Consider the following 144,179-nt stretch of genomic DNA (forward strand, 5'->3'; position numbering starts at 1 on the left):
ACATCTACCTCGTGACAAAAATCATAAGCTATCAGGTTGTCTACTCAATTACTCGTATCAGAGGCTTTAATCACATGATCAACGCCTTCGTCTACTGGGCTGTGAATCCTGTCTTCAGACAAGACGTCAAGCGAGTTTTCATCCGTCTTAGGAAGTTGACAAACCGATAAAGATACAGAGGGTTTTGTTCCCCCTTTCTCAAGTGGCGGGGGATCTTTTTGGCCTACAATTGAAGCTTTTTGCCTCATCAAAATAAATTAAATACGTTATAATGGCTAGGCTACAACGAAGATTAATATCGAGCAATTATTTTTTGTGTTAAAACGATTTTGGCTGAACAACCAAGATATTGATGATTAAAAGGGTAAAAAAATTTATCTTTTTTGTTAAAGGTTTTTCTTAATAAATTCTGATGTACGAAAAATGATGATTGACATAGGAAACCTCTATAAATTTGCACCAACCATATTACCGAAATGGTCTTTCTGAAAGAAAAAAACAGCACATTGTAAGTTTAAAAAATACCTTCATATTTTCTTCATCAGTGCTTAGACGTGTTTAAGTATTTGGATTATGTAAATAGAGTTATCGTTCATCGATGTTATTGTTTCTTGTTGTTCCTTCTGATGGGAACAAAAGATCAAGATTTTTAACTCAGAGATCATGAGTATGGAAAAGGCCCCCTTTCATTGTTGAAGGGGTCATTGGCTGTAGCAAGATGGTGTTGAATATGGGAATATTTGTGGAAGATAAGCCTTGTGTTAAACATGTAAGTAAATAAAGTCTACTACTAGTACTGCTATACAACTCCTACTACCAATACTACTATTCTACTATACTAACACTTCTCCTCCACCTCCTCCTCCTTCTCCTCCTCCCCTCCTCCTATTACTACTACTACTACTGCTTTAGCTGCTACTATTACTATTTGTACTACTACTACTAAAACTATTTCTACTACTGCTACTACTACTACTACTACTACTACTATCACTACTACTACTACTTCAACTACTTCGTTTACTTTTGATACTACTCATGCTACTTCTTCCTCATATACGACGTTTAAATGTATACATAACAATATGTATATATGACGATGACAACAAATAGTGGTAGAAGCGGTTAAAAATGAAACATGTGAGATCTTCTTTTTAATCTGTACAAAGTGCCATAGTATAGTTTTGATCAAATATCAAATACAACAACAACTATAACTCCAAAATCTTTCTCCTGAGGTATAATTTTTATTTTGATTATTGTTTTTTTTTTCATTGTCGCTCACCATCTTATACAAACTAATATTCAACGACGATATTCTAGAACTGGTTGCATATTCACACAATTTTAGCTTCTTATTCATGAGGTAGTGTGTTCCCTAAGAACCTCTGGACCTCCGGGCAAATTTCAATGAACGCCTTACAAGGCATATATATATCACAAAGTAAGATTCTTCTGATCTTATAATCTCACAGCAAATATTTATGTTATTTGCCTTTAATAAAGTCCCAGTTCAATATACAAAAAATAGAGAGCGAAGAATACTGCATAAAATGAATGTCCTGCACATCTTCAAACTGTGTAAATCCGATTTGATTTCGAAATAACACGTCTACCTAAACAACACCTAACTCTAATTGCAGAGATGATTCTTTCCTGGTTGAGTGATTTCACCTAAGAATACACATTAATGCACCCCTCCTCACGTATGAATTACCTTTAAAATTCGAAGATGCAGCATTTTCAGATACATATTACTATAATAAAATGAAAGACATTCGTGATATTTGACAATAGTGGTATTAAATATGTGTGATAATAAACGTACTATTGCAGTCTTTTCTGATGCATATATTCTACATCTAGAATCACTCAAAACAATAAAAAAAAAAAAGGAATATTGTATTATTCTCTTGTGTGTAGTAAAAACTTAACTCAGAGAACAGTAGAGGCTTTTTCAGATAAAACCTCGGCGATATCTTTTTGACGACGTAACGCTTGATACCGGTCCAATTTTTTTATGTTATAGCAAATAGCTCATTAAATACGCGATACGTCCTTTGTTGCGCGCAGTTGCTATTTTTCAACACGCACACTCACACACACGGACACGCACACACACGCACACACACACACACACACACACACGCGCGCACACACGCGCAGCGGCTTCTGTTATTGCGGTTTACTGCTCCATATCTAATCGCGCGTCATGAATAATCTACTTGTTTATGATGAAAAATTATTTTGTCATACAATCAAATAAAGTGTACCCAATAAACAAAATCACGTCAAAATCACGTCAATATCAAGGTATCGACTTGAGGAGAGTTACGTTCTTCAAACACCGGACATTTACGTAAATGTGTTAATACGTTTATTGCACTAGGTCACTTAAAACACACGTACACTAAATCACGCAATTGTCACTGCAATATCACCATTATAATAACGTGATTATCCCTACCTTGGAGACCATGGTTTGGAAACCTAATACTCCCGTGTTTTTTGGTTATGAAATTACATCTTCATAAACGAAATTATCGCGTCACAGAAACACGTGAAGCGTTAGTGATAGTTTTAGTCAAAATATCTGCGTGAAATTCACGTGAATATTACGTCGAAGAGGAAATATATTACTGTAACCCGCGTTCAACCCAATAATTACGCAAATGTTACACAATAAATAAACCAAAATAATGACGTTCTCATCCCGTTTCTGAACATCGTCTTTTGGATCTTCCATCATTACGTCCAGGCGCGCCGGAAGCAGTTTGGGATTAGAGGGGGTGGGGGGAGGGGGTGGTTGCAAACATCCCAGAGGAGAAAGCTAGTTGCAACTGGTCCAGTTAATGAACCAGTTAATGCCAACTGGTAACCCCGGAAATTGAAATGGGCTAAATGATCCAGTTGATCCAGACCAGTTAGAATTCAACTGGTCTAGCTGAGCCATTAGAACCATTTGGTAAAACTTCCAAACAGTTGAACGGCAACAACACTTCAATACTGGTATCGTCTGTATTTCCAATGTAAAGGCATTGGTAATAAGTAGACTTACATAATTTAATTAATCGAAATTTTTTCATATACTTGTATTTTATTGAAATTATTTTAGTTCTAGTTAATGTTTTCCTTATTCATGTTTAATTAAATGAAATTTATACGAAGTAGCGAAATGTCCTAATAACTGGTAATTTATATTTGTAGTATTTTCGAAATGAATTGCATATAACTAAATCATCAGTAATAAAGAAATATGCTGTAAATTCAGATAAACTGTTTAAAAAACATAGATCTGCACGCACCCCATATTCAATATGCAAATTAATTTGTGTCAGCTGGTTCAACTGGAAACATGCCAACAGTCAGCCAGCAGTCATCAACTGGTGCAACTGGAAATATGCACACAGACCGGTTATCAACTAGTGCAATGAAAAGATGCCAACAGTCAGTTATCAACTGGTGAAAATAGAAATATGCCAACAGACACGGGATTATCACCACGGAACTTAAATGGTAACTGTGAAACCATCAAGACACCCAAGAATAACTCATTTTTCACACCTGGAAATCACGGAATACCCAGCTTAGATTAATAATCCGTTTGAGTCACGAGATCATCACCGCGGAACTGCTGGTAACTTTGACTACCATTTACATAAGTGTTTTAAGACACCTAATAATTACTAATTTTTCACACCTAAATATCACGAATTCACAGCTTAGATTAGTAATCAGTTTTAGCTACGTGATCATCACCAATAAAGTTATGGTAACTTTGAAACCATTTAAAAAGGTGTTTTAAGACACCTAATAATTACTAATTGTTCACACCTAAAAGTCACTTATGCCCAGCTTAGATTAATAATCCGTTTTAGTCACGAGATCATTACCGCGGAACTGCTGGCAACTTTGACTACCATTTAAATAGGTGTTTTAAGACACCTAGTAATTACTAATTTTTCACACCTAAATATCACGGATTCACAGCTGAGATTTGTAATCAGTTTTAGCTACGTGATCATAACCAAGAAAGTTATGGTAACTTTGAAACCATTTAAAGAGGTGTGTAAGACACCTCAGAATTACTAATCTAATATAACCAGAGATTCACGGACAAAACAATAAGACGATTAGCCGGTGTAAGTAACGTGATTATTACCATCAACCTTGGATAACCTGTGAAACCAATCGATTAAGGTGCTTACAAGACCAAATAATTACTTATTTATCACCACCATAGGTTAACGGATAAAAAACTCGTTGCTTGGTCAAGTGATTATTTGGTCATAAACACGTGATTTACAGAGGTAAGTGGAATCACGTTACTCCAGTCGCGTGATAAATTGGTGGTTTTTAGGTTAGATGAAAACGTGAACAGGAGTACCTTTTTTGTTTAAATGAAAGCACGTGTCGATAACGTTTAAATTTAGTTCAAAAGGCACCATACTTTAAAATCACTTAAAATACACTTCCAAAAGAGGTTACTTTATAGTGTTTTGTTTATTGGGTAGACTGAGCAGAACCTACTATCTGATAATGTGCCTAGAGACTTATAATGATAATAATAATAATAACAATATTAACACATTAATAATAGTAACACTAATGACAAAAATGATAATAATAACATTTTCGTAAATTACACTGTTGTCCCTGAGGACAGTCCAATTATATTATTACCCGACTTTAGTCGTGCTACCTTGATATGTCGCTCAAGCATTTAATGAATTTCTTTCAAACTTCTACACCAGGGTAGAGAGGAGCAAATGTAGATTAATAACTTGCCAAAGGACATGAGTACCGCAGTGGGACTCAAACAATGTGATTCTAAGTCCAGTGACTTGTCCACCCGATTACGACACCTCTACACGATTACATAATAATGAGTAAAGAAGAATGATAATCGAGCTGGTATACTCTAAACGCGAGCTCACATAATATGTATATGTGAGTTATGCTTTTCATTGAATGTGATTTAAGCCAAAAGTTCGGCATTTTATTAAACAAACACTACACAGCTGAGTGACAAATAAATTCAGGATTAGGCCTATTTCAAGCCAGTTTATCTAAAGATTAGCTTCAATGATAATAATAATAATATCGATGATTCAGGAGCGTTAAAAACAGAAAGTACCGTAGCGCTTCCTAAGTAACAGATTGTGAAGAGAAACACAACAAGTCATAAAATTGGTCAATCATATTATATTTATTTATTTACCGAGTATCCTGAGGGAAGAAGTATGTTTTGAAGACTTTTTTGTTGATCTTTTGATTTTTTGATTCTCACCGTTTTTGTTCTTGGTGTGATTGGCCTGTCTGCCACCAATTTCAATCAAATGAATAGAGTGCCAAATACAATTTTTTTTAAAAATCGTTTATGAACTGCATTATTTCATTGGATTTTTTTTGTCTTTCTTTCCTTCGATACGTTGAGCAACGATCGGATTTTTTCTTCTTACCACATCTAACATTCTTCCTATTCAAAAATGTTAAAAGTAGAAGAGAAAAAAAGGGGGAACATTAGAAGGTAGACAGAAAGAGAGAGAGAGAGAGAGAGAGAGAGAGAGGGAGGGGGGCGGGGGTTGGGAGCTGGTGGCACGAGTTATTTTAAAAAGCAACAACAAATGAGGAAATCAAACAAATCGAATGCAATGATAAAACCTTGGCATGGATTTGAAATGTCATGCAATTTGCTGCATTCAAATTGCCACAAATGGCACATAAATGGTTGAAGGAAACACATTCCCTGGCCTAAGAAAATGAAAATGTGTAAAGGGGCTTTCACACCGGGCCTTGCGTAGAGTTGCGTAGAGTTGCGTAGAGTTGCGTAGCGACTACGCCGATCGTACGCAACCCTACGCCGATCGTACGCAACCCTACGCAACTGTACGCGGAGGGACGCGAATGGGTACGCGAGATGAACGCAAAAAATTAAACATGTTTAATTTTTTCGCGTACCTTCGGCGTAGACTTTACTACGCAACTGTACGCCAAGCCTACGCAACTGTACGCCAAGCCTACGCAAATGTACGCCAACCCTACGCAACAATACGCTACCCTACGCCAGTCCGACGAAGCATTAAAAACGTATGGTATAAAGATTTGTTTTGGTATATACCTGGATGTAAACTTGGCAGGTATTGATCATTGATCATTCTTGCTCGTAATTCTGTTTGTACTACTACAAGGTATTTCAGACTGACATGTTTTGTTTTGTTATGGTTTATTAAATTTGTGATAATTGACATCTCAGGCTGTCGATATAATAAACAGAGATAAGATTCATAAACTGATGCCTCATGCGAAAATTTTATTATGTTTTGTGGAAATCTGTATGTATTTGTGTCGGTTTGTTTGCTTGTGTGTACGTTTGTGGTCCTGTTTGTATGTTTGTAATATAATTTTGTTTAATTGAAATGAGCAAAGAAATAATTTTGTCTCACTCTGTTAGTGAGACCGAGTGAGTGTGTATGTCAGAAGTATTTCTTTAAATCTAATAAATGACTAACATTTATATCATTACATTGTCACACACAAATACGCTACGGACAAAGGACATCAGATATCGTCTTCAAACTTTCAGGAAACTGTTATGGAATGATATTTTACAAATATGTGAAAAAAGGGATATGGTCAACAAATATCAGACTTCTGTCCACATTTATTCACAAATCAAAATAAGCGCTCTCTTTTGTTGGCGTTCTGAGGTATCAAATCACATCACGTGACCTTGCAATGTTCATCAAAAGAAAGTTCATATATTACCCTTTTGAATGATGCATAGTACAATAATGTAGTACATCAACAAAAATGTCTGCATTTTTTGGAAAAATAAAATCTTGAACAAATTAACATTACTGCGAAAAAACCTCAGCAGTTGCTAATACCTACTAAAAAAACTAAACATTTAACGGTCAAAAACGTGTACCAAATGCCACTTTTTACTATTAAAACTTGTGGCAGGTTTATAAATGTTATTTTCTGCACTCACTATTTTACGCAAATTGGCGTTTCAGCCCTATTTCACGAATGCAAAAGAGACCCACTGCCCCTTGGATGTCACAGTTTGTCAGAATGTTATTATTATACTAAGATCAAGTTATGTTCACATGTAATAACATGTACAATTCTTTGTACACTGCACAGTTCATTTATACAATAAATTGAACTGTCTTTTTAACATATTTGTTTATTATATATGTTTATAAAGCGCCAATGGCTATACTCGCGGCTCCTACGAGCGTCTATTGCATTTTGACATGGCATTTTCGCACACAGTAAGCAACCGTACGCAACCGTAAGCAACCCTACGCCAGGCCTACGCAAGCGTACGTAACCCTACGCCAATTGCCTACGCCGTAGGTACGCAGTGCCTACGCACAGAGTACGTAACTATACGCCATCGTACGCAAGCCTACGCAGAACCTACGCAGGGACTACGCCGAAGCATCAATTTATTCATGAGTTCGCAGCTTAACTTCGGCGTAGTCATTACGCAACACTACGCAACTCTACGCAGATCCGGTGTGAAAGGGGCTTTAGAGATGAGCTCTTTGTAATGCCCATCCTTTGTCTGACAAGGAGTATAGCTAGGAGAAACCCATGACAAAAAGAATCAATTACGTACCTTTTCAATCTTTAGTGGCTCTGAGTTTTATTTTTTTAAAGTAAAGAAATTGATAGGTCGTAGTTGCTTTCAGAGATCAGAGCGATATTGCTTTACGTGGTATTTTTTGATGACAGAAGAGATAAAAACCGGGAAGTCATATCAGTTTTATTTTAATTACTATCTGGTTATCAGCGTCGTTCCAATGTATTTGTTGCATGTATTATAGAAGTGCTGGTGAAGTAAGGAAGTCATGACGGACGTAAAGAGTAAGGTATTCTTCTGGTTTTTATTCCTTACTGGATTACCAGGAAACACCATCACATTGGCCGCCTTTGCCATCAAGACGAAAAAGAAGAGTACGGACATTTTACTCATAATCCAGGCCTTGGTAGATCTGATTGCTTGTATCACCCCGCAGATAGATATGGTGAAGGGTATATCATCCTGCTTGGTCATCGTTATCGTTCGATTCACCCTATCTACGGCCTCTCTATTTCTAACATTCGCCATTGCTGTGGACAGGTATTTTACAGTCTGCAGACCATTTGGTCGTCATATGACCAAACCCCAAGCCGTAGTATTTGCAACAGCATGCATATCATTATCTTTCGCTCTCAACCTACCTACAATTTGGTATGTTACAGTCGTATACACCGAATCAACTGGCTGCATATTTACTAGTTTAGCATCACCTGCTCGGAAATTGGTTAAAGTATTACAGATCGCGTCGTTCTTTGTTGCGGCTGCCGTGAGTATGTACTCGTACCTTAAAGTATTCGCCTTGATACGCAGGCAAGCCCGCGTTAGATCCGAAATGAGTGCTGGTGGTACTACAAGGAATGCTGCCAACGCAACGTCTGTGTTGACAACCGTTTCCGCTTCAATTGCAGAACCTGTTCCAGGACACCAACACGCACGGAATGGTTATGTGGCACATTCAGCGACAACAGATAGGCGGTTAACCCTGATGCCCGACAACGGTGCAGTACATAATTCGGACTACCTACAAATACCCTCCTTTGGACATGATACACTCTTCAACGTTGGAAGTTGTGTTGAGACATCTTTCAACAACCATGACCACACGCCGTCATCAACGAATACCTTTCAAATTCAATCTCAAGGTAGCACTGACAACTCTCGACCTCAGAGGAGAATCCAGGGTGACAAAACCACTAAGATGCTTCTTGTTACTACCGTTTTTCTCATCCTGTCCTGGTTACCTTACATCCTAATCTCCGCTCTGCCGACCGAATTTTACATCAACCTTGTGACAAAGATCTCACAAGAAAACGTGTTATTGCTCTTTCGCCTCCGTGGCTTTAATAACATGATCAACGCCTTCGTGTACTGGGCCGTGAACCCCCTCTTCAGGCAAGACGTGAGGCAAGTTTTTATCCGTCTTAGGAACTTATTTTAGAGTAAACGGTAAAAATACGGATACAAGGGGGAGGGGAGATACATGACATCTACCTTCAGAAGAAGCCAGTTTGTGGCACGATCTAGTCATTGACTAGATCGTGGTTGACAACCACATTCCTTTATTAGGGAGCCTCCGTTCTGGAGGGACCCCGAGTGAGATTCGATTTTCGATAATATTAAAGATATTTTGCATCTCAAAAGCGTATTTTTGATGTTAGAGAAAAAGCTACGTCCTTTACTACACACACACACATACACACACCCTCCTCGCCCAAAGGACGGATGCTTATTGATGAGCAACGCCACGCATTCGTAGATTATTAGTAATCGTAGGAGGATCGTATAGTGTGTGCTGGGAATGTTTGATGTACATGTTGCAGGTTGTTTGATCTCAGATATACATACATGGGGGTGGCTGATTTGTTACTTTGAGAGCAATTAAAGATCTTGATGTGTTCTTTTTAATTAGAAATTTTTCCCTTTACGCTTTACATCGCACAATGTGAGTTTATGTCAAACATGATCGCAAAGGCTTCAGAAAAGAAAATTTAAATAAAGGCAATTTCATTACCCTTGTCAACTGCCCATTGAAACGTAAGAACTTGATTATGTCCTATTACGTTATCCTAACATTGGATATACAATATGTTATTGACATTGCATTCGTTGATTTTGCAACGGTATAAGGGATTGTCCTGTAAAAATATTAAATCAAAATAAATAAAAAATATGGTGATGTTTTCCAGGGAAGCCGTATCACCACCATCAATCTTTACAAGAGCCATGCAAGATCACCTTTGGAATACAGGAAACAAGTTCATATTGTCATTTTGCTATCTAGGCAAGCACCATCGATTTGAAATGCGGTGATTTTAATTGGTAAAATATACATGTATTTGCATTAGCCAATTTAATTTTTGTTTTCATGGAGAAAAAAAAATCGCCCACTTTCTTATCTTGGGGTTTTAAATGAGTTTTTGAGAGAATGTGTAGTAGTTTTTTTCAACGCAAATGATGATCAGGAATACTGAGTTATTGGATGTTAATGGAGGATGTGATGTGTATGTAAATTGGATCAGAAATCAAATATGCAAGCGGCACTAAAACATTGTGGTATTAGGAAGAAAAGAAATCTGGAGAAAATTGTAAGGTTTTCGATCCAACTGATCGGGTGAGCGAAAAGATGCATATAAAGACAAATTGTTTAAAGATACTATGTCCCTTTTTCAGCCAACATTAAATTCTGGAGAAATTTGTAGGAATTATGAATATGCATGTCCTATCTGTGAAATTTAAACGTTAGCAGTGTCCTAATAGTTAAATTATGCAAGGAAAACCGTTTACTTGCTAGATTTCACTGTCAGACACTGTTGAGTGACTGACTGGCTTTTTTCTTCTAATAGTAATAACATTCATAAAATGAGCTGTAAACTGGGGTTCATGAGCATTTGTCTACATCAATAACCCACTTCTTGTAATGCCCAAAATTAAACTGAATGAATATTTGCGCAGCATAAAAGGTACGACCATTCAGTACAATAGTCTGAAAATCAGACTATTACTTACTGGCTCTATAGCTCTTAAGTCGATTAGACAACTAATAGTCGTTATTTTCCCACTTAAAGATATTTTCAAGCCTCCTTTTTTTGGGGGGGGGGGGGAGAGTTCTAAATTAGTATTATCTTTCAAATGCCGTTGGAATTTAACCTTTTCTTTTTTTGGGCCTGCAAATGGGACATAGTACATTTAAAGGTGATTCGTACTAGGTCCCCATTTCTCTCCTGGGTATGGAGTGGCAAATTCACTGCTAAATAACATTAGTGCCGTGTCGGGGATCGAATCTAGACCTTCGGATTTGCAGAGGGGCTTTGTGCTTCTAGGAGATGAGGATCGTTGAGATAATGCATTAAACACATTAAACGATGTACGCTGCTTATGCCGGGAAATATATAAAAGTAAGCACATTTACACAAACCAAACACTATTTAGAAAAATCGTCGATTTTTTTTTTTTTGGGGGGGGGGGGCCTACCTTTTATACTACTGGAAAAACCCATACAAACCTTTAAAGTTTGCTCATACTTATTTTTTAGAGAGAAGCATGCATGAGGCCGGGACTCTTCTGTGCCCCGCATTCGTTATCACGGTACCGAGAATAGTCACCTGCTATAGGTATCTTTAATACCGAAGTTTGCATATACATTGCAATAATTGGTGAAACTTCGGAGTTGGATTTTTCGATTTCGTCTATAAAGCGTCGTTTTTGACGATGAAATTCCAGAATGTGAGAAAAATCGATGTGGAATCAAAGATTACAGCTTAAACGGCTGATCTTTGATATAAACAAAAGGAAAGGACTGAAACTCTTTCTGAAAATCAAATTGAGGAAAAATAAGAGGATTTTAGTACTTACATCACGTAACAAGCAAAAGCACAACAGGCCAATTCAATAATATTTCAAAGATAAAACGTATCTATTCATAAAATTTTGCTACATGTATGCATGGTCAATTTATTGTTGGTATAATCCTTGATCGGGCGGCATCCTTATTCTACAAACGTCAGAAGGCGATTCAACGATGCAGATAGAAAGAGAGAGAGAGAGAGAGAGAGAGAAATAGAGAAAGAAAGAGAGAGAGATAGAGAAAGACAGACAACCAAAAAGAGACAGGGATAGAATAATAGAACAGTATAAAATGAAAATAGATAAAAGAGAGGAAGAAAAAGGAAATAGAAAGAGCACTTTAGTTGCTTAAGAACCATTTCATTATTGAATTTCTTAGCTGTTCAGTCACGTTACAAAGTCTCTCGCTTCCCTGTTCAAAGGGGCGCCTTTATTGATTTTATTTTCATTTACCCGAAAGGTCGACATTTCAGGCAGAATCTCACCACGACGTCGGCAGAGTTAATAAAGAAGGAGTTGCCGGATTCATTGCATCTATATTTCAACCTTGTTCCAATAAGCCAGGTAATATCTGAATCACAGTATCCCTCTTAAGGACTGGAGTGACATTTTACTATTCGGAACTCACCCGAAATTGATCGTTTTGTACTATTACATGAAATGTAAACCACTTGATTCTTAATTTTAGTAGCTGAGGTTGCCTGGTGATTCTATTGTCAGGCTCAAACGTTCCGCAGCTCACCTGAAGAATATCTTTAAAAGCTTTGCTACAGCATATCTATTTTGTATTTAATTTTAAAAAGGCCTATCGAAGAAGTGTATCCCAGGGGCTCACCATTATCACAAAGATCCCTGTATAACTCGCACAGCATAAAGCTGTTTCCCAAACTTGTATACAAATTACCAGCTTCGGGATGGATGTGGGAAGTGTGGCCATCTTCTGTGTAATTTTCATCACCGGTTTTCCAGGAAACACCATTATCCTGGCAGCATATGCCATTAAACCGCAAAAGAAGAGCACGGACCTATTGATTATAATCCAAGCTTTGGTAGATCTGATTGCTTGTATCACCCCTCAGCCTGAGATGATCAGTGGAGTGGCCATCTGCTGGATAACTCTAATTATCCGTCTCTCAACATCGCTTGGTTCTCTCTTCTTGACATTCGTCATTGCTGTTGACCGGTATGTTACAGTCTGCAGACCTTTTGGTCGTCATCTGACGAAAACCCAAGCCGTTGCCCTAGCGATAGCAAGTCTGGCATTCTCCCTCCTCGTCAATCTTACAACACTTGGGTACTTCAAAGTCATAGACGTTAAATCGGCGGGTTGCATTTGGTCTGTTTCCGCGTCTTCACTACAGATTTCTATGAAGGTAGTCCAAACCGTCTTGTTCTTTGTTGCGGTGGTCGTAATCATGTTTTCTTACACTAAAATATTCATATTGATACGTCGGCAAGCCAGGGTCAGATCTGAAATGGATGCCGGTCTTGCAAGCCACACCGGTGCCACAATGAATTCTGACATTGGAACCATTTCTGAGTCTGTAACGGCATCTGATAGAGGTTCCAGGAAGGCATTGACAAATCAAATTGCACCAACAGCAAACAGGCAGTCCTCCCTGATAGATGAAAGCAGCGGAGTTCACAATCCGGGTTATCTAGAAGTACCATCCTCTAGACCTTGTGGTGAACCTTCCAACTATGGACGTGCGCTCACCAACCCTCCCGAAGGATACGTTGCCGAGAGGGATGGACCGCCTTCAACCAGCATGGAGATATCTGCTACTCAAAGTTCCTCTGCAGCCGTTGGACACCCGAGTCAGCCTGGAGAAAACAGCGGATACAATAGACCTACCAGAAGGGTCCATGGCGACCGGACCACTAAAATGCTTCTTTTTATCACCGTAGTTCTCATCATGTCCTGGATACCGTACGTCCTCATCTTTGCTCTCCCTGCTCACGCTTACATCTACCTCGTGACAAGAATCACAAGCCATCATGTTGTCTACTCATTGGCTCGTATCAGAGGCTTTAATCACATGATCAACGGCTTCGTCTACTGGGCCGTGAATCCTGTCTTCAGACAAGACATGAAGCAAGTTTTCATTCGTCTTAGGAAGTTGACAAACCGATAAAGATACAGAGGGTTTTGTTCCCCCTTTCTTAAGTGATGGGGGGGGGGGGGGGGTTCAGCCCACTATTGAGGCCTCCTGGCTAATCCAATTACAACAAATACGATGTATTAACGCTAGGCTACAACGAAGATTAATATCAAGCAATGACTTTGTTTGTTAAAACAATTTTGGCTGGACAACCATGGTATTAATTAATAAAAGTGTACAAATTTAGCACATGCAGATTTATATCCCTACATATTTTCCAGTGCTTTTACATGTGTGTTCAATTAAGAGATTCTATTTTGAATATAGAATTTAGTATTAAAAAAAGGAGCTCTGAACCAGCGCGGCTGAATGTATTTTGTATTAAAGCTGCGCTATAGAAACGTATTATTATTATTATAATTTAAGGATTTGGAGTATGTTTAGAGAGCTATTCTGCATCGATGTTATTGGTCGTTCCTTCTGATGAAAAAAGAATGGTCCAGATTTTAACAATGACAGACCACGAGTATATTAAAAGCATGGGTATGATGACGGTGAATGTAAATACTAAGTGGAAGATCAGCCTTGTGCTAAACACGGAAGTAAATAAACTCTATTACTACTAATACTACTACAACTCGTACTACTAGTACTACTATTCTGCTTTACAAGTACTTCTTCTCCTCCTCCTTATCCTACTACTACTACTACTACTACTACTACTACTGTTCCAACTGCTACTATTACTACTACTACTACTACTACTACTACTACTACTACTACTACTACTACTATTACTACTACCTCTTCTTCTACTACTAGTACTCAGGGGCGTCGCGGCTAGACCTTTTTCAGTAGGGGGTGTAGAGGTCACCGATTATCCACACAACTAGCCACCAATTACCGACAAATATATTAATGCCAATGTCACAATGTCTACACAATACCCTATGAACCCGGGGTCGGGGGCTAAATTATCTAAACTATCTGTCCTTGCGTATGCGCACATGGTTATTTTCTTCGACCACATAAATATATATATTCTTTTCTTCTCTTCTCTTACCTTTCTTTTCCTTTCTTTCCTTTTTTTCCCTTTTCTTTCCCTTCCCTTTTTCTCATATTCCCTGACGGCGGCGCAATTTTACCAACAATATCCTGACACTTCTACTACTACTTCTACCGGATGTACGACATGTGATGTATATATAATATCATGTATATAAATTATGACGATGACAACAAATTAAGGCAGAAGCCGGTTTTAATGAAACATGTGGAATCTTTTTTATAATCTGTACAAAGTTCCATATCGAAGTGCTGGTCGAACACTAAAGATAACAACAATTATAACTTCAAAAGCTGTGTCCTGAGGTATAATTTTTATTTCAATTGTTTTGTTTATAGTTCCATATATTAAAGTGCTGGTCAAACATCAAAGATAAGATGTCTCCTGAGGTATAATCTTTATTTTAATAATTCTTTAAGGGGAAATTTGTTGCCACTCACTATCATAAACAAAAGAATATTCGGCGACGATTATCTAGGACTAATTGCATTTTCATTAAAATCTCAACTAATTAATCAGGAAGCATGTTTCCTAGGAACCTTTGAACCCTCGAGCAAATGTCAATAAACGCTTTACACTGCATATATATATATATATCGCAAAGCAAGATAGTTCTCATATGATAATCCCACAGCATTAATCATGTTAATCATTTTTGATAAAGTCACAGTTCAATATTCAACAAACACAACAGTGAAGAATAATTATCCCCCATCCCAAACAAAAAAAGAAGAAGCCCTGCCCATCTTCATACTGTTTTGATTTGATTTTGAAAAAGACGCCTTTCTAAACAACCCCTAAATCTAATTGCAGAGACAATTCAATTCTGGTTGAGTGTTTCGTGCATATTCATCTAGGAATAATAATGCGTACCTACTCGTGTACGACTCTTTCTTAAAATTCGCAGATGCAGCATTTTCAGAAACATATTACTTTACATCAAAATAAAGCAATCAAAATTTGACAATAGTCGTATTTAATGTGTGTGAAAATAAACGTGTTATTACAGTCCTCAGAGGTACGTTTCGTACAAAGTGTTGTCGTTTTTAATATTGTACCAGGTATAGATTCACAATTTTTTTTTTTTACTGATGTATATTCTACATTCAATTCAATTCAATTTAGAATTTATTCCATCTCGTCAAAAAGTCCTTTGACTAAAAATGCGAGCATTATTCATCATACATGTACATATAATTATATAAAAACGCATTACAACAAATATAAAGACAAAGAAGACAATAAGAAAAAATACCAAAGGTAAATAAATGTTAACATCAAAACATAAAGCATTTACAACAAAATATTCACAAACAGTATATTGCTAGGTGAGTGTATAATTAACATAAAGTAATTTAAAAACGAACGCATAGTCTTATGGAAAAATTTAGAAATTCATACATTAACTTGATTACATGATACATGTAAAATCTGCGATAAAATGAAATACAAATTCCATTCAGATGACATAATAAGTATTAACAGGTATTAAAAGAAAATTATTGAAATTGGAGCCTTGGTAGTGTGCTAATCACAAGTGTGACATGAGTATAGTACATGTATAGACATAGTGCAAATAAAGAAAATTGGAAACCTTTAGGTATTGTTGGTCACAGTAAGAATAGCAGATAATTAATGAATGTTGTACTAACAAATATCACCAGAAGAGCAAGAAGTGGAGAGGAGAAGGGAAAGACTAAGAGAGAGAGAGAGATAAAGATAGAAAGAGAGAGAGAGAGAGAGAGCGAGCGACGAGAGAGATAAAGATAGAGGGGATGGAGTGAAAAGTAAATGGAGAGGAATGACCAGAAATAAAGAAGAGAAAGATAAACTTAAAAAGTAACAAGTTTAAATAGAGAAAAGGGATAAGAAGTGAGAGGAAGGATAAAAGTACATGCAATATAAAAAGAAGAATGAATGGAAGAACCTGCTATGCCAATAATCATGACAGTTAATACTGCACATAATTATATTGCTGAAATACATGTCAATATGACAGAGAGAATTAGTAATAATATAATAATTACAGTGCTTATACAGCGCCTAACACTTACTTTGTCAGAAGTCTCTAAGCGCTCTACAATGATGCAGCATAATTACTTAGAGAATTGACAATTTCATTTAAACTGTCGCTCATATAGTTGGAATATTTTGATTTTACCCCAATTTATGGAATTATTTTGACAATAAATTATTCCTAATAGATCTAGATTCTCATTCTCAGATTTTATTAAATAATAATTTGTCAGTGTTGGTTTTGCGTGACTGCTAAAGCATGTGTCTGCTACTATGCTTATCAACTAGGGGACCTACGCCCTTAAGTCATAAATGACAGTAATGAGGATTAATGCCCCACAAAAGGGCACTAATATAGCACATCGACACAGTGTTGATCCTGGGGCCTCACAGTTACGAGGCCATTGCTTTGCCACTGAACCATGACTGTACGCAGCGGGGGCGTTATTTTCTTCTGCGGCACAGATTGGGGCTTTCAAAAAAAAAAGGGGGGGGGGGGGGTTGATTTAACCCTAACCCTAACCCTAAACTTTTTCATAGGCTTCACACGCACCTAACCCCAATCTGTGCCGCCGAAAAAAATAACGCCAGCGGGGGCTAGTGTAGGGGGCAGTTTCCACAAATATAAAAAACAAAGAAAATGCAATAAATTATCAATAATTCATTGAATTTCCCCCCCGGTCCCCAACAGAAACAAAATCTTCTGTGTGCCCAATCCTTGAGTAAACGAAGAAGAAAAGAAAGGGAGAAATTAGGAGGTAGAAAGAGAGAGAGAGAGAGAGGGGGGGGGGAGGAGGGGTCCAGAGGTGGTGGCACGAGTTATGTAAAATAGCAGAAGAAATATGAAGAAATCAAACAACTCGAATCATAATTATAATAAAGCCTTGGTATTGTGTTGAAGTAAGGCACTTTGCTAATGCAATGTGCTGCATTTAAATTGGCAGCTATGGCACATAAATGGTTGAAGGAAACACATTCCCTGGCCTAAGAAAATGAAAATGAGTAAGAGATGAGCTCTTTGTGATGCACATCCTTTGTCTCACAAGGAGTACAGCTAGGAAAAACCCAGAACAAAAGGAATCAATTACGTACCTTTTCAATCTTTAGTAGCTCAGAGTTTTATTTTGTTCAAGTAAAGAAATTGATAGGTCGTAGATGCATTCAGAGATAAGAGCGATACTGCTTTACGTAATATTTTCTGCTGACACGAGAGATAAAAACCAAGAAGCCCGATCAATTTTATTTTAATTTCTATCTGGTTATCAGCATCGTTCCAGTGTATTTGTTGCATGTCTTATAGAAGTGCTAGTGAAGTACGGACGTCGTGATGGATGTAAAGAGTAAGGTATTCTTCTGGTTTTTATTCCTTACTGGATTACCAGGAAACACCATCACATTGGCCGCCTTTGCCATCAAGACGAAAAAGAAGAGTACGGACATTTTACTCATAATCCAGGCCTTGGTAGATCTGATTGCTTGTATCACCCCACATACAGAGATGGTGAAGGGTGTATCACCCTGCTTGGTAATTGTTATCGTCCGATTAACCCTATATATGGCCTCTCTATTTCTAACATTCGCCATTGCTGTGGACAGGTATTTTACAGTCTGCAGACCATTTGGTCGTCATATGACCAAACCCCAAGCCGTAGTATTTGCAACAGCATGCATATTATTAGCTTTCGTTCTCAATGTACCTACAATTTGGTATGTTACAGTCGTATACACCGAATCAACTGGCTGCATATTTATCTTTTTATCAACACCTTTGCGGAAGTTGGTGAAAGTATTACAGATCTCGTCGTTCTTTGTTGCTTCTGCTGTGAGTATGTACTCGTATCTTAAAGTATTCGCCTTGATACGCAGGCAAGCCCGCGTTAGATCCGAAATGAGTGCTGGTGGTACGACAAGGAATGCTGCCAACGCACCGTCTGTGTTGACAACCGTTTCCGCTTCAATTGCAGAAGCTGTTCCAGGACACCAACAAGCACGGAATGGCTATTTTGCAAATGTAGTGACATCAGATAGGCGGTCAACCCTGATGTCCGACAACGGTGAAGTACATAATTCGGACTACCTACAAATACCCTCCTTTGGACGTGATAAACTCGTCAATGTTGGAAGTAGTGTAGAGACATCTGTCAAAAAAAATGCCCACACACCGTCATCAACGAATACCTTTCAAAACCAATTTCAAGGTAGCACTGACAACTCTCGACCTCAAAGAAGAATCCAGGGTGACAAAACCACTAAGATGCTTCTTTTCACTACCGTTTTTCTCATCCTGTCCTGGTCACCTTACATCCTAATCTCCGCTCTGCCGACCGAAGTTAAGATCTACCTTGTGACAAAGATCTCACAGGAAAACGTGTTATTGCTCTTTCGCCTCCGTGGCTTTAATAACATGATCAACGCCTTCGTGTACTGGGCCGTGAACCCCCTCTTCAGGCAGGACGTGAAGCAAGTTTGTATCCGTCTTAGGAACTTATTTTAGAGTAAACGGTAAACATACGGATACAAGGGGGGGGGGAGAACCATGCCATCTACATTATTAACGAAGAACATCTTCTGAGTTCACGGAAGCGAGGGCTTAGGGTGCTTAATACCTTAATTTTATTAACCAAATCTCTTGGGCCCAAGTATCACCCCTACTGCCCACTTTATTTCAGATAAGTCTGTATAGATTTTGGGAAACGGCAATGAGAAATCAACATTTATTCTATATATTGGCTGATAATAATGGCTGGTGCAAATTTTCCAAGTCTCTCTAGATTTTCTGATAAATAAGGAACCACTTATGAAATAAAGGAAACAAGTTCAGATTTTCATTTCACTATCTAGACAAGCACCCTCGATTTGAAATGCGGTGATTCAGTTTAATTGGTAAAATGTACATGTTTGCGTTAGCTAATTTTATTTTTATTTTCGTGGAAAAAAACACCTACTTTCATAACTTGGGGTTTAAAATGGGTTTTTGAGAGAATTTGTAATGACCTTTTTTTAATGCAAATGATAATCAGGAATACTTAGTTTATACTGGATGTTAAAATTAAATGAACTTTGTCACTTTGCATCCATTCTGAATTCATGGAGGATGTGATGTGTAACTATGTCAAATATGCAAGCGGCACTAAAACGTTGTGGTATTAGGAAGAAAAACAAATTGGAGAAAATTGTAAGGTTTTCGATACAACTGATCGGGTTAACGGAAAGATGCTTTAAGGGCAAGTGTACTCCAAAATAACTTAATTTCAATAGAAGCAGAGAAATCAGACAAAACAATCAAAAAAGTTTGAGCAAAATCGGATAGCTAATAAAAAAAAGTTTTACATTTTTAATGACATGAAAACCTTGAAAATCACTAGATCTACCCAATATTTACTAATTCTTTCCTTTATATTTTTAATTGATGATAAAAATTTCCAATTTTATCCCTAAAAATCTCAATTTCTCACACCAGCATCCAAATTATATTGTTTGTGTATTGATGCACTAATATAGAGTAAATTTTTACTTCTAAATCATGAAAAATGTGCATTTTGATAAACTATTTATTAAAAAATCAATTATTATGAATAAACAACATTAACAAAATAGTATCAATTATTTAAAGTGCATAAAAGATTTTCTATAAATGAATGGAAAGGAATGAAATACTTTCTGATGATAAAATAGAGGACAAATATAAGGATATTAGTACTGGCATCACGTAACAAGTGTAACAGGTCAAAATTGAACTGTTTTATGGTGAAAAGACCAATTTAATATCTATCTATTTCTAATCAATATCTCCTCAGGAAGTAAAGAACAAGAAACTAAGAAGTTTGTATGTTTACAATCTTTGTACTTCAAAGAAGTATGACTCACACATAGTCTGAGAAGAAGCTATGATACCCAGGGGCGTCGCTAGACCTTTTTCAGTGGGGGGGGGGTGTAGAGGCTTACGATTACCGACAAAACTAGCCACCAATTACCGACAAAATTAAATGTCCAATATCGAAAAATTCAACCCTATAAACCTGGGGCCGAAGGCTAAATTGTTTTTCCTATGGACTATCTCTTGTACTTGCATATGCGCAAAATGGTCATTTTCCTCGACGACATAAATATACGAATTATTTCTTCAATTTAGTCAGCATCATAGCTAGACATTTTAATGCAGGCGCGGAGCTGGATCTTATTTTAGGGAGGGGCGGTAGTGAGCAAGAGAATCACTTAAAAGCGCGCTCATTAAGGGGATGTGGGTGATGGGCCTCCCGCGCGAAGCGCGGAAGCTTAGACGTTTCCTTAAATTATTAGGAAAAGAAGACGATTAATATAATACCGTTTTCGACTGATAATCCTTGGCTCAATGAAGTTCCCCCCCCTCCCGCGCGAAAGCTTTGGCGTTTCATTGAATTATTATAAAAAAGAAGACGATTTGCTCTACCGTTCTCGACTGTTTATCCCTTTCTGAATTCAGTTCCCCCCCCTCCCGTGCAAAGCGCGGAAGCTTTGACCTTTCATTAAATTATGAGAAAAAGCAGACGATTCGGTGTACTGTTCTCGACTCTTAATCCTTATCTGAATGAAGCTTCCCCCTCCCGCGCGAAGCGCGGAAGTTTAAACGTTTCATTAAATTATTAGAGAAAGAAGACGATTCGTCATACCGTTTTCGACTCTTAATAAGGCCTATTCATCTGAATTCAGTTTCCCCCTCTCGCGCGAAGTGCGGAAGCTTTGACGTTTCCTTAAATTATTAGAGAAAGAACACGATTCGTTGTATCATTTTCGACTCTGAATAAGCCCTATTAATTTTGTCTGAATTCAGTTTACCCCTCTCGCGCGAAGCGCGGAAGCTTTGACGTTTCCTTAAATTATTAGAGAAAGAAGACGATTCGTTGTACCGTTCTCGACTTGTCTAAATGAAGTTTTCCCCTTCCGCGCTAAGCGCGGAATTTTTTGCGTTTCATCACAATATAGAGAAAGGAAGACGATTCATCGTACTGTTTTCGACTCTTATTAAGCCCTATTCATCTCAATTCAGTTTCCCCCTCTCGCGCAAAGCGCGAAAACTTTGACGTTTCCTCAAATTATTAGAGAAAAAACACGATACGTTGTACCGTTTTCGACTCTAAATAAGCCCTATTAATTTTGTTTGAATTCAGTTTCCCCCTCTCGCTTTGACGTTTCCTTAAATTATTAGAGAAAGAAGGCGATTCGTTGTACCGTTCTCGACTCGTCTAAATGAAGTTTTCCCCTTCCGCGCGAAGCGCGGAATTTTTGGCGTTTCATCATAATATAGAGATAGAAAGACGATTCCTCGTACCGTTTTCTAATCTTATTAAGCCCTATTCATCTGAATTCAGTTTCCCCCTTTCGCGCGAAGCGCGAAAGCTTTGACGTTTCCTCAATTTACAAGAGAAAGAACACGATTCGTCGTTCCGTTCTCGAGTCGTCTAAATGAAGTTTTTCCCCTTCCGCGCGAAGCTCGAAAGCCTTGACGTTTCCTCAAATTATTAGAGAAAGAACACGATTCGTTGTACCGTTTTCGACTTTTAATAAGCCCTATTTGTCTGAATTCAGTTTCCCACTTTCGCGCGAAGCGCGGAAGCTTTGACGTTTCCTTAAATTATTAGAGATAGAAGACGATTTCGTTGTACCGTTCTCGACTCGTCTAAATGAAGTTTCACCTTCCGCGCGAAGCGCGGAATTTTTGGCCTTCCATCACAGTATAAAGAAAGGAAGAGGATTCGTCGTACCGTTTTTGATTCTTAAACCTTGTTTGAATTGAGTTTCCCCGAAAATGTTAAACCTCTGATTTCTTTAGCTGAACTTATAGGAAAGTGAAACTTCGAGAAAATACAAGTATTGTAGTTGTAGTCACTCTCGAAATGGTCACAACGGATAAGAAATCACAGTTCGTAGGGAAAAAAACTTGTCGGCCGACCAACAATATACATCTCACCGACTTTAAACTTCTGCATTGATATAGTACACGAGGATCGAGCAACAATACCGACACAGCTGACACGACACAGCAACATATTTACCCGTGTCTTGCTTGCTCCCTCGACGAGACGACTCCACCCAACAACCCCTTCTCTCTTTTACTCCCACTCCTCCTCTCTCAGACTCTTATCTCCCCTCTCTCTCCTCTCTTTCATCCCCCGTATTTTTTGTTTCCCTTTCACTCTTTTTTCTTCTTTTTCCTTTTCTTTCTTTTCTTTCTTTTCCTTTCTTTCCTCTCCTCCCTCTTTTTCTTTTTTCTCTTTCTTTCTTCTCTTTTCTTTCCTTTCTTTTCCTTTCTTTCCTTTCCTTTCCTTTCTTTCTTTTCTTTTCCTTTTCTTTTTTCTTTTCTTTTCCTTTTCTTTTTTCTTTTCTTTCCCTTTCCCTCTCTTTTTTCCCTCTCTTTTTTTTCCCTCTCTTTTTTTCCCTCCCTTTTTTTTCCCTCTCTTTTTTCCCTCTTCCCCCCCCTTTTCTCTTTTTCCCGACGGCAGCGCAATTTTACCGACAAAATCCTGACAGGTGGGGGGGGGGGTGTCGCACCCCCCCACACCCCCCCTTTGGCGACGCCCCTGATGATACCAGACTTCCCCTTCCAGAACACCTGTAATAACTAAGCCAAATAAACCCCAAATTGTAAACATCGGATAAGAACCCCCAAACCTCCAAAACAAAAGACCTCCTGTCTCCCTCCCAATGATAAGACCCTTTCTCAGAACAGATCGGCTTGAGAGTGTAACTGTTATAAAAGTGGGCAGAGGTACATGTATTTGTCAGATTCAATCCTGCACTGCACCCCCATCCACAGGGCAGGCAGGGAGGTCGACTCTGAAGCCTTTGGGTTACATTAGGTAAGAAGATTATTCTTTTGTCAAGTTTGATAATTATTGAGATAATTTCTATTTGTGTAGATATATTATGATGTATGAATTAATATGCATTCTGTAAGGTGTGGCATACTATCTGTGTAATCTTCAGTAGATTGATTTCGTTAGTGAGTTAAGCACTAGATTAAGATTTGGTAATGTTAATTTTAGATGATTTGAATATTGCTATGTTATCTGTTATATTACTTGTAATCTTTAGGAGTTTTAGATACATAATTTGTTGAGCTTAACTCTGGTCAATCATGTTTTGCCAAACAGTAGTAAAGTAATATTTTGAGAGTTAATAGTTGGCGGTAATAGGCTGAACCTTCTTCAGTTTGGTGTTTTAGAGTAAAATTCACAATGATTTGTATTACCTATTATTCCTTTAGGTGTTGACAAATGACAATCAACATGTAATAAGCTGGAACAATCAGAGGAAACGCTCCTCTAAGCCAGATTAACAGGGTAAGTGGTTATCATATTCAATGTAAACCACTAATTCAATGTAGTTTTAATGGGAAATTATGTTTGATTGTTTGACAACGTTCACTTGATAGTTGTATTTATTTATTTGTTGGGAAAGTTATCCATAAAGATGGAAGATTTTTTTTTGTGATTAGATGCTATTAGTTTCATGCAATATTGATTAAGTTTTAATAAATGGAATATAAACAACCTGTTTATCATTTATTATCATGAGTTGGCTTGACGTCATATTGTTGGAATCGTATCTTGGAGTCATAAACGAATAATATGTTTATCGCTATTATGTGTGTTTTCCAAACTATATCTATATTTAATTGTTTTAACTTTGTTTATTTATTCAGGTTTATGGTTTATGGTTTAAATTGCCTTGTAACATGAAATAAAACGAACCGCGACACAAGGAATGGTGATGTGTCTTCTTTACCAGTTTCCGCATGTTTCTGCGTGTTACACAAGCATATGGATAATATTAAGAGGCCATTTCAACATAAGCATCAGAGGCCAATTCAATGAATTGTCAAAGATAAAACGTATCTGTTTATTTAGTTTTGCCATGCATGGTCCTAGGGTGGTATCATCCGTGAACGGACGGCATCGTTCTTCTACAAGTGTAGAAAGAGCGCGACAGTTTCTGAATAACCATCCATTAGTGAATTCTAAGCTGTTCAGTCACGCTGCAAAATCCCTCACTGTCCTGTTCAAAGGAGCGCATTGATTAATTTGTTGCCATTTATACGAAATATCGACATTTCAGGAAGAATTTCATCACGACATCAACTGTGGAATGACATTTTACAATTCCGAATTCACCCGAAGTTGGTCGTTTTGTACTCTGACATGAAATGTAAAACACACCACATCTAAATTTCATTAGCTGAGGTTGCCTGGTGATTTTTTTTTCATGGTCACACGTTCCGCATCTCACCGGGAGCTAAAATCCTTTCAGAACCTTAGCTGCGGCAGATCGATTTTTCCTTTATTTGTCTGAAGGCTCCTCCAAGACATATATCCCACGGACTCATCATTCGTACAAACATCCCTGTATAACGCGCACAGCAAAACGCTGTTTTCCAAACTTTGTATAAACATTACCAGTTTCAGGATGGATGTGGGAAGTGTGGCCATCTTCTGTGTAATATTCATCACCGGTTTGCCAGGAAATTCCATCATCCTGGCAGCATATGCCATTAAACCGCATAAGAAGAGCACGGATCTGTTGATTATAATCCAAGCTTTGGTAGATCTGATTGCCTGTATCACCCCTCAGTCTGAGATGATCAGTGGCATGGCCATCTGCTGGATAACTCTCATTACCCGTCTCTCAACATCGCTTGGTTCTCTCTTCTTGACATTCGTCATAGCTGTTGATCGGTATGTTACAGTCTGCAGACCTTTTGGCCGTCATCTGACGAAAACCCAAGCCGTTGCCCTTGCGACATCATGTCTTGCATTCTCCTTCTTCGTTAATCTTACCATACTTTGGTACTTCAAAGTCATAGAAGTAAAATCGGCTGGTTGCATTTTCTCTCGTGCCGCGTCTGCACTACAGATTTCTATGAATGTAATCCAAATCGTCTCGTTCTTTGTTGCGGTGGTCGTAAGCATGTTTTCCTACACTAAGATATTCACATTCATACGTCGGCAAGCTCGGGTCAGATCCGAAATGGATGACGGTCTTGCAAGCCACACCGGTGCCACAATGAATTCTGACATTGGAACCATTTCTGAGTCTGTAACGGCATCTGATAGAGGTTCCAGGAAGGCATGGAATAATAACATTGCACCAACAGCAAACAGGCAATCCTCCCTGATAGATGACAGCAGTGGAGTTCAGAATCCGGGTTATTTAGAAGTACCGTCCTCTAGATCTGGTGGTGAACCTTCCAACTCTGGACGTACGCTCACCAACCCTCCCGAAGGACACGTTGCTGTGACGGATGGACCGCCTTCAGCAAGCATGGATATATCTGCTACTCAAAGTTCAGCTGCAGCCCCAGGACGCCTGAGTCAGCCTGGAGAAAACAGCGGATACAATAGACCTACCAGAAGGGCCCATGGCGACCGGACCACTAAAATGCTTCTTTGTATCACCGTAGTCCTCATTGTGTCCTGGATACCGTACGTCCTCGTCTTTGCTCTCCCTACTCATGTTTACATCCACCTCGTGACGAAAATCACTAGCCATCAGGTTGTCTACTCAATTACTCGTATCAGAGGCTTTAATCACATGATCAACGCCTTCGTCTACTGGGCTGTGAATCCTGTCTTCAGACAAGACGTGAAGCGAGTTTTCATCCGTCTTAGGAAGTTGACAAACCGATAAAGATACAGAGGGTTTTTCCCCTTTCTCAAGAGGCGGGGGATCTTTTTGGCCCACAATTGAAGCTTTTTGCCTGGTCAAAATAAATTAAATACGTTATAATGGCTAGGCTACAACGAAGATTAATATCGAGCAATTATTTTGTTTGTTAAAACGGTTTTGGCTGAACAACCAAGATAATGATGATTAAAAGGGTACAAGTTTTTATCTTTTTTGTTAAAGGTTTTTCTTAATAAATTCTGATGTACGAAAAATGATGATTGACATAGGAAACCTCTAAAATTTGCACCAACCATATTACCGAAATGGTCTTTCTGAAAGAAAAAACAGCACATTGTAAGTTTAAAAAATACCTTCATATTTTCTTCATCAGTGCTCAGACATGTTTAAGTATTTGGATTATGTTAGTAGAGTTATCGTTCATCGATGTTATTGTTTCTTGTTGTTCCTTCTGATGGGAAAAAAAGATCAAGATTTTTAACTCAGAGATCATGAGTATGGAAAAGGCCCCCTTTCATTGTTGAAGGGGTCATTGGCTGTAGCACGATGGTGTTGAATATGGGAATACTTGTGGAAGATAAGCCTTGTGTTAAACATGTATGTAAATAAAGTCTACTACTAGTACTGCTATACAACTCCTACTACCAATACTACTATTCTACTATACTAACACTTCTCCTCCACCTCCTCCTCCTTCTCCTTCTCCCCTCCGGAATATTGTATTATTCTCTTGTGGTTAGTAAAAACTTAACTCAGAGAACATTAGAGGCTCTTTCAGATAAAACCTCGGCGGTATCTTTTTGACGACGTAACGCTTGATACCGGTTCAATTTATTTATGTTATAGCAAATAGCTCATTAAATACGCGATACGTCCTTTGTTGCGCGCAGTTGCTATTTTTCAACACGCACACTCACACACACGGACACGCACGCACACGCACACGCACACGCACACACACACACACACACACAAGCGCAGCGGCCTTTTTTTTTTGTAGTTTACCGCTCCATATCTAATCGCGCGTCATGAATAATCTACTTGGTAATGATGAAAATATATTTTGTCATACAATCAAATAAAGTGTAGACTGAGCAGAACCTACTAGCGGATATTGTGCCAAGAGACTAATAATGATAATAATAATAATAACATTAATAATAGTGACACTAATGACAATAATGAAAATAATAACATTTATAATATTTGTTGTTAACCCATAAATAACACTGTTGTCCCTGAGGACCCTACAATTATATGATTACCCGACTTTAGTCGGGCTACCATGATAAGTCGATCAAGCACTTAATGAATTTCTTTCTACTGGGCGGGCACCCAACTTCTACACCTGGATCGAGAGGGGCAAATGTAGATTAATAACTTGCCAAAGGACATGAGTACCGCAGTGGGACTCGAACAATGTGATTCTAAGTTCAGTGACGTGTCCACCCGACTACGACACCTCTACATGATAATGAGTAAAGCGAAATAATAATCGACCTGGTATACTCTAAACGCGATGTCACATAATATGTATATGTGAGTTATGCTTTTCATTGAATGTGATGTAAGCCAAAAGTTCGGCATTTTATTAAACAAACACTACACAGCTGAGTGACAAATAAATTCAGGATTAGGCCTATTTCAAGCCAGTTTATCTAAAGAGTAGCTTCAATGATAATAATAATAATATCGATGATTCAGGAGCGTTAAAAACAGAAAATACCATAGCGCTTCCTAAGTAACAGATTATGAAGAGAAACACAACAAGTCATAAAATTGGTCAATCATATTATATTTATTTATTTACTGAGTATCCTGAGGGAAGAAGTATGTTTTGAAGACTTTTTTGTTGATCTTTTGATTTTTTGATTCTCACCGTTTTTGTTCTTGGTGTGATTGGCCTGTCTGTCACCACTTTCAATCAAATGAAAAGAGTGCCAAATACAATTTTAAAAAAATCGTTTATGAACTGCATTATTTCATTGGATTTTTTTTGTCTTTCTTTCCTTCGATACGTTGAGCAACGATCGGATTTTTTTCTTCTTAACATTATCTAACATTCTCCCTATTAAAAAATGTTAAACCTTGGCATTTATTTGAAATGTCATGCAATGTGCTGCATTCAAATTGACACAAATGACACAGAAATGGTTAGAGGAAACACATTCCATGGCACAGGGAAATGAAATCGAGTAAGAGACGAGCTCTTTGTGTTGTACATGCTTTGTCTGACAAGGAGTATTGCTAGGAGAAACCCATGACAAAAAGAATCAATTACGTACCTTTTCAATCTTTAGTGGCTCTGAGTTTTATTTTTGTTAAAGGAAAGATATAGATAGGTTGTAGTTGCTTTCAGAGATCAGAGCGATATTGCTTTATGTGGTATTTTTTGCTGACAGAAGAGATGAAAACCGGGAAGTCATATCAGTTTTATTTTAATTACTATCTGGTTATCAGCATCGTACCAGTGTATTTGTTGCATGTCTTATATAAGTGCTAGTGAAGTAAGAAAGTCATGACGGACGTAAAAAATGCGGTAATCTTCTGGTTTTTATTCCTTACTGGATTACCCGGAAACACCATCACATTGGCCGCCTTTGCCATCAAGACGAAAAAGAAAAGTACGGACATTTTACTCATAATCCAGGCCTTGGTAGATTTGATTGCTTGTATCACCCCGCAGATAGATATGGTGAAGGGTGTATCTTCCTGCTTGGTCATCGTTATCGTCCTATTCACCTTATCTACGGCCTCTCTATTTCTAACATTCGCCATTGCTGTGGACAGGTATATTACAGTCTGCAGACCATTTGGTCGTCATATGACCAAACCCCAAGCCGTAGTATTTGCAGCAGCATGCATATCATTATCTTTCGTTCTCAACGTACCTATACTTTGGTATGTTACAGTCGTATACACCGAATCAACTGGCTGTATATTTACTATTTTAGCATCACCTTTTCGGAAGTTGGTGAAAGTACTACAGATCGCGTCGTTTTTTGTTGCTGCTGCCGTGAGTATGTACTCGTACCTTAAAGTATTCGCCTTGATACGCAGGCAAGTCCGCGTTAGATCCGAAATGAGTGCTGGTGGTACTACAAGGAATGCTGCCAACGCAACGTCTGTGTTGTCAACCGTTTCAGCTTCAATTGCAGAACCTGTTCCAGTACACCAACACGCACGGAATGGCTATGTGGCAGATTCAGCGTCAACAGATAGGCGGTTAACCCTCATGTGCGACAACGGTGTAGTACATAACTCGGACTACCAACAAATACCCTCCTTTGAACGTGATAAACTCTTCAATGTTGGAAGTTGTATTGAGACATCTGTCAACAACCCTGACCACACGCCGTCATCAACGAATACCGTTCGAAACCAATTTCAAGGTAGCACTGACAACTCTCGACCTCAGAGGAGAATCCAGGGTGACAAAACCACTAAGATGCTTCTTGTTACTACCGTTTTTCTCATCCTGTCCTGGGTACCTTACATCCTAATCACCGCTCTGCCGACCAAACTTTACATCTACCTTGTGACAAAGATCTCACAGGAAAACGTGTTATTGCTCTTTCGCCTCCGAGGCTTTAATAACATGATCAACGCCTTCGTGTACTGGGCCGTGAACCCCTTTTTCAGGCAAGACGTGAAGCAAATTTTTATCCGTCTTAGGAACTTATGTTAAGATAAATGGTAAACATGCGGATACAAGGGGGGGGGGGGGGATACATGCCATCTATATTCTTAACGAAGAGCATCTTCTGAGTTCACGGAAGCGAGGGCTCAGGGTGTTCAACACCTACACTAAAAAAAACAGACAAAAAGACAATGTGTAGTAGTTTCTTAATCTAAATGATAATCACGAAAACTTAGTTATTGGATGTTGAAATAAAATACAAATTGTAACTTTACATCCATTCTGGATGTGATAATATATAAATTTCTCCAGAAATCAAATATGCAAGCAACGCTACATATAGGTAATACGTAGAAATGGTAGGAAGAAAAGAAATTTGGAGAAAATTGTTTGGTGTTCGAGTCAATTGATCGGGTGAGCGACAAGAGGCTTAAGACAAATCACTTAACAAATGGACATTGCTGAAATTGATATCAATTATTTAAAAAACACTTCCTAATTATCTAGAATGAGGAACTTAAAAGGACACTGGGTGACGAACACTAAACACAATTTAAACAAATTAATAGAAACAATGACAGAATAAAACAAGAATAGAATCCATGATCTTTTGGATTTGCAGAGGTGAAATGTGGTTCTATGCGACGAGAATCGTTGAGATAAGTGCATTATACACGTTTTACGAGGTAACGTTGTTACCTTTGGTAATATTGAAAGTAGGCACATTTTCACACCCCAAACACCAGTTGAAGAAAAAATAAATTGTCAATCGTTTGGCCAACTATTTACACTACCAGAAAACCCATAAAAACCTTCAAAGTTTGCTCATATATATTTTTTGAGAGTAGTACGCATAGGGACTATTAGGTGCCCCGCATGTGTTAGCTCGGAAGCGTGGAGAGTCACTTGCTAAAGGTATTTTTTACCGAAGTTTGCATTAACACCACAAGAATTTGTGAAACTTCGGAGTTGGATTTTTCGATTTCGATTTATTCGTCGTTTTTGTCGTTGAAACACCGGAATTTGAAAAAAAATCTAAGCTTTTTTGGTTGCACTGTATATGCAGCCAGTCTAAACGGCTGACCATTGTATGTCATTGACGTGGAATCAAAGATTACAACTTGAAGGTTTGCTCTTGGTTACAAAGAACAGGCAAGACTGAAACATTGTCTGATAATTCAATTGAGTATATCAGTACTTGCATCACGTAACAAGCAAAAACATCAACGGCTAATTTGATATTTCACCATGCAAGGTCAATTTAAATATTGGTTTCATCCTTGACCGCGGGGGCAGCGTCCTTATTCTACGAACGTCAGAAGGCGATTCAATAATGCAGAGAGAAATAAAGAGAGGGAGAGAGAGACAGAGACCTAGACAGAGAGAGAATAATTATAAAAAGAAAGAAGGGAAAAGAATATAAAAAGAGCACGAAAGTTGCTTTAGAACCATTCCATTATTGAAATTCTTAGCTGTTCAATTACGCTGCAAAATCTCTCGCTTCTCTGTTCAAAGGAGCGCCTTGACTGTTTGTTGTAATCATTTAACCGACACTCCGACAGGTCGATATTTCAAACTGAATCCCATCACTACGTCGGCAGAATCAATTCAGAAGGAGTTGCTAGGGGACTTTATTTTCATGCTCGCATGTTCCACAATAGACCGGGAGCTAAAAACCTTTTAGAAGCTTAGCAACATCAGATTGATGTTGCATTTTTTGTAAAAGGTTTCTCGAAGAAGTATATCCCAGGGACTCATCATTCGTACAAACATCCCTGTATAACTCGCACATCATAAAGCTCTTTCCCAAACTTGTATAAAAATTACCAGCTTCAGGATGGATGTGGGAAGTGTGGCCATCTTCTGTGTAATATTCATCACCGGTTTTCCAGGAAACACCATCATCCTGGCAGCATATGCCACTAAACCCCAAAAGAAGAGCACGGACCTGTTGATTATAATCCAAGCCTTGGTAGATCTGACTGCTTGTATCATCCCTCAGTCTGAGATGATCAGTGGCGTGGTTATCTGCTGGATGACTCTAATTATCCGACTCTCAACAAATCTTGGTACTCTCTTCTTGACTTTCGTTATTGCTGTCGACAGGTATGTTACAGTCTGCAAACCTTTTGGCCGTCATCTGACGAAAACCCAAGCCGTTGTTCTTGCGATAGCAAGTCTGGCATTCTCCCTCCTCATCAATCTTGCAACACTTGGGTACTTTAAAGTCATAAAAGTCGAAGACGTAACATCGGCGGGGTGCATCTGGACTTATGCTGTCGCGTCTCCACTACAGATTTCTATGAACGTACTCCAAACCGTCTTGTTCTTTGTTGCGGTGGCCGTAATCATGTTTTCTTACACTAAGATATTCACATTGATACGTCGGCAAGCCCGGGTCAGAACCGAAATGGATGCTGGTCTTGCAAGCCACACTGTTACCAGAACGACTTCTATAATAGGAACCATTTCTGAGTCTGTTACGGCATCTGGTAGAGGTTCCAGGAAGGCATGGAAAAATAACATTGCACCAACAGCAAACATGCAATCCTCCCTGATAAATGAAAGCAGCGGAGTTCAGAATCCGGGTTATCTAGAAGTACCATCCCCTAGACCTGGTGGTGAACCTTCCAACTCTGTGCGTACGCTCTCCAATTCTCCTGAAGGACCCGTTGCTGGGAGGGATGGACCGTCTTCGGCAAGTATGGAGATAGCTGCTGCTCAAAGTTCCGCTGCAGCCGCTGGACACCCGAGTCAACCTGGAGAAAACAGCGGATCTAATAGACCTACCAGAAGGGTCCATGGCGACCGGACAACTAAAATGCTTCTTTTTATCACCGTACTCCTTATTGTGTCTTGGGTACCGTACGTCCTCATCTTTTCTCTCCCCGCTCACGCTTACATCTACCTTGTGACAAGAATCATAAGCTATAAGGTTGTCTACTCTATCACTCGTATCAGAGGCTTTAATCACATGATCAACGCCTTCGTCTACTGGGCCGTAAATCCTGTTTTCAGACAAGACGTCAAGCGAGTTTTCATCCATCTTAGGAAGTTGACGAACCGATAAAGATTTTTTTTAAAGGGTTTATCCTCTCCTTTTCAAGCGATCGGGGACCTTTTTGGCCCACAATAATGAGGCTTTTGGGCTAATCAAAATAGAAAAAATACGTTATATTAAAGCCTATAATATTATCAAGCAATGATTTGATTGTGTTAAAGCAATTTAGGCTAGGCTAAACAAGTGTACAAGTACTTTGTTATTATAGTTTTTCTTAGTTAAATCAGATGTACGGGAAATGACAAATGACATAAAAAACCTCCTCTGAATTTTCACCAACCATTCCGATATAGTTTTTCTGAATAAGACATATTACATCCACATTTGAAATCCCTACATCTGTCAGTGCTTTTACATGTTTAAGGATTGGAGTATGTTTATAGAGCTATTCGTCATCGATGTTATTGTTTGTAGTTGTTCCTTCTGATGAATAAAAGGTCAAGATGTTAACACTGAGAAATCACGAGTATGGAAAAGACCGCCTCTCATTGTTGAAAGGGTCATTGGCTGTAGCGCGGTGAATTGAATGTAAATACCGGATGGAAGATCAGCCTTTTGCTTAAAATGTATGTAAATAAAGTCTACTACTACTAATAATGCTACAGATCCTACTACTAATACTACTACTGCTCCAACTGCTCAGTACTAGTGCTTCTCCTTTTACTACTGCTTCAACTGCTACTATTAATATTACTACTACTACTACTAGTACTACTACTACTAGTACTACTTTCACTATTACTACTACTTCTGCTACTTCTAGTGCTACTTATTATTATTACTACTACTACTTCTTCTTCTTCTTCTACTAATACTACTACTACTTCTACTACTACTATCGGATGTACGACATTTGATGTTAATAGATTGATATGTATATATGACGATGAAAAAGATATATGGTAGAAGCCGGTTCAAATGAAACATGTGAGCTCTTATTTATAATCAGTAAATAGTGCAATAGTAAAGTGGTGGTCAAACATTAAACAAAACACAATTTACTATAACTTCAAAATCTGTCTACAGCGATGTAATTTTTATTTGAGGTATTCTTTTCGGATGTTGTTGTCGCTCACTATCTTATACAACACAAATAATCAGCGACGATATTCTTGAACTGGTTGCATATTCAATAGAATTGTAAGCTTCTTATTCAGGAGGTATGTTTCCTAGGAACCTCTCAACCCCCGGGCAAATGTCAATGAACGCCTTACAAGGCATATGTATATATATATATATATATCACAAAATAATAAACTACTTATCTGATATTCAAACATCATTATTCATGTTATTTGCTTTTGATTATTCTCAAAGTTTAATATACAACAAAATAGAGGAAGACGAAAAATGCCCTGCCCATCTTCAAAGAGTGTAAATCCGATTTGATTTGGAAATATTAAACACGTCTACCTTAACAACCCCTAACTATAATTGAAGAGATAATTCCATCCTAGTCGAGTGGTCCATACATATTCATCTAGGTATACACATTACTGCACCCCTCCTCATGTACGACTGTTCCTTTAAATTCAAAGATGCAGCATTTTCAGAAACGCATTATTGTTAATAAAAAAATATGGCATTCAAGATATTTTTGTCAATAGTGTTATTAAATCTGTTTGATAATAAATGTGTTATTACAGCCTTTAAAAGTAAGTGTGGCAAAATTGTTCCTGATCGATTTTCGTGCCAGAAATCTTTTAGACACGTCGCCAGACTCGACACACACCAGTGGCGGTGCCTCAACCGATAGTTCACTCAGGCACCGACATGGGCAGTCCGTTCGCTACACGTACATATATAAGAAATTTTATCGAACGAAGGGCGATATAAATGGTTTACATTCATCAGTGACATCACGAGTTCGCGGCGGCTTCTCTTCTGTGATGACCCTTAGCGGCATCTTGATAGAAAACAATAACATGCCGACACCCTTTGAGTCAGCCGCGCGGCTTCTTTCATGTACGCGTATCTATAAAAGGAATGTGCGCAATGTATGTTTCGAATTTATATATGGAATTATTTTAGCCGGGATATATTGGTTCTCACGGTGTTGGCGTGAGAATCCTCATTCACCTTGCAGATTTTTTAGAGGATGGTCATAGACATTATTCGGTGGCAAATTAATTTATTGGACTTTACTGAGGAAACATTGTAGTCGACAACTATTATACTTCGATTCTACATCGGATTTACAGAAGGGAACATTTTAATACAACTTGGTTCTTCAGAGTAATTATATACGGCGACGGGATCTTGAATTGTGTACATTTGGAGTTCATAATTGGTTAACTTTATATTAGCTACATAATTTTGTTAATTGTATCATCGCGTCGGGAATTATAATGCCGAAGGCTAAGCAGAAATCCAGGTGGACAACTGTTGACCGAATTGGGTCCTCACGTCCACGGAGAACTGCAACTGCAACAGCTCCGCCTTCCCAGCCCGTATCAGAGCCTCTCGTCCAGGCACCGCAGCCGAATCCCGGAGTGGAGCAGCGGGGACCGGGTCCATCCGCAAGTGAGTACGATTCTAGGCCGTTGGTTTGCGCGGGTATTGATACATTAAACTCAATTGGAGGCCCGGAGCAGGCGCAGCAGGTGGGGCTTATGATCAATGCCCCCCCCCCTTGTTGGCAACTCCTCGGGAGGTGCTGGGGTCAGCTGTTCCTCGCGCATTGCGGGATAGAATCTGGAAAGGCGAGTTTGTTGATTTCGGGGCCTTGCTAAAAAATGTCCCCGTTCCAGACGGCAGCGCACCCACGGTTATTGCCCTGTCGGGGTCGACATTGCAGGTACAACCGCAGCGAGGGGTGCCGCGAATAACCTCAATAGAGCAATGGACCAGCGCATTTTTGGTATTTGCGTCTATATACACCGAGAAGCATATAGTTCGGGCCTTAGAGATGTTTAAGTATATGGACACCGTCCGGACGGCGGCTAGATTTGGCGGCTACGGCTGGCGCACATACGATGCGCAGTTTAGGCTGAGGCAAGTAAGAGAATCCATTAGATCATGGGCTGTCATTGATAGTGAATTGTGGCTCATGACTGCCACAGCACCATGCACGCATTCAACCCCCGCCTATTACGGTGATGCAATTCGTGAAAGCGACCCCTTCGGCCAGACAAATTAATAGTGTTTGGTCCTTTTTGGATCTGCCAGTAGCACGATTTACTCACATTTTTTTTTTTTTTTTTTTTTTTTTTTTTAGAAAAGGCGCGGCCACATCAGCCGCTATGACCGGTTTGAAGCAGGGAAATTGAGAATACGGGGCGCTGGTCCTCGGACGCGCATAAGAGATATGTTCGTATTAATATGCTACCTGTTGCATAATTCATGATGTATTGTACCATATTATTTCTTTAATCATTTGAGTTAAAGGAAGTGTGTTAAGAAAAATTATCAGTTATTTGGGTTGATCTATATGTTTAAATAGTATTTATAATTGACTCATGTTTATGCATGAGGCAGTTGAAGATCAATATTGTTACATTTCATTGGTGATTTTGAAACGAGTTATCAACAACAATGAGCTGCCGGAAGTTTTCCTTTTTTCTTTCCTGCTGTAGGTTGCCAGTCTCGTACAATCCTGCTCATAGGCGATTCCATGATCCACTGGTTAGCCGCCTTCGCGCATCGTAAGGGAAAACAAGGTTTGGGGTCGGCAGCCAACGTCGTTTGGAGAGGAAGGAGGGGCCTTAAGCTAGGTCAACTAAGTGGACATGTCCAATGGGTGCTGCCCGGTTCCTCTCCGTCGCACATCGTTCTGCACGTTGGGACGAACGACGTCGGGCAAGCTAAAAAAGACGAATTGTTCTTGCTTTTGGATACAACACTCGGGCAATTGCACGAACATTTCCCCAATGCCCGCATCATTTGGTCGGATATTTTGCCTCGCAGGACCTACAGCGGCTTCAGTAAAGACGCGAGCAGCCCAAAATTGATCGGACGCGGCGAGCTCTAAACAAGCACGCCAGGCGCATATGCCGCACGATCGGGGGCAGTGCTTTGACTCACCTGGGCATCAGGCACGAGCGGCGCGAGCTGTTTAGGAATGATGGTATTCATCTCTCCGAGACCGGAAAAAATATGTTTCTTCATAGCCTTATTAAGGGGTTGGAAAACATGGCATAGATTTTCGTGGAGTTTTTTGTTATTCAAGTCATAATGAAACGTAGTAATCACGTTTGTTTCGGGTAATTGGTCTATTTTTATTTAGCTCAAGCTTTGTAATTACAAAACTCGTACGTTATAGCAAAAGAGACTTATCAGGCTAGTGGTTTTTATTAAGATGTTAAGTTGATTTATTTAACGTATAGATATATATATATATATACAGTATATGTTTCCCCATTTTGATGTTTAAAGGTAGTTATTAGGTTTCGGGTAATTGGTTTATTTAGCTCGAGCTTTGAAAGCATAAAACTTTTATGTAACGCGAAAGAGACTTATTAGGCTAATGGTTACGATTAACATGTTAAGTTTATTACATATATATACCCGGATTTTGATGCTGTGTATTTCAGTTAATGAAAATTACAAAGCTTTCTCATGAGCTTGGTCACAGTTGGGACCATGAACGCGTTTTTCATTGAAGACTGCTTTTGGTTTAAAATGAAAGGTAGTTATCTCGTTATTTTGATTAATTGGTTGATTTAGCTTAAGCTTTGAAATTTCAAAACGTGGGTATTGAACAGATATGGTAATTGGTTGAATGCATTATGTTCAAGTTCAAGTTCGCGTACTTTGTACATATATATATATATATAGCCGTTTTGTGGCTTTGTTTTATTTACCGATTATTGCAGAGTGTTTTCATGAGCTTAGTCACAGTCGTGGCCATAAATGTGCTTTTAACTTATAGTTTTTGGTTGGAAACGAAAGGTACATGTAGTTATCACGTTATTTTGGCTAATTGGTTGGATTCAATATGTTCACGTTCAAGTTTGTGTACTTAGTTCATATATATATATAGCCGTTCGTGGCTTTGTTTTACTATACTTACTGTTATTGCGGAGTGCTTTCATGAGCATAGTCACAGTCGAGGTCATTAAGGTGTTTAATTTATTGTTTTTGGTTGAAAACGAAAGGTAGTTATCACGTTATTTTGGTTAGTTGGTTGATTTAGCTCAAGCTTCGAAATCGCACAACGTTGGTATTGAAATGAAATTAAGGTAATTGGTTGAATTCAATAGGTTCAAGTTCGTGTTCGCGTTTAAAACGCGTAGTGAAACGAAAGTAACCCATTAGAATTTAGGGTGAAATTACTATGTCAGTTTATATGCGTACATTACGCGATAAAAATATATACGCTCAGTGGCGGCGGGCGGTGCCCGTGTGGCGGAAATTGGCATTTTTGCCTCTTCGCATATATATATGTGTATGTGTATATATGTTAATATATACATATAAAGGTTATTATGTGTATTACACACTGCTGCAGAATACCCCATGGGAAGGTTGTGTTTTGGAGAATATGATTTGGATTATTTTAATTGGCCATTGTATCTTGCAGAGCTCAATATTTATTGGTTTCCGGTAAGGGCCCCGATGATAACAGGTATCCTGTTTATTTATAACATGTACCCGCCTGTAAAGTAGGCATCTTTTCGCCTGTTTAATGCAGTGGAACCGTGTGTCTTCTTTGTATGCAGAGGGGTGTTATACGTATAGCCCACTTTGTGGTACTCACAGTTAAATTCCATATGAGAAGGTAAACTCTGTTCGCCCTCTTTAATGAGGAAACAGTGTCGCCTTTTTACGGGCTGTGGGGGGTTGTACACAAGTTCTCGTCTGTTGACGGCCCTGATGCAGAGCGTACTTTGGATTGGACATGCCGGCTCCATCCAGTTTTTCAGAGCTCAATATTTATTGTTTTCCGGTAAGGGCCCCGATGATAACAGGTATCCTGTTTATTTATTTATAACATGTACCCGCCTGTAAAGTAGGCATCTGTTCGCCTGTTTAATGCAGTGGAACCGTGTGTCTTCTTTGTATGCAGAGGGGTGTTATACGTACAGCCCACTTTGTGGTACTCACAGTTAAATTCCATATGAGAAGGTAAACTCTGTTCGCCCTCTTTAATGAGGAAACAGTGTCGCCTTTTTACGGGCTGTGGGGGGTTGTACACAAGTTCTCGTCTGTTGACGGCCCTGATGCAGAGAGTACTATGGATTGGACATGCCGGCTCCATCCAGTTTTTCATGTGCAGATACTTGTATAAATTGATCAAAAGATTCGAAAATGATACCCGGGTCCTTCCCTGGGGCAGATTGGAGCAGTGTAACGTTTAAGTAAACGTATTTTATATTCAGTTGGGAAAGTTTGTGTCGTAGTTGTTATTATTGTCATGATGTTGATATTCAGGGTAACAAGATTCCATCCTCTATTAAATCTCAAGTACCCGCAAAAACGCATCCCGTTTCATTTGTTACTGTGAATGTAAAGCTTGCAGCATGCTGGGTGTCTGTATCTGAGTCACTGGATAAGTATCAATCTTACATCCGTGTGACTATTCAAGCTATCATCTGATGACGTACATGTCCGCGAGAAAATACAGACACGGATGCGTAAGGGGCGTGTCCCATTCTCGAGTGCGGGTTGCTAAAACTCTTAAAATATATAGATACCTCTGATATATATCTTTCTTTTGCTCAATATACCCTACCCTTCGACTTAAAGAGCTGAAGCAGTTCCTGAAATCATATTCCAGACAAACAAAAATTAATTAATCAACATTTTCAGAACTCTTCCCCTTCTTTTGGAAATCCTGAATCAGTCCTGACAAGGTAACCGTAGTCAATATCATGAAATGCGAAAACACAAATGCGAAAACATCTCCTGAATAAAGTAGGATCTGTCCTTCACGCGTCTTTCACATCTTTTGTCTGATTCCGAAAAATGTCGGAAATTGTTTGAAGATGGAGCGAGGGCATTGACAGCATACAATTCGTTCGTGCTACAACACGAAATGATCCATGCTCCCTCTCCTTCCCTCTGTAAATTTGTACCAGAAAGATGATCCTTGATCGCTTGTCAGCATGCTGAGTGGGCGCATTTCAAAATGTATTATACCTGCGTCATATATCACAGTTCAATTATTTTTATTTTGAAAAGCCGAAGTTTAGTTTATGTAGTTCCTTACAGTAACAAAATTGCGCATTAATATAAGACTACATAATACATGACTTTCTCGTGTCTTTCATACATGTTTTTATCGAGACCTTGCGATAGAAGGTTTTTTAATATGTAGAAACCGTAACAAAAGCAGTGTCAGTCAATCCATTCCAGTGATTAGAAATCAATCCTAGAATTTCATTGGATGTCACTGCATATCCGTCCTATAGTCTCGCTTTCTCACAATCTTTTCCACTTTCCTCATTTGAGAAAAGTATTGATACTAGCAATATCTCATTTTACGTTCGTAAAGTATATCCCAGGGACTCACCATTCTTACAAACATCCCTGTATAACTCGCACATCATAAAGCTCTTTCCCAAACTTGTATAAACATTACTAGCTTTAGGATGGATGTGGGAAGTGTGGCCATCTTCTGTGTAATATTCATCACCGGTTTTCCAGGGAATACCATCATCCTGGCAGCATATGCCACTAAACCGCAAAAGAAGAGCACGGACCTTTTGATTATAATCCAAGCCTTGGTGGATCTGATTGGTTGTATCACCCCTCAGTCTGAGATGATCAGTGGCGTGGTTATCTGCTGGATGACTCTCATTATCCGACTCTCAACAAATCTTGGTACTCTCTTCTTGACGTTCGTTATTGCGGTCGACAGGTATGTTACAGTCTGCAAACCTTTTGGCCGTCATCTGACGAAAACCCAAGCCGTTGTTCTTGCGATAGCAAGTCTGGCATTCTCCCTCCTCATCAATCTTACAACACTTGGGTACTTTAAAGTCATAAAAGTCGAAGACGTAACATCGGCGGGGTGCATCTGGACTTATGCTGTCGCGTCTCCACTACAGATTTTTATGAACGTACTCCAAACCGTCTTGTTCTTTGTTGCGGTGGCCGTAATCATGTTTTCTTACACTAAGATATTCATATTGATACGTCGACAAGCCCGGATCAGATCCGAAATGGATGCTGATCTTGCAAGCCACAATGTTACCAGAACGACCTCTGCAATCGGAACCATTTCTGAGTCTGTGACGGCATCTGGTAGAGGCTCCAGAAAGGCATGGAAAAATAACATTGCACCAACAGCAAACATGCAATCCTCCCTGATGGATGAAAGCAGCGGAGTTCACAATCCGGGTTATCTAGAAGTACCATCTTCTAGACCTGGTGGTGAACGTTCCAACTCTATGCGTACCCTCTCCATGTCTCCTGAAGGACCCGTTGCTGGGAGATGTGAACCGTCTTCGGCAAGTATGGAGATAGCTGCTGCTCAAAGTTCCGCTGCAGCCGTTGGACACCCGAGTCAACCTGGAGAAAACAGCGGATCTAATATACCTACCAGAAGGGTCCATGGCGACCGGACAACTAAAATGCTTCTTTTTATCACCGTACTCCTTATTGTGTCTTGGATACCGTACGTCCTCATCTTTTCTCTCCCCGCTCACGCTTACATCTACCTTGTGACAAGAATCATAAGCTATAAGGTTGTCTACTCTATCACTCGTATCAGAGGCTTTAATCACATGATCAACGCCTTAGTCTACTGGGCCGTGAATCCTGTTTTCAGACAAGATGTCAAGCGAGTTTTCATCCGTCTTAGGAAGTTGACAAACCGATAAAGATTTTTTTAAAGGGTTTATCCTCTCCTTTTCAAGCGATCGGGGAGCTTTTTGGTCCACAATAATGAGGTTTTTGGGCTAATCAAAATAGAAAAAATACGTTATATTAAAGCCTATAATATTATCAAGCAATGATTTGATTGTGTTAAAGCAATTTAGGCTAGGCTAAACAAGTGTACAAGTACTTTGTTATTATAGTTTTTCTTAGTTAAATCAGATGTACGGGAAATGACAAATGACATAAAAAACCTCCTCTGAATTTTCACCAACCATTCTGATAAAGTTTTTCTGAATAAGACATATTACATCCACATTTGAAATTCCTACATCTGTCTGTGCTTTTACATGGTTAAGGATTGGAGTATGTTTAGAGAGCTATTCGTCATCGATGTTATTGTTTGTAGTTGTTCCTTCTGATGAATAAAAGGTCAAGATGTTAACAATGAGAGATCACGAGTATGAAAAAGACCGCCTCTCATTGTTGAAGGGGTCATTGGCTGTAGCGCGATGAATTGAATGTAAATACCGGATGGAAGATCAGCCTTTTGCTTAAAACTGCTACTATTAATATTACTACTACTACTAGTACCACTACTACTATTACTACTACTTTCACTTTTACTACTACTCCTGCTACTTCTAATGCTACTAATTCAACTTGTACTATTATTATTACTACTACTAATTCTTCTTCTTCTTCTTCTTCTTCTTCTTCTTCTTCTTCTACTAATATTACTTCTACTTCTACTTCTACTTCTACTACTACTACTATCGGATGTAAAACATTTTATTTATAGATTGATATGTATATATGATGATGAAAAAGATATATGGTAGAAGCCGGTTCTAATAAAACATGTGAGCTCTTATTTATAATCAGTAAATAGTGCAATAGTAAAGTGGAGGTCAAACATTAAACAAAACACAATTACTATAACTTCAAAATCTGTCTACAGCGATTTAATTTTTATTTGAGGTATTCTTTTTGGATTTTGTTGTTGCTCACCATCTTATACAACACAAATAATCAGCGACGATATTCTTGAACTGGTTGCATATTCAATAGAATTGTAAGCTTCTTATTCAGGAGGTATGTTTCCTAGGAACCTCTCAACCCCCGGGCAAATGTCAATGAACGCCTTACAAGGCATATGTATATATATATATATATATATCACAAAATAATAAACTACTTATCTGATATTCAAACATCATTATTCATGTTATTTGCTTTTGATTATTCTCAAAGTTCAATATACAACAAAATAGAGGAAGACGAAAAATGCCCTGCCCATCTTCAAAGGGTGTAAATCCGATTTGATTTGGAAATATTAAACACGTCTACCTTAACAACCCCTAACTCTAATTGCAGAGATAATTCCATCCTAGTCGAGTGGTCCGTACATATTCATATAGGTACACACATTACTGCGCCCTTCCTCATGTACGACTGTTCCTTTAAATTCGAAGATGCAGCATTTTCAAAAACACATTATTGTTAATAAAAAATAAGATATTTTTGTCAATAGTGTTATTAAATCTGTTTGATAATAAATGTGTTATTACAGCCTTTAAAAGTAAGTGTAGCACAAAGTGTAGTCGTTTATAATATTGTACCACGTAGAGATTCACAATTATTCCTTACTGATGTATATGCTACATCTAGGATTACTCAGGAAGTGAGGAATATCATATAATTGAATATTTTATTATTTTCCTGTAGTAAGTATCAATTTCACTCAGAAAACTTTTGAGACTCTTTTAAATATGACGCAGCAAAATCTAGGCGGTATTTTTTTGACTACGTAAAGGTTAATACGGCTCACATTTATGTTTGTTATATCAAATAGCTCAGTAAATAAGTACAAGTCCTTTGTATAGCGATCAGTTGCAATTTATTTACACACGCACACACATAGGCTCAGCGGCTTTCTTGCGGCGGTTACACGCGCTATATCTGAACACGCCTTATGAATAATTTTCTGGGTAATAATGAAAAAAAGTTTGTCGTAATTATATTCAAACGAAGTATACACTAAGAAGAACCAAATAGCCAATATTATGACAAGGTAATAATATTAACAATAATAACATTATCAATAATAATGATATCGATGATTCCGGAGCGTTAAAAACGGGAAGTCCCAAAGCGCTTCATAAGTAACAGAATGTAAAGGTAAACATAATAATCATAAAATTGGACAATCCTATTATACAATTGGGCATGCTAAAGGGAATTGTTTCGTTGATCTTTTGATAGTTTGATTTTCTTATCCTCAATGAATGTATTTTGATTAATTTGATTACCTGCGACATCTTTTAATCAAATAAATAGAGTGCCAACTACATAACAAAATGCTTTTTTTCATTAACCATTTCTGTATTATTGGATTTTTTTTTTCGTTACGTTGAACAACGATCGGATTTTTTGCCTAAAAACTATTCAAAATTCTCCTTATTGAAATATTAATAGTAAAAGAGAAAGTAGGAGAGAAAGTAGGGGTACAGCGAGAGGGAGAGAGAAAGAGAGAGAGAGGGGTGACAGCAAGAGCTATTTAAAGAAGAAATGCAAAGCAAAAAAAAAACGATTTATTTGATAAACCTTGGCATTGTGTTAAAGTAAGGCATTTTGCTCACGTTGACAACTGTGCTGCGATGAAATTGGCAAAATAGCACAGCAAGGGATGAAGGAAAAACATACCACGATCCAGGAAAATTTAATCGAGTAATAGATGACCTCTTTGTGATATACATCCTTTATCTGACAAGCAGCATAGCTAGGAGAAACTCAGAACAACAAAATAAATTAAATTCCTTTTCGATCTTTAGTTGCTCTGAGTTTTTTTTTTTTTTTTTAAAGAAATTAATAGATCGTAGATGCTTTTAAAGTGCGGAGCGAGGTTGCTTTACTTGGTATTTTTTGCTGACCGGAAAGATGAAAACCGGGAAGTTTTAACAGTTTTATTTTAATTGCTATCTGGTCATCAGAGTCGTTTCAGTGTATTTGTTGCATGTCTTATAGAAGTGCTAGTGAAGTACGGAAGTCATGACGGATGTTGAGAGTAAGGTAATGTTCTGGTTTTTAGTCCTTACTGGATTACCTGGAAATACCATTATATTGGCCGCCTTTGCCATCAAGGCGAAAAAGAAAAGTACGGACATTTTACTCATAATCCAGGCCGTGGTAGATCTGATCGCTTGTATCACTCCGCCGACAGAGATGCTGAAGGATGTTCCATCCTGCTTGATAAGCGTTATCGTCCGATTCACCTTATCTATGGCCTCTCTATATCTAACATTCGCCATTGCTGTGGACAGGTATTTTACAGTCTGCAGACCATTTGGTCGTCACATGACAAAACCCCAAGCCGTAGTATTTGCAACAGCATGCATTTCATTATCTTTCGTTCTCAACCTACCTACAATTTGGTATGTTACAGTTGTGTACAACGAGTCAACTGGCTGCATATTTACTACTTCACCATCACCTCTTCGGAAGTCAGTGAAAGTATTACAGATCGCGTCGTTTTTTGTTGCGGCTGCCGCGAGTATGTACTCGTACCTTAAAGTATTCGCCTTGATACGCAGGCAAGCCCGTGTTAGATCCGAAATGAGTGCTGGCGGTATTTCAAGGAATGCTGTCAACGCAACGTCTGTGTTGACAACCGTTTCCGCTTCAATTGCAGAACCTGTTCTAGGACACCAACGAGCATTGAATGGTTATGTGGCACATTCAGCGACATCAGATAGGCGGTTAAACCTGATTTCCGACAACAGTGGAGTAGATAACTCGGACTACCTAAAAATAGCCGCCTTTGGACGTGATAAACTCTTCAATGTTGGAAGTAGTGTTGAGACATCTGTCAACAACCATGACCACACGCCGCCATCAACGAATACCGTTCGAAACCAATTTCAAGGTAGCACTGACAACTCTCGACCTCAGAGGAGAATCCAGGGTGACAAAACCACTAAGATGCTTCTTGTTACTACCGTTTTTCTCATCTTGTCCTGGATACCTTACATCCTAATCTCCGCTCTGCCGACCGAATTTTACAGCTATCTTGTGACAAAGATCACACACGAACACGTTCTATTTCTAATTCGGCTCCGAGGCTTTAATAATATGATCAACGCCTTCGTGTACTGGGCCGTGAACCCTCTCTTCAGGCAAGACGTGAAGCAAGTTTTTATTCGTCTTTGGAACTTAAGTAAACGGTAAACGTACGGATACATAGGAGGAGGGCTGATGGACATACACGCCATCTTAATTCTCAGCGAAAAACATATTTTGAGTCTTCGGAAACGAGAGCTCAGGATGCTCATCATCCTCATTTTATTAACCAAACCCCTTGGCGCCCAAGCATCATCCCCTACTTCCCAATTTATTTCAAGTCTGTAGATTTGAGGAAACGGCATGAGAAAACAATTTTGATTTGATATTGGTTCTTTATGATGGCTTGTGCAAATTTCCAAGTCTTTCCAGATCTTCTGTTTTTAAGGAAATGCATAATATATATTTTTGCATCTCAGAAGCACGTTTTTGATGTTAGGAAAATAGCTACGTCCATTAGCACACACACACAACCTCCTCGCCCACACGACGGATGCTTATTAATGAGCAATGTCAAGCACTCGTAGATGATAAGAAACGATTTAAGAAAAGGAAAATCTGGGCAAAATCTGACCCAAAATAGTAAATGAATTCTCACATTTCTTTTTGAAAAAAAAAGTTGTCTTTCCCATTTAAAAAATAGAAAGATACTGTGTAAAGCGTCAAGCCATCAATCGCTATTTAAATAAAGTAAGAGGCCTTTCGCCATAATAAAAGATCCGAACAAGTGCAAGAAACAGGTCTTTTGAATAAATAACACAAACACAATCATTTAAATTTGAACTTGTAGAAGTAGGTCTGTCATATCTTGATATCAAATTGCAGATGTTGAGAAACAGGGTAGAGAACACAAAAACAATCGACCAAGCAAATTGCGAGACCTTGGCTTCTCCCCGTTATCTCAACGTATATCAATGTAATCTAATAAGGAAGTAAGTTCAAATTGAACGAAGGCATACTGTGACGTATGCCAAATGAAGGGAAAAGCAGATGCCCCATTTGTTAAGTAGTTCGGTTGTCTGTCGAGGACGAATTGAGGAAAAAACTTATCTCGTTGGTATTTTCCTTGCTCTGAGTTTGAAAGTGAAAGGGAGAATTTGTCAACAAGAATTGCAAGGATATTGATCGTATCCATGCATGAAGTGACATTGGTATATGCTTTCAAAGAAAGCGACGAAAGTTGGAAACCGGCGAGTGGTACCATTCCTTGCTTTGAGTTTGAAAGTGAAAGGGAGAATTTGCTAACATGAATTGCTAGGATATTGATCGTATCCATGCATTAAGTGACATTGGTATATGCTTTCAAAACAACAACGAAAGTTGGAAACGGGCGAGTGGTATCATTCTTGCAATTGTCACCGGTTAATTAACTAACATCAACCCGGGTTCTTTGATAAGTGTGTGAGAATGGAGTTAGCTTGCCGAATTATCTTTTGGGTTTTGTTTTTCACCGGATTACCAGGAAACATCATTATCATGGCTGCTTATGGTATCAAGGCTAAAAAGAAGAGCACGGATATGATAATCATGATACAGGCCTTGGTAGACCTGATCGCTTGTATCACCCCACAGCCAGATATGATCAAGAATGTCTCTTCGTGCTTGGTAACAGCTATCATCAGACAGACTACATCTCTTGGCTCTCTATTCTTGACGTTCGCCATTGCTGTCGACAGGTATGTTACAGTCTGCAGACCCTTTTCTCGTAAGATGAACAAGACCCACGCCATAATCCTTTCATCGGCATGTATAGCCTTCGCTTTCCTACTCAATCTTTCTTCTGTTTGGCATTTCAAAGTACTGGACGTCGGGTCAAACGGTTGTATGTCAGTTGTCACATCACCGCTCCACAATTCTATCAAGATTATCCAACTAGTCTCGTTCTTGGTTGCTGTTGCTGTAAGTTTGTATTCTTACACTAAGATATATACCTTAATACGCCGACAAGCCCGAGTTAGGTCAGAGATGGGTGCTGGTCTTCCTAACAAGGCATCTGGAATGACGACCGTTTCTGCGTCAGTTGCCGAGTCTGCTAGACCAACCCGACTGGCATGGAATAGCGACTGGGCATCTGTGGCGGCAACGGAAGGGCGGTCAACCCTGAAGACTAATAACGTTGAATCACAGGATTCGGGATATCTAGAAGTACCACTCCGTGGGCTTGGTAAACTGTCCGTTGTGCGTACAGTAAACGACACATCTGATCAACGCTCCTGTGGCACGGATGTGTCGACTTCGGACAGGGTAGAGAGACCTGGCAACAGCTGCCAAGACCAAAGCTTCTCATCAAGGATTAATTTCAAGAAACAATGGCAAGGTAACGTCAAAAACACGCGACTTCACAGGCGTACCAGTGGTGATAAGACTACGAAAATGCTTCTCGTTATTACAATTTTTCTCATCCTGTCCTGGTTACCTTACGTCATTATATTCTCTCTGTCCGCTGAGGCGTATTTCTATCTTGTGACGGAGATCATTAACAAGCATAATGTTTATTTTCTCACTCGCATCAGGGGATTTAATCACATGATCAACGCCTTCATTTACTGGGCCGTCAACCCACTCTTCAGAGCAGATGTTAAACAAGTTTTCATCCGTCTTAAGAATTTGAAAAATCGGTAAACGTATTATACGAGTTAGCTATATCTATCCTGACTCTAAAATAAAGTTCTCAGTCTAGGGAAGACAGACCTACGCAGTTCAAACACCTTTCTCCTACGAGCCAACATATTTGCGCCGAAGCATGGGAACCCACATAGGCATTTTGAACCCCACTGATAATGAGTTCATTTCATTTCATTTCATTTTATTTTTTCATTTCCAACAATAACGAATACAATGTAAAATGTATACAAAACATAGTTACATTTGTAATAAACACATCTTAATAGTAATTTATACATTTGAAGACAGAAATTGAATTTTTAAAATTTGACTGCATTTATATTTTGAGGAAATGGAGAAGTCCACTGAAAAGCAGAGTGTGTAAATTGTGTTCTTTCACTCCTTTTGACCAAGTAAATTTACGGCTTTCGATTTAGCTCTAGCAATTATATGCTTGAGCATGTGCGTTTGCTGCTGTTTACTCATGTACACATGTTTGTAAACAGCAAAAGAAAACAAGCAAAAACTGCAAATACGACTTTGCAGACCTCGGATAGGTTTACATTAAAGCACCTTTGTTTTCTAAATGTACGGAAAATAGCTATTTCCACGTACAATCATATTACCATACAATTCACATCTAACCCTCCCCCCCCCAGATACAAACCCTCACACACATATGCACAAACGCACCCGGATCTGCCAACTCCAAATTCTGACTCATAACGTGATGCAAAAACACACAAAAATGACATCGGATGTCTTTGAAGCCCATGGCTGAAAACATCTGACGGCCGTGAGAGAGGATTTTGGACAACTTGACTTGTGTCGAATACATTTTTCCTCTTCTATTACTATAACTGACCCGTCGCCTGTTTAGGCCTGTAATAAACACAATTTATTAATGGGGGGAGAATGCTGATGATTAATTTACCTTCTCATCATAACGGCGCTTCATTCACGTAATTTTATATGCAACCATACATGAGATGAAGTAAAGATAATGTTATAATAATGTCTTGGAGGAAATTTGGGTGAATAGGGAAAATTAATGAAGTTTTCTAATTTTAGAAATTAAGCAAGATGTAAAAGGTCTGAGGTAAATTCATACCATGACGTCATTAAGGTCATCTAAAGATATATAGGTATCTGCCAGGAATTATTTTTTGAAATGCTAAGGCGCCATAAAGGCAGCTATGCTAAAGCCGGGGTAATACTTGTAGAGCTCCATGAGTGTCACGGCTGACATATATGAATGCCATACAAGAACCCACTATAAGTATTATAATTATTGTTATAAATATTATCATTATTATTATCATTATTATTATCATTATTATTATCATTATTATTATCATTATTATTATCATTAACATTATTACTATTATTATTAGTATTATTATTATTATTATTATTATCATTATCATTTTTATTATTATTACTATAATCATCATTACTATTGGTGATAATCACACTGTCGTACATAGATTAGTACTGCTATCGGAATATATAAAAAATGCTGCGTAGATTTTTATGATATCTCATTATTATTGTTAAATTTAGCTATCAAGCAAGATAAAAAGGTTTGGTTGAATTCAGTCATATAACTTTAATAAGATCATCATAATGAAAGCGGGTACCTGGCGGGAATTGATCGCTTGAAATGCTAGAGCGCCATAATGACTGTCATTCTAAATCGGGTTAACTGACATTTGTTTCCTTCTCAAATTCACTATCCGTGTACGTCCTTCGAATCTCATACTATACTACTCCGTTTTCGCCTCGTATAATTCCTTTTTAAATTCAGACCTTCTTTATTGTGTTACTCAGTACGGGAGCTATTCATATACAAGCTATGCTTTTTATTTAAGCTCCCCACATTTTACATTGCATTACCTTGCCTGTCATATCTATATATATATATATTTTGAAACTTCGTATCTATTTTCCGTACATTATACTTGATTTGAAATCTTTATTTCGCGTGTGTGTAATCTACGCTTATACGCTTGTATGTATAAAAAAAACGAATTTAAATTGTATTTGGATGTAAATGTTGAACAAATAAACTTCAAACTTCAAACATGAGCGCTATACAAGAACCCTATAGTATTATTATTATTATTATTATTATTATTATTATTATTTTACAATGCCATTGATTTCATCAATTTGCTTTCTCTTATTCTTCTTCTGCCTATTCTTCTTCCATTTCTTTTTCGTCTTGCTCTTCTTCCTCTTTCTTCCCTTTTTTCCCCTTCTTCTACTTATCACTATTATATTATTCTCTTTACTCTTTATTTCTATTTTTCGTTCCTTCTCAATTTCACTCTCCTTGTACGTCTCTAGAATCTCATACTATACTAATCCGTTTTCGCCTCCTATAATACCTTTTTAAATCCAGACCTACTATATTGTGATACTCAGTACGGGAGCCTATTCACAAACAAGCTATGCTTTTTATTTAGGCTCCCCACATTTTACATTGTTTTACCCAGCCTGTTATATATACATATTTCGAAATTTTGTACTTATTTTCCGTACATTATATTTGATTTGAAATCTCTATTTTTTTTATTTTTTCTCGTGTGAAATCTATTCTTATAATAATATACGCCTGTATAAAAAGAAAAGAATATAAACTGTTTTTCTATGTAAAATGTGGAATAAATAAAACTTCAAAACTTCAAAAAGTTATTATTATTATTATTATTATTATCATCACTACTTTTTCTTATTGTTTCACATTCATGTAAAAGAATATTTCTGTAAGTATAGTATTGTATTTGTAGCTATAATTATGTAAATTTGTATGTAAATTGTATAATATAGATAGATAAAGTGATTTCAATGATTTTGAAGATAAATGTGAGATTTCGAATCTTATAGAAATGGAAACAGGGGAAAAAGTAAGTGTTTTGTTGGTGATGAAATTGAAAGATAACTATCGTTTGTTAATACTGAAGAAATCAAGAAATCACAATTTAATTCATTTTTGTAATTCCTTTCTAGATTTGTATTATGACTTTGTTTGAAAGAATGTATTTTCATTTAAATTAAAGCAAATTCGTAACAACAGAGTTAAACAATTTAATTTTAAAATGATTTACAGGATTATTGCATAAAAAGAAAATGAATGAAAAGAAAATGTATATAAATGGAAAATTATGGATAATAATTTATGCAACACTAGTGAAAAAAGTCGATTTAACGTTTTACTTTTTTGTTGTATTGCAAGGATGTGATTATGTTTAGAAAAATATTACGTCATTTCATAGTTACCTATTCGTATTAGAGTTACAAATAAATCAAAATAAATTAGTTGTAGGTAAGGACATAGGAAACAAGAAATATAATTTCCTAAATATAATTCTAATTATGCGCAATATGCAATTTATAAATATTACGTTAAAAAGATTGTCAATGGTTCCGTTATTCACCCGCATGCTTTGTTTTTTAAATTCAAGTCGTTGCTAAGTTTAATTTCAAGTCATGAACGTGTTAACACAGAAAATAATACTTAGCAGGAAGAATTGCTTAATATACATTAATGTTTAGCCAATACATTTTTTCATTGAATCATTAAATATTTAATATATAAATGTATTGAAATTATGTAAGAAATAAAAAACCTCGCTTGAGGAAAAGAGAAAAAAACGAAAACATGAGTAAATCAAATATATTTACCTTAAAGGTAAAGACCAGTATTGGTAACGCCCCAATTTCAAAAAATGAAATGGAAGCTCTCATTACCAATCATGTGAAAGAATATGTTTTGACTAATACATGATGATAAAAAATTTGCCGGGAAACCGCCTACTAATTCATATATTTGGTAAATTTATTTCTCTCATGGTCGTGTGAGAGAGATAGGGTAGTCCCATATACATCTTTCTGTGTATAGTGCTTGTAACTTTATGAAGAATGGGCCAAATTTCTTATCATTTTGATGATTCCAGAACCTTGCAGATGCTAGATGCTAGATGATCAACCTTTTCTGATCGATTCCACAACGTTTCTTTCACAATGCAATCGCATGACCATTACTGGTCTTTACCTTTAAGTCAATATTACACAATTATGCTTTGTGGCAAACGTTGTCTACAAGAATAAGTAAGAATTATTGGATTTATATATATATATATATATATGTATATATATATATATATATATATACAAGTGATTTATCTTTGTTTTGTTGTACCATATGTAATCTGTGACAAATAAAATTTAATAGTTTTTGAAAGTCTATGCGATTGTGTTTAGAACAGTAGTATGGTTTAAACAAATATTAACTAATAAAATCCTACTGGAAACCGAATACAACGAAATCAAAACGTTCATTGTTCAGACATGCGGCGGCGCGATTCTTGTATCTCTCTTTCCGAACCATCATTTACTATCCAAAACTAAATTGATTTGGGAAAATCCATGAGACATGTATTAGTAGTATTGTAGGATTAGTATTATCTCAATCTTCTATCGTTGATCTGTTGGTACATATCATCAATATTTTAAGTCAGTGTTAGTCCGTCCAAGTCTGTTCGATTATGCACAACTAAAGTACATGCTTGATTTCCAAATATGTGGATTGCATTCAATTGAGCATGAGTAGATTAATAGCAACGGTTTGAAAAAAGGCAAATAATTCAGAATAGGCCTAAGATGCCGAAGAATTGTTTTCTTCTACTTCTTCACACAAGCACATACGGGCTAAGGAAGCAGTATTTCATTTACACTCAGCAATATTTGATCAAACGTGTCCTTTTGCCGTTTATAGATACCAGTGAAACTAAGGGTTTATGACGCGGATGAAAATAAATTGAATTCGCAGTTAAATAAGTAGCGTTCTCTGCATTATATCTTCTTGATATTATGAGATTAAATTGTATTCATTTGTCTCGAGGGAAACAGAAGGATGGAAAATCGGAGGAAATACAAGAACCTAGCCACATGAGGGAGCTGTTTCATATGCATGTCTGGTCATCATAATACAATACCAATTTTGACAGTGAAGTCTTCAGTGTAGGTAAAGACAAGTTGTAGAAGTGTCATGGTCTAGTGGATAAGTCACAAAATATTTTATCGGTGCGAGTCCAAGCATCAGCACTCACGAATTTGACACTCACAAACCTAAGTTGAGTATTCATATGTGTGTATGGTATAGATATTTGCTAGGAGGTAATTCCCTCAATTGTTCACTGCGTCATTGTGCAGCTTGGCTAACGTCATAGTTATGATAATACTGTATAGGTACATTGAGCATGCTCTGGAGTCTATTTGTGCGCAATATAAATGAAGCTTATCATTGGAAAACATAAATAAAAACAATGCTAACACATAGATACTGCATCCATTTTGTTACCTGTTGTATAGCTTCAAGTGTTTAACGGAATGCATGTGTGCGCGATTGTAAAGGTGGGTGTGCGTGTGTTAATGTGTGCGCTCGGGGTGTGTGAAATGGAGTGAAGGAGAGCAGGGTGTATGTACTAACCGTCTCCTTCCAAATATGTGACGGACATGTGCGCTATATACGAAGCCACCATCATTATTATTATTATTAAAGAGAATTAGACTCTGAAGATATCTCTGCTACAACAGCATGTATACATGTTATACATTACTAGTATTTATCAATCATTTATATCACTAGGATTACCTCTGGTAGTAATGCGATCATTATTTACACATCGGAATTTCAACATATCACTATCGCCATTTGCAAGAGCAGCACTATTGTTATAATCAGACGATTGGCATGATTCTGCTATTACCAATAGTCAAGAACTGTATTAACAGAACTGCAACAATAACATCAACATACTTGCACCATCCTACTACTACTTCTACTACTACTACTACTACTACTACTACTACTACTACTACTACTACTACTACTTCTACTACTACTACTACTACTACTACTACTACTACTTCTACTACTACCACTACTTCTTCTACTAATACTACTACTACTACTACTACTACTACTACTACTACTACTACTACTACTACTACTACCCTACTACTACTACTACTACTACTACTACTTCTACTACTTCTACTACTACTACTACTAATACTACTTCTACTACTACTACTACTACTACTACTACTACTACTACTACTACTACTACTATTATTATAACCATGACTAACAACCACGTCAACAACAACAACAGTACCTTCAGCGACAACAACAGCAACAATTAAACATTCCTTACCCTGCCCCTTATTATAATCTAATATCACGTCATATATTTCACAACGTGAATCATTAATTCTGTATACGGCGTCACTGGTATATATCGATGAACTTGGCATGTTTAAAAGCAAATTGATGATGAAAAATGAATGGACATACTTTGCTGCCATCTCGTGACGACTTCCTTTTAGTCGTTCGCTCTTCGATTCCCATCCATCATCAGTTATATGATTTATTTTGTATTTGTTTTGTTTTGTTTTGTTTTTTGCATTTCAAACTTGTTTTTCGGCACCCTGAGACATCGTTTCTTACATGGAGGCCCGTGAACCAGGTGCAGACCGCAAGCGATTTAGTCCACCCCAGTGAAGAACAAAATGAGCTAAAAGGTAATTGTAATGTTAAAGACACAATTTATCCTCCTACGATTTCCTGCTTAGACCACGTGGAAAGGGCAGGGAGACCTATTTATGGATATATGGGAAGGGGAACTTCGTCTCTCCTGAATGACCTGCGCTGAAAACTATCCTGAGTCGTTCATCAAAACAATTTTTCTTCCGTACAACAACCGTTATGTCGATTAACAATAATGATAATGGTAATGATGATGATAATAATAATAATACAAATTATAAAAATGATAATAATAATGACATAAATAACAACAACACCAACAACAGCGTCGATAATGGTGATGATAAAAATACTAATAACAATACTACTACTAAACTACTTCTACTACTTCTTATAATGATAATGATGATAACATAAACGAAAACAGACATAAATAACAACCAGTGACTAGGTATTACAATACAATATATTCCCTGTTAAGACTGTGATTATTTTAAAGGTCCGTATGTAGTCGCCCTGAAGCGTGACAGATATATTGAAGGAAAGCGTTTCAATTTAATAACAATATCCTTTTACCTGTCTTGGCTATAAGCTGTTTTGATTTGGGCACAATAGTACCGTGGTCTCAATTTAACTAAAAATATTTTAGGTAAAAATAAACGTAGGCAGATGTTACGCGCCATAACGCTACCAACTTTGGAAACTTCCACTGTTTTTCAATCATTTCGGCACCCCTCATCATTTTATGATTATCCTGCATCCACCTCTGCATATGTTAACCAAATATATGCAATATACTTGCTTTTTTTTCTTCTTCTTTCTTTTCACGTCAGTCTGAATACCTTTTCCGAAATATTCAGTAAATGTGGAAATTCCGAATTCGCAATTTTGATGAATACATGTCTCTGAACAATGTGATGACACGAACATTGCACTTAGTCTTAATATATACGGTATTATAGTCCGACTTACATGAAATAAAAACTTGACAGTATCATTTGATATTGGTGTTAGTAGTAAGAAAAAAGTCAAATTTCCATTTGGACTTTCATTTTGATATAACCATCAAAAAGATGGGTGAGTTATAAAGGTGAAAGAGAATTTCTTTTTGAGCTTTCGCATTCTATTCTTTCATTGTGGCATCGTATTATAGAAGAAATGTATCTTTGTATTCCAATTGAAGACATGTACGTATATGTGTGTATATTCCCCTTTATCTATATTTGTGTCAGGTGCTTCTCTCAGTGATGCCTAGTAGCCTTAAATGCAAGATTTGGCGACTTCCTATCATTTGATGATTTCCAGAAATACGTAATAAACAAAGTCTTTTATGTTTAAAATGTAAATTATTTAAATCATCAACTGCTCTCAATAGCTTCTATAGACAGATGCTCTCACAATGCAGTGAAATAATCAGAACACAACTTGATCTTTAAGATGTTCATGTGCATGCAATGCACCGTGGTTCACCTACTACCATCAAAACACACATCATAATATTATGTGCTTTGTGTCAACAAGCGTATCCACATGACTTCAAGTTGAGTGACAGTACTATGTAAACAGGGTAGCTCGACGTCATGTACAGGCTCATTTACATTGGGGAAAATGAAAATAGAAAAGATCGGAAGAAAAAAAATGAAAAGCATCTTGTTTGGGGGGAACTACCATTTAAAGAATTAGAAAAATCCAGGAAAAAATGATATCGGTGTTTGCTAACTCGGTGGTGCGCATGTGCGACTTTTCGCCGCTCTGCATGCGATAGCATATAAGTGAGGAGAGTCACCTGAGCAATAACCGGAATAATTCACCGGTGTTTTGAGATCGAGCATTTACATTGAAAAAACCATTGCAATTTCGGCTGTAGTTTTAAGGACTACTCTACAGAGGCTGGCTTCTTGATCCTGGTTTTCCGTCGTGTTTCATCTAGCAACTTTCCACAAAATTCCGGAACGTGAGAAAAAGCCCGGGATTTTTAGCTAGCAGTGTGAATGCCCCTTATCACGGTATTGCCGCTCGCCTAAACACACGCGGACTATGGCAGCAAACCAGTTAAATGCGTGACACAGGCCGATTTTTCATGGGAACGATTTTTGGGAACGGCCCAGTGAGGATGGGGGCATGTGGGGTCACCCGATTCCCTGAAAACGTGTGTCTTTATGCTCGTCTGAACAATGAAGATAACGTTTATTAAAACAGCTAGGATAACAACCATATTGACAAAGATAGGTAACCGACTGTATTTTGAATTTGAAAACATGATGAATGAAGAAAGAATTTTCACCTGTATTTAAAATCTGTGAAATGTCACTTATTTATTCAAATCACCCATAATCAAATAAACTCATGAAAAACATTATGTGTATTCTTTCAAGAAGTATTAAACATAGGGGAGGGGATTCAAACGAAAAAAGGAAGTACTTTGTATTATCGTAACAAACGGGTTATTGATTAGTATTTAATTGTTGGATGGATTGAAAAACATAACAGGCGAAGTTTTAGCAGTGCTAAACGGTCTACGAGACCGATAACCTACGAGTCAGATGGCTTATGAGTTTCAATGCTTACGAAACCGACTGCTTATGAGACCGAATGTCGACGAGATCGGCAGGCTGAGAGACCTATAACCTATGAAACCAACAAGGTGTGGATTCTGACATGTGCATTCTGACATGTGCATTCAGACATGTGCATTCAACATCCCCCTTTTCCACGTTCTCCTCCGCATGTAAGGCATGCATGGCAAGACACGACAAAAACTGCATCATTAAGTCTGGTCTTTATAATTTATGACGCGGTAAACTACCGCAAACAAATAGTTGTAAATGAAAAGGCAAATGCCCGCAACAATGGTTAAAAGCTTATTCACCTGGCTCTGTGTAATTCGATACAGAAATGTGAAGCGTATTACACTTACGTCACCATGCAAAATAAAACCCACCGCGGCTTACCGCTTCATTTCTGAACTAGGCATTTATGAATCAGCCCCCCCCCCCCCAATAATACTAATTGCGCGCTCCTTAAATTTCAAAAATATGTTTAAGGCCAATACATGTAATGCTGCTTTATTTGATTATGCTGCAGATCAGTTACTTTTCGCTGAGGGCATAACCTAAAGGTGGTTCCAGGATAATGGGGGGGGGGGGGGGGGGGGGGGGGGGAGGGAGGAGGGGCAAAAAAAGCAATAAATAGCATGATGCCTAGATTGAAAAAACGTTTAAGAAAACATCTGCCTCATCCGCCACCTTTCCAAAGATCACCTTATTTATATTGGTAAAGTTACAAGCACTGTACACAGAAAAATGTATATGGGACTACGCGAAACTTGCGCGACACGTGCGCGATATCTACCAGGTCCAAATAGATATAACGATTTACCAAATATATCAATTAGTATGCGGTTTCTCGGCAAAATTTGTATCATCACGTATTTGACTTACTTCAAATACGTGTCAGTAATAGGTCACGTATTAGTCAAAACATATTCTTTCACATGATTGGTAATAAGAGCTTCCATTTCATTTTTTGAGAGGAGGGCGTTTCCAAAACTGATCTTTACCTTTAAGTTGGTTAGTCTGATACTCCGAGCCCAAGATGTTGCGACTTTTAGAGTATGGATAAGGAAAATGAGAATGTCTAACTCTGTTGAAAACTTTTTTCTGCCGACGCCGGTCGATTAGACACAACTAAAATGAAAACAGGACCTCAAATTACAGCCAAGACGCCCTTTAAATAGGTCATTTTTCATTTTCTAAAAAGTGCCGAAACCCCATGATATTTACAAATACCAGGTAATTTTCGTAACGAGTTATCGTGGGCAGCGAAGAGGGTGACATTTAAAGGTTGTCCGCATGCTTCCCTTTGTTCTTTAAAGAAAGGTCAGTCAAGGTATATTAGTGAGCAAGACAAGTCTTCTTAAGTGAAATCAGCCAGCATAATAAACAATTTCGTCGTCATGTTTCTCAAGGAATATGAGGAGGAGTAGGGAAGGCCCTCGGGAAATTGATAATTATGAAGTACGAGGTTTGGTCAGGTTGTACGCGAAAACAACAGAAAACCTTTAGAATGTTAAGACATAAGATGTATTACCAAAACACCCTGACATTTACCTAATATAGAGTATACTAAATATACATGAATATGTTCTGAAATAATTAGTGGTTTATCCATCTATCAACCCATATAGTGCTCCTACTCAGTGCAGTGCTTCACACTCTCTACCCCCCCCCCTTCTCCTCCGTCACAGTCTTGCTCGGTTACACGTATAACACATGGGACATTTTCCTTAAAATAAATAAGCTATATATCTGTATATATATATATATATATATATATATATATATATATATAAACATGTAAATGTCCTGAAACAAAGCTCGTTAATCCATATATCCAACTATATCTTGTTCCGACTCAGCATTGCTCAGCAAACTAAGTCTGAGTACTTCGCTTTCTCTCCCTCCATCCAACTCGTTTACACTTTTCTCTCCTTCTCTCTCACTCTCTGTCTCCCAATATAAATGTTTATAATTTCATGTCATTCTCGATCTCTCTATATGTGGCTCTGTCCCCCCCCCCCCCCCCCACTTTAATTTATCTTCATCTTTCTTAACAATTTTTCTTTATATTTAATCTTTCGTAGAAAATAGGTATTTTTGTAAAAATGTTAATATATATTTCTTTTTGGGTAAGAACGACTGTGATGGAATGTTCTAGAGAGATAGATGGATCGAAAACTACATGTTCTCGATAAGACACTGGACAATGAATTCGGGTTAACATTTTCAAGAGGAAATGTTTAGTAAAGATTCAATTATTACGTAATCTGGGACGATATTTCTTTCATTCTTAGACCTTCTCACATGTCTGAAGCCAAACTTCACCTTTAAAGACATGATTTCATCTTAACTCTCAGGTCGACATTCTTTTTCTCCTTTCGATTCTCCGACATGTAACAGAAGATCGAATGATGACCTAAGAGCGAGACAAACCCTCCAGGAAGCCCAGTCAATATTTGAAGAGCACTTCGAAGTACTCACAGCTCTATCGGAACACGGAGACCTGTATATGTACATCAATATCACCTCACGATGGCTCCTGTCCAGCTCTGACTTACATTTTGTATACGCGGAAAAATGCTTCGCGATTCCTCCATTATGGAAGTCCTGATTTTGAATGTGTACTCAACGTCCAGACAGACCCTCATTGTTCGCTGGGAAGTTATTAAGTCAGGAAAGTCACAAATTCAATTTACAAGAAAATTGTTGCTCTTAAGTCTTGCGTGTCAGTCATGAAGAGAAAGTGAGACCTAGAGAGAGAAAGAGAAAGAGAGAGAGAGAGGGGAAGAGAGAGAAAGAGAGAGGAATAGAGAGATAAAGCGAGAGAAAGAGATAGAAAGAGGGAGAGAGAGAGAGAAATAGAGGGAGAAAGGGAGAGAGAGAGAGAGAGAGATTGAGAGAGTGATGTGATATCTTAGGCACACATGTGGATTTAAAGGGGATATTTTTCTCTCGCAAGGTTGACAGAAACGTGTACACGGCATGCAAGTTAGCATTTTCTAGCCTATATACATGATGATGATAATAAAGATGCAAAGCAATAGTCGGAGCGAAAAATATCAAGAATTATAGCCTTTCATAGAAGAATTAAATGCATTGTCACAATATATTTTCCTCATTATTCTTTTTCCCCCATTTTACATTTTCTCGATATATATATATATAAATATAAAGTGTGACATGTATTCCATTCAAATCGCAATAAATTTGCTGGATTTCTTTTTTAAAGAGGCAAAAATCACGAGTGGAATCCAAGGGTATCGCGACAGGTGTTAGTTTGTGTGTATGTGTGTGTGTGCGTGTAGGTTCCCATTTTCGGCAAATATCAATATTATCTCCGTTTGAAGAAAAAAAAAAAAAACGCTTTTTTTGGAGAAGATTCAGGAAACTAAACTTGTACGACACCCACCTTTCCTCTTCAGAAACGCCATAACAACCCGAACATTATTCCCGTATAAGTGGAAAATCAACACCCAGACAACAATAAATATACTGCTACCCGACGTATCACCCGTCAACAGATGTTCCCATCGTCAAGTACTTATCCGAGAGATTTTACCATATTGCTAGTAGCTAGTTGTGGTGTTTAACAATGATCTGTTTGGAACCAGAAGGGCGTTATTAAACCCCCTATACACTAACACAGAATGAACACCCTTCTAGCTCTGAACAGACAGGTTGTTTGTGTGGAGGTTGTTCAGATGTTTTTCTATTTGTAATGGATAATTTCCAAGTACCAACGGCATGAGGCAATTGTACCCGATGCTCTCGAGAGCCCTAGACCTCCTAGAATGAAAATAGATATCGGAAAACGTGGTCGACAGACTTTCGAAGTATAACGTAAGGCAGATATGCCAATTGCCGTCCAACGCCTATAAACATATTCGAAAAAGACAGTGAAGTCTAACGGATTAAATCCGAATATGACTTTTAGATAATGTACGAAAGCATATTGAATAACCCATGAGCTAATTACCCAAATGCATTTGTGGTCGTATTATGATCACTCTTTAGAATGGATAATTTAATAGCATCTCAGACAACCATGTGACACAGTTGCAATCTTTAAAAAGATCAATTATCAAATTAAGCTTATATCAAACGCAACAACGAATATATACCCATCGCTGACAGCGACGATGTATTCAAATGCGAATGTACCAAGTGATATACTACAAAATGTCAAAACGGAGAGTCTATCAAATCTATCTTTCATTAGTTATTTGACATGGTTCAATATGAAGATAAACCGAATGTAGGCCTCACTTCCTCTTCTCGTAAAAAAATGCGACCTAGAATTATGCACACATGCTAAGACCAGTCGCCAACATCCCAGTAGATTCCCAGTATCTATTATGTGTGCGTGGAGTGTGCGTGTGTGCGTGTGTGCATATATCCGCTTAGAAGGACAACTTAATTTGTCACGGATGAAGTGCTTCTTTTCTCGTATAATGTCGTTAGAGTTTGCCATAATGATGCGTTTGTCAAGGACCACGTTTCCGCCCCATCTTCTTCATTTCCTGGATTCATCTGACAGGCTCTCTGGTCGACCAATCGAACGAAAACAGAGACAGAAGAAGATAAGAAAAAAAACAGGAAAGAGAGTAGGAACGGAAACGAAAGCTACTCGCGTTTCATATGTCACCTACTTGTACACCCCTCCATACAGTGGCGTGGCGTGAGTCCGTCTATTGAGGGTCACTGAGATCAGGGGTGATGGGGGGGGGGGACCGTTTTGTAATACTGTGAAAATTAAATTCGTATTTACAAGACACTGATCAGGGGAGGGTGCTGGAGGGAGACGTATCCTCTTTTATTTTTTCCTCCTTGTCCTATTCTTTGTCTCATGTTTTTGGTTTATGTTTTGTGTGGGTGTTTTCTGTTGGAGGGGAGGGGGGGTAGGGGACCTTTCCATGTGCATCCTGAAGCTTCGCCTCTGTCTAGATCTGTCTTTCAAGTTGAAGATCCCTTTCCCCACCCTTGCATTCCCTTAACGAATGTTTAACTTGAGCCGCCTCGTGTTCTTTTCAAGTTCGACGCCACTTTGAATGTTGGTAGCCTCCGCATTCCCACCCCATCACATTCCATCAACATTAAATGCATGTGGGGATAATATGTAGTCAAATGAGAGAGAAAGAGAGAGAGAGAGAGAGAGATAGATAGAGAGAGAAGGGGGAAGAGTGAGAGAGGTAGAGGTGCATGGATGAGGGGCAAGGTACCATCCATTTATTGTTTATGTCCAACAACGCCATATTCTAACATTAAAGCTATTCCGCCTTTAACCACTGTTAACTGTACAAAATAAATAGTTCCTATTCGAATAAACAGTCTTCTAGAAATGGTTTAACCTGTTTTGTGGAGGTACACTATTTGGGGTTAAACTTAAACAAATAATCCATTCGGAGCTAGAAGGGCGTTAACCCTGTGTTAAAGTACTTTACGCCCCTTTGGCTCCAAACAAACGTAAATCTTAGTACGTATGGGAACTGAGTACATCAATTATAAAACACTTATAAAAAGCGCGTTTGTTGTAGCCTTTACAAGCAGACACACGCACACCCTAACCCCCCCCCCACACACACACATATATTTATATATATACATATAGATTCTTGTGATGTTTGTGTGTGTGTGTTGTGGTGCGATGGAAGATAAAGTTAAATCATCATGAATATATCCTATTACAAAACTCCATCAATTTTCTGATCTCCAACTATGCTGATGAGGATACTAACGTCATCTTTGCAATTAGTAATGAAACATTAATGGCGATTTAGCCCAAGGTCCTGCCGTGTAATTCAATACTATCTCACGGTGGCATTAACTCATTGCATCAAAGTGATAGCTCGAGATCAATCTAGGTGGAAATAATTTTAAAAGGCGAGGGAGGAAAGAGTAACCGAGCTGAAAAAGGCGACATCGTCCGAATTTCTGAATCCATAGTACAGTATATAAACGAGGGATTTCACGCACATGACCGAAGAATGAGTGTAAGAAGTGTATAGCAGTAGTCTCGATCTACAGTTCACCTTTCGATCACTCGCTTGACTGGTATCGATTCCCCAGGGTCTTGTACCTCATCGTAGTGTATACCCATGAGTGGATAGAAAGTAGACCCCTCCCCCCTCGTCTCACTGAAAACAAACACTCCTTCATTCACACGCTGCTAAAATACTGCTGTTCACTGACTGGATTCGGCATTCTTTCCCCAGCGCTCTCCGAGAGCGTACTTATATAGCTGTTCTTTAATTTATCGCTCCAGTAGACGTGTAAAATAGAAGAGATTCAAACTCGTTCAAGTATGGGGTGAAGAAAACCACAGTTTCCGTGCAAGTTAAACCCTGCGAATCTACACATTTCACGTCACATTCAGCTTCATTTGTTAAACCACAATTTTAGAAGGATTGCGATCGTCGTGAGTATTGTACGTTTGATATTCCATAAATAGAATACAATACTACATTTTGGCTCTTATGTGTGGTTGCTATACCTCTTCGTTCCATACAAATGGTAGCTACCTACATTTCTATTTATTGAATTTACTCACCTCAATATAGAAGTCAAATTTTACGCCATGCGAGCAGAGTGAAAAGGAGTTGATGATTTTTTTCCTTTTCTCGTCAAAATTACCGAGACGGCTTCGTGATACAGAGAGAAAATGAAACAAACGTAAAGCACGTACAGTGTTACATTTCACGCCGAAGGAGACCAAACCTGACAAAATGAAAAAAACGCGAGATAGAAATGTGGTATTATTATTCACTTTGAGTTGAATCTTGGGCCCGTCGGCGAAGAAGAAAAAAAACTATCGTACCCTGGGACAGGGGTCTCCGTCGTCTTTAGTAGATCATGAAGTAATCTGATGTTGAGCCACAGCTCGGAGGAGTCATTTAAAGCTTTGAAGCATCATTAACCACCGCCAGTCTTATCACTCTATTCTACCCCTCGCGGCGGAGTTGAAGGGAGCGCGATTTGACAACTCAACCCAACGACTGTGCGCGAGCGTGAGAATGCACATGCCAGTGTGTGTGTGTGTATGTATGGTATAGCTGAAGGGTTGAAGAGCAAATCGCATACATAACCAAACACTCGAGCACGTGGAGTAAATAGGACTATTATTGCTCGCCTTTGCTCTCTCACCGCTTCTCGACGTTGGCTGAACACCTTGCAAGGTCTACGGCATATCTGTAACTACATCTCTGAATTAGAAACCTTACCTGGGTGGAAAAATGGGCGATGAAAAGGAAACAGAGTACATGTCTGTAGCGGTGGAGGAGCCTGGGAAGAAGACAGCCAACAGCACAAACTCGAGAGGGAAACCTGCATCCATAAGAGCTCATGGTGTGAAGTGTGTGAAAAGGCGTACCACCCTTGAAAAATTCCTAATCTTCCTTCTCTTCATCGTTCTTCTCTTCGTTCTTCTTCTCATCATTGTTCTGGTAACCAAGAGCAGGAAAGGTAAGATTAAATGAATTTTAAAAAATGTTTTAAATGGAGGTTTGTGATATATATATATTATTTGCTTTATCCTGTGTAATGCAACATGTATTGTATTAATACGAAACATTTCCTTAAACAGTTTTTGCAAATAGTAGAATCGAGCATCTTCCGGGAGATCTTACACAGCTATCAAAGCTTTCAGTTAATAATCATGACTTCTTTGTATTTGGATTCACAGCACACTGAATGGATACAATTCAATCTGTGCCAATATTCACATAATATAAGACACTATTCGGACATGTCTCGGGGAAAATCCATTACTGCCACATTTTAAACTGCTAGTACATGAGGTGATACAATGAATGCATTGAGGTTGGTAATATTGTGCTGATGGATGTGGTACGCAATGGCATCTGAAACATGCTTTTATTCATTCTTTCACTTATTTACAATTTTTGGCCTCGGTCGGAAATATTTCAAGAGTGAATGGCATATAATGTTGTATTCAATCAGTTTGATGAATAGTCGTAATATTTTTTCTCGACATTTCTACTTTTGAGGAGTGAACAAGAGCTACTGCAAAGAAATTCAGCAATATCGATGAGAAAAACGATGACAAAGGGATAATGTTGCATTCAATCAGTTTTATGAGCTTAATCGTAATTTGTTTTTCTCGACATTTTTTTCTTTGGAAGAATGAACAAGAGCTACTGCAAAGAAATTCATAAAGAACGATGAATAAAACGATAACAAAGAGAGAGAGAGAGAGAGAAAGAGAGAGAGAGAGGGGGTGGGGCTGAGAAAGAGAGAGGAAGATAGAAATATATATAAAGAGAGAGAGAGAGGGAGCTTGGTTATATGCCAACAAGAGTAAGAGAGACAACACGAGAGATTGGGAGGGATGGAAACAAATTTAACAGGTGAACTGTATGAGGAAAACCCTTGCATACTGGTGAAGGCTACTGACTGACATACGAGATGTCCTGGGTGCAAACCTTGTTCGTCGTCTACATCCTTTGCCGAGGTGTTTCCCCAAATTTGGCGCTCTCGACCTAGGTGTAAATAAAAGGAACAACGAACTTGCGGTATCATCATAATTGCAGCCCCATCAGAATGAAGTTAATGAGGCTACTTTGGGTAAAAGAGAACAATCATTACTGTTATAATGAAGATAATCATTATTATTTAGGATCACTTTGACTACTACCACGCCTACTGACAATGCATTTTGTGTCTATAGATGGACGCCCAGTGTAATACACGAGTGCCTTAATATAAATATATATATATATGTATATGAAATCAATAGTTATGATATATTACTTCCCATTTCAGCGGTATTAAATTTGCTTATTCACATTCACGTTCACGTTCACTGTCAATGATGCAATGGTTCACATTAGTTTCGAATAATAGTGTCATCCTACAATGTGTACCCTTAATAATGCATCATCTTAAAGTTTAAAAACTCTATCTTTGGGCCTTCGTAATTTTTGTCTTTTGGATTAAGAAATCAGTATCATTAACATTATTCAAATCATCATCAATCATCATGTCATCAGTTAGTAAAGGCATATCATCTGAACCTACTCAAGACGATATATTTTTACACGCAGGAACATAACCCCAAGCATTAGTTTGTCCTAGCTGTGTCAGTATATTAAAATTTGTCGTGCTTACAAAGATCTATTAGAAAACATATTAAAAGTATGTACGCATAATAAACATGATTAGGTTATAAGTGAAAACCCAAGAGACTCTCGGGGCTTGTCCGATATACTAATACGAATAATTATATTGTAAGAACTGTTGAAGTAATCGTATTAGAGGTGCTTGTAATAGGAACTTTTAGATTCGCACGAAGACAATACGTCTACGCTACGATCGACGTCCTTGTAATGCACTGCCTTCAATGGACGTCACACGTATCAGTCCACGCAAATCTAAAAGTCCCTATTATCTCGCTTTGGGGAAGAAGCGTCACTATACATCTGAATACTTTTCTTTTATACATGTCTACCTCCTTATGTAGATCGGCAGACAAGGAATAGTACATACGGTTAAACTCTACTTTTGCATTGAAAATTTCAAAACCATCTTTTTTCCCACGGCTTGAATAATGGGTGTTCTACATTCTTTCCTTGATTACGTCTGGCTAAACCTTATCAGTGTAGTATTTCAAAGCATTTCAGATGTTTTTGTTGAGCCGTAGCACATGCGCCGTTTTGAAAGGGAGCTGGTATTTTGGGTGTTTAGACGAATTTGGGTCAAACAAAAGTGAACGTCATCAGCACGGCCTTGGCGGAAGATTTGACAAGGCACAAAGTTGGTCTCTATTTCATCACAAACGAAGGCGTAGGTGGACAATCCTTCCCATATTCAGAGGATGAACAAAGGAGACAATACAAAAGGGAAGTTCAGGTTTCTTTGAAGATTTGATAAGGAAAGTCGTTTAAATAATTCTAGTAGTAAAATAATAATAATAATAATAAAAACGGTGCTTGATATCTCATCTTATAAATACACAAACACATTGCATCAACCTTTAAAAATATTAGTAATGTTGCCTAGAGCAAGGATTATATTCTTATCTAGATGCGATTTTATATTTGTAAAGATGGCGCGCAATTTTCTCAGTATATCATGACGAAAAGTATTAGGATGACTATTTTAAGTGTGTCAAGTTTATTACGATCTCCCCTGCTCACGCATACCCTCCTATCTGACATTGTTTTGACTGGATAGGTTGATGGTAAATGCATTAACTTTTTTGATGAAAATTGTATTGAAACATGTTCATTCAAGTTATTTTAAGATCATCTCTGATTGAACTAATGTCTGGTGTAGTATACATGTTCGTTATAAGCGTGCTAGTTTGAAGCGTTCAATGTAAAACTGTCGAATGGAAATTTCTAGAAATGGTAGCCAAAAATGAATTGCAATTTCATAAATTTGCTTTTACATGTAGGCTATGCCTTGCATCAGACATTACCTCTTTTAAATAGAGAGAGAGAGAAAGAGAGGGGTAGAGAAATACAGAGAGGGAAGAAAGGGGTGGGGTGGTGGAGCGATGTCTTTACTAACGCCAATATCCTTGATTTATGCATCTAGTGGAATCTTAGCCATGTATATCTAAAAAAGACGAACGTTTAATATTAAATTCCACTTTGCCACAATTGACTTAATTGAAGTGACAAGAGACGTTACATATCGAGCACATTTAATGATATTAAAGATAAACTTGAGTTCTGGTAAAAAAAAAATGAATTCTCACAGAATCTAACGAAACTTACACTGAATGTTCAAGATACAAATAAATGTCATGTGCCAAACAATTTTGGAAGAAAATGTATACTGGCTGAGTAATGAGCATAGAAAGATAAAGAAATCAGGGTAGTACTAGCCCCGACACCATGTGTGTTGTCCCATATACATCTTTCTGTGTAAGTGATTGTTACTTTACCAAGACTCTGCCAAATTTATGATGATTTTGACGACTCCAGAACCTTGCATTACACACCATTACTAACATGCTATATGATCACCTTTTCTGATCCATTCCACACCTTTTCTTTCACAATGCAATCGCATTACCAGAACTCAAGTTTATCTTTAATAATTATATAATGGAGGTTTTGGATAGCGCTCATGTCTGTCAGATTTGACACCCCTGGCGCTCCACAATTTAGGGGGATAGATTAGCTAGATGTTTCTACTTTGTGATACATCAATAACTCCTACCAGTGCTGACATGACGATAGGTCACTAGTCACAACATTAGTGATAATGTTTCCATACAGAATACATATGAGCATGCAATGAGAGCTGCAAAGCAATTTTGTTCACCAACAATGTACATATTTTGCTAGCCCTTTTTATATTTTAGTGAATGCCTATCAGAAACCTTACTACACATGTTTGTTCTGTTAACTCTAAGAAAAACAAAATCGTTGTGATATTTTTAGCTGATATGAAATTGAAAATGTGAGCCAGAGGCCACCTAAACACTTTAATCTCTTTGGATCACAATGGGTGATGATTATTTGATATTTTTGCTGTAAAACAGCACCCATAGCAACGATACAGGTGGGCTATTATAAAGGAAATGTATTTAACCCCTCGCACGCTGTAGGCAGCATTTAACTCGAGCAACGATGAAAAACGCTCAGATTCATTGCCATTAGGCCTAAGGTGATGGATTATCCCGGCTGAACTGCAACAATGCGTTATTTTTCCCTGGTAGGTGAAGATATGGAAGGGGGGAGGTGAATGAATAATTCATAACCTCACTCCATATTATATATTATGTCTGGGATCTGGTAATATGTGCTTTGCATTGACCAGGTATGTGCAAGTGCCTCTGCAGAATCGAAACGCCCTGACTGCATATCGTTTTACAATTTTAGCCTGTAGTCTGCCATTGCACACTAAGTGCATGACACTCGTAAGACATGATTTAAGGCAACTTTCTATATCCAATTCGGATGAAATATAAACTTCATTATTGTGTATTCATACACAATATAAACAAACTGTGAAAAACCATGTATGAATTCGTGAACGGGGCTATGCTGGGACGTTGTCGTGGATGAGTAGGCGTCTATTGCCACTTTGGTCGTGAATAAATGACAGGTGAATTCATACACTTTTTATAGTCGACAATCGATTTTTCACCAAAATAGGCACGAATACTGGAGGGCCGTCATATTAAGGAAACCAATCATTGATATAAAATGAGCAGATCCGCCCACTCCTATTTGAAGTAATCAGTGCATGGGCCATCCATACAAAACGAGTGAAAGAGATGAAAATTACAAAACCCTTAGAACGGACGTTTAATAGAGCCAGACTCTTCCCCCGTGGCGTCCGTACAATGGTACGTAGTATACAGGAGGCATGGGTGGGGGAGGGGAGGGGGGGGGGGGGGTCACTGGACACAAGTATCACCCCTTTTAGCTATATCAAGGCTTGCACATCTGTACTGCTGGTACACACTCATCAGGTATAAATCATTTTGCTCATATTAATGTATGGATTATCATGACGCTTTATAATATATAATTTTGCTCGTTGGCTAAGAGAATTTTCAGACATACCCCCAACTTTCTGAGACCCTGGAGTAGCCATTGAGTGATTTCAAGCTGGGTGTTTAATAAACACTAACACCAGCCTAAACACCGAAATGGAAATCAACTGGTGTTATTGGCTTTGACCTCTGAATATTGTCAACTTCCGGTAGCAAGTGTTATCGATTTTGCAAAATTGTCGTCTACGTACACATTTCCTATTCACTATCACTAGCCCCTAGGGATTAAGCAAATGTTGATTTTCAGTTCGGTGTTAGTGTTGTACCCGCACAACAGTCAACGCACGAACGACGCCAATTTATTGTCTGACGATCAAGGTAAATCATATATTCTTTTGTGTAAAATTAGTCTTTTATTTATAAGACCAGAGAAATGGGTGTAAATTTATTCTATACTTTTTATGACATCTTTAGTTTTGATGTACTATTTTCAAACCATCGTCGTGAAATCAAGTCTATGGTGACGTCACTGCTGGTGTTAAGCTATCGATTTTGAAATCGGTATCGGGCTCTTAATTTCACCAGCAATTTTTTTAGCTCGATTTAAGAGCTCTTGACTGCTCTTAACACTAACACCCAACTTGAAATCACTCATTGTACACCATCAATAAAGAAGAAGAAAATTAATGAACTTGTATAGGGTTTGTATATATTGGTGTTGTTGGAGTTGCAGGTCCTAGCTCATCTTTTTAAAGCAAATAACCTTAATGACAATTTTCTAGGGTCGATGGCACATTCAATACCCTTTTTAGTTGTATGTAAAGTTAAAGGTAATACAAAGTTTTGGGAAAGTGTGAAAATTGGGTGGATGGTGATTCTTTACAATTTTGATATATTTGGATGTCCCTGTGGATGTATTATAAGCACTGGAAAATTTAGCCCCTAAACTACTTCTGCTTTAAAGAAAAATTGAATATGAAAATTTACCGGTGCTCCCGGTAAATTTTGATAAATTTCAATTTCGTACAATGGTAGCTGCGACCCTGAAAATGTCTGAATATGTAGTTGTGATATATAATTTCCGAACGGGAACAACTAATCGGTAGATTTTAGTCAATAAACATTGTTTTATAGCTTAATAAATATCTTGACCTTGAGAAGGAGCTATACAACATAAAGAGTTTATTATTTACAATTTCACAACTTAGACTCGATTTCAACCGCGACAACGATCTCTGAATATTGTAGGACCGCATATGCGTCCAATATGTTCATTTGAACCAATTTCATGACCCCATACCAACACTTTGTATTACCTTTAACATTTAGTTTCTTTTAAAGCATCCAAACTAGACATTGTCAGCAAATCATTCAACTTATTCCAACGGATTTTTTTTGCAAAGATATATCTTGGTGTTTTTACATGAATAAGTGTTCTTTGTAGAGCGGATTTATGATAATAATGCCGATTCGTGTCATCATCAACACAACCAATACTAATGACATAAATATACTTATGATGGTAATAATAATGACATTAACACGACTAGTGCTGTAACATCACGGATATCTCCAATTCCGTTTAACCGCCTATCAAAACCGGACGGTTTTCGGTTAAACGATTTATTAAAAAAATAAAAAAAAAAAAAAAAAAAAAAAAAAAAAAATCATTTTTTTTTTTTTTTTTTTTTTTTTGGCCGTGTGAAAAAGCAGGAAGGTGATTTAACTGAAGGTGCCGATTTGTGCTTGTGAACTTGTCACAAATAATAGAAATAATAGTAACAATGTCGTTTTAGAATAATGTGTAAGATCATTAAAGTAAATTAAAAAGAGTAGAGGACCTAGGATAGAACCTTGTGGTACACCATGTGTTAAACTTGGATGAATATATATTGAGATCTATTACAAAGATTACACGACTACTACTACTACTGCCCGTGGCATAGATAGTGCCTATTGTTGGGGGGGGGGGGTGAATGAATAGATCATCCCCTGAGCAATATGTATTAAGTAAGGATCTACGCCACTGACTACTAATACTACTGCCAATAATATTAATATAGATAAGTATGGTATTAGTATAGCAATAATGGCATTAAAGATAATTGTGGATTTATAAACACCGCATGTTCCTGTCACTGATTACTCTCCAGGCACTTAATGTTTACTTATCCCGAATTTATATACAAGTAGTAGGCCAAATATGGGGAATACAAATAATGACTTGCGAAAGGACACTACCGCCTACCAGAGCTTTTAGTAATATAATATTTGATTTTTGTTTAAGAGTCACAAAATTAGCTATCCTCTTTAAGCCATACCTAGTTTTCTAATATCAATTGAAGCATGTAATTTTCATTTCGGAAGCAGATGGTTAGGGAAAATTTTAATTTCGCGAATTTCGTCGTGTGCCCTTCAAATATTCTTATCTAATGAAAGGTCTAGACACAAATTATATTTCGTTTTTATTAACAAAAATTATCATTAATAGCTGCGAATGTATCATATTATTGAATGTAAGACCATCACTATCATTTAGGCATTTATGTTTCTTAATATTCTCTGATATTAGTGTAGTTTTCGTATAATGTTTATCATGTTTATATACATTAAATTTAACATTTTCTCGAGGTAAATCTTAGTATATTACAAATATTATACAACTTTGCCTATATGCATTCATGATATTAGTACTGATATCTATTTTTGAAACTTGAGATCAAAATTAATTAATCATTTCCATGGTAAATAGAAATGGTAAAGAGGTAAATAGAAATATATATTCATAAACCAAATAAGGTACAGATGTAGATTACATAGAACCCAAGCTGATAACCCTAACCCTTACCCCAATGCTTTTTGGCATTAACATTCAAATGAACGGCTACAGAGAAATTGGATATTCCTTTATATCGAATACAGTGGAAGTTCAATAGTATTTATAACAAAGTAAGCTACTATCATATCTTTTGCTGAGAATGAGAAGGCAAAAGTATTCGATGACTCGTATTTACTATAATACTCTAAAAAGTTGATTGAAAGACGGTCACATTTCTCGTGGTATACGGTTACAAATCATAACAGTTAATGAATGCTCGGTGAAAGAAATATTGATTAATAAGAAAACGATATTGTTTATACATGGCTATTATAGTACTAATTAAAGGTAAAGACCAGTTATGGTCATGCGATTGCATTGTGAAAGAAACGTGGAATCGATCAGAAAAGGTTGATCACCTAACATCTAGCATCTGCAAGGTTCTGGAATCAACAAAATGATAAGAAATTTGGCCGATTCTTCGTAAAGTTACAAGCACTATACACAAAAAGATGTTTATGGGACAACCCTATATCTCTCACAGACCATGAGATAAACAAATTTACCAAATGTATGAATTAGTAGGCGGTTTCCCGGCAAATTTTTTATCATCATGTATTAGTCAAAACATATTCTTTCACATGATTGGTAATGAGAGCTTCCATTTCATTTTTTGAAATTGGGGCGTTTCCAATACTGGTCTTTACCTTTAAAATATATACATGTATATAAGATATTTCGTAATTGAAGAATTCACGTCTGAACTATTCAAACACTGTCATTATCCCTTATGACTTACGGTGTTTATTACTTTATATATGATATGATGTTTAGCGATAATTCGGATAATCAAAAAGAGTAAGTTGAACACATTATAAGCAATCATGCCATCGTTCATCATTAAAGTCGGGTCAAAAGTTGCAGACTTATCTGATGCCAGTAAGGCCCCTAGGAGTCAAGTTAGAACTGATATAAGAGAAGATTAAATCATCAAAATATTTCGCCAGCATTTTGAATGAATTAATACCCCGCAGCATTGAGCGACTTTAGATAAACATTGACTCAGGAAAGTGATTTTTTTTTCTCTTTAATGTCCCGCTTCCGGATTTTCAAATGTACATTGAAATAAATTAGTTACATACTGACTTAACAATTTAAATATTTTTTATTTCTTTCGAAAAGAATTTTGTCCTGCTTCTGGATTGTTAGTGCTATGATTAATGTCAATCAAATTGAGATGAAACGGTTGTTAATAAAGTGAAGATTCGTGCACAATATGTGAAACGACTAGTCCCTCGGTCATATTTTCTAAAGGGGGAAGTTCCCATTTTGTTATTGAATTTGCATAACACCATCTGAATCTGTATTGGTAATGATGATGAAGGATTCTGGAAACGATTAGCTTTGGCATGAGATACGCTGGGAGAATAAACATGAGAACTATGGCGACACCAGAGAGTCATTTCTCCATGTCTGAAAACTTTATGTCAGGGATCCATTATGGTCAGGAGGTGATTGATTGAGAGACAAAGAAAGAAATAAAGAAATATAATTCAATTGAAAGCAATATTTATAGGAACGAAAGAGAGAGAGGGAGTAAAAAGGAGCAGGAGCTTGAGTGGGACGGAGCGAAGGGAATAGAAGTTGGTATAATTAGATGGGTGTGGGTGTGGGGGCGTGCTGACATGGGTGGGTTCGTGTTAGCGCGTTAAAAGAGAAGAAACTAATCATTACCATTCTTTAGGAGGATGAAGATAGGATGGAGATGGATGACTGGGAAGGAGCTTATTCGAGGTTTAGTAAACAATAGCAATTCAAAATGTTTTTCATTCTATGGACAAAGACATAACGGACAACGATTTGACAATTTAAAATATATAACCAAAAACAAGGGAAGATATTCATAAACGAAACATATTGGTCAAAGCATTTTTGAGGCAGCTTAGACAGATGCCTTTACTTACTTAATGGTTCTTTTAGCTTGCTTACTAATTATTTAATACTATCTAAATTTGTATAGTCTCACTTTTTAACGATGTAAGCAAAAACCGTACATTGGTACAATATTGCAATAGATTCTTATATCAATGAAATGCAATGGGTAATACAAGCAAATCGATGCGATACATTCTAAGTTACTCCATCAAATGAGATAACTTTACGCGATTTTAAGATCGTGGGCATTTGACAAATGAAGCAAGTATTATAGATGACCAAATTTCCATAGTTTGGCTATACAATCCTAAACCCCTTTCCTTCAATTTCTAAGCTCATCTGCAATACGAATCTTCCGGCATCTAATACCTAATGATATAAAAATAACAAACCTCTATCACGTCCGGACCCTGTGATACGTTTTAACCACTAAAGGGTGATCTATGAAACAAATTGGAAACGTAAATTGACAATCAAAAATCGATCAATGTCTTCTGAAATGAGATTTCTCTTGTTACGTTTGAGAGAATGCAAATTTCCCAAGGGAAGTATGGAACACCATCATCACAGGAAGAACAATATCCGACAACTACGATCCCTAACAAATTATGTCACCCGTGTCCCAGTGGAAATTGTTGGTGATCTTGGCATGATGGGGGAATGAAACAATTTCATTTGGTCTGAATTATTCAAGACTTTAACCCTCAAAGATATATTGCTAACATGTTTTGTTTTAATACCTAGCTAGGCGATGTTCTGTGTACCTCCTATGGCAGTTTGTATACTTGCAAGACAAACTTTTTTTTTAATATTCTCCCTTCGATTATCAGTCTCGTCCGTGCCCCGAGACCCGAGTAGTCATGGTTGGAGAAAAGGAAACGCGTAAACGGTTCTAAGTGATATCTTATCTGTCCTGAAAAAAGAGGCATAATAAGAGTAAAAATTTCAAGTTTTCCTTTTCCATCCTGTGTATATTTCCTCTGCTTTATCAATTGTTATTATTACTCTACATAAGGTAATGATATATGTGGAAAGTACACGTATATATTTAGAAAATAGTTTTCGACTTTTAGTTACATATTAATTTCAAAACCTCTAACATAAATCAGACAACAACGGACATATACAGTGTAGTTCGTATCACAAACAAAAAAAAATCCTTACGCCTTAAAATCTGTCCATGCTTTATAACGCTGTATTTCTATTGTTATTAATTTTATTACAACAATAATACCCCGCCGATTCTGAATAATACCTTCCCTCTATTTCTCCAAAGGTTGCGCTAAATCCATCGCCTTGCTTCACATGCGTCCTCCTTCACCTCCAAAAATAAGATGTTTATGCTCAATGAAATCAAGTGAAAACGATTGGATGCTCAAAAAACTGTTGAGATTTTGGATTAGAATCACACGAAGCGCAGTAAGCTCGCGCCATGCGGCAGTTTATGTGTTAAAGGGGATATGTGTGTGGCAGATGTTTTCAGCATTGGGATGCGGAGAGCGTAAATACCACCTCCTATTTTGTCTGCGCGGGCCTTTTAAACGCATCCCTACCCTGTGTACAGAAATTACACGCAGCTAAAATAGCAGGTGTGTTGGTAAGCATGGGGATCCAGATTTAGGAAGGAAATCATGAAAACAGACCTGGGGCTAGAGAATGACGTCATTGTTGTCTATGTGTTGGTCTTGAAATCAGCGAGGATGTGGGTCGATACACTACCCCCACGCAAATTGGTATAATTGGACATCATTTTGAACTCTTCAACTAATCTTTTTGGGCTTTAAAGAAGGAAATGAACGGAGATTTCCTTCGCATCACCTTAAAAATACCAGATGCAACATTTTGCTGCCGATTTTCATGCACCCATGGTTGCATTGTTGTACATACTCTTTAGATAATCATCGATAGTCACCAAAAAATATGAAAATCTGTTAAATACAAGATTAATTTTTTTTTTTTTAGAGGAAGGCCGCTTTGTCTGACAGTATAGATAACTCGTATTGTCCCGTTTAGATTTAAAAGCCAATTACATTTTTGGAATTGACTATGCAATACCAAGTACAGATTCACAACAAAAAAAAAAATCTCAGAATATATTATAACCTTCAACATTTTTGTAAATTACCTTACATAAAACAGAGAACTGTTTACTAATGCATTTCTGTAATGTATACACGTTTCTAACATTGATACCAACATGTTATTTACCTAGCATGTATAATTTATGCATTATCTTTTTAGATAGAATCCCCTTTGTTTCAAGCCTCTGACAAGCGTTTTCGTTGCCATGAGAGATATTTCTTCAGTTCTAGGACAATTACCCCCAATAATTTAGTTTTCGTTTTAATTAACCAACTAATTTTCGGGGTGGACTCCTCCTTTAATTAACCGAGTTTTTTTTTTTTTTTTTTTTTGGAGGGGGGGGGGGTTAATTTTTCTGGGGGCGGATGTAATTGTCCTAGGGGGTAATTTTTAGGGACGGGGGAATTGTCCAAGGGGATGGTTGTCCACGGGGGGGGGGGGGGGGGGGGGGGTAATTGTCCACTGGGGTAATTGTCCAAGGAGGTAATTTTCCGCGGATAATTTTTCCGGGGGTAATTGTCCTGATACGGTTCAAATGCTATGTATTGAATTTTGTAAATGTTTCTAATGAGAATCAACTGAACGAAAACAACATTTATTGAAATATTGAACTGAGGATAGTTTCACTGATTAATACAAATTTAAGGATTTGTGTAATCGCATTTTATGCAATTAAGAACTTTGTATTTTGGAACCCGCATTTGATCTGTAAAGTATTTTTGGTAGTAAAGTATAGTAAAGTATATTGTATGTTTGTTAGTCCTGTGGTCTATTGATGGAGGCTATTTACTCACATACATGAGGTACTAGGTTCAATCCATTTTCAGAGCATCCTTGAACGAACTTTTTCTTTTTATATTCATATTTGTACGTCTAGAGACAGAATTGTGTCATGGGTACCTGGTAAATATGAAGTGATAATAATGATTTCATGGCCATCGGTAGTTTTGATATTGATACTGAAGGCTACCCTGGGTGTAAAGTTTATATTATAACCCTTGGGGAAAGTACATGTATGTATTGATGACAACACTAAGAGTGAAAGGGAAGGACGACTCCGCCTTGGGGATTTCAAGGGGCTAGTAGGGGACAACGAGGCCCTTGGAAAAAAGGGACCTGTACCCCACTTAAATGAGATCTCGCAATCTAGCTGTTTTAGAATCCTGTATTCGCCCCTGGATGATATATTTCCATGAAAGATTTACTTGAATTGTTCTGGTTGAAGCCACATCGTTATATCAAAAAACCTTTTCGGTGGATTTAATTGCCATGTTGGTTTATTCCTAAGTGAATTATATAAATCAAAATAATATCCCTGAAAGCACTGCTGTCAACAAAAAAGAGTGGTTACACATTATTTTTTTATATGTAACACCTAAAACCGTAGCAGCTAGATGAAAAGAACACAGCTTTAATACATTACATGTGTCTATGTAAGGCAAGCATTTATGTTCATTTTCGGGACCGGTACTATGTCCCCTTTCGCATCGACATAAGTGATTGTAATTACCTAAGTAGTAGTCTGATTTTCAAACCCTTGTACCAAATGGTCGTACGTTTTGTGCTGCACAAAGATTCAATCAGTTTAATTTTAGCCATTACAAGTAGTCGGTTATTGATGTAGGCAAGTGCTCGTCTACCTGTTACAGCTCTTTTTATGTTTGCTATTACCAAATCAAAAAAGATGTCAGTCACTCAATAGTGTCTGACAGTGAAGTCTAGAAAGTAAACGGGTTTCCTTGCATAATTTGAATACTAGGACACTGCTAACGTTTAAATTTCACAGATATGACATACACCCATGACATATTCATAATTCCTGCAAAGTTCTACATAATTTGATGTTGGCTGCAAAAGAGACATACATGTAGATAAAGTTTTGCCTAAGAACTATGCACGAAATTAGAAGAGAATGTGGGATATTTTTTTTTGTTCAGTTTGAGGAAACATTATCTTTTTGACCATCTTTCATTATTCCTTTTTACTCTAATGTAATATTTTTATTCTGAACATTAGATAAATTTTACTTTGCAGCATATTTACTATACAATGAGATTCGGTCAATAAGATGCGACATTTCAAAGAAAGTTTTCTCATGTTAAGAGAAAGGACATTATTTGTTGTGTGCGTCAAAACAAAGTGCGTGTATGTGTGTGTGTGTGTGTGCGCATGTGCACTGGAATTTTTGTTAGGGTTATCATACGTTTTATTTAATACACGTAGGACCTATGTCGACTGTTTTATCATCTTGTTCATGGGATACACTCCTAGCTACCCCTGCCTCACATTAAGCTTCTGCTTATTAATAGGACCGTCCTTGGTTTCAATTCTGGAGCACTATTACTATCCAATCATCGTTAATGCCAACGTAGTACCTGTTTGGGTATAATCGATGTAGCAACCCCAAAATATGTTTATACCATCTAATAAAAGCTCAGCTGTTATTTTTAGTTTCAATTTTTGTTTTAATGTTAAGAACTTAATTGCTCGTCTGGTATCGCCTGACTTATTTCCCGTTTGTTATTGAAACGTACATTAAATAATATGCATGTTTAATATTCCGCATCGCCGTTTCTTTCCTACTATTTTATTTTACTGTAATGATGACGTTTTAAACGAACATTACTGTTTTTATTGGGCGTATAGAAGAAAATCATTGTATTCTAAACGATTTTATTACATGTATACAAATTATATGAAAATAAAAATATAGAAAGGAAGAGAAAAAAATGTATTTATTGAAGGAATTATGGTTATTTTTTCTTCTCCAGGTTGCGAAAAAAAGTCTGTGCCTCCAGAATAATGCCTTAAGGCAGAAGTATATTATACATTGCCTACATCGTCCTGCTTCGTAATTGTTATATGAAGAGCGTTTCTTCAATATGGTCTAAATCCCTTGATAAATGATGATGGATTAAGTAGCTTTCATGTCTGATGATACTTTATCAACCTTCATTTGCAGATTGCTCAACAAAACGTAAAGTTCCCAGGTCATCTTTTTAAAGAATTTTCTGTGTCGACGCACAACGTTGTAAATCTATGCATTTTACTTTTTCCGATTGATAAATTATCTTGTATTTGCATTAATTTTGTTTATGATTTATTTCTCTATTGTTTCAGGATCGAACTTATGCCTCTCTACACATTGCGTATCAGCAGGTAAGAATGTCATATTATTTGCATGGATAGTAATTCAAATGTTCTTGTTGAAAGAGATTCGAGTATCGAATTAGTAAACATGTCTTTTATATTCTCCAAAACTGTAATTATTGAAGAAAAAAAAGAGAGACCTACATGATTGTTTCTAAATATGTAGTTATTTGCAACAGCACAGAAACATTACTTCCTTTTTCCAAGAAAGTGACTTTAAAGCCAAAAGGATATTTTGTTTTCAACTCTAAACAGTATAACTAATTACTTTCAATTAATAGATCATAGAAATAATTGTGACATGAAAAATACGCAGCCATCATAAAATAGGAAAGCAGAGGGATATGGGAGGGAAGGAAAGAAAGAGTTGAAATGACAATGCGAAAAGAAGGTATAGAACAAACGAAAGAGGAGAGACAGAGCGCGAGGGAGGGAGAGAGAGGGAGGAAGGGAGAGAGAGAGAGGGAGAGGTGTGGCAGATAAAGAGAGAGAGAACTGGTGACCTGGGAAATTCGAACAATCGTAGTTTACTTCCCTGACATATGAAGAAAAAAAAAGAAATGATCGTATGAAATAAGTCATTTAAAAAAAATGGCATCATATGCCTTTGAAGACTAAGGTAACATGATACCTAACCGGCCGGCGATCCTTTATTGTTTTATGTTAACATTTCCCTCTTTCTTCGTTCAATGAATTATGACAAATTGCCTTCTCATTTGTAGCGAAGCCAGAACATGGTAACTCTAACATATCAGTTACTAAAGGGGCAATTATTCTTGCCGCCACTAGATATCGTTTAAAATTTAGAGTTTGATATTAAAATGAGAAGAAACAAGAATAAGAAACTTTCAACCTTGTACAATTGCTCTCGAAACCATTTTTCCTTTGTGTAACCAGAAACTAACAGGAAGCGTGTCAAATTGGCTCAAATTTAAATTTTAAAGTGATAGTCTATACTTGATACCTACAGAGTGCAATGCAATACAAGACCTTAGGGGAACAAATCGAACGCGATAGACAGTAAAATAAGAAAACATTTCAAAATGTTCTGGTTAGAATGCATGAACAAGAGAGAAAGGACCGAAACTGAAGCGTTCAACAACGCAATATGCTACATTATCGTCATGATGGGGTTCATATATGTTAAAGGAAAAAAAAACTTTTTTTCTTTCTGCTAATTTCATGTTAATTCAAAACAATTGAGAGGAGTTTGTTTTCTTCTTGCGCTTTTAGTCTTTCAATTTTCTTTTTGTCACCAAATTCTTTCACTTCAATCTTTCTTTTAGTTATTGATAGCTAAATATCATGGACTTGAATAGGTAGTAATCTTTCCAACATAGTCCTTAATACATCGTCTGTCAAAAGCCTAATTTCTTTTATATAGAGACAACGTCATTATGGCTGTTATCGGATGTTATTATTATGACTGTCCTCAGGTACGATAAATGTGATTCATGTAGTATAATTATTAATAACCAATTAGTAAACAATGATATTAATTGTATTGTTTGCATTCCCTACTACCTGTCTATAGTGGCCGTGCGTTTTGTCTCCTTTGAGAAAAGAAATGTGTGTTTGTAAAACCTGTCTGGAAAGGCCACATGTCTACATTAGCAAATCTTTCTGTTTCCCCTGCGTGGCATATACAGACGCGTTTGACTGTATTAACAGCATCGTAATGTAATACCTCATTGCCCCTAATGACGACAAGTTCAAATTCATATCCATATCGATACAATATGCTTCTAGAACACATAAACACTCCCAGGACCCAGTAGGTTGCGTCTCCAGAGCGTGGGCGTGAGGGAATGTGCGTGCGTGTGTGTGCGGTTTTCCTCTCTTCACACCCCCACGAAATTGCTGCCATCTTCTAAAACCGCAGAATGTGAAGCTTAAAGAGAAGGTTGAGAGTCCTAGTTAAAGTGAGCAAATATTAATCCGAATCCTAATCGTATATTGAGACAGTACTATGAAAAAGAGTTCATTGAAATACTTAATTCTCAAAAAAAAAAACTAGAAATAGTTTACAATAGACTACTAATCTTATGCATGCTTCTTGAACGTAATTTTCTCTTGAAAATCGAAACGCTTATCAGAGGCTTGCCAAATATAGCAACAACTACTGTAAGCAAAGTGGATTCCATCTTTACAGATGTCATTACGCACATCAATTGAAATAGTAACCAGGGGTTCTTATTTAATCGTTGGAACTGTATACAAATCTCCCGATACTTGTAGTGCGGAGTTTAATGACCATCTTGAAGAATGTCTTGGTAAAGTTAACAAAGAGAATAAACAATGTTATATTGTTGGAGACTTTAACTTTGATTTACTTAGTTTCGCCCTCCATTCGGATACCAATGTATTTATCGATACAATGTACTCCTCCTCTTTTCTCCCACTTATCACGAAACCAACTCGTGTAACAACTAACTCATCTACTTGTATTGACAACATCTTTACAAATGTTTTGAATAAGCCAATCCTGCCTGGTATTTTGTATTCAGATCTTTCTGATCCCTTTCCAATCTTTCAAGTAACGAACCCTTTACCACCAAATTACCACACCCACTTGAAAAGGAACAATGCGAGTCAATTTAAACACCGAATAAACTTAAACTCATTGTGTGAAGATTTAGCATTGTATGATTGGTCTTTGCTACATCCAAAACCAATGTCAACGAAGCTTACGATACCTTTATTCAAGATTTTCAAAAGATGATTTCAAAGCATTCGAAAACAATACCTGGTAAGGATAGACGTAGATCATCAAGAAAAACCTGGATTACAAAAGGCATTCTTCAATCCATTGGTAGAAAGAAACGCTTGTAAGCGGTAATTAAAACTGAACAACCACTCTGTGAAGAAAAAGTATACATCTTTTAGAAATAGGCTTACTCACATTATACGTGTCTCCAAAAAGAACTACTTTGCGGAAAAGCTTGAATCAAATCGCCATGATTTAAAAAACACTTGGAAAACTTTGAACAACCTGCTTGGTAAAGATAGTAAATCGAAATTACCCTCATTCATTCGTAAAGATGGTGTAAGGCTTACTGAACCAAAATCAATTGCAAATGCATTTAACTCGTTTTTCGTTAATGCTGATTGTTTGATAATCCGCAGTCCACTGGATGCTTTCTTGACTATTTGAAAACCAGCGTAACACATTCTTTGTTTCTTTCACCAACAGATCGAAATCAGATCTTGAAGTTATTTTCTTCCTTGAAAAATAAACACTCATATGGGATCGATGATATGTCACCATACGTTATAAAGAAGATAATTTCTTATATTGTTGAACCCTTAAACCATGTGTTTGATTTTTCAGTTATGTCTGGATCATTTCCTGAATCAATGAAAGTTTCAAAAGTCATATCTTTATTTAAGAAAGGTGATATACATGATTTATCGAACTATCGCCCAATATCATTGCTTTCGACTTTCTCCAAGATTTTAGAAAGACTAAATGTACAATCGATTATCTACTTTCCTTCACAAGCATTCAATTATTTTTTTTCGGAACAGTTTGGGTTTCGAAAAATGTTATTCAACAGAGTCAGCTTTACTTTTTGCATCCGAAAATTTGTACAAATTTTATGAAAAGAAAGAGATAGCTTTAGGAGTGTATGTAGACCATAGCAAGGCAGTCGATTGTTTGGATCACAAAATATTATTAAGAAAACTAAGTTTTTATGGAATTAGAGGCATTCCATTGGAATGGGCCCACATTTATCTGTCTAATAGAACACAATGTGTAAAATATAATGAATCTGACTCTGAATTGTAATTAATGAAGCAAGGTGTTCCTCAAGGTAGTATCTTGGGCCCGTTATTATATTTGCTCTTCATAAACGACATTGTTGAGTCTTCAAGGAAATTACATTATGTACTGTATGCCGATGACACAAACATCTTCTATTCTGGGTAAAATTTGATTGACTTAATTTTCGAAGCCAATGTTGAACTTCTAAAGGTTGCTAGCTGGTTTTCCGCAAATAAACTAAAAATTATTCAGACCAAAACAAAGTTCATGATATTTAACTTTGGCAAACAAAATGATACTTTAATTGAAAATGTTAATCTGACAATAGATGGTAACTGTATTGACCAGGTACAATCTGCAATTTATGTAGGAGTTGCCATTGACAACAAACTCACATGGGAAAAACACATTGAACTAATTTCCAAGAAGATTCGATCTCAAGTCGGTGTTATGAGTGAGCTCAGAAGTTTTCTTCCATCCTATACCATGCTTTCTTTATACTATACACTAACGTATTGTAATTTTGTGTAGGCGAGAACGTTTAATAAATTAATAAAGCCCCTTATCATACTTCAAAAGCGGGCTGTTTGGTTATGCTGCTACGCTTCCTTCAGGAAGCGATCCCGGTATTTATAATGATTTCATTTGTAATGAGGTCATTTTGATTTTGTTATCTTTTGCCGAAAAAATGTGAATTTAAATTTGAATCTGGAGAGAAGCATGCTAAGCAGGTCTGTTGGGTTTTAGGTTAGGGTATAGAGGTCAGGTACGCCGTTTCAATGGTCCGGGGTTGAAGTTGAGTGGTGATGGTTATTGTACCTGGCTGCTAAGAAAGCATAAATGCGTGTAAGTAAGCAACTAGACGGCCTACAGCTTTAGGTCCTCTCCGAGGGACCCGGTAATGAGGATGTATGCCTTACCAAAGGGCACTAGCGCATCGACTTGGTTTCGAATCCGGATCACCGGATTACGAGACCATGCTCTACAAATTGAGCTATCATATCGTGCCTCCTCAAAGTTAAGCAATCGTTTTAATAGTCAACTTATGGATATACTCGCAAAATCACCTGTCGTACATCTTCCCGACCCCCCCCCCCCTCCACCCTGCCAATGGTTTATCTCACAAATGTAATTTCGGGATCCTTGTTTTTGTCTCTTTCTTTTAATTTTTTTTTATAGCGGGTGCGCTAATAGAGAACATGGACTTGGAGGCAGATCCCTGTCAAGATTTCTACCAGTTCTCATGCGGAGGATGGATGAAGAAGACAACTATACCAGAGGAGGAAAACAAGGTCACAGTACTTGGGCAACAGCAAGACAAGTTACTTGTCTTAACAAGAGGTTTGAAACAAAATTATGTTTTTCTTTATCTCCAATTATACAGTCATTTGCAAAAGACGAAGACCTCCTTTATTTTGATGATAATTCTACGAGTGGGCCTGCATTTAATTTTAATTCTCCTCAAGCTAACGCATGTATGAGTGGTCTTAAACTTCTGCCCATGGCTGCATAATCGGTGTAGCAAATTCAGTTCAGGGTGCACACATAGATTTTTCTTGCAGAACATACAAAACATGTGCACGCAGTGAGAGCAATATTTTCAAGCCATTCTCATGATTTAATCATATTGAATACAAAGTCGTTGTTTTGTGCCTCTTTAAGAATTATTTAATTCTATACCTGAAGCGAATTATTGCATTTCAAAAGTCAGATTGCATTTTACGAAATTACTTGTTGTTATATACGCCACGCCAAAGTGATAATTTTGACCGAGCAACAACCAATGTATGCAATTTGCATTATGATTATTGCCATACAATACTAAATAACAGGTGCACTTGAGAGCTCATTGCTGGGTAAACGTGTATACATGTGTATAAACCTCTATATACGTTTACCTAGGGACACGTATATATTTGAAACAGAAATATAGTGAATGGAAAAGTGTTTAAATTTTGGTAAATTTTGGCATTAATAAAGACATTAACAAATACAATAGACATGGCTCGAAACATGAAGAAAGTGGTATTAAAGTACTAGTTCAACTTACGATGGCACAACACCGAGATAACAATCCGTACCAGGGCCATGAAATGGTCGACGATGTCGCTATTTAACTGGAACAAATGACGACATTAAATTCCAGGACCCCGGTATGCGTTATCGACGGTCGTAACTTGCTTGAGTGGGCTTTGCCATTACAAATGCTAACTCATCGATATGCGGCAAGTTACTATGTATTGCTCCTTTCCAAGAATTTTGAATTAAGTCCGCTACGAATTGGAAATGTGTATATGATTACGACATCTGCCAGTGGTGGATCGAGGAGAGAGCCCCCTCCCCTGCCGCCGGCTGGATCCGCCCCTGCCATCTGCCACGTATATTTCAATTTACCCATCTCTAAAAGAATTACGTTATTGATACTACAAATATAGAGGCTTTTAATTATGATTCCCCTTACCTTCATCTGTTTCATGGGTTTACCAGAGAGTAACAAGGAACAAGGAATATTAAAGCATCATTTTATTGCATTTTAGGAAGTGTCATAACGGCTGTCAATGCGTTAATGCAATGCAGCTCGACCAGAAGAAGCTTAGATATTTAACATTCTGAATCAGTGAATCAGGATCAGGTTCGGGGAGAGGGAAGGCAATCTGGCACACCTCAAATCCCCCTCCCAACGCCCCATATTTCTTAACCCTGACAGATAGGCTTACTTCGAATTATCGGGTCATCGCGACTGGCCAAGTGGTCGCGTTACACGACCTTTCGTGTATTAACGAAAATGGTATATAAAGTAAAAATACACGTTAAGGACTCGTCCTTTCGTAGATTCGCAGTAGGATTTTCACAAAGTGTCGGGTAAATTGAACCAGACCATTCGAAGATCAGAGAGGGGTTTATTTCACAAACATTACCCCCGATATGTCGTGAATATAGGGGCATGTTTTCACTAAAGGTTGGGTAACGTGACCACTCGACCCGACGTGATGCGGCGATGATTCAAAGTAAGCCGACATATATTAAAAACAACATTTGGCACTTCATTTGTGTGTGTATATTTCTGATTTTATCTTCCATTTTTCTTTATCATTTGTTTAGCTCAAAGGTGATTTTCGAGAAGAAAAATAAAAGATTTAGAAACCATTATTAACATTGTACTTTCCTTCTCATAGCATTTTTGAGTAAAACAGTATCTAAAAAATGTGTCTTGTTTTCTCTTTTTTTCTTGATTCATTTTTCCTCAAATCAGGTCTTTTGGAAGAAGCAACATTACCAAATGAAAACGAAGCCGAGTCAAAAGTAAAACATTTATATGAAGCTTGCATAGACGAAGGTAAATGTTTTCTGGTGTATTATTGCTTATAATTGATTGTAATTATACTTTTCTTGTCAGGAAGAATACTATACATCTTGATCAATAGTCCTCATACATTATAATTATTTATTTCAATAACCAAATGGAAATATAACGATCCATAAATATGAGATAATTATATAGGCCCTAACATGCCTTCATTATTTTGATAAAGTATCCAAGTCCCATCGTACATTTATTTCTTGTCAGTGGACGATTGCCATTGTATTATTCGAAGAGAGTACTTGATCGTGGTTATTAATGATAATGACTACGTGTGAACTGTTTTAAAACCCGGACCCGGTTAAAGTCCACAAAATGGGCATTGTCCGTATCTCTGGCTTCCTGACAACTTCTTTTTGAGTGTTCACTAGACAGACATTAGGGACTTTTAGATTAGCACGACGAAGAACTGCGACGTGTGACATTCTTTTAAGGCAATGTGACGTCCTTTTAAGGCACTGGCAGTGACGTCACATTGCCTTAAAAGGGTGTCACACGAGCAGTCCACGTTCTCGTCGTACAAATCTAAAAGTCCCTATTTTCGTCCTGCGGAACCTCGGTCTAATGAAAGTTAAATTTGCCATGAGCACCGAGTGGTGGACCTGAGCGCGCTGTACTATGCGTGACGTCATCAATAAAAATGAACTATTTCGATCTAGTCCGCAGGAAACGTCTTTTACAGTAAAACTTTTTTTTTTCTTGTTGTGTACACACCTAATGCAACAATCTTACGATAAGGGATATAATATCCACTATTATTATTATTATTATTATCATCATAACACAAGTAAAACAAATTGAAATAGAAAATCATTATTATGTACGTTTTGTTCACCAATATTTATGTTACATTTCTATAGCTGCTGTCATCGAAACAGACGTTGAGCCACTATTACGGTTTGTAGAGGAACTCGGCGGATGGCCCATTATCAGTGAAACATTCGACAAAGATGCGTGGGTTCTTGAAGAGGTCATGGCCCAAATCCGACAGCTGCACAACGTCAACTATATCTTTAAACAGAACACAATGAGAGACATCACGAAGTCCAGTCAGACTCTAATTTTCGTAAGTGAATAGTGTATCAAAAATATACAAAAGATACTATTATTGAGGCCATGCGGATCATTTGGTAGAGATTACGTTCATGAAGAAAATTTAAATTCAATATGATTTAATGGGATGTCAGTAAACTTGTAGTTCGATGCCCAGGGCCCCGTTGCATAAAACTTATCATTGATGGTAACTTTGCCAACAATGGCAACTACTATGGTAACAGGGCTCAACAGCCAATCAAAATCAAGGTTTCCATGGTAGTTACCATTGATGGCAAAGTTACCATCAATGGTAAGTTTTGTGCAATGGGGCCCAGGTGTCAAAATGAAACAAAATGAAAATTCATAAATGATTATCATAATGCTTACCAAATGTCTCCGTACCAACGATACTATAATCATGATGTACACGAAACCGAGTACACATATCCAAACTAGCAAGAATCAGTAGAATGTCTTTAGATTTGTAAATTCATAATGATATAAGTGTGGGGTACTTGTACACTCACAAGGTATTCCAAATCCGCTGGAAAGAATCATGACTGTCCACTCATTTACAAAGAAACTTTAATTAACATTGAAAGAAACTATGATATAAAAGTGATGTTGCATCTTGCTTTATGACAGCTAGACCAGCCTGAACTTGGAATGAAATCACGTGAATACTTTCTCAGAGATAAAAGCGACAAGGTAAGTTTGAAATATATCACCATGAAATTGCATTTCCTAAAATTAAATGACGTATTGAGACTATAATTATACTTTGTGTTCAGTTCAGTTCAGTTCTTTTTTTTTTATTGAAATGCCCAAAATAGCCCCCGAAAATCATAAAAGAGCCCCTGTAAATTTGCATAGAGTTCAATGCAAAACGAATTTTAGAATGTTATTTTCATGCAGGCAAGCTTGAAAAGTAGCCCCCCAAAAATAAATATTAATTTTTCCCCTGGCTATCGTTTCTACCTTGATAAGCTTTGTTCATCGATATTATAAGCTTTACTCTCGTTAGAAATTTAGTGAGTTCTATTACCATCGATAAGTGACAGAAGATCTTTTTGTCCATATTCATTGCCATAATCTTTCTCCATTTGATCAAATGTGTTTATGTGAAACAACTGAATCAAACATCTAATTCAATTTCTTTTCTCCTTGATGATACAGCTGGTGCAGGCTTACATCACGTATATGAACTCAATAGTGAAGGAACTAAGACCGGACCTGAACGACACCTACATTGCAGAAGAGATGAATGCTGCATATGATTTCGAAAGGGAAATTGCTAATGTAAGCCATATAATGTAGTTTCAGAGAATCTTTTTTTTTTGTTAATATAAAGCATTATAGGTACAGAGGTCATTGAATTCGATAGATTGGCTGTGTGAAGTTAAGTTGTGTCGTTTAACAAACAGTGCCCTGATCAAGTCCAGTTGGGGGCACAGCCGAAATCACAGTTTTGCCATTTAGGGATCTCAGGAGTATCCATCTTTGTATCGACATATTATTCTACGAGCACCTCCTAAACCTATTTCTTAACGATATTATGATAAATACATTTTCTTATGTATTCACTTTATAAGAAGATAACTTACACCCCAAAAATCATTAAACAGTAACTCGGACATTGGCTCTAAAAGGCAATCAAAGGCGGTACCGATCTCAATATAAACCAAGAGGATGTTCCGAAAGTATCAAGCCCATTAGATTAGGCCCCTTGAACACACTTGGACCATCTAAGTCCTTAATCAAAAAATGAAATAGTCGACTTAACTATACCCGTCCAATTCAGCCCCCAGATCGACAGAAGAAGACCTTTAGTCAAGAGGATTACACCCTATCTAGCTCACACGATAAACTATTCCGATAAATTTCTAAGTTTGTTTATAAATCATTTTGTATCGTTTGTATCGATGTAATTTTTAATCGAGATGAAATAAATGCGAATTATACGAATGAATTACATTCGTTATCTGATTAAAGAAAAGTCACATATGAAAAAGAAAAAGTATAATTTGAAAATAAATCTAAATTGTTACTCTTTTTTTCTTTAGGCCTCACTAGCAAAAGCTGAAAGAAGAGACCTGTTGAAGATCTACAACAAGACGACATTACAGAACTTAGGTGCAATGGCCCCAGGGGTAAGCATATACGTATCATAGAGCGTATCCGGACACCTACCCCCAAGATAGCCACCCCGGATAACCACCCCCAGTCAACTACCTCCTAGGACAACTACCCCCTAGGACGATTACCCCACAGGACAACTGACCCCGGACAACTAACCCCTAGGACAACTGCTCCCTAGGACGACTACCTACCAGACAACTACCCCCGGACAACTAGCCCCTGGACAACTACCCCCTAGGAAAACTACTCCCGGACAAATACCCCCAGACAACAACCCCCTACGATAGTCTTTCCGGAGGAATTTGTCCTAGAGGATGGTTGTCTGCAGGTAGTTGTCCTAGGGGGTAGTTGTCCAGGGGCTAGTTGTCCGGGGTTAGTTGTCCAGGGGGTAGTTGTCCTAAGGGGTTGTTGTCTGGGGGTAGTTGTCCGGGGGTAGTTGCCCCGGGGGTAATCGTCCTCGAGGGTAGTTGGCCTAGGGGGTAGTTGTCCTTAGGGGTAGATGTCCTAGGGGTAGTTGACTGGGGGTGGTTTATCCGGGGGATGGATGTCCAGGGTTAGGCGTCCTAGAACAGCAGAATGAAAATGGCAGACGATGGATATTTCTTGATTTAGTCCGACTTAGTTATTTATTTCAATTAATGGATTTGTTTATATCCAAAACTCCTAGTCACTGCTCAACTCTTCTGCTGTACACATCAACATCCTTTGTTGCTATGTCTGGCAAGTATCGGACAATTTTTAGAAGTGCGACATTAGTAATCCATAACATGAGTAAAGAGCCGGATTTAGGTCTTTTCAATTCTAAAATTACAAATAGATTAGTCAATAAAAAAAAAGATAATACTCGGAAAAACAAAAAATGGTGGCAGCGGTGGGATTCGAACCCACGCCATCGAAATGACTGGTGCCTTAAACCAGCGCCTTAGACCGCTCGGCCACGCTACCTCTACTTATAAAAATTGTTTTGAAAGCTGCACACAATCATTTACAACTCCTTCACACCTGCATCATATGCCAATCAGAAATGTTCGAAAGAAACAAAATTGCGGGGTGTTCTGTTTATTTACGTTCAATTTTGTAGGACATGACAATATTTTTTCGTATTGCAAGCTGATTTATTTACGTTCTGAATATTCTTGAAACCTTGGTGAAGACCGCTCTTGATGTTTATGATGGACCCCATCGCCCCCCCCCCCCCCCTGTCATGGAGAATACGTCATTCAAAAATGTTAATGACATTCCATCTCCAGGCATAACGGGGGCAATGAAAGCACTGATAACATATTTTTGTTGTTATTGGTTAATCTGTTCGTTTGTTTATTTATTTAAATATGGCATCCCTTCTTTTCAGATCAATTGGTTCCGTTATCTGAATCTGGTGTTCAACGATGATTCTCTCCTGGAAACAGACCTATTCAACACATTCGATCTACAGTATCTGATAAATATCGCAGATATTGTCACAAGAACTCCAAAGAGGTAATACAATGGACGAAATGACAACAAATATAATTAGCTATTAATTAGCTATTAGCTGTTTAATATCCATTCGGAAATTTGAATTGCAATGGTCTAAACAAAATATAACTAATGCATTTACACATATAAATAAACATCCGTGATTGCAAAATTTACTTTTGACAATGACAACGTAATATAATTCAAAGAGGAAGGACCAGTGGTAATAATGACAGGTCATCAAGCGCAAGAGAGTCCAAGAATATTTGCGGATAATACTGATGCCATGATGCCAGCACAAAACTCTCTTGATTCCCTTGGAACTCATTCGACGCACTCATTCAAATGTTTGTCTTTCTGATATTAGAATTGCACATTAAGAGCTACATGCAGAAGCAAAACTTCATTTAGCGTTCGGAATTATGTTTTTCATTGTTTAGAAAATATTGCTAGAATGATAATGACTTTGATATATTATAACGTTCATTGAAATTAATGATTTAGCCCAATTTCGTTGCTCTGTAAGATAGCAATTGAATAGAACGTCATTGTCATACAGTAGGCAATATATAAAATGGAGCTTGCAATAGCTCTAAAAGATTTATACGAACAACAGTACTAATTTGATGTGGTCTTTCCGGATCATATTTAAAAGCCCCGCTATATTTTCGGCGGTCTGCTTGAACACTATCGAACCCCACTCACCACCTTGGTCATTATAGTTTCTCGTCATTGAATTTATTTTTCAAAATAAAACATACCTTCTCTGAAAGATGGTATGAATACGTAGGTTGAGGTTGATGAATTGTATTAAGGAAGATGGTAGACATTGAGGGTAGACATTGATCTACATTTGCCACACTCAACCCAGGTGATATAAATGGGTACCTGGCAGGAATTAATTCCTTGAAATACTAGAGCGCTGTATAAACGGCAGCTAGTTCTAAAGCCGGGGTAATAATAAATGCGCCTCGGAATAGAATTATCTAGATAGACGGCACTATAGAAATGCCTATTGTTATTATTATTATTAAAATGATTTTGAGCTGGCTACAGACAGAATGTACTGGAGAGCTGTAACAAGGAGACCCGACCTCCCTCCTCCCCCTCTATTTCTTTCTCCTCTAGGGTGATGGCAAACTTCTTAATGTGGCGGGTCACCATGAAGAGCATGAGCTACCTCTGCCCAAGATTGCTGCACCATAGGCTGGAGTACCGCAAGGTTGTTGATGGCGAGAGGGCCGACGAGCCTCGCTGGAAGACCTGCGTACAGCGCTGTACAGTCCTCATGAGCAGCTCGGTGGGGGCCATGTTCATCCGGAAACACTTTGACGAACAGAGCAAGATTGAGGTAGCATACTTGGGTTGTAATGATACACATAATTATACACGAAATAATACTGTAGTTCCGACTTTATACTTCTTTCTCGATTCCTCTAAGTGGGTTCTTTTGACGAAAGAATATACCACTCGCCTTGAAACTATTCGAGAGAGCAACCACTTGTCTGTTCCGTCTTGAGTTCTTTTTACAAATGCTCTCAAAACGATAATTCCAAGTACACACGTCCGTCGACTCTAACTGAAACTGGTTGATGATACAAATGTGACATCTCTTTATTATTGTGGTAGTTGTTCTACTTTCTATCATTAATATTTTGTTTTATTTACATATCAACAGGCCAGGAAGATGGTACAACACATCCGGGAAGTACTGCTGGATATATTAGAAGGAACTGATTGGATGGATGACGACACTAAACAAGAAGCCATTGCCAAGGTTAGATCATTGAATGTGTAAAATTCAAGTTTTAATATTTCAATCAAAATCAATCATTTCATTTTATGTCTCGAATTTAATAAATATGCTGTCGAACATGGTGACTTTTAAACCATCGTTGCTTTGATACAACGTGCTTTATTTTAGCATCATGTCTTACACGTTTTATCCATTACGTTTATGATGCTCTAATGTTGTCACGGGTATGGGTAAAAACAATCTTGAAGCTAAACAAGTTCATGGAAGGTCTAATATATTGTTCTTTGTATAGACAAAAGACAAATTGATTCATGAAATCAGCAAAGAAATGTCTTTGAACCAGGATTTAAGTAAAAAGTGACACAAGAGAGAAAGATCAATATGTTATGTGTAATTATTATTTACTCGTAACCATTTTATTACGTTTTCAATTTCGCAGGCAACAGCAACATATGATCTGATTGGATACGATGAAAACCTAAAAAACAACGCATCTGTGGATAAAGAGTTCGAAGACGTAAGTAAATCTTGACATTGGTATGGTATACCCACTTTTAGGAGAACAAACCACATATCCAGTGATTATAGGAAGCACATAGCTGATTTCTACTTCGGCATGTTTCTACGGCACTATTGCTAGATGTCAAAAAAGAGATTTCGACAAAAAAGTATCATTCACATAATATTTTTTCATTGAATCCAAGTCGCATCAACACATATATTTATGGAATCGAAATGATGATCACTATGATTATGCAGTGATATCATACTAATATCAGTGATATAGAGTAGTGAAACTTCCCTCTGTTTAGTTAATCTACTTTTCTCTATGGATATCTGTACATTTCATGTTTGCCCTCCATCGCTTCTATCCTATGTTTACCACTATACCACTGTTTTGTAATTGTTAAATAATTTGTGTATATATTTTTTTATATTATCATGTTTTGTATGTATAGTATTATTATTATTATATTATTGTTATCAATATGCTATGCTTTCACTCATCGCTTTATATTATGATTGATATTCATTATGTATATCTTATTTTGAAGTATTATATGATATTCATTTGTACATGTATTCAAATATGTTATTCAGAGATTTATTTTCAATAAAATAGCTTGTCAGAGGGTCCAAAACATTGGGGAAAAAATTGTTCACCACTATAGTATGTCAGACCCATGAGTTGTTACCCCCCCCCTCTCTCCGCTTATGTGACGATTTTAATGATTAACGCATTTATCCCCCCCCCCCCCCCTCCTCCTTCGTTGATGATAGGTGAACATCACCAGGCACCATCACTTTCAAAACATCGTGGAACTGTGGAAAAGCATGGCCAAGTGGATGGTCACACAACGCAAAATCTACTTTGACGGTCGACAGTAAGTTTTCCCTAGACTTTTATTATTACTACTACTACTACTACTAATAATAATAGCCTAATAGTCCACTCCAAATTTTATTAAACCGAAACGGAAATTCTTTTTGCCCAATCGATCGTGAGCCCGGCAGCCACTGAGCAGCGCCAGATCGACGTTGCTCTATCCCTTATTGTTGAACGCCAAACAAGGTAGCAACAACTCCCATCTTTTAACGTCTTTTGGTATGACGCGGCCGGGGTTCGAACCCACGACCTCCCGGTTGTGAGGCGGACGCTCAGATCAGCTCAGATCTACGGAAACATTGATTGTGCTGTTCAGAATCGAACTCCCTTCTTTAACAAAATGGTGGCAGCGGTGGGATTCGAACCCACGCCATCGAAATGACTGGTGCCTTAAACCAGCGCCTTAGACCGCTCGGCCACGCTACCTCTACTTATATATAACATGTTTTGAAAGCTGCACACAATCATCTACAACCCCTTCACACCTGTATCATTTGCCAATCAGAAGTTTTCGAAAGAAACATTGATCATTGCTGAGTGTTCTGTTTATTTACTTTTAGTTTTCTCCTTAACATATTGTAGGACATGACAATATTTTTTGCATTGCAAGCTGATTTTATGTTTTAAAATATTCTTGAAACCTTGCTTCATTAAAAAATGTTAATGATATTCCATCTCCAGGCATAACGGGAGCAATGGAAGCACTTAGAATAGGTTTTCCTTCTATTTTGCTATGTAATAACGAAGTAAAACGTAGACAATTACCTTGAATCCTGACTGTCCGTGTCTTTATGATACAGTATTCAAATCCAAGCTTTCCCTAAATCGCTATAGCAAATTCTTTTAACAAATCAACCTAGGCAATTTCAATAGCCTTGTACATCACCTACACCTGTATTTAAATGTGCAAACATGACCATCAGGTATTACGTCATGCGAACATTATTCGTACAATACTTACAATAGGTTTTTGAAATCGCCCTGAAGATGATCTTTCGAAATAGTGGCAATCTCGTTCTAAGCCTTTAATACATATTCAAACAAATTTTCAAAGTGTATCGTTCCTTAAGGAAATTAATATACTCCGAATTTACATCAAATAAGTATTTTACGTTTCATCTCACCTTTGAATGATTGGAGGAATACAATTTGCCGTGAATTAAGTACATCTTTTTGTCTTTCTTTGTCTTTCTTTCACTACAGAGATTTGGATTCGCCAGTGAAAGTTAATGCATACTACCAGAATAACTACAATAGAATGTGTAAGTGTAAAATTTAGAATAATAATAATAATAACAATAATAATAATATTAAAGTGAACCGCTAACATTTTTGAAGGTTGATGAAAAAACTGCGTAATTTGTGTATAAAATGTATCTTGATTTAATTATTCCCACTACTGTACTAACCTTCTAACATTCAAACAATCCTGGACAAATTCTTAAACGACAAATTTGGAAATGTGTTTCTCTCTTCAAATTGATAGCAGTAATAAAATAATGATTTTAGATATTTTACTCTAGACTAAAAAAGAAGACGTCTGGTATATAAATATCAGTATAAAACTGTCTACTATACATTTTTAAAACAATTTGTCACTTATTATTTTAGATTTTCCGGCTGGAATTCTGCAACCTCCATTTTACTTCAGGCACAATTTGAAGTAAGTTAAAAAAAAACGTTAACCTCGTTCTTTCATTTCTTTCTATTCTCAATTAATCCTCTGAAATCTCCATGCCGAAAATAGTTTTGGTATTTCATGTTATATGAAGCTTACATAATCTCATTAAAATATGATATACTGTGTTTGGAGTAAGTAGATCAATCCAAGAGTAGTCTGTCTTCTTCAGACTCAAATGATGCAGTTCACCAAGTGAAGGGATTTCCCTTAAGTATTAATACTGTTTTCTTATGTATTGTTCATAATAACCGAGGATCTTCATAATAACCGAGTAAAATGATCCGTATGAGTAAATTACTTTAGCGTTAGCTAGGTTACACATTAGGAAAACTCCTTCTTTTACTAGGGATTTACACTTGGGTGGAGAGGTGAACTGTTGATTGATATTTGGCCGAAGTACGATATGATAATGCCGGGGTGCGAACCCACGACCTTTGCATCGTCATGCAGTCAAGTGTGTAAACAACTAGGATAAACTTCTACACACCTGGAAATACGTTAATAGAGTTTCTGGAAATCCTGATAGTAGTCAAATTTCCAAGTGAGCGAGCGAATAACTTTAGTGCCATATGAGGGTCGGTTTGAACGATTATGTCCAGCCTAGTCCCATGAAACTCTAAGAATATTTCAAATGATATGCTGAGGTTAAAGAGTACTAAAACAGCGTGAAACTGTCACGTTTATGATTAAACTAAAATGGGCATTGTTTTAAACGAATAAAATGTTGGCTCCCATCCTCGAACCGACTTGAAGAACGGTACATTCATGAACTGATTACATTATTTCGTACAAATCTTGTAAAAGTTATGAATAGAACTTTAAAAAGAAATGGGCAGAGCTATGTTACAGAACAATAAAGTTTACAGTTGTATATGGTGATTATATTTTTGTTCCAAACTTTCTTTCAGAGCTATGAACTACGGCGGTATTGGGATGGTAATCGGACATGAACTGACCCACGGCTTTGACAACAAAGGTAAACCATTATGTTTCATGTTGGTCATTTTCTTCACTTTTTTTCATTTTATGTCTTTCTGACTTCTTAATAAAACATCAAATGTTTTAAAAGGTCCGTTTATTTAAGTGCGAATTCACACTCGCCGTGCTCAAAGTTGGATCACTTGAAAACTCCATAAAATTGTCATGGGAATGAATATTAAAGCGACGATACGGACAATACATTTAATTTAATTACAAAAGAATATTCTGTGTTTTTTTTTTAGCTTCAGCGATATGCAAATGACTACATTTGATCAAATGCCGTTTATATTCACAGTCATATACATCTGAATTCATACTTTAAAAATTATAATTGATGATTGTGACGTAAATTAAAAATATTTTGTACTCGAAAAAATATTTTGTAGGGTTACACTTTGTTTTCATACATATTTATGTTAATTTTTACTTTTGTAGGTCGGTTGTTCGACAAGGATGGCACTCTACGTGCGTGGTTTTCCTCAGAATCGGTAGAGGCATTTAACGAGAAAAAGCAGTGTTTGATCGACCAATACTCCAACTTCAGCTCAGTGGTGGATGGCGTGAGGATACATGTAAGAAAGTTGAGCTCTTAAATGAAAACAATATTCCTCCGCCCGATACATGTAGTTCGACTAAGGAATGAAATCACCCCCGTAGATATATGAAATATGGATTGTCCGTACCTTCCTTTTTTTAATAGGCATGTAAGCCATGGAGAAAAAAACATTGTCACAAGCAAGAGATGCAGGTTGAAGATCACATAATTACATCGGGATATTGGTGTCAGAATGTAAATTTCCGTCTCATCAAACTTTACCCCTTAATTATTATGTTGATAAAAAATTGAAGAAAAAAAAAAGTTTGTTACTCCCACCTTTAAGAATATACTTAAATGAGAAAATAAGTCGGTACAAATCTTAGCAACGACTAATATATTTTGACTCGCATTTTGACTATTGCAATACAATTATTTGGAACAGGTGAATGAAATAATATATAACGAAGCACTTAGCAAAGATTTATGCATTAAATTTAGTTACATTACGAAAATGGCCTGTTGCATGACCAGTGCTCGTTCCTCGATTTTAATGGCGTATTTTTCGTTTTGCTTGCAGCTTGATGGCGCCTTGACACAGGGTGAAAACATCGCTGACAATGGAGGGCTAAAACAGTCCTTTGAGGTAAGACTTAAAAAGCCCCTCTAAAGTGTTGAGAGCTTTAAAATTTGCCAAACCTTTGATGGCAAAATTTCACTTAAATGATGTAAATAGAATGTCATTTAGGACACACTTGTGCAAAGATCCCCCCCTAAAAAAAAAATGAAAATGAAAACAAATATTGATAAAACAATACATAATTTGGTTTTTTCGTTGTATGCAGAGAACCTAAAGTTTGTATTCTTTCATTAATATTCGACTTCAAACACATTTGTTTTGAAAATCCTTGCAGAAATGATACCCTCTTTCACATTATGATACAATTTAAGTGAAATTTTGCCGGCAAACTTTTAGGGCTCCCAATACTTTAGAGGGCTCTAAAGCTATTTTTCCGTAATGCCAGAAATAATCGGAAAAGGGATGATTACGTTTACGGTGAAATTAATAATTGGATATTGTTTTAAACGTTTATAGACCAAGTAATATATATATATATATATATATATATACAATAATAGCGGGTTCCTGTATAGCACTCATGTCTGTCAAACTTGACATTCCTGGCGCTCCACAATTATTAGCATGACTGCCATAATGGCGCTCTAGCATTTCAAGGAAATACTTTCCTGCCAGTTCCCCATTAACATCACCTTGGTCGAGTGTGGCAAATGTAGATCAATGTCTTGCCAAAGAGCATTAGTGCCGCAGTGGGACTCGAACCGCGAACCATGGGATTCACAGTCCGAGGACCTATCCACTAGACATCTACACATATTTACCTCGTCCTCTCACTCGCGCTCTCTCTCTCTCTCTCTCTCTCTCTCTCTCTCCCTCTCTCTTTTATTCAATCCACAAATCACACAATGTTTCATGGCATCTGTAGTTCACGCGTGGCCGATATGTCGCAAAATATGATTTCAGAGCAAGCTTTAGAAAAAGGAACTAAGATAGAAAAGAAGGGAATTAACAATGCACAAAAATTATATTTAAAAAGAAGCTGCACAGTGGAAATGAATACAGCTCCAATTTCCTTTCAATAATTGCCGATTCTTTGTCAATGTCACTATCAGTATCAAAATGCAAGGTTAACGTTAAATTTATATGGTTCATTCAGGCTTACAGGAGATGGGTGAAAAGGCGAGGGGAAGAGGAACCTGAACTTCCTGGGCTTGGACTCTCCAACGATCAGCTCTTCTTTCTCAACTTTGGACAGATCTGGTGCAGCTTGTATCGACCAGAGGCACTCAAGGAAATCCTCGCTAACAGTGCACATCCGCCTCAATACTTTAGGTGATATTTTACCCCTTCCCTTTTTCAAAAAATAATAATAATGGTGTCGTGTTTTTGTTAAGAATATGCATATGAAAGCGTGAATAATTTAATATTTGTAAATCTCCCAAACTTGCATATTCCTTCTTCGTGAATATGTATGTGTTCACAGAATGATGGTTTTAAGATATAAAGAGTTGCTAATGATGATGACGACGATTGAGATGGTGGTGGTGATGATGAGGATAGTGGTGGAAAAATGTGATTACATTAATAACGTAGCCTGAAAGCTAAGATATTGTAAAAACTGTGAACTATAGAAAAAAAAGGAACTAAATTTGGGTTCCTGTCCTCTTTAATTTTGAAATTCCGTCATAAAGTTCATATTTACCCTCTTTTTCATTTGTGTTTAATATTTAAATGTATGATTACATACATTTAAAATTCCCTCATTTTCTCTGGACTCTTTTCTTTAACACTCCCTCTCTATCTCTTTGTTATCTTTTTCAGAGTACTAGGCGCTATCACAAACTCGCCGTCGTTCGCTAAAGCATACAAATGCCCCGCTGGATCACCCATGAACCCGGAGAAAAAATGTACAATGTGGTAATGACAGAGTGATCGACATAATATATTGACATAATATGGAGATATGAAGATCGGTTGAGGCTCCTATTGTACTGGTTAGTTTTATCTGAGCATCGTTGCACAAAACTTACCATTGATGGTAACTTTACCATCAATGGCAACTACCATGGTAAAATGGCTCAGTAGCCAATGAAAATCAAGTGTCCATGGTAGTTACCATTGTGGCAAATTTACCAGCAATGTTAAGTTTAAAGCTACGGACCCCAGGCAAAATTATAGTCCCGGTTCCATCCTCCAGATGCAATGTATCGAAGTCATGTTTTAGTTCATTACTGATTAAGTGGTTCATTTATATATAGATGGCGTCGGTCACACCAAAACATTATAATGAGCATCTATTACTAATGTATAGAGACAATGTGTTTGTATCATTATTAGTTATCGTTAGGGGAGAGGTGGGACCAGGACTAATACAGCACTGTGTGGCATGCCATACGTATCACTCGCCGGGATTATTTTTCAAAGAATATGTATGTTGTAAACGTAATCAAATTAAACAGCACTAACATATGTTACATATATGGACATAATTATGTATGAGTACGGTACCTAGTTTTTATCCTCGAAATTGTTAAAGAACAAGAAATGTGATCAACAGAGACATATGTCGTCACACTTGTTTGTGACGTGACGCATTTAGTGGACGAAGTTTTTAGTTATTGAATATTTATCAAATTAGTAATTTTTATAGTATAACATACTGTCCAAAAAATGTAGAAAAAGCTCATACATACCGCGAGCGGTTATTTCGACGTTTGCAGGACCAGGCTTGGCAGAGGATAATCCGACATATATAGGCCTATTATACACAGCCTGCATCCTCCCATTAGGACTGATGTAATGGCTGCGTATATACAGCCTATCTTTTAAAAAAACGATGCGGCGCCGGACGAGACACCGCTTTGTATGTATTATAGCTATGTACTTTTTACCATTCTAACATGAATGTGAAGGGATGTGCTAGTCCAGAGGACCTGTTTTCACATATTGTTTTATTCGAATAAGTTAAGAAAGTTTTATCGATTGCTTTAGTGTATTATGGCCATTACAAATTAGGTGTCATGGCCTGACGGGATGCACCAGACACTAGCTCAGGCATTGTGACCGTGATACTGGCCACATTGCGATGGATTATTAGCGCATAGGCTTGATTGACGCATGTAATGACGCATTCGGAATTACGCCTCATAATCTAAATACAGTACATGAGATATGGGTGGTTGTTAATACGTTTCTAAAGACATATATGATCGCAATTGTAAACTAAACAATTAAAACTCCACAATTAACAAGTTGACTTATTAACGTATCCACCCCATGTATTCAGAGACTTGATTCGAGCAGGAAATGCAACAGGAATTGTTCACTCCTACAAAAGTTACTATTCACCTTCGCTTTTATTTGTCATTATTTCTGCCCCCCCCCCCCGAGTTGACGCCCATACCAGGCCATTACCGCGCAACCTACATACATATACATGGCCATTTCAGGCAAAAGCATTTTTCAAACCTGGCATTGACAGATATTATATTTGTTTTCATTAAAAGTTAATACAATTTGAAACCCTCTTTCCGTAACACATGCCAAGTTACGTTTCAAGGCAGATATAAATATGTACAATTAAAATGTATATATGCAATATAAGATAATGTCTTTGTTGTACTGAAACTCGATATCATACACGTATACGTTTTCAGAGAAGAATGTGTTTGTCTATTAAATGCTGTTCTGTAAATAGCTATATAATAATATCAGTGAACTATATACATTATATACGCTGAAAACATTATTATTTCACCTGAATTTGGAATCAGATTCTACGTATTGTAGTAAGGATTGAAAATGTGTATATATATTACAGGAAGACGTACCAAGAATTCTAAGATGTTACTGCGTAAAAGTATGAAACACTCGTATAAAATTATGCACTGATATGCATGAATGATTAGAGTGTAAATGTATATCGAATATCGTCATAGATGTGTACATATATGGTTAGTATGTATTTGGTATAGCGTTCTTTGTATTACCAGTGACAATTTTGTACTTTGTCATATGCATTTGAATCATATATAAAACGCGTTGAATAGCATGATGTATTTTGCCAATGGCGTGTTGCGTTCGTAGCAGGGTGTATACCTTTAACTGTAGTTTTGCCAACTGAAATAAATTAATTCATTTAATACCAGAATAGAGATAATGGCTCAATTGATTATTTCGAGTTTTTGCGTTTTCATACATATTTATTTTCTAAATAAGAGAAAGAGATAGATAGAGAGAGAGAGAGAGAGAGAGAGAGAGGGGAGGAGAGGTATTAAGGAACTAGAAAGTGACGTATATAGGGTAGGTGGAATAATTGAGAGAAAAGGGAAGGAGGGAATGAAAGGAGAGGGAGGGACAAGTACTGAAAGGAAATGAAAAAATGAGAGAGACGGAAAGAGGGAGAGGGGAGGGAATATGAAGATATTATATACAGAGAGAAAGAGAGAGAAATAGAGATATATATATATATATATATATATAGAGAGAGAGAGAGAGAGAGAGAGAGAGAGAGAGAGAGAGAGAGAGAGAGGGACAGAGAGAGAGAGAGAGAGAGAGAGAGAGAGAGAAAGGGGGAGGGAGATAGGAAAAGAACTAGAGAGTGATTAAATATAGAGTGAGAGAGTGACTGAGAGATAGGGGAAGAAGGGAGAAAAAGAGGGGGAGGGACTAATAGGAAAAGGAAATGAAAAAATGAGAAAGACGGAAAGACGAAGAGGAGGGGGGGGGAATATAAAGATATACAGAGAGAGGGATATATATATATATATATATATATATATAGAGAGAGAGAGAGAGAGAGAGAGAGAGAGAGAGAGAGAGAGAGAGAGAGAGAGAAGAGTATAATGAAGAGTATACAACCCTAGATTCGTCGAAAATTCATTTCAAGACCATTACATAAAGATGATGATGGGCTTAGGGGCATACGCTTGACCAATCCTCTATCATCTACTAACGTTGGTATCTCTAATACCAGGTAATGATACTAAGCTCATACTAAGCTCATGGCTTTCGTATCGACCTGTAGACCCACCTGCCTGTTTCCAAGTAGTCTGGAATCATATTGACACGTTAAATGGCAGTCGGTGTTGACATACAGCAATCTGTATCATCATATGATACTAAGTGGGGATTAGATGATGTTGGAGGTTGCGATGATGATGATGACGACGACGATGATGATGATGATGATAATGATGATGATGATGATGATGGTGGTGACGATGGTGGTGGTGACGATAATGATAGTATCATAATTTTGATGAGTAGCCGGTATCGTCACGTACAGCAAGTAAGAGTTTAGGGATTAGCGTCAAAAGAGGTATGGTAACCCCTAAATTATCCGATGGGAGGAGTCGAGGAGGAGGGATGGGGATGGGGAATAGGTAAGTCGGTCAGGGGACTCCAATTCCGGCCTCCAAAACTGATATTTGGACGAAACAAAATATATGTAAATTGAAAACTGATGTGTCTTCTTCTTTTAGTTGGGAGCATAAAATGCGGCTTTTTTGTATAATTCTGTAATTAATATCAATCAAACTGTGAAATAAAGAATTGTAATAAATGCTGCTATTTAGAAATTCACTCCACATGATTTTGCATGAAAACAAGATTAGATTTCGAAAAAATTGTCCTCCCCTTATAAGATACGACCAAACGGTATTATTTGTTTGTCTCTCTTTGTCTCCGTGGCATGACCATTATGACACTTAATTTTCTACATGGTAGAACATTAAATCAAGAATGTTTAAATGAAAGAAACGACTGCAAGTATATTTGCAGTCGTTTTTTCACTGTAGACTCTAAAGCAACCTTGTTTCTAAATTGCGTATGTTACATATAGACCTGTCTGTAGACCACCAAATGATTCGAACTACTTCGGTATCGCATCGGATGGAAACACGCAAGTTTTTGAAGTCCATGAATAACACCCTCTCTTTTCAATCTTAAAGTGTACTTGAAGACAATCATCATTATCTGATTATCTCTAGGGTGTTGTTCATCGGTGTTTACTTGTCCTTTAAGGTGTTAAGCTAAGTATGGCTTTGTATTCTATTCACCACAATTACAATGTTTATTGATTCAGTTAGACCTTTCTGTTTGGCTGGGATATTTGTAAAAAGATGAGATACTTTCTTTGCTTTGCTATTCAGTATTTGCACTGTGGCCCCTTTCCATACGACCCAATATTGATTGTGACCTGTTCTAAGGGCTGCCCCTTTCCCCGCTCACCAATTCATCATCTGTTTTGTAGATACGCGAGGGAGTTTGAAATGTGGAAACGAAATGGGATACGAATTTTGGAAATTGGTTGATCAGTTAGGCTAGGATGGTTCGTCATTGTGAAAAATTCACAAGGGAGATAGGATCACTAAAGTGCCTAAAATAGACCTAGAATACAAACTAGAAAGTCGGAAGAATTAGCATATGCAAGCTTAGAAAATGCCACCCAAACACATTGAAAAGCATTTAAAATGATTATTCTATCATGATCAAGTATCCCCGTTTATTCATTTGCAGTCCGACTCTAACTCTTACTGATACTTCGTTTTTATTTAATCTCCTTTATATCAACACTCCATGAATGATTTAAATTAGTTGTATCGACTGTCCCCCTCAAATATACTATTATTATTCATTCGCACAATACTGTTATCCATTAGCATAAAATCGCTCCAAGGAGGGATGAGGGGGGGGGGGGGGGGGGGGGTGGGGGGCTGATCGCGGTCAGGAGCCGGAAATTTAGCGCGCGAACACACACGACTCTTATGGAGATACATATGAGATTTCGAGAAGAAAAACATATCTGACCTAAGTTATTTATGGCGCTCTCAGAGTATGATACATTCCTATACAAGTTACTTTTACTAATATTGACAAAATTACCCCATCGCTCTGGGATTTATACCCATATGATTTACTCTTGTAGGTCCAGGGTTCGAAACCAAGCCGATGCGCTAATGATCATTGGTAAGGCATTCATCATCATTACAAACTCCCTCAGAGAGGACTTTTAATAGAGCCGTTGGTTCCCTGGTTGATTACTTACAAGCATACAAATGCTTTCTTATCAGTCAGGTAAATCAAACAAACCAACTATCTTTACACTCTCATGACATCATTATTCTCCTTTCTCCTGCTCATCTTGAAATCGTTTTTTCATGTACATACCATGCATAGTGATACATGTACTTATGTTTCATTCATCTATCATATTCCATACTACCGTTACCGTCCCTTTCAAGCAAAGAGCGTAATACCTCTCAATCTTTAACCGTGATAAATAAATGCTAGTAACAATAATGATAGTAATAAATAATATCTCTACCAAAGAGATCAGCAGGCAGAAAAAGCCGAAAGCAACCCCGTACACTAACCCACATGATCTAAGGGGAAAAAAACTTGAAATTAGGCATGACGGCTTATCGATTACATGGCTCCCTACGGAGTCCACATAATGCCTGGCTGCATGGGTGAAAGATGCGCTACATGCAATTTAATCTAAGGAGCTCGTATTTCGTGATTATCTTTTCCTTTTCTGACGAAAGGTTAAATGAAAAAAGCCATGAAAAGATGATAATTGGGGGATGAAAGAGAAAACAAGCCAATCTAAACAAGATCTTGACCGGTTAAAGTATCACATAGATAACCTATTTAAATAGTGTTCTATCCACACTAGGAAATCGTAAAATGCACATCTGAGATGAGATGCACATGTAATGTAAATGAGCTTTTGAACATGGGATTCTAGTATGTTTTATAGAACAAAAGATGTGAGTACACATTAATATAAACTTGTTACAGAATCGTTTTTTATTACTCGATTTTCTTTGCTATGTTTGTAACATTTAAATCTCCAACCCACTTTCTTTTGGAGTTTTTGGTAAATATGCGTGACAAATCGTTCCATTGCCTGAGCTATTTTCCTCTTTGTAATGGCGCGCTAAATATAAAGCCCAAATTTCCAGATGGTGCAAATCAACATACACTTTAACCATGAAACTATCGGCCGGAGCATGCTCAAATGAGCAGCAATTCTCTTACACACGGTCATACGCGGAAAACGTGTTTAAGGTAGCGGCGTTTTCAGTAAGACCCCATCCTGTTTTTGTATACCTCAAAGCTCACTCGCTCAACCTCTCCCGTACGCAGTCGGCCGAAAAAACGTATCAGGTTATATGGAAACATCGTAAGTGCATTAAGGAATCCTATACCCTTCTATAAACGACATACTGAACTCTTTCACTCGCCCTTCTACTTTGCCATACATCGTTTGCCAGTTATTTCTTTATTTTCGTCGCGAGGTGGTTTTTATTTCGGTGAGGACTGGGCATCCATCGCCTGCCTGGGATCTGGGGTCTTGTCGGCGCCGTGTCTGCCTCTCTTGCCCCGTTCCCTTGCTGCTTCATCCGAGGGCTGTTCCGTCTCCAAGGGGGTCTCAGAACGTGAGTATACCTAAACAAGATGTGCTAATACATGATATTAATCTTCCACAGGGAATGTTTGCATTGAAAAGTCGTCGATCTCAAGCAGGATAATGTAACAAACATGAATTTATCAGGACGAAGCCTCGTTGAGCATTTCTCCCTTGTGAATTTGTCGTATCGGATTTCTGAAAGGCTTGCTTGCATTCCCACAGTTGAATTCCTTCTAGATAATGGCTTATCATTATGTAAAGTAATATGCCTACTGTTGCCATGAATATAAAATGATATAAATAATATGAAAATGGTGTTTTTATCAAAACTACGAGTATCGTGAAAGGAATTATTATCTAGTTTAACTAATTCACTGTTTGCTTCGAATTCAATTGCAGCTAACATGTGTGTAACTGCTTTATGACTTCTTTATTGAAAATCCATTAATTATATGACGGACAACATGTTTTGCTTCGTATCATTTTTATCTAAGGAAAAATTAATACTGCACTCCGCAGAATATGGATATTTTTCGAGGTCGTATTGTGAAATAGAGCTGTTAGACAAACGCACACGTGATATATCGGGTGTGCTTATGAATAATGATTTCACTTTTGAATTTGATATTTGGTACATGTTTCTAGACTTCAATGTTTTGTCTTATTGACGTCACGGCCCGTTGCCCTACTTTCCATTTTTGGTAAATCAATAGACCCGAGCCCATATTCATAATGCATTACTTATTGATATGTCGGGCAAGTCTATTGTTGTTGTCAGGAAAACTTTTGTTCAACAAAATGGGTTGTCAGTAAGTCAAAGAGTATATTGCTTGCCCGGTACAGATAATACATATTTTCACTCGACAACCTTCCGTTAAAATACATTAACATATGCGAGTTGATATTGTATACTGAGCCCTGCAGAATACCAAAACATTTCAAACAAAGAGAAAACATACCATTGAGATCACAAAAACATACTGGCTAAAAAACAGAAAATGTCAATGTTGTATTTAAAGAAATTGGTATGTTTTGCTCAAATAAAGCGAATTCTGGTAAACAACACAACATTATTATTTTTACTTGCTAATCGAAGGGAAGATGGTGGGGAGGGGGGGGGGGGGCAAGGGGCACGCGCAAGGAACCCCTTGAAATTCTGCCAGCGTCAAGTTTGGCTTGTAAAAGGACGTGTGCACGCCAATGAAATAATAGGGACTTTTAGATTAAGTGGACGAGAACACGACGAACGCCGACTGATCATGCGTTTCAACGTACTCAACTGCCCATGTTGACTACAATTAGATTTTTTTAAAGATTGCACTCGACGATATACATGCATGCAGGAAGTAACACTATGATCATGACGGACAATTAAAGAGGACAAAATATACAGTTCCTCATTCTACCCTCAACAATTGCTGTGGTAGACAAAAGAACATCCCTTCACTGCTATTATGTAAAAATGTGTAGAACAGGTGAATATGCGTGTGACACCTGTTCTACACATTTTTACATAATAGCAGGGAAGGGATGTTTCTTTGTGTACCTGAGGAACTGTATATTTTATGCGCACGCGGCACACTTGTACCGTACCAGATTTAGGACAATCAAGGTTGACGCATTCTCGATCGCCGACTGAGACGACGTGACACATGCGCAGTGCCTTAAAATGACGTCACACGTTGCAGTGAAAGCTGTCGACATGCAAATCTAAAATTCCCTAATACTGCATAACTGAGACAGGCATTTGAAATAAACACAAACGAATTTGCGGCTAACAATTCATGGGATAATAATAACTCGATAGTAAAATTGTAGACAGAAATAATTATTAAAATGGTAATAATAATAATAATTAATAATAATTATAATGATAATAATAATAATGACAATAATAATGATGATGATAATATTGATTATAATATTATTATTAATATAATTAAAATAGCAGTCATAATGATAATAATGTTGAAAGTAATCATAATCATCATCATCATAAACAATGATAACTAAAGTAATTTCCATCTTTAAAGATGTCATAATGTCTAGCTGCAAAGTATTGACAGATTATTTTCATCATGTCTATGTGTTTGTATATGCTTTCGAAACAAATGTCACCAGCAGTTATAAATCATATGAAATGTCCTTTCTTAGACTGGTCACTTGAACCCATTAATGATGTATTATGACGAATGTATAGGTTATGTTTAAAAAAAAACAGCAAAACCTACCGCTATGATTACTTCTCAAGCATATACCATAACGCAAAGCATATACCATGATATATAGGTACCATAAAGAGGTAATATATCGCTGTCGATTTTTTTGTTTTCATAGGTTTTTATTCGTTTCTCTCAAAGAAAATTGTACATTTATAACATAATACATTGGATACAAAATAACAAAATAATTTAACATAGTTCTTTATAAATTTACCAATGATCTTTTACATTTACATACAAAAGTTACACCTCTTCATTTTCCTTGGAGACAAAAAAAAAAAAATTATATATATAAAAAAGGGAAAAAGCTACAAAACACCTACTACCCCCCCCCCCCCCACCCCACACAACATTTAAACACATAACATGTACAACAGTATACAAAACACACGCTAACAAAGAACGAGCAAAAAAAAAAAAAAAAAAAAAAGAGAAGAGAGGGAGGGTCAGGAAGTTGTGTATTGAGAAAAAAAAAAAAAAAAAAAATGAAAACATTTATTCTAAACTTTCCAAAGCTTCCCATTTCCTTAAATGAATTGAAAGTGTGTCTCTTTCCATTGAAAGTTTTTTCTCTTCATTTCTATTTTCCAACAATCTATATTCTATTTCTTTTGCTTTTGGAGGGTTTCCCTTCTCTCTACTGTGGAAAATCATATATTTAATCAAAATTAAAATGTGGTTCAATAATTGCTCTGTTTTAAATGTAGTGTCATCTATTCCTATATGAATTTCTTTCCAGGATGATGTATGCATCGTATCGATAATACCCGATAACAAACTAAAAAGCAGCATATATGTATTCCCGCCAAAACGTAAGGCGTATTGCAATAAATCAAGCTGTCTAGATGCGTCATCTGTTAGCGATAAAAAGTCTGGGAGGAAATCAGTAATAAATCATAAATGGACTGTCTAGAGAGGTTATGATATGTGTATAGTGTAGGCCTGTTAATTATGATAGAGAGATGTGAGAGGAGTGCTTTGGATATTAGCAATCGTGATGCAACTTATTAAGGGGGAGGCGGCTAAGAACTGAGGGCAGAAGTTCCACTGGGAATTGTTTAAATTACCAATATTCGGGCACCAATGTGGTTTATTTGTTTGATTGTTTATTTAATCTTTTTAATATGTTAACAATGGAAAGTTTGGCAAACTTAATTGCCCTGACAAGGATGTAAATGTAGTATGTCTGCGCCCGACCCGTGTGTGTAAGTATGTACTCATTTGTGGGGGTAATTACAGGTACTACAAGTAACCCTAACACTTGTACAAGTTTAGTGACTTGTGTTACAGATAATGGCTTCTTCTTGATATAGACTAAAGCTCTATTTTGATAAATTCCCTAAAAACCTTTATTCTCATCGTACGGGCAATGGAATCTGGACTAGATAAGAGGGAATAACAAGACAGGAAAATTGGGAAAATCAAATACAAAACGCAAACCGCGGTTACCCCGCTGGATCGACCCCAAACTCCAAACCAATAATCAACGACTGTCTGTGGTTATTCTTTATTCGATCTTGCTGTCGGTCGGCTATCGGTCTGCTGTATGACTGGGGCATGAAGTAGAGTAAGACCTAGATTTTAAAATGATTATAGCGTCTTCTGGTCGACTTACATTTGAGATGTCTTTGGTCTAGCCTGCCACAGAGGGACACTTCTCCATCTTTATCGATTTGTTGCCAATTGCAACCAAGATGAAGTGAGTGAGAGAGAGAGAGAAAGAGAGAGAGAGAGAGAGAGAGAGAGGGAGAGAGAGAGAGAGAGAGAGAGAGAGAGTGAGGGGGAGAAATAGAAGCTGATATAGACATGAAAGAGATAGGGAGAGACAGAAAAAAAGAGAGAGAATGGCAACGAAAAGGATAGAAATGCAAGAAGAGGGGGAGAGGGAGAGAGAGGGAGAGGAGAGAGAGAGAGAGAGAGGGAGAGAGAGAGAAAGAGAGAAGGGCGGGTAGGGAGTAGACATACATGTATGCACTGGGACTGCTTACAGATCGCACTAAATCATAATTATCAAGTGCTCTTTTTTAGGAAACCATTAATGATATTTGCTTTTTACCGTAAAGCAGGAAGAGAAATCTGAATGATTCGAAAAGCAAACTCATTAGACTCCAATGCTTTGAATGTTCATGTGATACAAAAAGTTAACATTCGGCGTGGAATCACAACACAAAGATTACATCTCACTGTCGCTCATATCCTCCGCATCTATTTACATTCCCTTTGCTTTCCCGGTCTCAATATTACTATTTTGATTTCCCAATGCTGGCGATCTAAACACAGATTCTGCGTTAAGTATAAATTCGCAAACATTTCCCACGACGCTGAGAAACAATAGACGATCGTTCCATCTGCAATACATTTGGTACGTTTATGCAAGGTTTTATTTTCTCCTATTCGAATAACCTGAAAGTTATGGAAGTGTGTTTTTACAGACGTGTGTCAATCAGATATCAGATAAGATTATTTACGTTTGGGGACCGACATTTAAACGTCACCATCCGAAAGACGTGACTCAGTTTCGAACCTGCGTCCTCGGCTAAATCAGTTTGTAACTTCCACTGTTAGCTGGATTACAGGCGCATGCCACTTTTGTATTGCGGGAAGTAATAGTGCTTTTGTCACTTCTTTTGACAACGATCATTAAAAGTAAATATATATAATTTTTAAGAAACATAAATCGGGACAAATCAAATTTTTACATGCTTGAAAATTACACAATTTGGTGAGGGTATGAATAATTTAGTTGTTTATTGTATATATTTGTTTCTTTGAGACTACAAGAAACCACGAGTTCAATGCTCATGGTTTCGATAAGTCCACCATCAAATGTATTACCATTATAACTATGGCGCCAGTTTAATGAGGCGACTGGAATCCGTATTGTGTGTGCCTGGTGTATCATGTTACGTCACGATTTAAATATGAATACTCGTATGCCAAATGAAACACACCGATATATTTTCCTGAATAAACTTTGAATTGAAGTTTTGCTGTCCATACAAACCATTTCCTTCTGATTAAATCCAGATTACACAAGTCGAACATTAATTTGCGTATGGACGTACACATACTCTCCTCGACTTTGAGAGTCATGATTCGCCGTTGTTTAAAGTGGGCTCTTATAGCTCCAGCAAATTATCTTTGCAGAGACACAAATTCGGCGAGATGGGCACGACTTTTATTGGAGTTGTCACAGCAATAAGGTAAAACTGACTACCCGGAACAACCCCCGTCTGCCTATGTGCTGATAACCGCTCAATGCCGTCGGTGTATCATGAGAGAGAGAGACAGAGAGAGAGACAGAGAGAGAGACAGAGAGAGAGAGACAGAGAGAGAGACAGAGAGAGAGACAGAGAGAGAGACAGAGAGAGAGAGACAGAGAGAGAGAGAGAGAGAGAGAGGGAGAGAGAGAGAGAGAGACCATGTGATACGGAAGATTGATCTCTGTCGTCTGCTGTGCGATCGTTTTGGGGATTGTCTATATACGTACGCGGCAAAAGACGAACGTGCTTTTAAAAGGCTATTGCTTGATTAAGGTATACTAAACTATCGTTTACTTCTTGCCGATTCTGTTCGAGAAGAGGAAGAAGAAGGAAGAGGAGAATAATACCACTACTTCTGCTACTTCTATTGCTACTAGCAGCAGCAGTAGTTGTAGTACTTTTAGTAGCAGCAGCAGCAGCAGCAGTAGTAGTAGTAGTAATAGTAGTAGTAGTAGTAGTAGTAGTAATAGTAGTAGTAGTAGTAGTAGTAGTAATAAGGCCAAATAAAAAAAAAAACATGTTTAGCGTCCTGTTTTTTTCGAAAAATAGGAGGGAGGAGGCCCTTTTCTTTTATTTTTAAAATGACCGCTCAAAATGGTCTCTCGGTACATTTTCCCTGACATTCGGGCTATTTTTCAAGATGGCCGCCAACGTTTTTTTTTTTAAAATCAGAAATAAATCCATTTTAGCAGTGTTTTCCTCCTCTGAAAAAAAAAAAAATCAAAAAAAAAAATTCAAAAAAAAAAAAAAAAAAAATCAAATCAAAAAATTTCAAAAATTTTCAAAAAAAATAAATAAATAGGAGGCGGCCCCCAAAAAGGAAGCGGGCGGGGACGCTAAACATGTATATTTTTTTACATGGCCTAATAGTAATATTAATATTATTAATAGTGATAGCAGTAGTAAGCCTAATCCTGGTTATAACGGTAAAATAGGGATTTACATCTACTATCTATAGTAGATGCAGACATAGTGCAAATTTTACAATTGTTGTATTGTCTGTTCTGCATTGACGTATACATGTGTCTGAAGGAAGAAGCAGTATCAATACATGTATTACAAGCATCATGGAATTCAATTTAATTTGTGATGACGGGTGTGGTTGCAACAGTTCATAATGTAGATAGTAGCGCCATTAGTTTACCAGTATTGTAGTATTTTTCGTGTTACTATAATTTCAAACGTATCAACGTTTCTTTTTTTTCTGACTTGCTATTTTTCATTTTGAATAATTTGATTGTACATGTACGATTGTCTTTACCCACTGGTTTCCATGGGAGACCAACTGTTGAATGGGCTACCCTATTAATTAAAATGAATTCATTAACACAAGTAGAAATGGTAGCTGATAAAATATCATCATTGCTGGCATAAAGTGTTTCACAAATTAGTTCTAGTAGCAGTCAAGTGTAATAAATGGCACTATACGTGTAGTAGTATAGTATTGTAACATATTTTGTAGAAGCAGTAGCACAGTAAGTGACAGTAATATTGATGATACGATATTGAAGTCTTCTAGCTCTTTGAGAGTAATAGTGATAATCAAATGTGCTCAATGGCTGATACTTATTAATTAATTAATAACTTATCAAATTAATTCGCCAAAGTGTATTAGTATTAATGTCTGATTGAAAACACATTGTAAAAGCTAAAGTACTTAGAAATATATTAACAGTTTTATGAAGTAAAGTAAAGATTGTATCCGTATATACAAAAGTAGAAGCCATGAGTGCTAGTAGAAGTAGTAGTAGTAGCAGTACTGGTAGTAGTAGTAGTAGTAGTAATAGTAGTAGTAGTAGTAGTATTAGTAGTAGTAGTACTCCTAGTAGTCGTAGTATTAGTATAGTAGTAGCAGTAGTGGTAATAGTAGTAGTAGTAGTAGTAGTAGTAGTAGTAGTAGTAGTAGTAGTAGTAGTAGCAACAGCATCAGTAGCAGAAGTAGGCAGGGTGTTTGCAAATTATTGTAAAAGGACAATCCTTTACTAGCATGAACAATATACTTTGAATTCGTGTAAGGTTATGATTGAGTTTCTGATGGGTAGAATATGTTGCAAACATTCATCGTGTCTTAAATTTTCACAGCTTCCGATTCAATAAATTTCAATTTCAATTTTGGCGCCAGATGCGGATCCGATTTCTATTTCCGTTGCCATAGACAACATAAAGTTTTGATCTATGTTAACGAAACGAAAATGTATAATGCAAATCAAATTCCACGACTCGGAATTAGGTCGTGGTAAATATACATCTCGAAGTCATGCCTTTTCATAATGGCTTCAGACAAATGTGTCCTTACCAATTAATATCAATCACAGCCTTATGCCCTTTGGTGAAAACGTATGAAACCTAACATTTTCGACTTGAATTTGAAATAAGAAAATCTTGTTCTGACCTGGCTAACATATCTGACGCATCTTTCTTTTCATTTGAATTTATATGACGATTTTCTAAAACTCAACGACACGCTCCCTCTAAGTATTCTTTTTTTTCTCTCCAGGTCTATAATTTTATGGCCCACATCACACCCAGCATATTTCTTTTACATCAATAACGCTTTCCTTCCCCTATCCCCTCTCTTTCTTTCATCCTCCTTTTCTTTCTTTCTAAATCTATATCAAACTTCCTCTCTCCTTCCATTTCTCTCTGTTATACTATAAAATATAAATTCATGAAAAACAAAACGAAATCTCAATAAAAGTCTAAATAAGATTACTCAAGGTATGTTGATATTCAACTAATTTCTGCAATTATGATCGTAAGTAGTGCAAAATTAAGGACAAACTATAAAGTTTTATTGATATTTTTTAAATTTTTCAATGATAAGTTACTTTGTCTATTAACCTTGCACCTCATTCTTAAGTAGTGAATGAAAGTTTGCACATAATTACAGTATTCAAGCCAGCCCTCCGCAAACAGTTGACATTGGTTGTTAGTAGTCGATCAATCTCCCTGCTTCTCATCCAATTCATTTCCGATTGCAGTGGGTCAGGAGGCATACGATACATCTTCCTCGGAGGATTAGAGAGAGAGAGAGAGAGAGAGAGAGAGAGAGAGAGAGAGAGGAGAGAGAGGAGAGAGAGGGTGAGAGAGAGAGAGAGAGAGAGAGGGTGAGAGAGAGAGATAGATAGAGAGACAGAGAGAGACACAGAGAGACAGAGAGAGGGAGAGAGAGAGAGAGAGAAAGAGAGAAACAGAGAGAGAGAGAGAGAGAGACAGACAGAGAAAGAGAGACAGAAAGAGAGACAGAGAGAGACAGAGACAGAGAGAGAGAGAGAGAGGGAGGACAGAGAGAAACAGAGATAGAGAGGGAGAGAGAGAAAGAGAGAGAGAGAGATAGAGAGGGAGGACAGAGAGAAACAGAGATAGAGAGGGAGAGAAAGAAAGAGAGAGAGAGAGAGAGAGAGGGGGAGGAAGGGGTGAGGGATATATATATACGTCGATAGCGAGACAGACAGACAGACTGTCAGAAACAGAGATAAATTTCGTCAAACCGACGAAACGAGAATAATTTAAAAACACCTTTATACATCTGAATTGCTTTTACGAAGTAAACAAATATCTTCTTGAAATTTGACATACTTCCTTGAAAATAATATGGTTCGAATATCTTGAATTGTTATTACATTCATTAATTAGAATGTATTACTTGTCTCATAGACTATTAGTACATACGCAGACATAGATGTCTGTACTTTGGGTCAACGTAATTATGTTTTTCTTTATAGCATATATCTACATTAGGCCGAATAGAATTCATTCCTAGTTTCTCGTCGCCACCTACTTCCTTTTTTTGTCATCCCGCCTCAATTTGTTTTAATTGTTTGTTGTTGCAAAATAGAAAATATACAATGGGCTAATAACATTATTGATATATTGCTCTTCAACCTCATTTGTATTGCATATATATATATGAAATTGGTTAACACATTGTGATAACAGTGACCCAATTGCATTTGTATGTGCAGAACAAATATAAAATATATAATGGAACCCCTCCTCCTCATTTTCAATAAAAAACAACAACTAGGAATCTATTTTATTGGCCTTACTATCCAACTGATAGAAAAGTAAGAGAAAAGTGCCTCACTGGACGTGAACTCGACCAGAACAATGGTTTCTCAATCTCAACCTTCAAAATCATAGAAGCTGAACCCGATCTAGTACACGCCGATACACATGTTTAGCCGTGGGTGAAAGAGTTCTCGCATCGACGTAATTTGATCAGTTAATTAATATCGCATCCCATGTACCCTGGCATCACGTACCAGCTCCACCGTATCCAAATATTATCTCGGCTTCCACTTTCGCTTTTTTCACTTTGGGTTGCACTTCTTGCACTGCCCTTCGAAGATTTATTGTTATAGGTATCCTATGGAAAGAGCCTTGATTGGAATTAAAGGCTTGGGTTTAGTAAATGTATACCTATTTTCGAGGCAAACTGGTGAAATAATTTAGAGCATTCTCCGAACCAACTCTAAAACTGACCCGAAGCCGACCGGTTATAAAGTTTGTTTACCTTCATCGTGTTCGAACTATAGGCGGTTTTGAATCGGTCTCGAAGGTGTAACTCGGGGAAAATCGGGTTGTTAGTATTAGGGAGCCTGGTATAGAAATGTATAATGACTTGAATCGAAATTCAAATGTAAAGCAAACAATGCATATTATGTACCATGTGAATGTACGCGACTAAGCATTTCAAAGATCGACTCAATAAAAGTCATATTGCTTGTCATCATTACCCAAACTAATACATTATCTTCCAAACTCTTTTGGTAGTTATCATTTATTTTAAGTTTTTGACACATTCAGTACAAAGTAAGGTGAATGGTCTGAAAAGTATCTCATTCATCTATTCAGCAGAAGTCGAGATACCTTTAACACGTCCAGTTACCCGTACTTCCGTAACTGTAGAAGCGCGCCTTCTACTTGGTTTGTTTAAATTGAATACGTTTTAGAATCAAGTGGCAGACTGGACAGGTACATGGCGTTATTAATGGCTTAAATTCTTGCTGACAGGATAATGTTTATTTGACCTTATGAAGACAAAAAATGTTTCATTTGTGGTTTGAGTGACGTAGCAATCGACGATTGAACCTGAGGACTCCTTCCGCATAAAAGTTCTGTGGCACGAACAAATTAAGGACGAATTTCCAACATCATTTACAGGAAAACACATTATTAATCAGTTGATTGTGAGAAACTGTAGAAGGGTTTTCGAAACACAACGTTTAAAGGGTACACAATCAAAACATTAATGCAGAACATGAGCCGTTGAGCTACTTACAGAAAGAGGGAAAAGACAAAGAGAGAAATGAAGAAAGGGAAGAATGGAAAAGAGAGTAAAGGAAAGGAGATGGAGAGTGGCAAGCATCGAGGACAGAAAATGTTAGAGATGAAGGAAGAGAGAACGAGGGGGAGGAAGAGAGGGAGAGAGAGAGAGAGAGAGAGAGAGAGAGAGAGAGAGAGAGAGTGGATGAGAAGGAAAGAGAGAAAACGTTCGAGTTACATGTAAGCGTGTAAGTACAAATTAATGAATTTGTAAACTAAAACGACTATGTAGCGATAAAGGGCCTGAGGCATTCTATGACTTACAAAACGAACTAATCAAGAAATGATTCTCGGAATTAAACTGAAACGAGAGTAGCTTGTTGTCACAAAATACGTAGGATTTTAGAAAACGTATTCTCTTTGAACTTCCAGCAAATGGGCTGTTTTTTTCTTCTTGGAAAACTTGACGGCTTCAATGCTAATGGCAGAGGACTCTTGCGCAAGTTCAAGATAGTTTGTGTTCAAATTATTTCACCCTGGAGCATAATTGTCATATTCAATTAAGTTTGTTATGTTGCCATATTCTAATAAAATATTGTGCTACCTTTCACGAGAATACGGCACACAATGGGAATGATCGATCTTTTGGATAATAAGTGTCAAATATTGAAAACAAACACAATTAAACTTATATGAATCGGCGTATAAAGTCCCTAGGTTGTTTTATTGGCCGGGTCAACTGTTCTTACTTTTCATAAGTAATTATACTTGAGCTCATTTGTTTTATTTTCACATTTCTCTTTCAAGCGTTCATTTAAGTCGGGCTATTATGTAACACTTTTTACCAGTATTCAGATATAATACATGAAGAGTAAGCAGAGTTTAATATTCACACTTCGTGCATAATCCTCTCTTGAAACACTTTCAGTGAAAAAAGTTAACACTATCAAATATTAAAGGTATAAACCAGTTTTGGAAACGCCTCCTCTCAAAAAATGAAATGTAAGCTCTTATTACCAATCATGTGAAAGAATATGTTTTGACTAATACATGATGATACAAATTTTGCCGGGAAACCGCCTACTAATTGATAAATGTGGTAAATTATCTTACCGATCCGGCCTGGATAGATATCGCGAATGCACTTCAACGTTGAACATTTGGGCATATATTTCTGTTTTTTGCGAATTTATGTTGAAGTATTGCCATCTAAACCTACATTTAAACAAAATTAAATGGATATTTTGCACCCAAAACCCTTGAACCGCAATTTTACCTCTACCGGTCTTTACCTTTAACATGATAACCATTTCCTTCTAAAAAAAAAAATTGATTCTTCTCCGAAATTTATCGTCAAGTTTTGAATGTCTGAAAGTGAGTATATACAGTGTCAAGGAAAATATTGTTAGCTTACCGTCAAATATATACACACACCCCGTAATATCTTCTGAGTCCTGATCCAAATGCATTTCTTATACCGTCATTTCGGATGCCGTTTTCCAATAGCCAGCACCTTATTTTTGGCGCCATTAATATCGCCACTCTTGACCCCCAATGGTCCCTTTCCTATCAACCTGATATCATCGTCTGCCCCAGGCAGTGAACCTGATATGTTTGCAGCCTTTTGCGCCGATGGAGTTGGGTATGATAAGGCGTTCCATTAATATCAACTCTTTCGGAGAAATATTTGTAGCTTTATCAGTTCAAATCAGGCTGCCTTACATAATGTATGTTCACAATGGATGATTTAAGCAACGGATATGCATCTATTTATATCACTCTTTTTTATAATTTCAGTTTAGGAGAATGTCATAGTAAAACTGTTCCCTGTTAAGTATTGCTCTTTTTTACCATAATATTCCAAATATGACGTCAAATACCTAAAATGTTGTGACCTTTGTGTGCGATGCAGTCCCATGTTCCCGTTTCTGTGTTCAGTGGATGCGTTCTTCAGCCAGACTGAGCAATTTCCCCCCTAATTTTGATCATTCTCAGACCTTGCAGTATTATAACGCAATTATTTTACTACATAATGAACTATTTGTTATTAATTAATTTATATATTTCTGCATGGTTCAACAGTTTACATAAACACTAGGAGATTACGATCATTATACATTTGCAAATTTGAATAAGACAGAATCATACAGAGGTAAACCTCCAAAGTTTTTCTAGACAGTTTTTTTTAAGTTTAATTGCATAATATATCATACGTACACTCTCCACCAATAATCGTGAGGAGTTGTGATGGCTCAGTGACGTAGTTACAAGAGGTCTGGGTTCGAATCAAAGACGATACGCTAGTCTCCATTAGTAGACCATTCATTCTAAATGATCAAGTCCCCCGGCTATGTAGGTCCATGCTTAAACCAATGAGTCCACCTTTGACAACCGTATAGTACACACTTTCAAAAGATCGAGTCTGGTGAAATAATAAACATTTCATATTTTTGTCTTGTCTCTCCCCTCACCTCTCACTCTCAAACTATTTATGTAGTTGTTATTTGTCCAACTTCCTCCGTTTTTACGAATAACGAAAGTTACTTCTTGCCCCCATATTGCATCCATTTTTATTCAAATACAATCAACGTATGGGTAGAATATAGAATTACGTTGTGGAAGGCCAGGAAGAATACATTGGAGGAGTGTGATGGATTTTAAAACAAGGTCCTGTCTACAATAATGAACATCATTATCAAAACCGAGCTGCCTCGCTGAATGAAATCGAATATATATGCCGGTAGCAACAGGGAAGTCCTGCCTCATTATTAAATTTAGCCACAGTGTATATATTTTCTCTCTCTCATCCATTCTTATCATACGTTCAATGAGAGTGGAAGCGTGACAAAGTCGCCATCATGTCGCATATTAGTATTTCTCTGTAATGATATTACGAACACCAGGACCCCATTTCAATGAGAAATGACAGTTTGTGTTATAAGCTAGTGAATTTCTTGCTTGTGATTGGTTATCAGCAGATGTGTAACCTATTTTTGTCCTTTGTCATTGAAAAAAGGCTTCGTGAAACGGGTCCATGAACTCCTGAGATCGGACTCCACTCTTTATAGAAATCAAAATGGAGGCGTACGCACATGCATAAATGTCATGAGACATCTATGCTGTTTTTTTTTATTGAATCATCGATGGCTGGATGTTTACAAGTGGTACCGTTTTCTCCCTCTTTTAGAGTTACATTAGAGTGATTAAGTTCTGCCTTTAAGGCATTCTCTTGCCCAACTCGCTAAGATTGTGGCAAATTATCGGCCGGTCCGCGCCGCGTGGAATCAAATATTTCCCCATCTTCCATTTAGTGATAAGCATTGGAATTTGGGATTAGATTCGTTCAATTTGCGACGTAATTGTTGTTCCAAATGCTGCTCTTATTGATATTTGGAGGGAAAAGAGGAGTTTATCAAGATACATCTGATATCCATAGAGGAAACATTAGTTCTGCCCGTTTCCACTCCTTATCATTGGATGTTGCTGTTTCAGATGGATGTGAAAATGTACGAAAAATCACCGTGATCGTTTAAAATGGTATCTAAAACCAATGAACGAAATTGATATCTTAATAATCTAAACTTATTTTATTTACCCATTGAAGCTTCATCAGCATTAGTGCTGTTCTTAACTTTTTACCAGCAATTGCCAGGTACCCATTTACACCTATAAAACGTGAAATAATATTTTTGCTGTTTTATTCACTGGACCACGATACCTCAATTTACTATTAGGGCCTCAAACAATCAATTTTAAACCAATCACAAATTTCTCAAAACTGATGTGTCCTCTGTAAGGTGTTCCAGCCATAGTAATGCATGCCTATTTGAACTTGTACCTAGATGGAAAATTTTGATTTAAAAATCTAAATTAATTTTCCTCTCAATCGGATACCGACCCCCCAAAAAACACGAATCATTTCAAACAAAGGCCTACATTTTCTGACACAATCATAGTTACCTGGGAGAATAGTTATCGAGATTTATATCGTAATAAACGACCAAATGACCAAATAAAAAAGAAATAGCCGTTTCAATAACAAATCATAAATTCTGATTGGAAAATCTAAAGAAAACAAAGCAAGTAAGTCTAAACTGGACTGCTCCAAACATTTGCAGACAAACAGATACGGTGATTAAAACTGAAATAACATCATAGACAGCCGTTTTTCTGAAGTTCAGTAACCGATAAATAAGAGCAGAGAACGGGGCAAATTGCGTGATATCTGGGTCGTCTCTCACACTTAAGACGCCAAGACTTGTATCATAGGTAGGTAGATTCTTCCCGAAACACTATAGGCCCGTATTCATCCGATGTCGTGCTTCATATTTCTTAAAGGAAGTTAGTCTGAGGTCTAGCTGTTCCTTTGTTAAACATGATCTTAGACCCTGTGCCCAGTTTAACCGAATTTAGTAAAATACGAATCTTATTGGTTTGTGACTGGGTTTCCTGTTATACTGTAATTGCAGCCTCGTGGGTTGTATAGTACTGAGCCTTAAAATCTTTCTTCATTTGCTGACTGAAATCTTGCAAATGTTATCATAATCATGTGATCTACATGTATAGGTATTGGTTTCGATTTCATGAAATCCGCCCTCCCCCCCCCCCCCCTCGACATTTTCGTGCATAAAAGAGTTTCTGTTTAAATATTGGATCTCATGATATTGAATTATGATGAATTAAGGAAGGAACTTCATCGAATCGACATTTTCGTTTTGCAACAAATACAGAAACATCTATTGAAATGCGGCAGTGAGTGTATTTATAAGTCACAGAATGTTAAGCATGTTCATGTTCTTCTATTGGTTTTATATCGCGTCCTTGACTGATCTTTCTGAGGAATAGACACGTTTTCAAACTTGAGCTGACGGTCTTTTGAAAGTCAACGAGACTTAAACACACAGATTAAACACGGTAACCAATATTGACTTCCATGACATATTTTCACAGTTGTATCACGTATAGCCATACATTATGCATCGCCTTCTCACCTAGTTGGTATAGGTCTGTCATAATAGCGCATAAATCTCCCACTAAAAATCATACTAGGACAAAACTGGTCAGCTCACTACGGCCTTGAAATTTATGCAGGCTATTAAGAAGATGGATTAAAAAATAGTACGATGGGTAGATATATTATTTTTTTAATCAAAATGCAATTATTTTTCCCCGGGCTGACCAGTAGAACAAGTAGTTGACCAATAAACATGTGTTCTGTCAATATTCCTGACGTGATGCAATGACATATGATTGGGGGTCATACAGAAAAAACTGCTGAGCTTTCATTTCATTTTCATTTCAAATTCATATTCTATAAATTCACATGATTATAATAAAGGAGTTTAGGGATTCTTATCCTTCATTTGGCACAGCCGCTCGTTTGCGTGTAGATCGGCGCAAAGCAATAGGCACATTTTGACGGAAGCATTGCTTTTTGCAACAAAATTACTTCGCAAAAGTGCCTCATTTCCGGTCTTGATGAGCTCCATGACAAGCCTTTTCAATCAGTCCTGCACTGAAAAACAGTTGAATAATCTTGAAAGTACAATGTGTGAAATAGTTTTTCCCCTCCGAGTGACCATTAATAACAAAAAAGATGATGAATGTGCGCTGTCTGTATTTCGGTCGTGGCGTGTTACAATGATCACTTCTCGATGGTTAGCCACGTAGGATTGAGACCTTCCATTATCTTTGAAAGCATTTTTTTTAACGCATTCTCATGTTCTACCTTTACACAAAAAATAAGGTATTCTAAACAGTCTAAGACTATTTTCTGCACAGACCGGCAAAATTATACTTTATATTTACACATGGAACAACAAAGTCAGAATAAACAATAAGCAAAACCAAATACAAACAAAAGGAAACTAACGAATTGAAACGAATATTGTCCTTGTGATCAGGTTAGGTTGAATCAACGTTTTACGTACAACAGACAGTTAGTTGATAAAGCTTCGCTGACGTTTAGTTTACCAAAGTGCACAGTTTTGTCTTTTTCTCGTACCTATAGTCAAGATAGGTTAATGGCATTGGATAGATTTAGATTGGACAGAAGCCGAAGCGGGGGAGATTTAACCGAATAGGACCTGCCAACGAATAGAATGACAGGTCCAACGTAAACACCGTATTTAAACTACATTAATGACGTCATTAGGACTTAAACTGTCCAGAACGGAAGGTTTTATATTTCTCTCTCCCCTCTCTCTATCTTTCACTCTCTCCCTTTCTAACACCATACACATACCAATTACCAACTGTCTTTTTCTCTCTATTCCATTATATATCCCTCTCCCCTTCTCTCTTTGTATGTCTATCTCGGTTTTTGTCTCTGTTTCTCTTTTTTCTTAGATTAATAGATATAGAGGAGGCTTAGCGTCCAGTGAGGGAGGATGAAAGATTGGTAAAGCTTGGGATAAAAAATGCGATAGCACCCGGGAAGAACATAGCTTAGGTCATTGGTCAAGGAATATTGCTTTGTCAATGCATACCTATTATCTATTTTGGAATAAACCGCTTTAAAATATAGACTACTATTACTTACTGATAATTAAATTTGGAAATTGTCATTATTCGTGAATGCACCATTTCAGACGGGTGTGATTATCAAGTTAATTATTCAACAGGTGTTCAATAATTATGTGTAATGAGGGAACTTACGTCCTCCCATATAAATTACATTCGCAGGTGATGATAATTAGCATGGTGAAGTAGTTTACTGATTAATAGTTTTAAATGTATGACCTACACAATACATTATCATGAGGCCGTATTTGTGACCACTGTTTAGTAAATAGAAATTAGATAAAGACAAAGGGCAAGAGAAAAAGGGGAACGGGAATGAGTAAAGTCGATAGAGAAAGATAGACGGCTAGAAAGAAAGAGTAAGCGATCGAGAGCGTGTGTGCGTGTCTATGAGAGAGAGAGAGAGAGAGAGAGAGAGAGAGAGAGAGAGAGAGAGAGAGAGGGATGAGTGAGAGAAAATGAGAGGGATGATAAAGAGGAAGAGAGGGGTAAAAAGTGACAGAGAGAGATAGAGAAAGAGAGAGAGTGGAGAGACAGAGTAGTTTAATATCTTATGAAGATGAAAGTGTACATATACAATTTACATAGAAGCAGTGCATGGTTGCGACAAAGACTACAATGATGCAAAACATATAAGCGTTAATAATGGACCAGATTAGCAGAGAGGATCAGCTTCTTAAAAAAACATAGCTCGGATAGATTCATGGTCGTACATTCGCAGATTTCAAAGCCGAGAATCTCACATTTCGTTTATCGAGGACAACTAACCTTGAGACCGTGTAAGGCACGTCATGCAGCTGCAGTGAAACGTACAGCTTATCGTCAGTTTAAAGATGTACTTGACTTGAGATTCTGGCAAGGGCATCTTTATTCAATGAGAAACATGCGGACCGCGGACCTTGTGATCCACAGTCCGGTGACATATCCATTCGACCACGACACCTCTAAGACTCTGCATATGTTACGCAAATATTACGTAACGGAACGTTAAATCTTGTCACACCGTGTAAGGATACCACATTTATTACACAATCAAAAAGCATTTACACATGTATGTTTCCTAATCTGTGCACACGGCCGCCCAATGCACGATAGTGAATCGTAGCGCAATTATTTATTTAGTATAATGTGAAAGATCTAGAAGGATGGACGAGTGTGAACACGACCCGCAGGGTAACGATGCATCAAGCAGGTGGCAGATTTGGAAATTGAGTTATACACGAAAAGATAGGGGTACAGGAGAAGGGCAAAGAGAGAGAAAAACACCGACGCATGGAAAGATGGCTCGGTGTAGAGTGGTAGGGAGAGATGAAGGAGAGTGAAGGAAAGAGAGAGAGAGAGAGAGGGAGAGAGAGAGAGAGAAAGAGAGGGGAAGAGAGAGAGAGAGATATTGAGAGGGAGAGAGAGAGGGGGAGAGGGAGATAGGAAAAGAGAGAGAGAGAGAGAGACAGAGACAGAGACAGAGAGAGGGGGAGGGAGAGACTGAAAGAGAGAAAGAGAGAGAGAGAGTCTTTAAAAAACTAAAGAGGAGACAGAAGGGAGGAAAATATAAATTTACATGAACTGATTTAAGTACAGTTAACAGACACGCACTTGGTTAACTTGAAGAAGAAGAAAGAAAAAAAGTTGAGAGCAAATACACGCGAACATAAATGTGTAAACATACATTTTAATATTTTGAATCGGGTAAACATAACATAACCATAATACCACTGCAATACAATATTTTGCAGGTGTTTCAAGATTCGGTATAACACGTTCTTGCCTACATACACAAACGTAATGGTTATAAGTTCCGATTATTATTCCACTTAAATGGGTTAATATGACGGATAAAAGGGGGTCAGTATCCCCCCGTTACGACGATTCTGGATTTTTAGGTTTATTGATATACCCACCGTGCGATATGTCAGGATAATTCGGTTTACCACGAAATTACAAACTCATTTTAAGGGTAAGCTATTGTGTATGTAGGGCAGTAACTTCAGGTGCAAAATAAATGATTTTAGGAAAATGAGGCCATTCTGTTTTAAAAGAGTATTTAGATAAGAAAAATACGTGGCATCACTACTCCACAGCGACGTGAAAGAACGCCCCCCCCCCCCCCCCAAACAAAAAAAGCAATGGGATAGAGGTAGGGAGTGAAAGAGATAGAGAGAGAGAGAGAGAAGAAGAGAGACGGAGTGAGACAAACATAGGGTGGTAAACAGACAAAGAGAGGGAGAGAGAGAGAGTAGAAATTTATACCATGTAGTTAAACAATACTGTACCAAATATACACATATTCCGTGTACCAAGACTACGATCTCACTTCCAATTTAACGTTTACATTGATTGTAATTGTATTTTACCTTTATTTTAATCCTATCCTTTTGGATTGCTCACAGCGTACTCTCTTTAAAAAAAAAGATTGAATTTTCACTCTATTTTCACTTTCTTGGGAGTGACCTCCATGATCACTTGTTTAGGAGTGAAAATCGATTGATTTTAGAGTGCTCTCTAAGAAGAAAAGAGTGAATGTTCACTCTATTTTCACTACATTTTCACTCTCCAGAGGAGTGACGTCCGTGATCACTCGATTTTTTTTTAGAGAGTAGTTTGTAGTGGATAATGTGTATGGTTGAGAAGATATCCGATCGGGATTGCCTGGTCACATGACATCTTACCCTACTGCTCCCCCAAGCTCGAGGTGACAGTAGCAGTAAGTCTTTTTTTTTCATTCAGAAGGAACTACCTTTATCAAAGCCCCAATTACGAGATCAATCCATTTGTCATCAGCCATGCGTGTCTTGTTAGAAATGACGAACTTCGAAAGCATCCCAATCTGTATCGCTTAGCGATTCAAACCCAACCACCTTAAAGAGAAAATTGAACATTGGTCATGGGATTACTGTGATAAACTTTTTAAAGCACTTAAGAATTGTTGATTGTGGAGTAAACGAACATTAATTATGCTGTGAGGCTTTGGAATTATCAAATTGAAAATAAACGCAGTCTTTCTACGCGGGATACACAAATTAGTAAGCTGGAAGTTACAGGGGGCTACATAAACGAAAACGGTTTAATTTTCCAGGTATTTCAGGGAGCATTTCTAGTGGATATATAACCGAACTTTTGATCACACGGTTCGCTATATAGAGTCCCGCCCCGGCACCAATATCTTTTATCAAGATATTGATTTATAAAAACTAAATTGTATGGCCTATTTCGTATGTTTATATTCTAAACCAGAATTAGTATTTAAAAAAAGAGAAGATTTTACAGCTTAAATATATACAACCCTCCTGCCAAGTTTCGAACTTCATGTGCCCTCAGGGTTTTAATTAATTTTAAATGAAAAAGGAACAATGACTGATCTCCTACCTCCTCCTGTCCCTCTCTCACCTTCCTCTCTAGTTTCCCTTCCTTACTTCCTCTATCTGAATCGTATTATTTTGTTTCTCTCCATTATTTTCTATTTCCCTCTTCTGCATATATAAGGTCTTCTCCCCTATTCTCTCTCTCCGACCGCATTTTCTATTTTTCTTTTTACTTCTGATGACATATAATTGAACTTTTAAATATGAAATGTAATATTCGAGGATTTATTCAGAGGAATGTTTGAATGAATGCTGTACTACAGTATATTAGCTTAGTTTGGCCATTACGATTGATTAATTTGTATTTTGATTTCTATCCTGATTTGCATGAATTATATATATAACTACATATTATTTAGTGAAATTAATATTCTAAGCCCTTGCTTAGGCTGCATGTTCTACGTTTTTAAACAAATCATCATAAACGGATTCAATCAATCAATCCATGTAGAAAAGCCAAAACCTTATAAATCATCCATAAATACTGACATTAATTCCGTCTCATACACCTTGATAAAAGTCAAGACAAATAGTATGTAAGCACACACCCACAAGTACACAATCACATATCCACGCACAAAGTTAATTTAACGACGCCCACTCTATCCCGCTTGACCGTACAACAGGGAGAGACTTGTGTGAATTCTTTGTTTTTCACTACTCTGCTCTGAAAACATGAGTTTAACTCCAGCGGTGCCAGAGGTGCAAACATGCACCAAATAATACACACAACGCCCATAGACCACCAATCTCTTTGGCACCAAAGACAAAATGTGTTTATAATTATCAGCAGTTTGGTTATTGTGGAAACGCTTGTAATTTGACATGTATGGCTTCATAATGGAATATAACACTGCAAACTAGCTCAACCCTGCTGTCAAAACCTTAAAGATCCTCCTGTTTAGCACATTAATGCTGACAATAATTCCGTCTCCTACTCCTTTATGAGCGCACAAGTATACACACAAACGCGCGCGCACACGCACGCATGTACGCACGTACAACGCCAACACGCGTCCCTCTTGGCCGTTCAATATGAAGATAACTTTCCTAATTCTACCAAATGTGGCGCCACCTGGGGCCCGTCTTTGTTTATTTTGATTTCCACCGACAACCTCAGAAAACAGGAGTGTAATATAAACCGCACTCCTTGCACAACGTTATGTGACTAAAAGAACTGTCTGTATACAGTGTATGAGAAGTTTGGTTATTTCGGATATGCTTGTAATTTGACTATTTGAATATTTTGGCTCCAAATTGATCTATGACAGTACATATAAGCACAACCCTGCTGCCAAAACCTTAAAGATCCTCCTCTTTTAATAGCACATTGATGCTGACAATCCTATCCTCCGTTATGCACGCACAAATACATGTATAAACATAGACGCGCGCATGTACGCAAAAACGACGCCCACACGCGTCCCTCTTGACCGTTCAATATGAAGAGAGACCTTTCTGAATTCTACCGAATGTGGCGCCACCTGGGGCCCGTCTTTGTTTATTTTGACTTCCACTGGCAGCCTCTAAAAATAAGAGTGTAATAACTGCATTCCTTTTACAACTTACTGACCGCAAAGAACTGTGTTTCTATTAGCAGTTTGGTTATTTCTGAAATGCTTGTATTAAACTTGACTACTATAGTATTTGACTGTTAAGGCTTCAAATTGCTATATATTCACAGGACAGATAATTACAAGCATGCCGCCAAAGCCCTACAGATCCTCTACTTGACCGTTCAATAGCCTTTTGAAGAGATCCCCGGTCAGTGAATTCCACTACAACCTGATTTGGCGCCACCCGGGGTTCGCATTTGTTTATGTTGACTTCCGGCAATGCCCACAACTGCATTATTTTGTACAATGTAAAATGCCTTGATTGAGATTGGTACTCGGGTAACTTAAATTACTTTATTCAACTAAAATCAAACAGAGATATATAATCATAAGTGCATATATCATAACAATAAATGACACCAAGGCCATGAAACATTTAAGTCCATGCAGGGCAGCAACAAAAGCCAAGATCTATAAATATCATTTATGTGAAATACAAGGACAACAAAAAAAGTTTACGTAACATTAGAAATGCATGTAACATATCTTACTACGGCTGCAATTTCTCCTCGATAATGATAACTTTAAAAAATACAAAAATGTTGGAAATAATCAGCAACGTAATCGACACCTTCTTACTGAGAGAAAAAAAATGTAATACAATTATTATTTTACGAACTTGGATGTCTCCGATATCAGCTGACTATATTTTATAAACATAAATATACGTGCATTACCTATACGGTGGATGTCTACGTTTCAACTGACTACATTCTGTTAATACAAGCATTTCCTACGTGTTCATTTAAAATATACTTTTTCCTTGCCTTGGTGATGCAGAAACGTTGTATTAATGTTTTGTGTCTCGCAGTACATGTACCTCTCGTTATTATAGATATAGCCTTGAATTGTGTGCAATAACCATTGTGTATATTATTGCAAGATTAAAAAATGCAATCAAACAATAATGAGTTATAGTGAAATGGATGATATGAATTTTTTTTTTTGTTATAATTCATGATTTATAATTTCATGCCCCGATTTCATTCAGTCGATAACATTATCAGATAATTATTTATGGCCAGAAATTAACACATTTAAAGTCTTTAAGAAGACAAGAATAAAACCCTGGTGATCCATCTATGTCACCAAAACTAGCTACTTCCAATGCAAACGTTTTAATCCAATGATGATAATAAAAGTCCGCATTCGTCTTTGAATTCAATTGTTTCGAATGTCAAATCTCCTTCATTAATATACCCCTATCAAATGTCAGTATAAATCCCCCTATTGACATATGAGTTAAACCAATCATATTTCATTCCATATTTGTATACCTTTTCAGATAACGTTCAAGGTCGCACTGATTCGGAGCAATGACGTAATTCCTCCGGTTAACAAAAAATGGATATTCATTCAAGGGGAGCTGCAATCTAGCGATTCCAATTAAATTTGGAGGGAGCGAATCGGCAGACGGACTCAGGACGGGTCGGGGAAGACTGATCCCCAAAACTATAGCTAGCCGTGCCCTTCTCGTCGTATTGACATAGTTAACGAGATACGCCGATGCATGGAGACGTTGGATACTTCTTCTGCAGACGATAGCACACGTGGCTGAGGTCGTACCTGAATTCGGATACCCCATAACGTGTATGTGTTTCTTGGAGATAGATATTGCTCGCGATAAAATGCTTTCCTGATAACTAGTCGCTCGGAACCATAGCGACAATGACCTCGGTGATGATTGTTTGGATATAAATTCAACCGTGCATGTCTTTGTGAGATCCAGCACGCTGTGACTATCAGCGCAGTTGACATTGCCATCCAGGGGACCTCTGCCTTGTTTGTGTTGCTTTGTCTTTCTCTGGTGTGTGTCCTTAAAATGACTTCATTTCCTACTGTGCTTTTGGATGATATTTAGCTCTCAGACGATTGCTCCGGATATTAATGACGTTTAATTATAAATAATTTAAGGGAACAATAGGGAGATCTTCAATACTGATTGAACTGTTCAAGGAATTATTCCAAAAAAATAGAGAAAGGGGTTGTCCTGGTTATTATATTTGCCAATTTGCAGCGATAATATAAGACTTTCTACCCATTTTTGATCACCGTGGCCTAAGAATCCGTCAAATTTGATAAGAATATTGTATTAAACTCCAAACCCTTTTGACATTTCATCATTCCATATTCTCAGATTTATACTTTTTGTATTTATCGATTGGCTATAAATTATCTTTAAATAACAAAGATCCATTCTTGTAAAGGGCGTTTTCGACATAGATTACCGTAGCCAAAACAAATAGTGCATTACAAGGAAATCAGTCATTCCAGTTATGAACTTACGACACCTGGCAGTAGCCAATTACTGAAATCCACATTACTGACATGCCCTTAGTGTATCAACTCCTGTGTTCCAAAAACGCGACAACAACGCCTGAAGATTGACTCGATCCGAACTAAATATTTTCTTGGCCTACATGAAATACAAAATCTGGATTTAAGGAATAAACTATCAGACAGGTGCGACTCTTCTTCCGAGTGAATCTAATTTCGGGAAACTTAGGACCCAAGTGGAAGATTGTGTCAACATGTTTATTAGTATGCGATCCTCGAATCTTCTCGCCGCCTTCCTGCCTATCCTACTTGCCAGTGTAGTAATCGAGAGCTCTTCTGGAAACGGTAAGTCCAATTTCCCTTTTCCTATTTCCTTTCATCACTACCATACAATATTGATATCCATTATGTTGACATGTAAATGCATAATATAGGTCAATGAGATGTAAGGCCTTGCAAGGAAATCAAATTGTGTTATATCCTCGCAGTCACAACTCAATTATCGTTTGTTTCACACTAATGTGATTAATGTGTCTGTTTATGATGCGTGTATTTGTGTGTGGGCTGTACTGTCCACTTAGGGATTGGTATATGGTTAATGCTAAGCGTGGATTGTGTTGCGTTTAATATCTCCAAAACAATAATTCTTTAGCATCTTATTTTAATGTCCCAGATAAATTCCATCCATTTTTATAGCTATTTCTCCGATGTGTCGTCACTGTGTTACCGCCCAAATGTGTACATGTATGTTGATAATGTTACCCACCATTATCGTACATCGTCTGTACCAGAGGAAGGACAATTTCCGATATGGACAATTCAAATGCTTTATCATGATACCTTGTAAAAGCCTCGCTATTCATTGCAAAATGAAGCAGTCTGTTTGATCTAATAAATTGGTATTCTCAATATAGAATATCTTTATCATCTTATGATATTCTCTCTTTCTTCTTGCAACCACCCATATTTCTCCGTTCTTTATTTTGCATCAGCTCCCCCCCCCCCTCTCTCTCTCTCTCTCTCTTTATATAATGTAAATATCCCTCCTCTTCTTCTGACTCATTCCCTTCTCTCCCCGCCTCTACTGTTCTTCTTTTTTCCACCATCCGCTGCCTCATTCTACTCTATCTCTTAATAGTGCTTTCAAATTGTGTACATGCCTCTCACCCTTTAATCTGTAATTAATGTTATTCATAATGATCGCCATAGTGCAATTCACTACAATGTCTATACCTCAATATCTGTGTATATTCATCACTATGTATTTTCATTATTACTGTTCCTGTTGTTTATTTAATTGCTTGTAAAAAATATCCCATTTCCATTTTTTTAATTTGGACGAATGAAATTGAATTTGATTGAATTGAATTGATATGTCATGTGTCCATAATCATGAAAGCGGTTCTCATTATAGTGACTCACAAGGACTTGAGGTATTGATTATTATGTACGCCATGTTTGTAAAGGATACCCTTTTCTCGGTACATGAGCATAAGCGATTGCCGTTCAATACCTCGCTACAAGCTCTTGCCGTCACTACCACATGCAGTACATGTCATTTCTGTTGACTTAACAAGATTTGTGTAATACCTATCCCATATGACGAACACCAACGTATTGAAAAGAGCCATATTTTGTTTTTATGCCTGGATTGTCGGAAAGGGATGCAGAGAGTCAGCCATCATGCTACTCTCGCACATTATACCAATTAAATTAAGTGGTTGGGGTAATGAATTAGAGGGCAACTTTCTTTCTTTTTTCATTCATTTAATCTCCCCTCTATTTCTCCCTCCTTTGATTTTCACTATGAAATGTATTCAGTTCATAGCGTACGTTGAACTTCTAGCTTAAGGTCATTCTAAATAGGCTTACTTGCATGTTTTCTTTTGCCACATCTGATTTGAAAGGTCACTCGAGTGTCCTGAAGCATATAATGCTTGACCAGTCACATCACTTTAAAAATAAAGTTGAGTTCTGGTCATGCAACTGCAGTGTGAAAGAACTTTGTGAAAGTGATTAAACAAATTGATCATGTATAGCACTCAAGTTTTGGTGTTATACAGTGAGATTATTTTTTTAATCATCAACATGATAATAAGTTGGCTCAGTCATGTTTAGATTCACATGAACTGTACACATACATGTAAATGTGTATATGGGACTACACAAACAAATGAGGCGTAACATTGTGGCCCACAACTTTTAGCTGTTGCTTGTCACATTCGGAAATGGGGGGGGGGGGTTAAGTTTTGTCCTTTTTAGGGTACATTTTGTATAAATGATACGCTTCCACGCGAACATGAAAATAAGTTTTAAAAAGTGCACAAATTACTGTTATACCTTTCCCAGAACGCACCCTTCTCTTTCAAACTTGTGGAGATGGTCGAAACAGAAGAATGGAGTGGGGTTGGGAAGGGAGAAGGGTGTCAAGGAAGACTTTGAGACATAGAACAATATAGGAACACATCTTTGTATTTGTTGTTAGTATGAAGGGAGTATTAGGGTACATCGATTATCTATCCGTTATATTAAGAGTCAAAATTCAACTTGATGAGTATTGAGTTCATCCGGCAAAGGGAATGACAACTATTATATCATTGTATGTCAAATACTGGAAATAGTCTTATCAATGTGTTGGAATTGAAAGAGTGATTTCGTCTTTTATTGATCTAAAAAGAGAATTTCAGACAAGGAGGAAAACTGTCCTGACAGCAAACCTCCTACCAAATGATAGATCTTCCTACTTTGAAAGTGGTTTTTAAAAATGATTCGGCAGACGACCAGACGTAACGCTAAAATCATTCATATTTCCGACTCTGCATGGTGCCCTTTCAAATGTAAGCTTCTCCTTATGCAGAGTCCCCAGTTCGTATGTGGGAAGCACATTGTGTCTACGTGTCTTCTCTTGAATTGCAACATGGATGCAATATTTGAACTATGTTCGGCGCTAAGAAATTACTTTCTCCTTGTGCGTGATGGCGTGAATACTTCCTCGAGTTGAATAAAGCTGAAGGTAGATCGATGCAATATAATATATCCTCCTAAACGCTGAATCCCCATGTGTATGTTTACACGTAGTGGCACCCGAACCGTCCTGACATTTCTTTGTGTCACGCAAGTATACGCTTCGACCCTTTTCTCGATATTTCATATGAAATTGTGTAAATTTTGTTTGAAGTATTACAAGGAGGTCATAAACAGTTCATTATTTAAATTCGAAGCTTATTGCGTTGTATCTACAGAATTGCGTTTTCTTGCCTGTTTTTTTTTCCTCACAAAATTAATTGTAAACAATTCAGAAATTTTGAAATAATTGGAGTAACAGTCCTTATATATTATACTAAACGATTAATATTGAAGAAACCCTTCATGATTGTGTTAGGGGTTCTCATGAAGAAAAATACAATTGAAAGAGGTACGGTTCCAGCTTATATAACATGATGAAGACATTCTGGAGAATTGTTCATATCTACATGTATATACAATCAATCAAAGTGAAAATTAATGATATATACTTGAATGTTTGAATGTACATACTAAAAGAGATCTATAAAAATATCGGAATTATCTGTAAATTGCGTTCTATCCTACCCAAAAAACATTTATTCATGCTATATAATTCACTTATACTTCCTTTTATTCATTATTGTAACATTACCTGGGCCAACGTTGGGAAAAGCAAATTAGAACCATTTCATAAACTGCAGAAAAAAGCCTTACGCATTTGTACAAAGTCACCTTATTTAGCGCCATCTCGCCCCCTCTTTTTTGAATTAAAAACACTTCATATTGATCATATATATATATATGAATTTAAAATCGCAATACTGATGTATTATGTCAAACATAAAATGGCCCCAGCCAATATAATTAATTTGTTTAACTTTAATAATGATTTTCATCAGTAGTACACACTTTCAGCTTCCCAATTTCACCTTCCATTAACTTCTAATACGCAAATGTACAATTCTTTTAAACATGTAGGACCGAAGATTTGTAATAATTTAAATACAATCATTCGTCCATGTTCAACAGCCTCCTCCTTTAAAGTCTTACTTAAAAGTCACTTTATTCATAAATATACTTCTTGATTTCCATATATCTTTTTAATAAGTTTACCTCATATTAATTATGTACACTGTACATGTAATCTCTCTCCTTCCCTTCTCTTGTGTGAGTGAGTGTGTGTGTTTGTGTGTGTGTTGGATGTGTCCGCTTGTGATTATTATTAATGTTTAACTTATAATTTGTTAATTTTTTCAAAGGGGCACCAGTCTACAAGATCTTGATCTGTTTTGGTTTCCCCTAACGATATGTTAATTTTATACATGTATATGATTATGTTAATATGTTTGATTGCATTGTACTATTTTCTTTTATATCGTTGAATAAAGATGAATTGAATTGAATATATTAAAAGATCTTTGATATCCTAAATAGAAGGCCATTGTAGTTTTTTTATTTTATTTAACGTATCATATATGCTGATTTCAGAATTTCCAGTTTTCGGATATATAACTTGAGGAGAATAATTTGAACATAATTACACCTGAATAGGCCTCCTATCTGGAGCCTAGTTCAATAAATTCTGATACAAACAATACATTTTCAACTTTGGTGTACAACGATAACGGCATAGTTTATTCAATCGTTAATCGAATGCTCATGTTTAAAATGAGATCAACAGGCAAATAAAAAAAGTGGAGGGCCTAATTGAAAATATTAGGCCATCGTTGCCAAGAAACAAAAATTTACATCCTCATATGCCTTGGGATAAACACTACATTTTCTCTAATTTTGAAGTTTAATTCCAATCCATATAACAAAATAATACCGTTGGTCAATTGTAAATATATGGTTCTAGATCATTGAATTCTTAACGGCAGGGGTAGTCCAACGGCACTTCAGATCATGTAAATATTTGAAAGGCTGATTGCGCAGAATTTAATTATTCAGGGTGAATGAAATACGAGTACTTCCAGTGAATGCATTTATACAGGGGGATGTTTTGACACATGCTGGCTCTGTTGCCTACCTTATTAAAGAACCTGTGACTTTTCCCGCCAAAATCTAAGAAGTACGTCGCTGTTCGGGCGTGTGATTCTTCGCGCCAATTTTCAAAGATGAATTCAATGGGCAGGTTAAACGCGGGCAGTTGCGGCAGGAAAACTCGAGTGGATGATTGTGAAGATAGCCATGAATAGGACTCTCCATTTCTATTCACACCAAGTGTGTTCGGACTGACCTGAAGTGGACATCCCTCTTGAGTGGCTCTATTTGATTCTGCATGAGTTGAAGGGGGTGTGTCCCAGTATTGCTCAAGTGAGGAGTTGAGTTAAGGGGTCGATCTCAGGCCCAAATGAAAGCAAAATAAATGAATGCCACAATGGAAAACAAACGAAAAAAAAAGCTGACCAAAAAACAAATAAAACAAACAAACAACATCTCGATGCAGCAAATATCGAGGAAATGGGAGGTGTTAACCTGTATTGTTGAAGAAAGTAGTCAAGTTGAGGGGTAGACCTGAGATACAAACTATTAGCAAGACAAAATAAATACAAGCAAAACCAGCTAACCACCACCAATAATTTATTCAATTAAAATCAAACAGAGGTACATATAAGTGCATATTAAACAAACATGACACTCAGACAACGATCCTTAAATGCTTTAAGGATTTTATTTAAAAAACAAATTATTGAATGAAATTAAAAATACCTAAATTCCAATTTTCGATAGTTCAAAATAAATGAAACATGAATTGCTAAAAAAATTACTTGATACATCCATTCATAATCTTTCAACAAAAGAGAATCGAATTCCGCTGACAGGATCATACCTTTTGCCTGCAGGGGTTGTGTGATTAGATTCACTATCTCCTCACCCAATTGTGATTTCAATGTTTAGGTAATTTCGATGGTGCGAAAATGTGACTGAGGTTCTTGGCATACGCGTTCGGTACCTTGGGTGCCAATCAAAAGTTGAATAACCGTTATGTTCATGTTCTTCTCTTCGGGGGCCTGCATTTAAAAATTAAAAAAAATGTTGTTTCTGTAAAGGTGATCTGTGTTTTTAACAATCTGTGCTTTTTTTAACAGACCACCTCTTTTTCCACATTTGTTAAAGTCTTTATAACTGTTTCATTGCTAATGTATTTATGCTAGTTGACGATGAACTTGTTACTACTGTTCCTGAATGAAATGTTTTTTTTTATGCAAGTGGAAAGAAAGAAATAAATCTTGAATCTTGAATCTTTAATCTTGATGTAATTATAAGGATTTTATTGAACTAAGATATTCGATTAAAGATTCCCAACACTATACCGCATTTTTAATAATATTTACTCATCATCACCATGCTACCATTCTAGCACCTACCGAATGTTTTTTACGATTCCTTTGTGGTGTCTGATATTTGAATATTGATATTTTTGTATTGAAAGTATTGTATTAGTTTATTGGGATAAAAATCATAGGATATGCATGCAGCTGGATTGTTCAATTAACAGAGTGAAACATGTACTTATAACTCACTTAGATGCTAAACAATAAATGATTGTAGATATAAACAATCAGTGAACCTATGATTTGTTATCCTACCCGAGGAACCTCGTCTATGGAGCAATAATACGTTCCCATGGCACTGGTTTATTAACCTGCTTTTTAATCGGGGCTAGACTTTTACAAGACCCCGGCTTTACCAGTAAGCCCCACGCCTTCTCAACAATTTCTCATTAGAGAATTGAGCAAACTGACAATATACTTTGTTCGTATCAAATATTGAAGTTTTTTTTTGTATTTTATTTTGTGTGTTTTTTTGTATGAGGAAACTGATCAAGAAATAATGTTCACCGCACTTGCAATGAATGATAAATGCTGAATGTAGCATATATAAAGATGCCATGAGGAAGCGAAATGGCTCAGTGGTAGCGCAGTGGTGTCGTAAATGGAATGAACCGATTTTAAAACCATGTTGGCTCGATAGTTCTCTCATTACCAAGTCCCTCGGAAAGGACTAAGAACTATCGGTCCAGCAATTTCTTTCAAGTCATTAGTATATACACATGCTTTCTTAGCAGCTTTGGAAGAGTCAACCATACCAAAAACATACTAAAGAACAAAAGATACCCTGTACAAAATTACAAAATGTCTATGATAGTCGAAAATTCTTGGAATAACGCATAATTCAAAAGGCTAATTATACGAGTCTGACGTTAGATGAAAAAGTATTTTACAAAATTGGACCACGATACAGCATACATAGTGACTTGAACTGCAGAAATGCAGGCCGGGTACATAATATTCCTCTCTCCAGTTCCACCGATCGAATTTTGTTCTTCATTCACCCTCACAGAATCACATCTCAATGTATCTTCGTTTCTTTTCCTAGATTTTGCTGTTAAATTATTCATCAATAAATTGATATGACAACATCGGTGACATCATTTATTATTCACTGAAATAAACCCGTTGACTTTAAATTCATTCATTCCTATAGGCATAATACATGGGTCACTTGGTTTCAGTAGGGAATGGGTTATTAATGATCTTCAGCGAGTGGAAAATAGGTGTCACTTATTTGGTAACCACGTGCACCCATATGAGTCATTTCTTTACTTAAATAATGACGACATTTTACTCTCAAAAATGGACAATTGTATAAAACCATTTACCTTTCAAATTCAACATTACTTTCCAGTAAATTCACATGACATTATTTAACATTTTCCTTTTGTATATTGTACGATTTTTTCATTTTACGCACTAGACCAGTTCGTAATTGATACATGGTACCAAACAAAGACCCCGAATATCCATAGATGTTTTAAACATGAAACTTCATCTCTGCATTTTCATTGCCAAAGTGATGGAGGTGTTTTATGAATACATATTGCTTTCCCTCTCGAGAATGTTGCTTCCATTTGTGTTCCATAGAATGTACCGTCGGTATTAAATGAACAATGGTTACATAACTTGCATGAGCACGTCTTCCGTATTTGTATGGGTGGGTTTTGCAAAGTTGGTACAAATGACTTTATCAGCCCATGCGCAGATTGTATATATTCACGAACCTGTTTTTAACGGTGTGATGAGGTGATTAATCTTAAGTAGTTTAGCGAAATGATGCTCCCTACGTTAAGCATTTAGAACTAGGGTCCATGATTTAATGGAGGAACATCGGTGACTTTATAAAAAATGAATGTCGTTTTTGTGTGTAATCATGTGTAACAGTATGAATAGTTTCTTTAAGTCATTGATATTTAATGATTTAGTCTTAGAAATAGATATCCAAAAATTAACGCTGTGAATGAAACATTATCTTTAAAATAATTTCATTTGTTGAGGTCTGAAGTTCATTCAATTTGGTTTAAAAAAACAATAATAAAAACAAATCTTTAGTATTTCCCCGTTCGCTAACATGAGTAATTTATCCAATGCATTCATGAGTAAATAAATTTTTCGATATTTCAATTTTAGAGATAGACATTCATGCTATAACACTAACAAACAAATTATCATCGCAAATGATTTCATTGTTTGGGGTCTAAATTTCAGTCACTTCATTTAAATGAATACAAGTATTTCTCTGTTACTCCGTGTAATGAAACCAATGGAAAGGACATTGCTAATGCTCCTCTTCAAATAAGTATGTGTAGCACATAAACGTCGGTCTGCATGTATCTTGACATCTTCAGTATGTTATAATAATTTAGACAAAAATGTATGTATACTTCCGAGGAACCCCTTTCTACGAATAATACTAATACTGTGATGACAAAGCGGTGTATCTTGGAATAGTGGGGCAGTGACTCTCCTTCATTAATTTGATGTTAATATCCGATGGTAGCGACCTAACTTGAATGAATCAGACAGTTCCGACACGAATATCCTGACTAAGAAAGACATATTTTCTCATTCGATATTCTTACCGTCTTTCCTATATCCTTGAAATGTCATCTCTACAAAGCAAGACATAGAATAATTCTGACTAAAAATTAGTGACACGTATTACTCCATTAGCCAAATCTAATCAAATCTTTGTTATGTTATACCATTGATTGTATTTGTTTCGAATTCGTTCATGTCGGAGTTTGTTTCATAGAATATACAATTTATACTGACATTGGGGAAAAGGAGTAAAAACAAGGTCAATGCACCTCAGCTTGATAACTTATAAAATGATGGGTACTTTAAAGGAACAGTTATTTGTAATGGTCGAAATAATCGATACGCTTTACCATGGACAAACAACGACCATGACAACGAGAACGATAACAACAACAGCGACTGTAATTCAGTAAGAAACGTAGTTCGATTGTTTTCCTTTGATATAAATTTAGATGTACACATAGATTTAGATCATGTACGTCGTTTGTGTATTAACAAAATGTAATTGCATTGTAATTGACAAAGATTCATTGCATTTTTTATTAAACGGAAGGCTTTTTTAAGGATTTTAAACAAAGAAAAATAAAGCAAAGACATAGTTTTACCTATATGTATTCCACTATAGCCATTTTTGTTAAGTCAAGAGATTATGCGCAGCGGGGAAACCACGTGACATGGACATTATACCAACACATATCGATATCTCAATTAATTATGGAGACTCGATGTGGAGAGAAAGGCCGTCATATATTTTCAATTCCACTGACTTAACGCTTCCCTGGTTATGAAGTATCCCTTTCATATTAAATACTGATGAACATACCTGCAAAGAAATCACTGGGAAATAGTTGATGAAAGGCGGAGGACAGCATGCATGTCGAACATAGGAGGACGTGGAACAAAAGAGAGGATGTTATTGATGAAGAGACGCTCTTTCTATCACCTTTTCTTCTGCTTTCTCTGCGCTCAAGGCGACCTGAAATCAGAAGCGTTGTCTCGAGAAAAATAAGTCATCCACACAAAGGCCTTTCCGTTCCGTATCCGCCAGCTTCATTAACAATATGTGGCAATGTTCACATGGACATCATTCTATCTGCTATCTTCATTAACAACATGGGCAATGTTCGCATTGACATCATTATTGTGTACATAATATGCATGTACATTGCTTGGGTTTGTTCCGGTGTCATTACTGTGTCTTTTCTCTAAAGAGAAGCTTGAGCTTTGGGAAAGGTTAACACAATTTGTGAGATTTTGTTTGTACATTCTTTTCATGTAAGTATGGAATATTATCATAAAAAATGTTCCCCTGAACAGGATGTTTCTTCAAATACCCTCATATTCCAAATATGGCAAGTAACAGCTAAATGTTGTGGACCTCACTGTCATGCCACATGTTTGTGTAGTCCTATACGAATTTTCTGCAAGACTGGGTCAATTTCTTTTCATATTGATGACTCCAAAGCCTCGCAGTATTATACCAACACTTTTGTGTTACATGATCAACTTTTTTTTTCTTCCGATCGCTTCTACACAGTTACTATCACAATACAAAAGCATGACCAGTTGCGATTGATTCAAATCAAACGCAAGTCTTTCAATCAACGTTTTCAGTCGTATGTATGTTGATAGGTTAAACATAGATGGGGTCATTCTTAATCAATCCAAAAATATATTTGTATTTCAAGATCAAGTACCACTGCTCTACCGTCGCTGATGCTTGCTGTTATTTCATGGAATTGGATATGCATAATGAAAACCCTTTCAAAACACACGTCGGGTATCTCCAGAAATGCAAATTACCCCCCCCCCCCCGCAATAGACCGCCAGAGGAAACCTCTTTAATTTTTGCACTGATTTGTTTAACATCAGATCGTTGAATTTTGCCCAATGAAAATGTCTTGGTTGACCAGTGATACATCAACGTAATTCAATTATTCATTCTAGCCGAACACAACAGCCTCAAAACCCCGAATGGGCGTCGGTCCTGACACTCCGTGATGAATCGTGAAATGTAAAATTTAAAGTTGTTGACGCGCATTTCAAAGAGAGAGGGATATAGCAACAAAGAAGGAGAGAGAGAGAGAGAGAGAGAGAGAGTGTGTGGGAGGGAGGGAGAGAGAGAGAGAGAGATAGAGACATACACAAATCGAGAGAGAAAGAGAGACAAAGAAAGAGAGAGGGAGAAAGAGACACAAATAAAGAGAGAGAGAGAGAGAGAGAGAGAGAGAGAGACATTAAAGAGAGAAAGAGAGAGACAGAGAGGGCAGACATTATAGACATACAAAAAGCGAGAGAGAAAGAGAGAGAGTGAAAGAAAGAGAGAGAGAGAAAGAAAAAAATAGAAAACTGCACCAAGCACCCTTGTTTACGATGTGCCAGCGGCTGTATGTGACGGAAGTTTATAGTTGTTTACTTTTTTGGATTTGAATTCTCCTTTGAATCTGAAGTACTTGATCTGAATGTTGCGTCCATGTTTGCAAGCATAAACACGAAAGCTCTTATATTCTCTGACATACTTTCTCTATGTGTAGCTGGAGAATCATGGTAAGCACAATCCACTTGTGCAACCTCAATGCATTTCCAAGATAAAGTCATAGTCAGCTTACTGTATTTTTCACCAAATCAGATGTTTTCACTGCACCGCTTTTTTTTTTTGGCCTCCCCATTTTTTAATTGGGTCTTATTGAACGTGTCAATGGAATTACATATAAGTAGCAAAATGATACTTTTATAGTTTGTATTCTTTATACTTTCAAATTCACCTAGCTGCAGCTGATAAATGATACCAACGGCTATGCGGCAATTATAAAGTTCTCTAAAAATCTGGGTACACTGTAGTACATCAAAATTTAAGAATTTGATAATTTGTATTGTAAATTATCATTGAAGCAGGCGTTTTTGTTTCTTGCCCTCGATATGTGAATTGCCGGTGATATTTAAGAAATTAAAAAATTACGTAATAATGCCCACATTTATAGGCGATGTTCCTTATCATAATAAAGACAGTGCGGTGGTTAACCGCACCTTTGAAAAAATTACAATATCAGTTTGGTGTGTGATGACTAGTAAGGCAAATGTAATCATTGTGAGATAAAGGGGAATTCCACCCTGATAATAAGTTTGTTTTAATATTAGGAGAACAATAAGAAGAACAGATCAGTGAAAATTTGAGAAAAATCTGACAATAAATAAGAAGGTTATGGATTCTTTTAAATCCATTACTTTTCATGAAATACTTCAAATCTGTGAGTGAAACTGCCTCTTGATTATGATGCCTGACATGTTATCCTTTGCCGAATGCAAGAAATGTCATTAAATTCCATTTCGATCAAAAGATATATTTTCTTCGTGCCTATCTCGATCATATAATCACGGATAACATGTTCTTTCATGCTCCCCATATCAGAAAGGTCTACTATTCCATTAACAATCAGAGAAATTGAGATTTGGGGTCATTCTGTCATTCAAATCAGTGGTGCATTGTGAGGGCATGACATCACAACATTCTGACCGCATTGCCAATTTGTCTCACAGATTCCATGATTTTCAAGTTCAGGATTTTGACAGATTCATAATTTTCTTATATTTTTTCAATTTTTCTCAAACTTTTACTGAATTATTTCTCTTTTTTTC

At 37.2% G+C, this 144,179-nt stretch overlaps 4 protein-coding genes and 2 non-coding genes across 6 annotated transcripts; 4 read left to right on the plus strand and 2 right to left on the minus strand.

Annotated features, from left to right (window-relative positions):
• Positions 1-12,351: 12,351 nt before the first annotated feature.
• On the plus strand, positions 12,352-13,572 carry LOC105447464 (gastrin/cholecystokinin type B receptor-like). Its single transcript, XM_011685542.1, has one exon. The coding sequence runs from the start codon at positions 12,352-12,354 to the stop codon at positions 13,570-13,572; it is 1,221 nt and encodes a 406-aa protein (XP_011683844.1).
• An 11,491-nt stretch (positions 13,573-25,063) lies between these two features.
• On the plus strand, positions 25,064-26,284 carry LOC105445278. Its single transcript, XM_011680631.1, has one exon. The coding sequence runs from the start codon at positions 25,064-25,066 to the stop codon at positions 26,282-26,284; it is 1,221 nt and encodes a 406-aa protein (XP_011678933.1).
• Positions 26,285-31,758: 5,474 nt separating this feature from the next.
• On the plus strand, positions 31,759-32,991 carry LOC115924821 (gastrin/cholecystokinin type B receptor-like). Its single transcript, XM_030987683.1, has one exon. It carries the CDS (start codon positions 31,759-31,761, stop codon positions 32,989-32,991), a length of 1,233 nt encoding a protein of 410 aa, XP_030843543.1.
• Positions 32,992-63,767: 30,776 nt separating this feature from the next.
• On the plus strand, positions 63,768-102,864 carry LOC580325 (neprilysin-1). The gene is made up of 20 exons (XM_030986616.1): positions 63,768-65,037; positions 80,004-80,042; positions 84,979-85,140; positions 87,053-87,136; positions 88,021-88,226; positions 88,841-88,903; positions 89,372-89,494; positions 90,259-90,345; positions 91,686-91,813; positions 92,921-93,143; positions 93,471-93,569; positions 93,988-94,065; positions 94,830-94,933; positions 96,139-96,197; positions 96,547-96,598; positions 97,525-97,592; positions 98,033-98,169; positions 98,713-98,778; positions 99,869-100,044; positions 100,534-102,864. The coding sequence occupies exons 1-20, from the start codon at positions 64,809-64,811 to the stop codon at positions 100,631-100,633; spliced, it is 2,283 nt and encodes a 760-aa protein (XP_030842476.1). The 5' UTR covers positions 63,768-64,808; the 3' UTR covers positions 100,634-102,864.
• Positions 91,198-91,279, minus strand: TRNAL-AAG. The gene has a single exon. It is a non-coding gene; the product is annotated as a tRNA-Leu (tRNA).
• TRNAL-AAG lies at positions 95,280-95,361 on the minus strand. Its single transcript has one exon. It is a non-coding gene; the product is annotated as a tRNA-Leu (tRNA).
• Positions 102,865-144,179: the final 41,315 nt, after the last annotated feature.

This window comes from Strongylocentrotus purpuratus, unplaced genomic scaffold, assembly GCF_000002235.5.
Source record: "Strongylocentrotus purpuratus isolate Spur 01 unplaced genomic scaffold, Spur_5.0 spur5_scaffold_16, whole genome shotgun sequence".
NCBI classification, from domain to species: domain Eukaryota; kingdom Metazoa; phylum Echinodermata; class Echinoidea; order Camarodonta; family Strongylocentrotidae; genus Strongylocentrotus; species Strongylocentrotus purpuratus.

What these genes read in the sequence shown, in the direction of transcription:
- LOC115924821 (XM_030987683.1), top strand. Translation starts at nt 31,759, where the DNA reads ATGGATGTGGGAAGTGTGGCCATCTTCTGTGTAATATTCATCACCGGT.
- LOC105447464 (XM_011685542.1), top strand. Translation starts at nt 12,352, where the DNA reads ATGGATGTGGGAAGTGTGGCCATCTTCTGTGTAATTTTCATCACCGGT.
- LOC580325 (XM_030986616.1), top strand. Translation starts at nt 64,809, where the DNA reads ATGGGCGATGAAAAGGAAACAGAGTACATGTCTGTAGCGGTGGAGGAG. An exon ending in ACGAACAGAGCAAGATTGAG is followed by an intron (nt 93,144 to 93,470) that starts GTAGCATACTTG and finishes ACATATCAACAG; the next exon opens with GCCAGGAAGATGGTACAACA. An exon ending in GGCTAAAACAGTCCTTTGAG is followed by an intron (nt 98,779 to 99,868) that starts GTAAGACTTAAA and finishes TGGTTCATTCAG; the next exon opens with GCTTACAGGAGATGGGTGAA.
- LOC105445278 (XM_011680631.1), top strand. Translation starts at nt 25,064, where the DNA reads ATGGATGTGGGAAGTGTGGCCATCTTCTGTGTAATATTCATCACCGGT.